We start from the raw sequence: 144,179 nt of genomic DNA on the forward strand, positions 1-144,179 counted from the left end.
TTTTTATTTTTATTTTTAAACAGACAATGATAGAAAAGGCCAGGAAGACAGACTCAGTTTTTCTTCGAAAATGTTTAATTTCCAGGTTTCCGGTTTTGAGTATTTGGGCCTGGCGATAGCTATGAGCGAAACCTTTTCAATGCGCTAATGTCCTTGAATTAAAACAAGCCTCTCAATCATTCATTCTTACAGTAAGCATTTATCAAGGGCCACCTGTATGGGTAGCAGTGTACCAGGTGGGTCCTGAGGGATGCAGAGTGGGAAGGGGTGCCCTCCTAGCCTTCAAAGGGTGAACTGTCAGGACCTACGGTGGGGTGAACAGTGCCCTGAAGGAGCCCACTTCAGTACTGTGGCCAGTTTCGTGGCCTTGGTGGGGAGAAGGGTGGCTACCAGGTTTAGAGCAGTTTGGAATGACGTGGGGTTGTGTCCCTTAGGACCTGAGCTGCTGGCTGATCCACAGCACTATGAAGCAGGATGTGAGGTTGTGACTAAGCAGGGCCCTATGGGGGCTTCCTGGAACAGACACCCACCCTCCATGTCCTCCACATGCCTCTTGTCTGTAGGAAAACTTTAGCCTCCTAGGCCTTCCCTGAGTTTCAAAGAGTAAATTTAATCAAAGAAGTGAGAAAAAGCAGAAGGAAAGGAAAACAGTCAAGCAAGACAAAATAATAATAATTTAGCCATTAAGCAAAGTCAAGGACATTTAGTTCCTTCTCAATGACTATAGATAATATTCTGAGCCACATTCTTTGAGCTGTTTTGCAGAGACTGAAGCCCTCACCAGGTGGGAGAAGTTAACTGTCTGCTGCCTACAAGCATGTAGACCCTAGACCAGTTGGAACCAGAAGGTTGAACACGTTGACTCCCGATTACCTCACCACCAACCAATCAGAAGAATGTCCACGAGCTGATCACACACCCCACAACCCCCTCCCTCACCCTGTCTTGATAACCTTTCCTTGAAAGCCTTCTAGGAGTTCAGGCCTTTTAAGCACTAGCTACCTGGACTCCTTGCTTGGTGCCCTGCAATGTATGTTGCACTTTCCTTCACCACCACCTGGTGTCAGTAGATTGGTTTTACTGTGAGTGTGGGCAAGTGACCCAAGTTTGGTTCGGTAACAAGTGGGAGACTGCAGCTTCGTGGCTCTCCAGGTTCAGCAGGGGATTTCAGAAAGAAAGTTATTTAGATGACTCAATAAAGAGAAGAGACAGGAACCCAAACCTCTTAACCAAACATGACTTACTCGCAGGAGGATGGGGCAGGGAGAGAAGAAGTTGGGGAGAAAAGCGTGCATCTGTACATCAGTGCAAAGGCAGAAGAGTCTAAAAGGCAAATGGAATTGACTGGATAGGGAAAACCTCAAAGTAAACACCACCAGAGTGAGCTGATGAACACAGAAATGTTCTGGTACGGGGCCTAGCAGGGCCAGCATCTCTCCTGGAAAACACTCCAAGGCCTTTGTGATACTATGAAATGAATTTTTATTGTCTATATCACTCTATAATATTTTAAAATCTCTGCGATCTTGCTTCTGCTGTTAGTCTCTCTCTCAACCACCCATGGGAATTTCCCCCGTCATTTACATTCCTCTGAGTCTTCAAAGCTGAGCTCATTCAGTTTTGTCTGGGAGGTGGCTGTGTCTAACTCGGTCAGCAGATGTCACTGTCGAGTAGTTACAGAGTCCTCCCCACCAAATCTTAGGCCAGAAGCTTCAGGTTCCCTTGGATGGATTTACTTGGTTGGCTCTGTAAGGTCTAAAACCTGACAGTGGTGTGGCCACCTCTTCATTTCAGATATGACGTTCGGGATGTGATTTGCCCTGGGGTCTGCAATCCCTGGCTTTCACCGGCTGCCAGCTGCAGCACATTGCCTCATGCCCCAAGAAGCCACAGTTGCCCTTCAAGGCTGATTCAATGGCATCTAATAGTATCTAACCCTGGCCCATTGCCCTCTGGACTTAGATCTTGAAGTTGTGGCCAAAATCTTAGCTCCGAAGATGGAGATGGGATCAGGTACCACAAGGTCCTGAGTGCAGGAGCCAGTCTGAGTGTGTCCTGTCACTTGATCGCAGACAGGCACTCTTCATCAGCTCCTCAGGACTCCAGGCGCCAGGAAGTAAGTTGAGGTCAGGGAGTTTGTTTTATCTACTGATTTGGAAAAATATTTAGCCTCCCTGGAACAGGGATGTGCATTCCGTGTGCCTGAAGCCATGAAATTTGGCAAGTCCCATATCAGATGCCTAAAACTGTTATACAACTCAGTCTAATTTAGATTGTAAGGCTTCCAGAGGGAACCAGGTCTCTCCCTTGGTCCAAAAGTCCCCTCTGGCAATTCTTAGGGCCCAACACTATCAAATCATAACAATAAAAATGATAATGATAATAATATTCATTGCCCAGATTTGACCTACAGTTCAAGACACACAGTTTTGGGTAATCAGAAGTTGATCTGGTCCAGAGGGAAATGTGAGTACTTGTGCAATAATTTGGCCATCCTACAAATGAAGACAAAGGTACTGACAGTGTCAGTTGTAGTGAAAACAACTCCCAAGCTAGTGCTTCTTCCACAGTTTGCTCTGGCAACCAAAAATGAAAAGCCATCTTTCTCGTAACTTTTCAAAGGAGAGGTAGTTGCATATCTCATATAATTTTTATTCAGAATTGTCTTAAAAAGATTTAATCCTACTTAGTTTTGCATGGTATGTACGGATCTGCAAGAGCAAGCACTAAAAAAACAAAACAACAAAAAAACAAACTTTGTTCTCTAGGAAAGTAATACTTAAAATGGAAACGCAAACTCAAAACCAGAATGTCTAACACTTACCTTCCAAATTGGGATTGACATGTATACACTGATGCGTATAAAATTGATGACTAATAAGAACCTGCAGTATAAACAAAGAAACAAACAAAACAACTAATACTAAACTTTCTTTGGGTTATTTGTATGGAAATATGTTAATATAAATGTTTCAGACATTACATGAAATTTCTAAAAATCTTATATGTTCTGGTATAATGTTATAAGTCATAATTCTAGTTATTACTTTAAAATGTATATCTCAGAAATAACTAATTTTCCTTGTCAATTGCAAAATAATAATAATAACTTTGTTCTCTAGGAAAGTAACACTTAAAATGGAAACGCAAACTCAAAACCAGAATGTCTAACACTTACCTTCCAAATGATTTAATGGTACTTGTGTATGTATATGTGCACGGAACCGTAGAAAGAACGTACGTTTTAGATTTAAGTAAATCTGGGTTCAACTGGTCACTCAGCAGATTCTTCAGGTTTCTCATCTTTATGTTCTGTTCCTTATACCAAGGTGTATCCTGCTAATTTTGTAGAATAGGAAAAAAAGATCACAGGAAAGAAAAAGGAACAAAAGTTAATTAAGTTTGGAAGGTGCTGGGTTAAATAAAGTTCAACTTTAAAAAAAAAATTAATTAATTAATTAATTTTATTTTTATTTTTTTGCCTGTGTTGGGTCTTCGTTGCTGTTCACGGGCTTTCTCTAGTTGTGGCGACTGGGGGCTACTGTTCATTGCGGTGTGCAGGCTTCTCATTGTGGTGGCTTCTCTTGTTGTGGAGCATGGGCTCTAGGCGCATGGGCTCAGTAGTTGTGGCTCATGGGCTCTAGAGCACAGGCTCAATAGTTGTGGTGCACGGGCTTAGTTTCTCTGTGGCATGTGGGGTCTTCCCAGACCAGGGCTCGAACCCGTGTTCCCTGCATTGGCAGGCGGATTCTTAACCACTGCGCTGCCAGGGAGGTCCCTCAACTGACTTTTTAATTATAGGGTCACTCAGAGCCTTTAATATATTAAAATAGAATGAGACTATCAAAGAGGGGGAGCAATAGATAAATTAAAGCACAATGAATACCCAAGAGTTGCCCAAACTTATCTATGGAAACTTTTTCTCCTAGAACATCTCATGGAATTCAGGAATTCAGGGGAATAATGACAATATTCCTCAGGACTCTTCAGGCTTCAAATAATAGAGACCAAACATCAACTTAGAAACCATTTGCTCGGGGAACCAAATCAAAGGTAGGACGTGGGTGGAGGTAGCCTCATGACCAACTGGAGAAGCTTCTAATAGTCAATGTTTATTGTGGGGTGACCATGTGCCAGACACCATTCAACATGCTTCATGTGCATTAATTTGCTCAACCTCACAACAGCCCTGTGAGTTAAGGACTATTATTATCTTCTTTTTACAAAAGTAGAAACTCAGGTTCGGAGAGGTTGTTTCCTAGGGTTGCCTAGGCAGTCTGTCTCTAAGCCCACACTTGGAACCACTATTCATTGTGTGTCTCCAGGGACTTAAATGCTGTTAAAGTTTATTCTCTCTGTGTGACTCTTGTGTCCTTGAGTCTATTTCATTCTCTTCAGCTCTCCCCATAAGATTAGAGACCCGGCTCCCACCTCTGAGCTTGCCCCCTCACCTCATTTCCAAGAAAGGGCTCTTCCCCCTTAATGTTCTATTAAAAACCTTCTGCAGAAGAGCTGCGATTAGCCCCTGACTTGAGGTCAGGTGCCTGATCTTGGTGGGCAGGTGGGTGGGGTATTCTATTAGCTCAGCTCATGTGCTGCTACTGTGGCCAGGAGAGTGGGGAACCACAATTAGCCACGTCCGCTCTATCAACGTGGTCTTTACAGGGTGATGGGAGCAGCTCTGAAAGGTGAAGGTGTGTTTTCCAGAAGAGGCCTGGGGCACTGACATTCTGAGCTCTGACACACCCAGGAACTTTTAGGATCACAGGGGAGATGTATGTAGAGCTGCCCACATAGCTCCAGGCACTGGAGTAGGTTGTCAGTTTATCGTGGCTACTCTTCTATGCAGGTTGCAGAAGAGAAATATTCTCCTTTGAGCGATGATGCTAAACTAAACAGGTGGAAGAACTAGCTGTGAAGTGTGCTTCATATGAAGCCATGGTGTTATAATAAGACGTGTCTGTCAGGTCAAGGTCTAGGTCTCAGAGGTCAGGCCAAGCTGGAGGACAAACAAAACCAGGTTAGAAGTCCAGGGAATGGGACAGCGAGACCCAAATTTGTCATAAAACACAACCATGCTCAGAGGAGACAGGCCAGGAGTCAGCTTCCAGAGGTCCCACCTCAGTGAGAGCCACAGGCAGCCCAAAGTGAGGTCTGGATGTGCCCACTTGGGCTGGAGTGTAGGATTCCAGGTGGGTGGAGGTCAGGGAGCAGTCCCCAGATGCAGAACAGGGAGACAGAGAACAAGGCTATAGATTCCAAAGTCTGGGACTCACTGGAGAGCCAAGGGATGCCAGAAAGAATTTCCTCCGATGCCTTGAAGGGAAAGTCGAAACAGACAACGCATTGATTTGTTTCAACCAACTATACCCACTAATTCTACAGGTCTCCATGGACTACTTGTAGGAATGGGCGGTCAGATCCCAGATGGTGATCCACATGGGGCCCTTGGTGCAGTGGCTTGGGTTCTGGTGGGCAGTCTTCAGGTCAGTCTCCGCAGCAGCCACTCTGTTCTCTGGATGCGTAAGGAGTGGGGTGCCTCTTCTTTGCGATCCTCATCCAACTTTGTCATTGTTTCATACCGCTCCTGCGATCAATTACCATGAACTCAGAGACTTAAAACAACATGAACTTACTATCTCACAGTTCTGGAGGTCAGAAGTGAAAACGGGCTAAAACCACTGAGCTGAAATCAAGGTGTCTGTGTTCCTTCTGGAGGCTGTAGGGGAAGGTCCCTTTCCTTGCCCTTTTCAGCTTCCAGAGGCTGCCCGCGTTCCTTGGTTCGTGGTCCCTTCTGCCATCTTCGAAGACAGCAGCCTAGCATCTTCCAGTGTCACTGTAACTCGGATCTTCCTGCCTCCCTCTTATTACGACCTTTGTGATTACCTTGGACCCCAAATCTTGCAGATAATCCAGGATAATCACCTCTTCTCAAGGTCCCTCACTTAATCATACCTGCGAAGTCCCTTCTGCCATGTGAGAAAACATATGCACAGGGTTTGAGGATTAGATATGGACGTCTTTGGTGGGGGGAATTAATTCGCCTACCACAGCTGTCATGTTCACCTTTAAACCTCCAGACAGCTTTGGCTGTTTGTCATGTGCCTATGTCATTGCCACAGTGCTTCCATTGGTCTGTTGCAGATTTTAGAAGCACCTGCCCGGGTGCCTGCAGGATGAGAGCTGCACGCCCTGGATGTATGAGGTCTCCTTGTGGAGGAGGATAGGGCTGGAAGGGCCATGCTGTTCCCCTAGTGAGGTGGGCTTCTGTAACAGCCATTGCATACCGGAGAGGCCCAGGTTACCCAGAGCCTTCCGGGACCATTATGTTCTCCTCCACGAAGGGAAGAATTTCTCAGCAACCTCTGGTTGCTAGCTATGGTTATATATATATTGCCATACTTAAGCAACCTTTATGGAAAAGCAAATGGGATGGATAGATCTCTCTGGAAAAACTCTGTTGCCTGTGTTCCAGGAAAAATGCATGAGAATATTCACCAAAATCTTGTTTGTAATGGTGAAAAACTGCAAACAACTAAAATTTCCTTCAGTAGCAGAATGGATAAACTATTGCTATACCTTACAGCAATCAGCATGAATGACTTAGAAGTATGCATAATGATATGGAAAAATATTAAAAACATAAGGTTAAGTGAAAAAAACCCCAAGTTATAGAATTATATTGTTTATGTACATAGGAGGTAAAAGTGTAAAAGTATGCTTGGCATGGAAACATTCCAGCTTCAGAATAGTGGCTTCCTCTGGATGGGAGGGAGGAAATGGCCTTGGATAAAGCCACATAAAGAACAGCGGCCGCATAGGTAAGTTTCACTTCTTTAACAAAAAAACTGAAGTGAATATGGCAAAATGGAAATATTTGTTATAGCCACGTGGTAGGGAGACTCTCTATACTCTTCTGTATGTTTTGAAATACTTAATAATAGAGCAATAATTAATTTAAAAATCTAAGCATAAGACACAATGTAGTTATTTGGGTTATTTTTATTTATTTATTTATTTTACATCTTTATTGGAGTATAATTGCTTTACAAGGGTGTGTTAGTTTCTGCTTTATAACAAAGTGAATCAGTTATACATATATACATATGTTCCCATATCTCTTCCCTCTTGCGTCTCCCTCCCTCCCACCCTCCCTATCCCACCCCTCTCGGTGGTCACAAAGCACCGAGCTGATCTCCCTGTGCTATGCGGCTGCTTCCCACTAGCTATCTACTTTACATTTGGTAGTGTATATATGTCCATGCCACTCTCTCGCTTTATTTTTATTGTTTATTTATTTTTATTTGTTTATTTATTTTTTGCGGTACACGGGCCTCTCACTGTTGTGGCCTCTCCCGTTGCGGAGCACAGGCTCTGGACGCGCAGGCTCAGCGGCCATAGGCTCGCCGGCCCAGCCACTCTGCGGCATGTGGGATCTTCCCGGACCGGGGCACGAACCCATGTCCCCTGCATTGGCAGGCAGACTCTCAACCACTGCGCCACCAGGGAAGCCCTCTCGCTTTATTTTTAAAAGCAACATTTTTTTTCTATAATAAAACGTTAAAAAGAAATTTGAACTAGTTTCATTATGGAGTCAAACTACATACCGAACCAATGAATGATTTATAGTTTTTCAACACTGTATCCGACTTAAAAATTGATTTGACTCAAATTTCAACTCTTCAATTATTATATAATTAGTAATTTGCCTACTTGTCTTTCTAAACAGCATGGTCAGTGAGAATGTATTCTCTTGTTTTCCTTTTATACAAAATTCCACGTGAAAAGGGGATAAAGGTGTTTTTTTTTTTATCAACAGTAATTCTTACTGAAAACCTCTCTAGTATGGTCATTCCAGCAAGGGCTTGCTTTAGCAGGGTAAATCAATGTTCCAGAATTTCCTCCCCAGGGACTTATGCAGCAGATGTTAATTTTTTCCATGGAATTAGATGCAGACATATGTTAGGTAAAATTTTTATATTGAATACAGAATTTCTTCACTATGATAATATTGAATATGACTTTATCCAAATGATAATATGAAAATCCAGCTTCACCAGTTCTACATTTCTGCCTCATACAAAATGTTACCGGCAAGTGTAAAAGCAACTGCCCGTTCTTCTCCAGTCACCTGGTACTTTGTACAGTCTTTACTCTGCGAGTATCATGTTGTCCTATTTCTCCAGTCTTCCCAAATTACAAGGGTGAGGTTCCTGACACTCTGCAGGGAAGGAGAATTTATAGTTGAAAAGCAAGATTTTAAGAGCTGAGAGAGTGTAGTCAGAAGTGAACATGTAACAGTTCTTACACAATTTTTTGTTGTTCACTAAAGCAGTAAAGATAATACATTCAGGGCTGCTGCCAGGTCATACAGCTACTCTGTGCAAAATTTAAAATGCACTCTTTCTCTGGGTGGACACAGCCGCAACTGGCCACATGCCCTTGTGCAGTACACAACCTGCCCAACCACACATGGCAGCTCTGATTATCCATAGTGTTTTATACATCCTAAAATCGTGGATATGTTACAAACAATTTAAATGTGCAACCCCTTGCTTGGCAGAAATTTTTTAGGGTCTCTTTCCTCTGAACTTGCAACAATATGCATGCAAATGTGTTTGCTTTGCTGAGATGGCATGTGCAGTAAGAGGCATTTTTGTTCCTCTGCATCTGCATGTCCATTCAAATGGTCTTTGAGTCAGGACTGTTGAGTCATTTCTCCCACTCACCCATTGTTCCAACATGATGGCCCCAATAGAGCCTGGGGAGGGGTGGTGGGAGCAGGCATGTGTTCAGGGCAGTGATCCATGTGGGGCTCCAGCAGCATGAGAACAGAGTAGTACAATGGTAACTTGGTTCTGCACACAGACGGCACCCTTGAGTAGAAACAAAATAACCTGTGCGCCAAGCTATATCTCCTAAATATTTTTGCAATGCCCACATGAAGGCTCCTCCCGTCAGCTGAAAGTCAGCAGTCCCAGGAGACTGGAATTCTGAAACTCAGGAAAGCATGGCACTGGGAGCTTCTTGTGGCTGGAATACGTGACGGATTTCTTTTATTATTTAATATGCCTCCCTATAATTGGCTGGGATTAGAAAATTCCAAAAGGAAAGAAAAGCTGGAAATGTCCTGTTGAATTTTTTCAGACCATTGTCTCTGTTTCAATCAGAATTGAATTAGTGTTTCTATATGCACTTTAAGAAATATATATGTGTATACATAATACACACACACACACACACACACACACACACACACACACACACACACATATATATATACATAATTTTGGACCATCACACAGAAAAGTTGCAAGTACAACTCAGAGAACTTCTTTACCTCTGAAACTTCTCTTTTCCCCTTTGTAATTAATAAGTATTTTGTGGGGAGAGAATCTGAAACTATGTAAATATGTTCTACCTGTAAACTTACAATTCATTGGTTGTTTTATCAATATGAATATGGGTACATGTGTTTGGGTAATGATCTATGACTACCATAATTTATCTTGATATATTATCCCTGTTTTGCCCCCATTCAAGCTGGCTTTTGTGTCCTTTTGGCATGTCCCCTCATTCTTTGAGCACCTCTTACTTTTCTGGCATAAGATGCTCCAGGCTTACCTTATACTTTCCCCGCCCCAGCCTAGAGTCACCATTTCCTCAAAGAGTCCTGGTTCCTTTTAGTGGAGAATGGTGTTTAGGATTCAAGAACTGGGGACTTAGGTGTGCTCATTGCTATTGGGGTGTTGTTGCTCCCAGGCCCTTTTAGTGGATAGATTTTCTGCCTGTCTGTATGTCTCTCTCTCAATTGATGTATGTATATAAACACATACTTCCATCTAAGTTTATTGAAAACCATGACGTCACACCAATATCACCAATTCCAATCCATCACCATTGAGTTCATTCATCCCTTTCCATATTTACACCTCTCTTCTACATGAGAAACCTGGCTCCTTTATCTTTATTTACTCCTTTGATCAACCCTCCTGTATATTGTCAATCTACCATCTCTGCTGCTATCCCTTCCCCTGCCCAGAGGCCCTCCTTACTGGTGCTGACATCCCTTGCTGGGCTGCCTTTCCACAAAGACATCCTTCTCACCCTTGCCCCTATGCTCCACCTGGCACCTCCTCAGCGGGGACACCCTGTGCAAGAGCTCTGATTCCCCCCTGACTGTCCCCGTGTGTGGGTACCGCGTTCTCCTTGCTGAGCTCTGACACCTGCTCTGGGTCATCACGGCTCTTTCCTCTTCTGGTGCAAAGCCGCCTTGTCCTGCCTCACCTGAAAGCCTTAGAACTGCATTGTTTGAGAAGGAAAGAGAAGGGCAGCAGAAGGAGGGGGAAGAGGAGGAGTTATATGCACTTTTTTTTTTTTTTTTTTGCGATACGCGGGCCTCTCACCGTTGTGGCCTCTCCCGTTGCGGAGCACAGGCTCCGGACGCGCAGGCTCAGCGGCCATGGCTCACGGGCCCAGCCGCTCCGCAGCATGTGGGATCTTCTCAGTCCGGGGCACGAACCCGCATCCCCTGCATCGGCAGGTGGACTCTCAACCACTGCGCCACCAGGGAAGCCCTATATGCACTTTTTAATAATAAAAAGCCCCTAACCCTAACCTCACTAAATAAATGTTGAGCCATTTTTAAAAGTAGCATTGGTTTGAAAACGTGCTACATTGACGGCCTTCCCGGGCACCTTGTGTCCCTGCTCAGCCCTGGCTGTCAAGCCCTCTTATGTATGTCTTAGTTCCTTCCTTCTGTATGATTCCAGAGCACAATTCTAAGGAAGTAGGCTTCTCTCAGCTTCCTTTATCTTCTTAAGCGCTCACTGCAGAAATGCTCTGTGATTTACCTTCGTTTTCTATTTTCAACAATCCCACTTCCACCCCTGTTCTTCCTTATCTAAATATGCCCGTCAGGAATGACTTGGGTTTACTGGAATCAAAATTCTCAGGCTTGCCAAAGAGATGGATAGAAGTCAAGGTTTGTTGCTAGAATTCGTCTACCAGGAACTCGTGACTGAATTTCTATACGTGTTTATTCCTGAGTCTGAAGCTTTTTTAAAGTAAATTTTTTTGTCTTTTAGGACTTGGCATTGTACCTGGTACATAACAGGCAGTCAGTGTATGTTTGTTGGATTATAACAAGTGATCTTGCTTGATATTATAGCCCACAAGGTTCCAACACCTGAACCGAAACTAGAAAAACTGTCATTTTCAGTCTTCTGACTTTTAAATTTTTGAGTAGGTTGTCCCTTTGTTCTGGGGAGAACCAGTCAGAATGGCCTTTAGCAATGAAAGGTGGAGCAAAGACCCTCTTCTGGAACGGAGAGGTGTGCGCTAAATGATCTGTCGAATCGCGTACACGAGGGCCATTACTGGGCCGAGCTGCCTCGCTGCTCTCTTCCCTTCAGGGAGGGGAGGGCTTTCTAGGTCCAGATCCGGGCTGTGTTGTTTTGTACGTCGCTGCTCCAGATACTGGAGCAATGTGTGTTCTTCAGGGTCTCTTCAGTGGAGATCCTGGGAACACACACAGGCCACATCTTCCCTTCCCTTGTGGTGGAGGAGAGACTGTGTCAAGGAACTTTGCTGGGAGTAAAGGGACCGTATGGGATTATGGCTGACCCCACACGGTGTGATTAAAGAGTGAACCCTCTTGGCAAACATCCTGATCTAGAAATATGTTCTGATGTCTTTCGGAGCTAAGGAACACTATCCAGTCCTGGGGGTGGAGGCTGGAGTCTCCCCTGAAATGAATGGAGAGTCTGACCACCAGTCATCCTGAGAAGAGGTGGGAGCATAAGAGGAGGGGGAAGAACGTCCTTTCTCTCCGAGGCCTTGGGTCAGTCGGGCCTGGATGCTGACAAGTGGAAGCAACCTTGTGTGGTGGTGGAGTATGCAGGGCTATGTGACCTGAACACAGATGGGGAAGGACCCAGACAGGTGAAGTGTTCGAATCTATTCTTTATGTTGTACTTCTTTTCTGTGATTTTGAAAACACACACAGACACACAGACAGTAACATACACACAGAATTTAAGTCACCTAGGTTGGAAAAAAAATCCCTGGAGCTATGGGTAGAGTTCATCACCTATAAATTAAAGAAAATACGACAGGCCACATAGGGTTGCTGTGTGGATTAAGTGGGGGTAACCTCAGAACACCTGTAACTGTGCTCATTAAATGTGAGTTTCCTCTACTTTGCACAGTGAGCTGCTTTAGGAACTATCTCCAGGGAAGCTTCTGTCTCACAGACTCTTAGACTTGCCTTGAGTCCTTCACTCCAACCAACCAAAGCCAACTCCTTACTCCACATTCTTAATTTTGATAAACGTGCTCATGTGTGTCATGGTGGCTCGCAGCATTTAATTATCTGGTTCATCCGACATAAATGTAAAGAAACAATGACAGAAAATAAAGTGATGAAATGTCCGAGTGAAAAGAACTTAGAGGTGATCTAGTTTAGTTCCACAATAGGACTCTGTTGGTTTTCCAGAAATAAAACAAAAACAAACCAAAATTTTGTTTATGGGACTATTCCCCCTGCTCATCCGCCCACCTTGTTACAGGGCATTTAGCGTGTTTGATTCCCTTAGTTTTTGTGCCAACCAAAGAACACCCCACACATTTCCAAATGACCCTGAGGGGGGAGGAAATAATGTTCTGTTGAGAACCATTAAAACTTTCATTTTCACTTGAAGATAGGTAGGGCTGGTGAAGTCATATGATGTGTTGAAATTACAGACCAGATAAGAGAGCTAGAAAGGAAACCTACAGGTAAATCTTATTACCCTCTTTACCTGGATAAAGGAATTGAAGTTCAGAGTGGTTAAGGACATGCATTACATCACACAGTTCATAAATGGCAAAGCCTGTATTCAGCCCCAGACCCAGCTGGTTTCAAAGCCCACATTGTACTTCATTATGTGGTGCTCATAAGCTGATTCACATTCAGTTAGAAAATGAAGACCCTGACATGCTTGACACTTTCTGCTGGATGTTTCCCCCACTCGTAACTCACAACTAACCCAGGGATAAGCCAGAGATTTTCTGGTATTTTGAAAATTACCTAATTTTCTCTTGTAAGTTACTGTAATTTTCACTCATAAGTTACTGTAAAAGTGATAGATAATATAGAAACCTCTAGAGAATTTGTTTTTGTTATTACCTACCTATTATCTCATTTTGAATTGTGCAAATAAACTTGCCCAATCCTACATTCTTTCAGTATGACCAACTTCATCACAGGAGTTTTCATACAGAGATATAAAATGTCGGTGGAACATTTTACCCTAACTGTATTATTAATAAAGGCCAATTCTTTGAATAGCTGACCATGGAAGTTAAAGATAATTATATTTCATAAAATGAAACTAAATATTAAGAAAAGGTTTCTGTATAGCCTCTCTTCACAAACCTAGCACTTTATTGATAGCTCTGTTAATATGTCATCAGAATCATTCTGTCATTTATAATACAATCAGTACACACAAGATTGCCTTTTCTTATATGGATGATATGAGAGCTATTCTTCACCAAAATATTCTTAGTGCTATCTGTTCGTGTTTCCAATATATTTGTAAACAAGGCATAATTATAAATTAAAGAGACTGATTTCACCAGTGAAAATAAAAAGTTTTCTCATTGTTATAACACAGATGATCAACCAAATAAACCATAACATACTAATATATAGTTTTTTGAGATTATTTTAGATATATAAATGCAAAATTTAAACATTCTTGGGGCACTCTTATCTCACATATGAAAACATTTCTTCACAGCTATCAGTGCTCTGTCCTTTTTTTAAAAAAAGATGCTATAATTCTTAGTGTAATTCAGCCATGTAATTTAGAATAATTGTTAGAATGCAATTAGAAAGACAATGCATGTAAAATTTGGTTATGTTAGGACCCTCAACATGGTGGAGGAGTAAGATGTGGAGATCACCTTCCTCCCCATAAATACATCAAAAATACATCTACATATGGAACAACTCTTACAGAACACTCACTGAATGCTGGCAGAAGACCTCAGACTTCCCAAAAGGCAAGAAACTCCCCACATACCTGGCCGTCTGGCTGACAGGGTCTTGGTGCTCCAGCCGGCTGTCAGGCCTGAGCCTCTGAGGTGGGAGAGCTGAGTTCAGGATATTGGACCACCAGAGACCTCCTGGCCCCACGTAATGTCAATTGGGGAGAGCTCTCCCAGAGATCTCTGTCTCAGTGCTAAGACTCAGCTCCACTCAACGACCAGCAAGCTCCAGTGCAGAACACCCCATGCCAAATAACTAGGAAGACAGGAACACAACACCACCCATTAGCAGAGAGGCTGCCTAAAAGCATAATAAGTTCACAGACACCCCAAAACACACCACCGGACATGGTCTTGCCCACCAGAAAGACAAGATCCAGCCTCATCCACCAGAACACAGGCACCAGTCCCCTCCACCAGGAAGCCTACACAACCCACTGAACCAACCTTACTCACTGGGGGCAGACACCAAAAACAATGGGAACTACAAATCTGCAGGCTGTGAAAAGGAGACCCCAAACACAGTAAGTTAAGCAAAATGAGAAGACAGAGAAATATGCAGCAGATGAAAGACCAAGGTAAAAACCTACCAGACCAAACAGATGAAGAGGAAATAGGCAGTCTACCTGAAGAAGAATTCAGAGTAATGATAGTAAAGATGATCCATAATCTTGGAAATAAAATGGAGAAAATACAAGAAACGTTTAGCAAGGACCTAGAAGAACTAAAGAGCAAACAAACAATGATGAACTACACAATAAATGAAATTAAAAATTCTCTAGAAGGAATCAATAGCAGAAAAACTGAGGCATAAGAACAGATAAGTGACCTGGAAGACAAAATAGTGGAAATAACTACCACAGAACAGAATAAAGAAAAAAGAATGAAAGGAATTGAGGACAGTCTCAGAGACTTCTGGGACAACATTAAATGCACCAACATTCGAATTATTGGGGTCCCAGAAGAAGACTTGAAAAAGAAAGGCACTGAGAAAATATTTGCAGAGATTATAACTGAAAACTTCCCTAATATGGGAAAGGAAATAATCAAGTCCAGGAAGCACAGAAAGTTCCATACAGGATAAATCCAAGGAGAAACATGCCAAGACACATATTAATCAAACTATCAAAAATTAAATACAAAGAAAAAATATTGAAAGCAGCAAGGGAAAAGCAACAAATAACATACAAGGGAATCCCCATAAGGTTAACAGCTGATCTTTCAGCAGAAATTCTGCAAGCCAAAAGGGAGTGGCAGGACATATTTAAAGTGATGAAATGGAAAAACCTACAACCAAGATTACTCTACCCAGCAAGGATCTCATTCAGATTCGAGAGACAAGCAAAAGGTGAGAGAATTCAGCACCACCAAACCAGCTTTGCAACAAATACTAAAGGAACTTCTCTAGGCAGGAAACACAAGAGAAGGAAAAGATGTACAATAACAAACCCCCCCAAATTAAGAAAATGGTAATAGGAACATACATATCGATAATTACCTTAAACGTAAATGGATTAAATGCTCCAACCAAAACACAGAGACTGGCTGAATGGATACAAAAACAAGACCCATATATATGCTGTCTACAAGAGACCCACTTCAGACCTAGGGACACATAGAGACTGAAAGTGAGGGGATGGAAAAGATATTCCAAGAAAATGGAAATCAAAAGAAAGCTGGAGTAGCAATTCTCATGTCAGAAGAAATAGACTTTAAAATAAAGACTATTACAAGAGACAAAGAAGGACACTACATAATGATCAAGGGATCAATCCAAAAAGAAGATATAACAATTGTAAATATTTATGCACCCAACATAGGAGCACCTCAACACAAAAGGCAAATGCTAACAGCCATAAAAGGGGAAATCGACAGTAACACAATCATAGTAGGGGACTTTAACACCCCACTTTCACCAATGGACAGATCATCCAAAATGAAAATAAATAAGGAAACACAAGCTTTAAATGACACATTAAACAAGATGAACTTAATTGATATCTACAGGACATTCCATCCAACAATAACAGAATACGCTTTCTTCTCAAGTGCTCATGGAACATTCTCCAGGATAGATCATATCTTGGGTCACAAATCAAGCCTTCGTAAATTTAAGAAGATTGAAATCATATCAGGTATCTTTTCCGAACACAACACTATGAGACTAGATATCAATTACAGGAAGAAAACTGTAAAAAGTACAAACACATGGAGGGTAAACAATATGCTACTAAATAATCAAGAGATCACTGAAGAAATCAAAGAGGAAATCAAAAAATACCTAGAAACAAATGACAATGAAAACAAGACAACCCAAATCCATAAGATGCAGCAAAAGCAGTTCTAAGAGGGAAGTTTATAGCAATACAATCCTACCTCAAGAAACAAGAAACATCTCAAATAAACAACCTAAACTTACAGCTAAAGCAATTAGTGAAAGGAGAACTACCTCCCCACCAAGTTAGCAGAAGGAAAGACATCATAAAGATCACATCAGAAATAAATGAAAAAGAAATGAAGGAAACAGCAGCAAAGAGCAATAAAACTAAAAGCTGGTTCATTGAGAAGATAAACAAAACTGATAAGCCATTAGCCAGACTCATCAAGAAAAAAAGGGAGAAGACTCAAATCAACAGAATTAGAAATGAAAAAGTAGAAGTAACAACTGACACTTCAGGAATACAAAGGATCATGAGAGATTACCACAAATAACTATATGCCAATTAAATGGACAACTTGGAAGAAATGGACAAATTCTTAGAAAATCACAACTTTCCAAGACTGAACCAGGAAGAAATAGAAAATATAAACAGAGCAATTACAAGCACTGAGATTGCAACTGTGATTAAAAACCTTCCAACAAATAAAAGCCCAGGACCAGATGGCTTCACAGGCAAATTCTATCAACCATTTAGAGGAAAGCTAACACCTATCCTTCTCAAACTCTTCCAAAATATAGCAGAGGGAGGAACACTCCCAAACTCATTCTATGAGGCCACTATCACCCTGATACCAAAGCCAGACAAAGATGTCACAAAGAAAGAAAACTACAGACCAATATCACTGATGAACTTAGTTGCAAAAATCCTCGACAAAATACTAGCAAGCAGAATCCGGCAGCACATTAAAAGGATGATACACCATGATCAAGTGGGGTTTATCCCAGGAATGCAAGGATTCTTCAATATAAGCAAATCAATCAATGTGATACACCATATTAACAAATTGAAGGAGAAAAAACATATGATCATCTCAATAGATGCATAAAAAGCTTTTGATAAAATTCAACACTGATTTATGATAAAAACTCTCCAGAAAGTAGGCATAGAGGGAACTTACCTCAACATAATAAAGGCCATATATTACAAACCCACAGCCAACATGGTTCTCAATGGTGAAAAACTGAAACCATTTCCACTAAGATCAGGGCCAAGACAAGGTTGCCCACTCTCACCACTATTATTCAACATAGTTTTGGAAGTTTTAGCCACAGAAATCAGAGAAGAAAAGGAAATAAAAGGAATCCAAATCGGAAAAGAAGAAGTAAAACTGTCACTGTGTGCAGATGACATAATACTATACATAGAGAATCCTAAAGATGCTACCAGAAAACTACTAAAGCTAATCAATGAATTTGGTAAAGTAGCAGGATACAAAATTCACAGAAATCTCTTGCATTCCCATACACTAATGATGAAAAGTCTGAAAGAGAAATTAAGGAAACACTCCCATTTACCACTGCAACAAAAAGAATAAAATACCTAGGAATAAACCTACCTAAGGAGACAAAAGACCTGAATGCAGAAAACTATATGACACAGATGAAAGAAGTTAAAGATGATACAAACAGATGGAGAGATATACCATGTTCTTGGATTGGAAGAATAAACATTGTGAAAATGACTATACTACCCAAAGCAATCTACAGATTCAGTGCAATCCCCATCAAACTGCCAATGACATTTTTCACAGAACTAGAACAAAAAATTTCACAATTTGTATGGAAACACAAAAGACCCCGAATAGCCAAAGCAATCCTGAGAAAGAAAAATGGACCTGGAGGAATCAGGCTCTCTGACTTCAGACTATACTACAAACCTACATTAATCAAGACAGTATGGTATTGGCACAGAAACAGAAATATAGATCAATGGAACAGGACAGAAAGCCCAGAGATAAATCCATTCACTTACGGTCACCTTATCTTTGATAAAGGAGGAAAGACTATACAATGGAGAAAACACAGTCTCTTCAATAAGTGGTGCTGGGTAAACTGGAGAGATGCATGTAAAAGGATGGAATTAGAACACTCCTTAACACCATACACAAAAATAAACTCAAAATGGATTAAAGACCTAAATGTAAGGCCAGACACTATAAAACTCTTAGCGGAAAATAAAGCAGAATACTCTATGACATAAATCACAGCAAGATCCTTTTTGACCCACCTTCTAGAGAAATGGAAATAAGAACAAAAATAAACAAATGGGACCCAATGAAACTTAAAAGCTTTTGCACAACAAAGGAAACCATAAACAAGATGAAAAGAAGAATATTATGAAAAAATGTTTGGTTATGTTGAGTTGATCTTTTTAAATAGAGCAGAATGTCATTTAATCTTACTGGATGAGAAATATTTCAAAATCAAGTACTGTGTTTCACAATCACTAGTCAGTGAAATTCTCCACATGTGCATTTACTCAGGAGAATAGCTAATTATTAGCAATTTCATAACTAGAAGAATGGTCTGAATCTTAAACTGTACTCATGGATTCAATTTACATGCTTTTTTATACAATTTGAAAAATATATATTAATATATTCATGGAAAGTAGAGCTTTCACCTACTTAATAGAGATTATCAGAAGGCTGTAAGGTATTTTTCTTTTTAAAATACATTTGCAGAATATCAAGGGCCTAAGAACTATCAGAATGCATGTGGAAATTTTACACCAAATACCTATCTAGGAATTTATAGCAGCAAATCATTGCCAAACCCTTCAAAGGGTTTATCTTAGGAGGGTACACATTTATACTAAGAGGGATGCCATTGCTCTAAACCACTTTTTCTCAAACTGAGGGTCATGATTCCTGGGGTTCCAAGGACATAGTCTCAGATCCTCCAATAGATAGTTTAAAAGTCGCATTTATATTTCTAAGGTATCTCAAAAATTTCATATCAGCACTCAGTTATGATCATCTGAGTGACCAGCTCATAACTGAGAAGTGCCAAGAATTGTTACACCTCTATTTGCATTTGGGTTTTCAATTCATTAACAGCAAGTAGCAGTACTCTAATTATCATGGGCTGATAGGGAGAGATATTTTCACACCAAACGAAGAAAAAGCAATGAACTGGCCCAGCTGTCGCAAGGTTTTCCAGTGGATTGAAGGGAAAAATGTTGGGGGAATTGAGTCATCATAAGACACGCAGTGGCATAGCAATGCTGAGCTCCAGGATGCCCGCAGTATAGCCATCAGTACTATGTTCACGTCGGGAGTCGCAGCTCAGTTTCAGAAAAATATCACCTGTCAAGTTAAACTTAGGTAAGTAATTTGAATTATATTGGTTTTGTCATTTTGTTTGAATTGAGTGGCTGTTGTGTTAAACCTTGCTGTGGCTTTATAATTTTATAAGTGCTATAAATCCAAAGATTTTTACCCCTAGTTTTATATTGGTACACATCTAAGTAACATTGCAGTAAAAAGGTAATTGAAGACAACACTAGATGATCCACGAGGGTGTTTGTTTTATAATCTTTTATGTATTTTTTAAAAAGTGGTCCTTTTGAGAAACAGTGCTCTAAATGTTTTGGACTCTTTATCAATTGCCTCTATGTGCATTTCTTTTTATATTTTCAAGAGTATAAATCTTTCTCTCTGATCATGGATGTGTTAAAGTCATTGCAGCAGACCTTTTGCACTTGCTTGCCTAGCGCCCGCGAAGCCTTCTTTTGGTTACTTCCCCTCTGTTTTCCTTTCTGGAATGCAGTCTTGGTGGAGCTGCCAATCACAGTGCCCCATCCTTCCTCCACCCCCATCCCCTGGCGTAGGGCTGGACAGAGGATCCAGATGATGTCAGTCATACTCTCCCTGGAATTTGAGGCTTGAAGCAGAGTGACACAAGGACTGAAAATAGTTGAAGCTGATTCATCCCAATGGTGGAGTCTGTCTACTACTTCCTGTTACCTTATTCCCTGCCTTCGCCTGGATTCTGTCCTTTCCAAGATTTGCTGGTCAGCTGCTGCTTAAATTCTGTGGACTAACCTGACCTTTCAACAAATCCCTTTATTTTTGGTAAATTTAGCCAGAGTTGGTTTCTGTTTAACAAGCCACCATTGATGGGGATGTAAGAGTGAAGTCTGATATAAAGGGTTAGTGATAATTCCAGGAAATTTTGTTCGGGGTCAGTAAAATAATGTGGAAATGCTACGGATAACATTTACTGGGGCTCCTCATTTGGCTCTTCATTCTATAAACACTACTGAAAGAAGCCATGGAGGCTTGTGGCTTTAGCGTCAAAGAGCTGGTCCTTTCACTTACCAGCTGTGTGACCTTGAGGATGTTACTTATGTTAAACTCTCTAAGCCTCAGTTTTCTTCATGGATAAATGGGGGGATTAAAATGGTGTATACCACATGGAATTGATGTGAAGATTAAATGAGACAAGGTATATAAACCATATAGTAAACATTCAAAACATAAAGATTATTGTTACGATAATTTTGATATCACAAGAGGTCGTTTTATGAGGCCACAATTGAGCTACATGCTGGGGCTGCAAAAATAATAAAAGAAATTAAATCCACTCATATTCTTCTTGGAAAAAGCATTGACTTTGTTTGAAGCAGCACACTGATATTCTATTTCAGGTAGAAAGCAAGGAATTAAGTACCCCCAAGGAAATGCTTAATTAATAGTCGAGTGAGCATGGAGAGAGAAGAGACATTAGCCAGGGAATGACAGATTAGAGATTTTAGACTGAAAAATGATGTAATATGATCCAGCCCGTGTAAAATGAGGGGACAATTGCCATCTGTGTTTAATTCTGGCGTTCTATGTGGGACTATTGAACTAAGGGACAAACCCAGTTATAATTTATATTCGTTCTCTTTATACATAGAAAACAGATCCTTGAAACAGATTTTGGGATTGGATTGTGTGTATGTTCAAGGAGCACAGAGATTACTTCCTTGACAGGGGTCAGGGGAGTATGGGCCGTGGGTAGTTCGTGGCCTGGAGTGGCATCATGACTATTCCAGTCATCACTGCGTGGTATCCAGGAGTGAAGTGCAGGTGGCAGGAAAGGCGGGGGGAGATCAAGTGGCCGTGGGACTTAGTTGCTATAGTGACAGTAGTGTTTGTAAAGACTGTGGAGTCACTTGGCTTCTGAGAACCCTAGACAGTACGAGAGAAATGAAAAGCTATGATCATAGACTTAAGAATACTCATAGGGAACCAGAAGCCCTCCACACAGCTTTGAAGGAATTCTCCATCCCTTCTAACTTCAGGGTTGATACAGCTGAGGGGTAAAGGATGAAGAATTGTAAGTCAATTAAATGCTTAAATGCTAGGCTTCTTAGCCTAGGGTAAGGGCACTCGTGGGGCTCCAGTGGGACAGGAGCCATGGCTTGAAGACATTAGGACAAGGCTGAGAACTTGGAACCTGTAAATTCCCTTCCACTCCCTTGCCAGCAGAGAAAACCTCACCCGCCTCCGAGGGAATAAGCCTTCCTCTGCTAAAAGCCTTTAAAATGGAAACATCTGGTGATTGCCTCCTAAACTAATGTTACCACTTATTGCCTTGAGGCCTGTAACAAGAGTTAAAATCCAACAGAGCCCTGACTGAGAGGCACAAAGGCCAGGCTTGGAAGAGAGAGTTTATACAGAGTTACAAGATGTCACTGATCAGGCTTGGCGAGAGTCTGAGGAACATACATGAGAGTGGATTCTAAAGCTGTTAGACCAAATAAGACACCATTGAAGGCGCTTTTGGCCTGAATTGATTAACACTGGAGCATTCTTACAGGATTCCAGATTTCACGTGCTGGGTAGGCTCAGCCATGGCTCGGCAGCATGGTGTATTGTCCAAGGTGTTTGGAATATATATCCCATCCCGTATATGTCAGTTCTCTTGCTATCACAGTATAGTTTGGAGAAATAGTGCCATTTTGATATTCCCATAGTAGTTGGAATTATGCTAATGGGACTTGGTGATCAAGAAGTAGAAAATTCTTTTGATGCCTTTGCATGCCCCGGTATGAAAAACAAATACTGAGAAAGATTAGGGCTTTGCCATCTTGGTGAATTTCTAGAGTCCAGTGATCTGGGTATTTGGGGATATTCTTTCTACAGTGAGAGACGTGTTGTTGCACCACGCCTTGCTCACCAATAAGAACTGGTGAGCTTCTGTGGATTTTGGAAGCCTATCCCATAGGGCAACAGTTTTGAATGGGACCTGGAATAAGAAATGGCTCTGCAGAAGGTCTAGGCTCTGACCCCAGCTGACCCTGGCTGCCCTGCCACTGGAGCCTTGTGACCCAGCAGAACCAGCAGTAGGAGAAAATTTCTTTGGGAAAAGAAACTCCAGTATAATAAAATAAAAATAAATATTTTTATTGTCTCATCTTTTCCCATTATTTTCTCATTTTTATAAAATAATACATACTTACAGAAATTTTAAGAATATAAATATGGAGAAAGAAGAAAATAAATCAACTATAATCTCACAGCCCATATCTACGGTGGATCCCATCTTGGTGCACATTCTCTGTATCCTCCCAGCCTCTTTTTTTTTTAATGCATGTAAATACTTTTTTTTACAGAAAAGCAGATCACCTAGAACACAGAATTTTGTAACTTACATTTTTCATTAAGTGTATTGAAAATATTCATTGTTCTTCAGCAACATTATTTGAAATACCTGTTTCATGTTTCATTGTATGGATATCTCATCATTTACTTAATCTCTTAGCTTTGGGTATTTAGATTGTTTTCAATTTCTAGCTACTCTGATAGGTTTTGCTGATAAACACATGTTAATTTTTATTCTATTCAACTAAACCACAGCCTAGAAAAGAAGGAAAACTGCTATTGGAAAACTAATATACCTTTAAATAAAAAATGTTAATGCAGAAAGAAATATGTACATATGTACAGTTTTTTTTGTTTTTGTTTTTGTTTTGGCTTAAGACAACAGAAATTTATCCTCTCACAGTTCAGGAGGCTAGAAGTCCAAAATCAAGGTGTCAACAGGGCCATGCTCCCTCTGAAGGCTGTAGGGAGAGGATCCTTCCTTGCCTTTTATAGCCCTGGTGGTTCCAGGCATTCCTTGGCTGGTGGCAGCCTCATTCCAATGTCTGCCTTTATCCATATATACATTCTAAATTGGAGAGGAGGAGGGCAAAGCATCCATCTATCCTTACAATAATGTAAAACTTCCTGAACTTAATTATACTTCTGTGATTTAGGTTATTAGTTCAGTAATATATTCTACCAGCATTGATCAATGTTTGGGACAGAACCACATATAAAATCCAGAGATTGTATAGATTTCCTCTTTTTTTTTCCGTAAGACTTAATGAATATTAAAGAGCAGTTCTACCATGATATTTTGTTTTTGGTTAACTCCACCAAAGAACAACTTGCCTAATAGTTGCCTTTTGTATTAATCATGATCTTTATCTGCTTTGACATCTCTGGCCGCCCTTGCTGGCTTGGGAGAGACGGCCCCTCCAGGATGAGCTGCTTCCTAGAGAGAGCAAACAACTTTTCCATGAGCTTAACTTTCGTATGCACACTAACCCATCCGAAGACCCTGTCCCTGGCCACCTCCTTTGTTTAACTCACACACCAAACCAATTTCCTTGCCCTCAAAATCAGATACTGGACAACTGGAGACCACTCCAACAGCCCATAGCCCTACAAATTATTCAAATGATTCAATTCTACACTTGTTCAAACTTGCCAACCCTGCCTTGCCCATTCCTTCCCTCAGAAACCACAAAAAAGTCTCTGGCCATACTTCTTCCTTCTCCCCTTCTGCCTCCTGACCCACCCACTTCGGTGCTTCCCCACGTGGTCCTGCGTGGTGTGTCAAGCCCCCTTCTCTTGGGAAATGTAAGCAATAAACTCTTCTTTCAAAGGCAGTGTCACTTCACCATACCTGATTAAAACAAATCCCGGGTACATTTTAGAACACCTTCTTTCTCTTCTTAACCATAAACATTCCAAAGCTGCCTGGGGTCCCAATTCTATGCCTATCCTCAGTGCACTTTTCCAGTTTATAGCAACATCCAGGCAGGGTCAGTGTGCATCTGAGGTTTTAGGATTGCCCAAGCCCTGAGGCTCTGCACACTGTGTGGGCAGAGTTTTTTCCATAATACAGAATGCCTTTTGGATATTGCAATTTGTTTTTTATTTTTCTTGTTTTTTAACTGTGTCTTCATGGTTCTTCCTTGTTCAAAGGAAGAAGAAAACAATCTATTACTTTGCTTCATCATCTTTGAATAGCTGAATGAAACAAGAGGCCCCCTGGATTTTCTATGACGAAAATATGTCTACGGCTATGCAAATTTTACAGAGTGTGAATCTTTCCCCAAAGTCCAGTAACTAGTCATGTAAAAGATGTGTCAGCCAAAGCTTCCGTTTGATCTTTGTGGCTCTGGCAGCTTAAAAATAACTCCCGTTGAGAAATAGAAGAGTGTCTACTCATGATGACACTAGGAAACACAGGAACTTTTAAGAATGAGTGATTCATTAGGAGGATAAACCAAATAGAAATATAACCCAATTAAAACCATTATTCCTGAAAAATAAGATGTGTAGATTTTAAAAAAGGACTTACTTGATAAAAGGCTGAATATAGAAAATTTAGAAAATTAGGTCAAATACTAAACAATCACCGAGTAACACCTCCACACACTTCAGGCTCAGAACAAAAATCTCCAAAGTTCTTAATAATAATGTATGATAACACAGTAAGACATATCCTACTGAGGGATGCTAGAGTCGTGATGCCTTGCTTCTTGGCTTGGCTTTATTTGGTGGCACTGGCCATTCACGGAAATTTCTAGGCTCTCCTTCGTCTGTGAAATGAAAGATGGGACTGGCTGAATTCTTCTAAAAATTTGACATGTGAATAATTTACTTGGGATTCATTCTATGACTGTTCAAAGCCCATCTTTAGGTCTTAAAATAGAAGCCCCCAGTAGTAGAGACCTTTCCTCTTAATTTATTAGCAGTACCTAACACTTTTGATATATGCTGAAAAATAGATGCATGGACTTACATTTTGTAATAAATGAAAAATGACCTGATTTCCACAGCAGGAGGCAGAGCACCGAACCCCACCCATATCACCCTAAAATCGGAAGGGGTGAAGGTTGGGGAGGCTAAGGGAAGAAAAGCCTGACAAATATTCATTGCAGCCATCACTTTGGCCTCTCGATTTTCACCCTCAAGAGTATCCCCATACCTCACAGCCAAACAAGAAAATCACCTCACATGATAAGTTATTCCTCATGTGCCTAAAAAGGCACTCACTCTTTCTCCTGAGGAAGAGCAACTCAGATCACATTGGTGATAGTAACCAGACTCTGGATCAGGAGTTTTCGATAGGGTCCATTATTTCTCTAATTCTGTGATGATCCCATCTCAATATTCCACAGCTGATGGACCACATTGTAAAGTTATCAATGTGACAGTGGAGCAAACAGAGAGAAAAAGAGAAAGTAGGTAAAATATACAAACATACGCGGGATAGAATGAGGATGGAAACAAGAGTAGAGATCAGAACCCTCAAATCTGTACCAAATCAGGAGGCTATCATTGGGTTTAGGGACTCTGCCATGCCGTGGATCCTTTGACTTCAGCCGGTATCTCAGCTTGTTACTGCTCTTCACCTGATGAATTGACCCCCAAACCTTTAATCCACTGGAGTCTGATTCCTTGGCTCAGATATGCTGCCTGTGTTCTGAGGGTTCTGGTAGTCAGCCCTGTCTGCTTATCACTGGTGTTTTCATGCGAGGAGGACCTCATGGGGGCCCTTTAATTCCATTCATGTTTCTGTGTTTCGGCACACCTAGTTCCCCTTAATAGTTAGGATTAACCCTTCTAGACAATGTAAAACCAACTTAGGACTCATCCTATATTTTGCTTATTTACTCATTGGTACACAGATTCCAAGTAGCCATTGTCAATTGTGAAATCATTCCTTCCTGGGTTCAAAACCAGCAGAACCCAGAGTCACAGAGATGGCAGCATAAAATTTGAAAGTGGGTCATTAGGAGTAATAATGACATGTGACAATCCCATTTCTGTCCCTTCATTCCTAGAGCCATGTATTCTGGCTGTGGAAGCAACAGCAACGTATTTTGATTGAACCTTAAATAGGTTTTTCCTATGTTCTTTAAAACTAGCTGCTTCTGACAGATAGTGAGTATGTGATAAAACCTGCAGATCTCATGGGAATGAGATTATTACCTACCTTTTTTCATTGTAAAGTTAATTCCTTGGTCATAAGTAATGGTGTGTGGGATACCATGACAGTAACTCCACAGATGATGGAGCTGGCAGAAGCATTGTGATAAGGAAATGAATCCAAATACAGAATAAGTATACATTTCAGTGAAAATATTACATTGCTACCCAGAGGAAGGGATTCAGTGTAGTTAGCTTCCCTTCAGAGAGGTGGATGTTTCACCCAGAGAATGGTTATCGCAGGGTTGTTCCCTGCTGTTGTCAAACTGGGTACTCATAGTAGCAGTAGCTAAGCCAGTTTTGCTAAGGCAAAGTCTATTTTGTGGAGGTGATGTATAACGTCTGCTCCTGACAGCATGGATAGTTTGTTTATGAGTCCTTTGAACAGCAATGGAGTGGCTGGGGAAGGAAGTTGCTAGACAAGGTCATCTTTCCCACCTGAATAACTAAGACCCTCCTCCAGGGTAGGAAATTTCTGCTGAGCATTGACATGGAACACAAATATTCTCACACTCTAGGCCCATTCAAAATGTCTATCAACATACCTTATCCCTACATCTCTTTGTCAGCAATCTTCAAATCTTCTTCCGACCAGAGCTCTGACCATGGAGTCATTCCATTAATCTTTTTCCATCACGTGAATTTGGATTAAGTTCATCTGCATATCACAGAAAAACTCAATGTAGTGGCTTAAGCAAGAAAGAAGATTATAACCTAGAGAAATCTTCAGCTGTACCATTCAGGGCTATCACTACCTCTTCTTCTTTAGGTGTGATCCTCATCCCTTGATCCAAGATAGCTTCTTGAGCTCTAGACATCATGTTTCCTTCTAACTGGAGAAAGGAGGAAGGGGGCAGATAGCAAACTCTGATTTCTTTCATAAGCCTCTCTGGAAATGACACATGACATTACTGCTTACATCTCATCATTAATCACATGTCTACATCAAGCAATGTGCCTAGCTAAAATCACCAAGACTGAAGGGGACAGTGGATCTTGAAAGGCAATTAACAGTCTCTCCCATATACATAAATCAAATATTCTTACTCAGGCCATATCTCCTTCAAGGTAAAGTAGACAGGTAAAACCTTTTCCACTGTCTCTTCGAGGCCACTTGCAAGTGGGTGAGATGGGGGGCTGTAACTTCAGAGTCTGCTTCTAGCTGATGCTAATATACTTTGCAGCATTATCCTTAAACCAGGCTTGTTTTTCTCCCCTTCACCAGTGAGTTGGCTGGAATATATTTCCTATGACCAAAGGTGTAAATTAAGGAAGGAGTATCAGTATGGAATGAGTAGTATTTATTCAGAGAGAGTAAAAATCTTCCCCATGACCCTCCAGTATCTGGTGGGCTTGAACTTATACATACTTCTTCCATTTGATGTGGGGAACTGCTGGGCATGTTTGGCTTTATGTGAAGGGATTAGATAAAACTCAGTTCAGGATGGACAGCTCAGGACACATAGTCACTTGGTGGTCCATGGTCAGACATTCTGTCTTCATCAGGGTCCAACAGCAAGCCGAGGAATGCTCCTCACAAGGAGACTATTTACTTGCTCCAACTCCAAGGCCAGCTATTGTGATGCTTCTAATGAAGCTTGTATCTAGACAGTATCTCCATCTTCCACAGACACTTCAAGGATCTCCTACATCATAATGACAAGTAGCAGACTTCTTATACTTCAGCCTAGACTTGTTGGAGAGCTTGCTTTTACTTTGGTCCCCACTTAAAGCTAACAGTCTTTCAGTTTAGCTGGGTCGCTGTAGCAAACCCAAACACAGTATACAGTGCCTCCAAAATTCAAAGAGGCCCAGCAAGTGAAATGTATCTTTCTTTTTTAAGGGTATGGAGTATAAGATGCGTAAATTTGTCCTTTATTTTACAGTGCAAATACATGTATTTTCATGGGTTCTATCTTCTGTCTTCACCTAAGCATATATTTTAAATGGTCTGAATAGTATTTGTCATTTTATGTTTCCAGATACACTTAATATGTTACAAAAGTACTTGATCAGTGTGATGACCTATGAGATATTAAGACAGTCAAGGTGCCTGCAAAATTATGTTTCAAGCTAGTGAGTTGAAATACACCTGAGGTGCTGTCATAAAAGTATATTGCTTTCCCTGCCAGGTCAAAGAAACTTGATCTGGGGTTTTTAATTTATTAGGCTAGAGCTGGTGTCAGAAAATTACAGCTTTCTGTTCTTGTAAATCAAGTTTTATTGGAACACAGTGATATGCATTCATTTATGGATTCTCTATGGCTGCTTTCATGCTACAAGGACAGAGTGGAGTAGTTGAGACATACTATATGGCCAGCAAAGTCTGAAATATTTACCATCTTTATTGGCAAATTTTCTAAATCCTGGGTTGGAGAAATAACTTGTTAAGTCAGTAGTTGCATAACAGTTTCGAGGGGGCTGTTTGGTTTGCCCACATCTGTTTAGATGACTACAAATACTGTCTCTATAAGATTGAACATCAAATAGTTCACTGTCATTTCCCCAAGATTATACTCTTTTCATTCCAGCCAAATTGGACATATAAATGGACATGTGATAGGAATCATCCTCTTCCCTCACATATAAGAAATATTTCATGATGCCCCCAATCTTGGTAATTTCTCAGAAATGCAGAATTGCTTTTGGTTTTCAATTTTGGAAAGGAGGGGAAATCCTTGAGTTTCCACTTGGTCTTGTCTACTAAAATAGTCTTTACTCTATGGGTTAGAAGGCAATGAAAGTATTCTTGAGTTGCTGAGGATATCTATATTTTTGGTAATCATGGATAGTATGACTGTCCCATTGGATCTCTGGTGAGGTGGATAAAGTTAAAGAAAAAGTCAGCATATCGTGTGTCCTTTATTATCTCTCCTGTGATTGGTAGACTGTAGTGATATCTGGGAGCTCTGGGAGTTAGAATTACCCTTGATTCAGTGTAACAATAGTTTTCCAAAATTTGGGGTATTTCCCTTTTTTCCTAGTGCATGGTTATACTGATGAATAGCTAAAGGTCCCTTTGGAGAAGAGTCGGAAGAAGAGCCACAGTACTCACTTGTGGTGTTACTTCAGGTTCCTTCTTTCCTCAATGGAACCCAGACTTTTCTTCACCAACTGTGTGAATGGATTCAGGACTGAAAATTGGGCAAAGTGTTGTTACTCTTAGGACTTTGTGTTTTTTATTCAAGTCAAGTAGGACCTTAGCAGTTTAACTTTATATTTTTCTTCTAGGGACCAAATAATAAATTAAAAGTCACCAAAGTTTCACATGGATCAGAACATTTTAATTGCAATGATGACATTGCTGTTTATAAGAGCAGGAAGGGGAGGAAGGTAAGGCAAGCAAGGTGCCTAGGATACAAAATTTAAGGAGGCACTCACTCTCGGGGGTAACATGAGTGCTAAGCCCTTCACTGCCACAACCTTGAGAGTGATTAAATTTTGTGTCCGGTGTGTCTTGATTGCCTCGCGCTAGTCCCAGTCCTGTGGAATAGTAATCATGTGTTTCTACTTTACCTTGGATTGCTAAGTACTGCTTCTGGGTCTCCAGCATCTCTAACACATTGGATTCATTCATTCCTGTTGATATTTAAGAGACCATTTCACTTGCGGTGTCTCCTCGGCTATGGTGAATGTGTTCTGTGCTTTCCAGATCCCCGTTTTAGGGCAGAGACACACTCATTCCATCAGCTGCTGGGAATGTTGGTAGCTGAGGACTGTCAGCTGAGTTGCTCTCCAGGAATTGCCTTTATAAGCTGAAGAAAGCCACTTCATCCAAGGTCATTCATCTCTTAGGGGTCACACTTCAAGGTGAAGCTGGATACCTTGCTTCAAACTTGGGCATCCTAGCTCCAGAACTCTTGGTGGGATTGTATTGCAACTCAACCCCTCTCTCTGCCTAATTCTCCTGCTTCACTCTCCCACAGATGTTCTCATCATGAAAACATTTACCAGTAAATTTCCTGCATACAAATCTTCTCTTAGAGTGTGTTTCCCAGAGAACCACATCTATGAGAGTTGGTGTCAGGTGTGGTATGAGGAAGCCAACCCTACAATGAGATTTTGGAGCCGGATCATCTTCCAGCTGACTGGCATTGAGGACAGCATCAATGGTGGCAAGTGGAACACAGATCACCCCAGGCTTGTAGCAATGCATTCATTAAAACTGTCACGGTTGGTGTACTGGGATGGGATACCAACGGAAAGGAATTTATGGGTGGATTGTGGAAAGGAGTGCAGAGGTAGGGGCAATACCACAGGTGTCTGAGAATTTTGGTGGAAGTAGTTATTATAAGAACTGTGGAATTGGATGGCTATTCCTGAGGAAAATTAATCAAATAGAGTAAGACAATGAAAACTGAGGGATATTAGCTATTAATTAAAGGTTAAGTATGAAAGTCAGAAGGCCTTTTGGGCAGCATATAAGCAGACGCTTAAAAATCAAAGGGATCAGGCATAGTGCATATAAGAATACTAGTGCTCCAGAGGTGGTTGAATTTTTAACATTAGAAAGTCTGTGACACCAAGGCCATGGCCCTGACTGGGAAAAAGTAGTAGCCTATGACATGAAATGGGGAAATCGGAACTTCCTAGGGCTGCAGAAAGGGCCCACTACTCCTTGTTAAAGGACCTTCCCTCCCACCCTCTTGCTTGAAAACAACTTGGAAGCCTCTGCCACGCAAGACAATAAGAAGTGCCCTTGGGATCCACACCCATCTCACATCCTGGCTACCAGGTCAATAATTAGGGTCAAATCACAATAAAACTCATCTGTGGAAGTGCTGGCCTGCTAAGGAAGGATAGCGACTCTACCTGGAAGGAAGTGCAAGAACTTACCAACATGGTAGCTGCTGCTGGGAGGATGGGTATGGAACTGGGTCCTGAGGGTGCTGCACGAAGGGAAGTTAGAACATAATAAAGGAGTTTATCACGTGAGCACGCTTCCATGATACATGATTTAACGATATTGGCAATGACCCTGAAAAGAAAGGGAAGGCTCACACCAAGCGAAATAGAAATTCCAGAGCTGCTGTGGTAGGCAGTGAAAAACAGATCAGAAGTTTCAGAGAAGAGGGCATGCTAGAATAGACATACAATCTAAGGTCAGTCAGCCCATTAGCTGATTATGTTCTGGGAAAGGGCCCAGAGAATAGTCTATTTATCAATGTATTAAACAAATGCTCTGGTGAGAGGGCACCAGATTCAGTGAAATGCTCACTGGTATTTGTCCTTGATGATAGGAGACGCTGATATAGAACTGAGCTTCCTGGTAACAAGGGGATAATAGGATTCTAAAATAATAAAGACCTGTTGGTCTTTAATCATCAGAAGAAACGAGGCTATAAAATCAGAGGGGCATGGAGTGAGTGGGTTTGACCTCTAAGAAGGCTCAGGGTTGGTTAACAGAAGATGTCTTCCCTAGGAGCAAGACAGAAGGCAGGCAATAAGGGTATTGCTTAATTTATGCAACAAGAGAAATCAAGGATGGATGATAAAAGGACTGAATGCAGCCAGACCCAAAAGTCATGATCCTTTGCTCAGTTTCCAGACCCTGAGCTGTTTTAAGACCTAGAACCCCTGAATTAAGGGAGAGGCCATATCTCCAGGAGGAAGGACCCTGCAATACCATGGCAAGTGTATATGGTGACAATCCCCCTAGTCCTTTCCCAAGGACACCTATGGCATTTACGCAGATAACCAATCACTGGGGAAAAGGCAATACCCAAACATTACAAGGACTGTTGGACCTGGGGTACAATTTAACATTGCTATCCAGGGAACCAAAACATTTTTGTGGACCACTTTTATAGTGGGGGCAAATGGGAGACCAGGTAATAAATGGAGTCCTGACTCAGGTCCATCTCACAGTGGATCTGAGGGTTCTATAGACCCACCAGTGAGAAAAGTCTTCAAAGGACTTTTCTGTATAACAGGAAAGAATAAAAGGAAAGTAAATACCAAGTTTCAAGAAACCACAACAGCCTAATTTACATAATACAAGTTATTCAACCTACCTTGATGGACTAGGTTAGGACTAGGTTCATGTATATTGACCAAAAACTCAAACAAAGAGTGGCATAAAAATATGAATTCATTCACTCTTGTAAAAGAAGCCTGCAGGTCTATCATAGGGGACTCAGACACTGATTTTTCTATTCCACCATCCTTAACATGAGGGCTCTATTTTCAAGGTCATTTTATAGTCTGATATGATTGCTGGAGCTCCAGCCATCATGTACATATACCAGGAAGGAAGAATAGAAAGGAACAAGCGCCTTAGTGTATGCCCTCCCTTTAAAAAGAGCCTTCCTGAAATTTTTACCCAACTTCTAATGTAACTTGTAGTTACATTTGATTAGCTAAACTTCGTTTCACATGGCCATGATAAGTGTCAAGGGAGGATGATCAATAATAGTTTATCAGCAGAGAAGATTGTTTCCTTGAATAAAGTGGGGTTCTAAGAACAAAGGGGAGAATGGACATTGGATGGACAATAGCCCTGTCTGCCATTGTCATAGACGGCATCCATGGCTCAGAAGCTATATTCAGTAGATGTCCTTCAGCTTTAAAGAACTGGGAAAAATCCAAAGCCACATTGCCTGTATTTTGTCTGTACCTTGAGCTCCTCTCCAGAATCCATGGGGAGTTTTCATCTTAGAACCCATCACCTTAGTGCTCCCTCAGTCTCCTAGGCTGGCTCAAGCCAGAAGAGACAAATTTTTCTCTGGGCTTCTCCTACTTGGTTTCAGTTTTTGGCCAGGGAGTCATACCTCTTCCCTAGGTGACTCTCAGTAAAACTCACCATTTTAGGGTAGTATGTTGTGGAATTTTCTGTCCTCTAGCATGGTAGATTCTTATTTTAATGGCTGCCAATGAATCATGCATCTGGTACTCACTCCCTTATGTATTGTATCGCCTTCCCACACTGACGCTGGCCTTGGCCATGTGACATGCTCTGGCCAATGAGACATCAGCAAATGTCAAGCCAGAGACTTGATATGTGCTTTTGTACTGGGACTTGTATTCTTGGATCACCTGTAAGAAAGTGTAAGAAAGCTAGGTCATCTTGTTGGAGAGGTTGCATGGATGAGAACTGAGACTTAACAGCCAGCAGCCCCAGCTAATCTCCAGGCATGTGAGTGAGGCCCTCTTGGATCTTCCAGCCCTAAATAAACTACCAGATGATTGTAGCCACGTGAAAAATCATAAATGAGAAAAATCCCAGAACCACCCGGCTGAGCTCATTTGCAGAATCATGAGTAAATAAATGGTTGCTGTTTTAAACCATTATATTTTGAGGTGATCCTTTATGTAGAAACAGAAAACTGAGACATATTGGAAATTGCTCAGAGAAGTTATGGCTAGGGTTAGGGTTATGGGTTGGTCATATCCCCTAACCACAAGGCTATGGTTTTAAGAATGTGCTCTTCAGTAAGCATGTGTTGTTTTTGGCCACCCAGCATCCGTTCCTCCCTCATTTGGTAAGAACACTAGGATTTTACTCAGGGCAATCAATTATTCAATTCTCACATGTGATTCCTTTGGCCACAGTGTTTAGACAGGAAGAAGTAGGTGACTTAATTCAGACAATTAAATGTCTGGTCCAGGACTTTTGTTCAAACTCTCTTTTCATCTAGAAAGCAGACTCTGAAGTTATGAAAGACCTGAGGAAACTGGTTTGGCCCTCCTCTTTGGTAGTGGAGACATACCAAATAGCCACTGGAAACATACTGAATTTTTACTGTAAAGAAGTTCCTAAAGGAAACCCTCATGTAGAGCTGGAGGGAGTATAAATTGATGCTGCCATTCTGTTGTAATCTGACCATAATAAGTAAAGTAAAAACACATATACATGTTGATGCAGCAAAATATACCCCAGGGAAACTCTAATATAAGTCCAAAAGGGGACACAGATGAAAATCATCATCAGAGCAGTTTCTGGTAGCAGAGAATGGACACAGGTATCAAAAACTAGGAGAATGGGAGTTCCCTGGTGGCCTAGTGACTAGGATTTGGCACTGTCACTGCAGTGGCCAGGGTTCGATCCCCGGTCGGGTAACTGAGATCCTGCTAGCTGCACAGGGAGGCCAAAAAAAAAAAAAAAAAAAGAAACTGGAGGAGTGAACAAGTAAAATATGGTAGAATACTATGCGGCATTCAAAAGTAATGATGTAGGCCAGCAACATGGCAGGCTAGGAGGTCTCAACGCTTGCCTGCTCAACAAAAACAACAAAACAATAAATGAGCAACTACAAACTGATAAAAATAGCTCTGAGAAAGCTCTGGACTGTAGTGAAGAAGTAGTAGAAACTCTGCAGGGCTCAAAAATGGAGGATGGCCACATGGAAAAGAGTAGGAAGCATTTTACCTGTGTCACCCATCCCCCAGTCCAAAGCAGCTTGGCACTGAGCGGGATCCCCTTGGAGGGATTTTACCCCAAGAGGCAAGGGACAGCAGTAGAAACCCAGCAAGCCTCATTGCTGTGGACGTTTGCAGGCTTTGCTACTGAGGACCCCCGCAGTCCTCACCAGCACCAAACTCAGCTAATGGAGCTGCCCACTGCTGTGTCCCCACTGCTGTGTCTTCCCCAGGGTTGAAACTGTCACTGTGGTGACATAATAAAGGCTATATATGACAAGTCCACAGCTAGCATCATACTCAACATTGTGAAGTTAAAAAGACTTCTCCCCTAAGATCAGGAACAGCAGTTGGCCACTCTCACAAGGAAAAGGCAAGGAAAAGGAATAAAAGGCATCCAAATAGGAAAGGAAGAAGTAAAATTATCTCTGTTTGCAGATGACATGATCTTATATATAGTAAACCCTAATGGCTCTCTGAAAAATTGTTAGAACTGTACATGAATTCGATAAAGTTGCAGGATATAAAATCAACAAACAAAAATCAGTTATGTTTCTTTACACTAACAAGGAACTATCTGAAGAGAAATTAAGAAAGCAATCCCATTTACAATGGCATCAAAAACAATAAAATACTTAGGAATAAATATAGCCAAGGAGGTGAAAGACCAGTACACTAAAAACTATGACATTGATGAAAGAAGTGGAAGAAGACACAAATAAATGGAAAAGATATCCCATATTCTTGGATTAGAAGAATTAATGTTCTTAAGATGTCCATACTACCCAAAGCAATCTATAGATATAATGCACTGCCTATCAAAATTCCAATGGCATTTTTCACAGAAATAGAAAAAACTGTCCTAAAATTGTATGAAACCACAAAAGACCCCTAATAGCCAAAACAATCCTGAGAATGAAGAACAAAGCTAGAGGCATTATACTTCCTGATTTCAAACTATATTAAAAAGCTATAGTAATTAAAATAGTATGGTTCTGGCATAAAAGCAAGCATATAGATCAGTGGATCAGATTTAAGAACCTAGAAATAGACCCATGCATATGTGGTCAACTAATCTTTTTTTTTTTTTTAATTGCGGTGCGCAGGCCTCTCACTGTCGCGGCCTCTCCCATTGCGGAGCACAGGCTCCAGACGTGCAGGCTCAGTAGTTGTGGCTCACGGGCCTAGCCGCTCCGCGGCATGTGGGATCCTCCTGGACAGGGGCACGAACCCGTGTCCCCTGCATTGGCAGGAAGATTCTTAACCACTGTGTCACCAGGGAAGCCCAGTCATCTAATCTTTGACAAGGGCACCAAGAACGGAGAGTCTCTTCAATACATGGTATTGGGAAAACTGGATATCCACATGCAAAAGAATGAAATTGGACCTCTATCTTACACCACTCACAAATAGTGACTTGAAATGGATTAAAGACTTAAATGTAAGACCTGAAACCATAAAACTCCTAGAAGAAAACAGGGAAAAAGCTCCTTGACATTGGTCTTGGCAATGATTCTTGGATAAGACACCAAAGCACAAGCAACAAAAGCTAAAATAAACAAGTGGAACCACATCAAACTAAAGAGCTTCTACACAGCAAAGGAAACAGTCAATAAATTGAAAAGGCAACCTATGGAATGGGAGAAGATACCTGTAAACAATATATCTGATAAGGGGTTAATATTTAAGATATATAAGAACTCATACAACTTAACAGGAAAAAGCAAATAATCCAATTAAAAAATGGACAAAGGACCTGAATAGACTTTTTTTTTTCCAAAGAAGACATACAACTGGCCAATACATATATGAAAAGATGCTCAACATCACTAATCATCAGGAAATGCAAATCAAAACCACAATGAGATTATCACCTCTTACCTATTAGGATGACTCTTACCAAAAAGGTAAGAGATAACAAATGGTGAGGATGTGGAGAAAAGGGAACACATACACTTTTTGGTGGGAATGTAAATGGGTACAGTCATTATGGAAAACAGTGTGGTGATTCCTTAAAAAATTAAAAATAGAGCTTCCATATGATCCAGGAATGCCACTTCCGGGTATATATCCAAAGGAAATAAAATCAGTATCTCAAAAGAGATATCTGCATTACCGTGTTCATCACAGCATTACTCACAATAGCAAAGATATGGAAGCAACCTAAATATCCTTCGATGGATGAATGAATAAGAAAAATGTGATGTATATGTATATGTATGTATGTATTACAATGAATATACAATGGAATATCATTCAGCCATAAAAAAAGGAAATCCTGCTATTTGCAGGACAACATGGATGAAAATTCAGGACCTTATGTTAAGTGAAATAAGGCCAGAGAAAGAAAATTACTATACACTGTATGGTATCAGTGGAATAAAGAAAAAGTTGATTCCATAGAGAAACAGTGAATAGAATAGTGATTGCCAGGAGCTAGGAGGAGGGGCATTGAGGAGATGCCAGTCAAAGTGTGTCAACTTTCAGTTAGAAGAAGAATAAGTTCTGAGGATCAAATGTACAGTCTGGTATTGTACACTTGGAAGTTGCTGAGAGTAGATTTTAAGCATTCTCACCACACACACACACACACACACACACACACACACACACACACAAATGAGTTACCTCTATGAGGTGATATATGTGCTAATCATCTTGATCTTGGTAACTACTCCACAATGTATATCACACCATCACGTTGTACATTAAATACGTATAATTATATTTGACAATTATTCGTCAATGAAGAGATGACTAGTTCTAAAAACTAAACAAAATGAAACTAATGATGTAGATTTTCTCCCTAATAGTTTTGTTAAGATCAATCCATGACACTGTCTGTGAAAATAAGAAGTAGCATAATACAGTTTCTGTATTAGAATAACACATGTATGCACAAGACACACTCTTTTTTAAGAACATAGACTTATCTACAGTATGTATTAAACACATAAAGAGGATCTTATAGAGTGAAGGGAATATGAAGGGAGCAATGAAGGGGAGAACTTAAAATAAGACAAGAACCGTACAGATTGATCATGAATGTGCCAAGAATTGAGGCTATAGTTAATTAAAACAGTTGTACCTGAGGTTAAACAAAAACCCCCAAATGATTCACTAGAACATGAATGACTTGCAATTTGAGACAATTTGTACACTTATATACACTTGAATATGACAATTTGCCCAAGTGGAAAGTCATTTCCATATCTCACCTCCAGACTTCCAAAAGTCTGCAAAGCAACAGGGTTTATGTTAAAATAATTCTTACTGTTTTCCCCAGGCAGTTAGTAAAGGGAAAAAGCACATAAAGGCTGAAAAGGGAATATTTTTGTGGGAAGGATGAAGAGAAAAGAAGAGCATTTAATGTAGAGGAATTACCAACAACTGAAAAGTAACAATGTTAACTTGATGAAACAGTTTTCTCCACTAGTGTCAGGGCGAAATTTGATGTCACAACATGATCACCAAAAATATGAGAGGGCAAATGTCAAGCATTTTCCTGATGTTTTCCTCATGGCATTCTATTCTATTTTAGTCTCATGCATCAGCTTTCCAAGATATAATACCTCTTGGAATGTACTTGCTGGAAAGAAATAAAAAACTGTATCTCACAACATTGTACACGGTGGTAACACAAATTTTCCTCATAATCTTTAATTCCTGTTCACAGCGTTACAAAAGATAATGTACTGAGTTTTTCTTTTTTCTTTTTTTAGAATACTGCATTTTTCTCTTAGCGAGGAAATAATCAAGAATTAGGTATGAGTGATGAGGTGCTGGTATGTCAATGTGTTAAGATCTCTTGAAGTTAGTATTTAGGATCTTTGGCTTATGATATTATTTGCATAATCGTAACTCCAATGTGATGATATCTGAATATTTAAAAAGTTATTTTAGAAGTTATGTATATGAATATATATGAGCTAATTTCTCTTTGAATTATCTTTTTCCTTTCACTGCTTTATTATTTCTCTTCTAAATTCTGTTTTATAGGAAACTTGCATTTTTTGGATTTATCATTGGTGAAATGAAATTTCAAGTGCCTACTACATCATTCTTGAAGGAGAGAATGCAGGATTAAAGAAAAAAAATATCCCAGTCCTCATGGAGTTTACATTCTAGTGGATTAATGCTGATTAATTTGGAGTATAAACTGCTCAATATTGTGATGTAATAACATCAGGAAAATGATTTTTATAAGATTTTTAAAAAATGTTATGTTTATAAGATGAAATTTGATATATTTTTGTCCTGATAATGTTTCTCTTAAACTTTGCACACGCGACTATCACATAGATTCAAATATAACTTGGGTCAAATCATATCCCCAAATAAAACAAGTGAATGTCTGATGCAATAGGTTTAAGCTAGAGAACACCATTGTCCTTGACACACTGTAGATGTTTAAAAAGGTTTTTTGAATTGGACAAGAGCATTCAGCCCTGGGTCTGACAATTTTACAGCCTGGGTTTTAATACATTAGGACATTCTACTCTTTTCTCATTACTTATGGTAATATCCATGATCTATAAATTAAATACATTCCTTCCAGTACAATCCTCTTCGTGCTTCCATACAGCATTTGCTCCCCTTTATCTTGAAGGTCCGGTCCCTTGCAGGCACCAGCCACTTCTATTTCTTCCATTTTTAAAACTGCTCTCTGATTTGCCCCATTTCCCCTTGCTCCCTTTAGCCTGAGTTTCTGGAGGAGCCTTAAAGCTGTGAAGGGTAGCTATGCGAATGAGCTCTTGTTCTCTTTGCCCCACTATGCAGAGGAAAGAACACTGAACAAGCTCCTGTCTCAAGCTTATCAGGAAATATCTGAGTCTGGGAATCCAGGGCCAATATCAGAGTGATTGCCAAAAAGTTTCCTCCAAAAAAGCCACTGTTAAAGTTAAAAAAGAAGGCTTATTAAATAAAGTCTGTTGTGATCAGGCAATAGATAATTCCAAACAAGGTACGCATAAACCATCGTGGTTTTGGGTTTTAAATTCATTCATTCACTCATTTCATAATGAATTTATGGAACATTGATTGAACACTTACTTGGTATAGTACTCTTCACCAGGCATTGAAGGGAATGTAATAGCAAGAGCTGCCATTTATTAATTTCCTACTGTATACGAAGCACTGTGAGTCTCTCAATATTTTTTTTTCTGACTCTTACTTCTACAGCACCAGGGCAAGACCGTTATCTCCATGTTAGAAGGAGAAAACTGAGGGAAACGAGGAAACTGAAGGACAAATAAGTGAGGAGATAATCTCGGGACATGTTGTGAGGCTTCCAGCTGCATGCTGTTCCCGCAGGACACTGCTCTGAGGACTTGATCCCTATCCAGACTGCTTCCTTGTAAATGGAAATAAAATTGAGTGTGATCACGACCCTGAGGGATGCTGTGGGAACTCAGACGGGAGAGGGGACCATTGCCGAGGCTTGCAACTGTTAGTAAAACCTTAAGAAAAAAAGTAGGAGAGTAGGATGCAATGGCTGTGCATTTTGCCCTGAGAAAAATTCTCTAAAATTCCATTTTATATTTTTACATACCTTCTTAAGTCCTTTTTGGAGTAATGCCATGTACAACTAAATAAACCAATTAAATGGAGTCAGAAGTGTTATGGATAAAGTTGAGGCACATACACTTGTTTTTGTGAATCTAATGATTTATATTAAATGACTTGTCTATAAACGGTGAGAATTCTTGATGTAGCTTGCAAATCCTAGAAAACCTCATGCCAGCAACTCAGGTTAAATCACAGATGAGTTCTACATTTTTCGGAAGTGTTTCTAATGTCATTTTATCTCAGGACATCTCCAAAGACATGAAGAGAGATTGCGGTTGATGGAAACCTAGGAGGACAGTAATACAGAAACAGATCTGATCATAAGGAGATAAATCTGGTAGAGCGGCATCTTCAAAAGAATCCCTCGAGGCCACATTTAACTGCATTTTCTGATGAAAGTAAATCATAAGTTTAAATAGAAAAAATATGTAATTGCTTTTACTTACAGTGCTGGCAAAAAATTGTAGATTTGTATAAAAGAAGAAAAGAGATCAATTAACAGAGTCCCTGCTAAGGAAAGCTAAAACCTAGAGGCAAGGTTTCAATTTAATTTTTTGCCCTTTATTGATTTTCCTCCCATGTCTTGAATGGATGGTTCCCTCTAAAAGATCAACTATATGTTAAAAACAAAATCTCAACACTTATGGAATTACAGAAATGTTCTTGAATTATGTGTAATATTCTTTCATCTTTTCTGCCTCTAGGGGGAAGTGTGTTTTCAACAATTCTGTCCCCAGAGGACACTTTCTTTGTGGGCTACAGGCTTCATAGGGTTATTCTTCAATATGACTTCAGGGCTGGCTTAACAAGGGAGAGGAGATACTCTTTGAAAGGCACTTTAGAGATTGCTGTGCGAATTCTGAGGGAGATCACACAGACTGTGACAGTTGGTAGAGAAAACTTCCTTCTGATACAGCATTTCTAACACATTTCAAAGAATCACTGGTTGAGGTTCCCTATAGAATGTTGTCTTCCCTGGTGGAAAAGGAATGCCATAGAGACATGATTTCATTTCACAGATGGAAAGCAAACAGCTGAATACTTTATAGAAAACTTGCCACTTGATTTTAGTAACAAAGTTAAAAAATATGATTTGTGGATATCGATGAGAGTTCTAAATCCTATAAAAAGTCTATTATTGATGTTTTCTGTAATATCACATTTAGGGCTAACATTGCTTTTTATTTGGCTAATTTTATTTTATTTTGCAGCATTTCCCTGTAACTTCCTTTTGTTTTCATTCAGTAATTGTAGTCAGAAAGAATGCACTCGGTGAAAAGGTTAGCAATCTTTTGAATGTTAAAAAAAGTGCTTCTTTTTCCCCCCATTTCAAGTTTTACAGAATTGAAGGGAACAATATTGAAAAATTGAGTCCAAGGGATGAGTTATTTCTATTTTTTCTTTTTTCCTACCTTCTTGATTTGATTCATCTTTGTGATTATGACGCTGCAAAAGTTATATTATAATCTATTAGTAATTGTGTTACTATGCTGCATATTTTCAAAACAGCTTCGTATAAAATCAAAGTTTGATATAAAGCATGTTACTCCTTAATGAAATTTAACTTTGTTCCCAACACTCTTTTACATGGTATAATAAGTATTTATTTCTAATCCAATCCCATGTAAAAATATTCTCTGGGGATGAAGAGGTATTTATATTCTTTGGCCTAGATTCTCCACATAGAGAGTGAAGGGTCTCAGGCTAGGTGACTTCTAAAATTTTTCCAGCCCCAAGATTGGAGAACTTCATGATATGCACACTTTCAGTTGCCTGGGAAAATCTAATTTGATGGAAAGTGAATAAAACTGGTAATGTTAAATCCATATACATATATTACTTGGCAGGTCTTCCTATAATCTTGTGCCTATTTTCATTTGAAAAACTTTCTTCAAAAATCCTAAATTCTATAAAATGACGTCATGGGGATGTAATGTACAGCATGGTGACTATAGCTAATAATGCAGTATTGCATATCTGAAAGTGGCTAAGAGCAGATCTGTAAGTTCTCATCCCAAGAAAAAAAGTTTTTGTAATTCTATGGTGACAAATGTCAACTAGATTTGCGGTGGTGATCATTTCACAATATATACAAATATCATATCATTGTGTTATATCCGAGACTAACATAATGTCGTATGTCAACTATACCTCAATAAAAAAATCCTGCTCAATGGAAAAATTTCTGTTCAATGGAAAAATGTAAGGGGTGCTTTGAGCATTAGCAAGAGAGGTAACATTGGCTTTTCTGGTACTGCTGCCTAGTTTGGGGGCTCTCCCTTACACGGCTTGTCAGTGCTCTTGAATGACAAACTGGAAGTTGAGAGCTCTGATCCAAAGGCCACTGAGAGGCTGCGATACTCGCTCGAACATAAATGCACTGACTACCCTGCCCGTGACCCTTGGCGCGAACGGGCAGCGCCTGTTAGGGGAGAGGCGTTCACACCCGGTGCCACTGAAACCCCAGCCTTTCCGACTAAGCCCACGTTACACAGTGTGCGGAATCATATCGCCGTTGGCCAGTGTTCCCCAGACACGGGGCATAGCGAGCAGTAATAGTAAACCTTGGTTCCTTCACGTCTCCTGGCAACCAGTTTCGAAATCCATTAAGACCCTTGGAATTCGGGATTTAGCTTGTTTCTCTCTCTCCCTCTTCCCTCCCTCCCTCCCTCTTTCCCTTCTTCCCTCCCTCTTTCCCTTCCTCCCTCCCTCTTTCCCTCCCTCCCTCCCCCCTTCCTAGGAGTTCAGGGGGGATTTTATCGCTGTGAAGCTCTACATCTCAATTTCCAGTATGTGAGGACTACCCTTTGTGTGGAATTAAATTGTACACAGATGCCTCGTTTGCTACTGGTTAGCAGCTGTAATAAAATAAATGAAAGTTTTCGCAGGAGTAATAAGGTCCTACTTGAAGATTCAGGGATCACAGTGCATAATCTGAACTCTAAATGCCCCGGAGGATGAGACGTTACTCATAATTACATTTACGGTGCCAGAAAGAGCGATAAGGTGACGAGCCCTGATGTTAAAGGTGACGAGCCCTGATGCCTGAAATTGCCACATCTCCGGAAACCCCAATTTGTCTTTTTATCGTCACAAATGAGAGCGACTGCTCTTTGAGGCCTCGGCGTTAAACAAAGAAAAATAAAACAAAGACCAAAAAGCAAACTCAGCGCCTGGGGTGGTGGCATCGGGGTTACAAGTCGGCTACAAGTTTCTGCCGAAAGAGGGCGTTGGTCTAATAGACTAATAGAAATTTGTGGACACGGACGCCCAAATGAAAGACCATTTTCAATTTATTTTAATTTGTGGGACTTCAGTGTCAGAATTCACCCGTCCAATGTAGTACGTTCCCACTGCAAATGACCTCGGTGTGTTACCACGTTCAGAGGGTCAAGCTCCCATTCGGACCTGCCCTGCAGCGCAGCGGACTCCAGCGAGGCTCCTCTGGCCACGGACTTCTCCACGGCCGTTTCCACCCTCGTCTCCACCGCTGCTGTGCCTGTGACAAGTGTAAAGGCTGGGTCTTGGACGCAGGACCTTCCTCGGCACTACCGAAGCCGGAGCACAGGGTCTCGCGCTGCCCGCAGGAGAAGCGGTGGGATTTCCGAGCGCACGGATTGGAGCGGAGGACGCGCCTCCATCCAGGGGACCCTCGGGGTAAAGCTTTAGGGCGAAAGTCTCTTTATTTAATTACCTGGCTTAGCAAGTAAAGCCCAGACGACGCCTTGGAGATGCTTTTCAAGCTTTCTTTCTGCCACCTTCAGAAGAAATGTTCTCTCGTCTTTGGAGGCAACAAGTTTAACTTTTCTGCTCGCAGCGCGCCGGCGGAGGTGTCAGTGCGCCGGGGACCCTGGATGCCCGGCAGCACTGCGACTCTGGCGCGAACTCGCGCGGCTCTGGGGGAGGAGGCCGGCGGGGGTGGGGAGCGCGGGAAGGAGGGATAGCTGGGACGCCTGGGCTAGCTGGGCGCTCCAGGTCCGCGACCGAGCCGTCTGCCCCGGGACCTTGGTCCCTGTTCCCTGACCTTGCGCCAGGGGACCGGGAAGGTCGAGTGCACGCCCCGAGTGGGCGCATCAGGAGGGAATGTGGCTGGAGTGAGAAAGAGGTGAGAGTCATCGGGACCCTAGGGTGTTCTTTTGTTTTTTATTTTGCAACGAAACCACCAATTTCCAGGGCCACCTCCTTCCTTTAATCCTGTTGTTTTTTGCACGGCGTGGGGTGTGTGTGTGTGTGTGTGTGTGTGTGTGTGTGTGTGTGTGCCTGCGCGCGTTTCTTTACTTTCAGACATATTTCCATTTTTAAAGCCCGGAACTGGAAAGAGAGCTGCCGCGTGCGGGGCCAGGGAGAGGCGGGGACCCCGCTACACCCAGGTGGCTGTGTAGCGCGTTGGGGGCTCCCGCCGGTACAGAAGTGAGCGACTGTGGCTTTAAGGAAAAGGCCCAGGTCTGGCGGGGAGCTGGGAGTTAGGGACAGGGGAGGGGTGGGAAGAGTAGGGGTGCGGGGAGGAGTCCTGATGTAAGAATGCTAATGAGAGGCTCCCCTAGCCCAGCCGCCACCCCCCCCACACTCCCCACCCGCTGGAAATACAAGCCGGGCCTCGGCGCGCCTTGTGTGGTAACACGCTCCGCCGCTGCCACGCTATTTAAACGCGGGTTATGGATCCAGGAACCGGCGCGAATCAATGAGATCAAACGCGAGGGAGATGCACCGTCAATTACAAGCACTTGGACAAGTCTAACTTTTTCTTCTTTTACAAATACGCTTTCAAAAGCAACCTTAGCAATGCCCAAATAAGAAGCCACCTCTAAGCAAAATAGTATATATAAAGGGAGGGCGAATATATATATTTATAAGAAGTATATATATAAATATATTACAGACGTACAGGTTTACACCCGGTGAACTTTTTCTTTTTTTCTTTTTTTTTAAACGAGTGGCATTGCAAAGGAGGACTCTTCCTCTCTCTTTCGGCGAGTTAGTGAAGGGGGTATTCTGTTTTCTTAGAGCGCCCAAGGGGGCGCAGGGACCTCGGAGAGAAGAGTGGGGAGGAAAGAGGAAGGGTCGGTGGGGGGCAGAGGGCGAGTCCGCACCGAGGGCAGGCGCTTTCCTGCGGCACGATGCCGTCCCTGCTGGTGCTCACTTTCTCCGCGTGCGTCCTGCTCGGTTGGGCGTTGCTGGCCGGCTGCACGGGTGGCGGTGTCGGCGGGGGCGCGGGCCCGGGCGGCGGGCGCCGGGAAAGAGAGGCGCTGCCGCCGCAGAAGATCGAGGTGCTGGTGCTGTTGCCCCAGGACGACTCGTACCTGTTCTCCCTGGCTCGGGTGCGGCCGGCCATCGAATACGCGCTGCGCAGCGTGGAGGGCAACGGGACCGGGCGGCGGCTTCTGCCACCCGGCACTCGCTTCCAGGTGGCCTACGAAGACTCGGACTGCGGCAACCGCGCACTCTTCAGTCTGGTGGACCGCGTGGCGGCGGCGCGGGGCGCCAAGCCCGACCTCATCCTGGGGCCTGTGTGCGAGTACGCGGCGGCGCCGGTGGCCCGGCTAGCGTCGCACTGGGACCTACCCATGCTGTCGGCCGGGGCACTGGCAGCCGGCTTCCGGCATAAGGACACGGAGTACTCTCACCTCACGCGCGTGGCGCCCGCGTACGCCAAGATGGGCGAGATGATGCTCGCCCTGTTCCGCCACCACCAGTGGAGCCGCGCCGTGCTGGTCTACAGCGACGACAAGCTGGAGCGGAACTGCTACTTCACCCTCGAGGGGGTCCATGAGGTCTTCCAGGAGGAAGGCTTGCACACGTCCGCCTACAATTTTGATGAGACCAAAGACTTGGATGTGGACGACATCGTGCGCTACATCCAGGCCAGTGAGCGAGGTGAGCAGAAGTGCGCCTCGGGCCCCAGGCCCTAACCCAACCGCTCTCCGCGGCTCTCGCTACACGCTCGTCCGCTCCTCTGGGGACCCCACTACCCGCTGCGGCACTGAGGACCCGGGGAGGGCGCGTGAGCTTGGACTCGCCGGGCTGTGCGCTGTCTGGCTGCGACGACCTTTGACCATCATCCATGGCTGTGGTGGGGTGTACGCAGAGCGTCCCGGGGAGGTGGTGGAGCCTGGGGGAGGGGCATGTGAGCTCGCAACTCGCTAGTGTTCTGGTCCAACAGGTGCTGTCAAAACTCCTGGGTTTTTTCTTTCTCGCTTCCCTGGCTCCGGCGCCGGGCTTGTGGTTAGGGGCTCACTACGGGTGCCCTTCTCCAACCAGGGTCTGAAAGCGTGACGAGGCCGAAGGAATTTGTTACCCGGTCTTTGCCGACGTGCGCCTCCTCCGAGTGCGGAAGTGTACGCTCTACAGCAGACGCTCCGCCTCACGGTCCGCTCCGGTCTCCGGGTTTCCCGGCTGCTCCTCGCACAGATCTCAGCTTTCTTTTAAAGGCTCATTGTGTCGCCCTTCTCATTCCTTCCCTGGCCCCTCCAGCCGCTTATGAACGGGCTTCTGTGGTTTCCATCAAAAATGCCTCGCAGTGTCTGGACTCTGGCGACACTCACTGCCCCCGGCGCGTTCGGCATCGCGGTCTAAAGCGCCGGCAGCTAGGCTTTGCTAGAGCGCGCGCGCTGGGGAAGCGGGCGCTGAACCTCCTTTCCACGTCCCCCCGCCCCCGCCCCCTTGAAGTTTTCTCCGTGGGTCTTTGAGGGTTTGAATAACCACCAAACTGGCCAAAGAGCTCAAGGTTGAGGGTAGTGTCTATGGCTACAGGGAATGGGAGGAGAAGGGGCAGGTCACGGATATATAATCGCGGAATCCCCCAGTGCGGCTGCCTCATTGTACTGTAGAGTAGACCCGCGGGATGGCGGGTGGAGATGCCAGCATAGCGCAGCTCCCTCCTTACCGATGTCAGGTTTGGGTGCATATCGCTCAGGGAATCCCGCCTGCTCCCGCTCGGCGCGCACGCGCCTCTATTGTCAGTGGGGTGCAACCCCAGCAAAGCTCCCCACTACCCGACGCGGGGAGATGGAAGGGGAGAGGGGCCGAGCCGGGCGCGGGGCTAGCCCACGACTTGGCACGGCTGGGCACCTGGGCGCTGGCCGTGGGAGACAGCGCAAGCGGAGGCAGGGGGCCTCAGGAACAGGTGAGAGTGGGTAAAGGTTCCAAAGAGGATGGCGCTGCGGTCATCCCCCTTCCCAGTTTGACTACTTCGGACTCGGAGTGAACGCACTCTTTAGAGCGAGGAGGCGGGAAGTGTTGACAGTGGGGATGCACGGCCAAGTTTTGAGCGTTCGAACTACAGGCTGTCTGCGCCGAATTCCTGCCAGCCAAGCAGGCGGGGCGCCGGCGTTGCTGATTATGAAAAAGGGCGCTTGTATACAATGGCTGCGGATTCGCCACGCCAGGCTGAGAAAGCCACATCTGCTCTCCCACTCCCAGTCCCCAGGTTACGGCAGACCCCTGCACACCTCGGGCTGCTCTAGCCCCCGAACCTGACTATTCAGCTCTCGCTCTCGAGGGCTTGGAGCTAGGAGTTGGAGACTTCCCAGCTTGGGCTGGGGCTGGGGGTGTGTCCCCCTACGGGCGAGATCCGCGGTCTGCCAATGCGTCCGTGATGCTACTGCCCTGAAGGTCTCAGTGCCAGCGGTGATCTCCTCGCACGTGGCCTGGGATTCGTGGCCGAGGTCGGCCCAGAAGAGGGCAGATCGAGGCCACCGGGGCCCCTCAGCCTCACAAGGGTGTGGCTGAGCCAGAGGGTAGGGAGGGCGTCAGGGCCCTAGTGGGCTTGGGGGCTTCAAAGAGATTGGGCTACAGTCTTGCTGCTGATTATTTTTTAATTCCGAAAGCCTCGTAGATGTTCCCAAGCCTCTTTACTTTTTTTTCCCCCCAAGTTTGAATCTAGTGGTGAAAGTTTGTTTGACTGACCGGTATGTTTTACAGGTGATAAGGTTACCATTCTTACTCTAAAATACGTTTCCAACAGTGACTTGGCAGTTGTTCAGAAATATAAAACAAAATAATTTCTCCCCTAAGCCCTCCTCCCTCCCCTGAAATTCCCTACTCTCAGGAGAGAAAGCTGCTTGATAACAGAGCTCTCTCTGGGGGTCTTTTAGTTTTACTAATCACCTTTATTTCACCATAAGTGGTTAATGGGTTAACTAGGGGTCCAGTACAAGGATTTAGTGGCGTTTGAATTTTCAGAGCTCTTGGCCTGGCTGAGGCATTCACTGGGGAGGGAGCTTGGGCTGCCATAAACCTCTGTACCTCGGGCTCCTCAGGTAAAGTGGGGGGATGCTGGGAGGAGCAAATGAGCTATCTTACAGGAATGCTCTGAAACAGTGCAGATGCCTCCTGAGTGCTCCATAAACCTAGGTTTTATTAGAGTTGTTATAATTATTTTATATATATGGTGATAATCTCCTTTACCGGAAGGCGAGACCCTGTCAAGGGTGAGAAGCAGACCCTCTGGATCTGGCGGCTGCACTCAGCTGCTACAGGGCCTGCCTAAGTCACTTACTTTCTCAGAGGCCGAATTTCCTCTTCTGTGAAACGGAGGTGGGATGAGAATCAGGCCTCTTCAGACTGGTATTTGGTGGTTCTGATTTCTGCTCACTCGAGTGTAAAATGGAACTGACTCTATTTTTGTCTTTGAAAATTCCATATTAAATATCATAGAACTAGAGAGTCACCCCCCCCTTTTGAAGATAATGCTTTTAGCATCTTTTTGGACTTAAGTTCATCTTTAAAATCAGATCACAAAAGTTTTAATCTCTCTTTTTTTAAAAAATTAATTAATCAAGTTTTTGGCTGTGTTGGGTCTTTGTTGCTGCGTGCAGGCTTTCTCTAGTTGCAGGAGCAGGGGCTACTCTTTGTTGCGGTTCACGGGCTTCTTATTGCGGTGGCTTCTCTTGTTGCGGAGTACAGGCTCTAGGCACACGGGCTTCAGTAGTTGTGGCACACAGGCTCTAGAGCGCAGGGTCAGTAGTTGTGGCGCACGGGCTTAGCTGCTCGGCGGCATGTGGGATCTTCCCGGACCAGGGTTTGAACCCATGTCCCTTTCATTGGCAGATGGATTCTTAACCACTGTGCCACCAGGGAAGCCCCAAAAGTTTTGGTCTCTTAAAGGGTAAAACTGATAATGCCACCATCTCTAATAATAATATAACTAAAATTTCATTTGGCTACGTGTGTGCTATAGAATGAAAAACTGAGGGGTATTATTTATTCTTCTTAGGGATTTACTATCAAAATCAATAATTAACATTTTTTCTCTCATGTTTTTAGCTAACATAGATCACTAAAATACACACACCTGAGCATGTATTATTTTTAAAAAGTCAACTACTACCCTCAATATTCTATACTCAATGATAAATTTATTTTTAAAAAGGGAAGTTTAAAAAGAAATATTTTTTTAAGCAATAAAAGCCAGCAGTTGTTTTGTCTATACATCTCATAAGATGCAGAGCCAGAAGTGTGTGCACACAACATTTTTGTATGAAGAACTGTAGTTTTATCTTTTTAGTTATTAATATGTCATTATTCTTGGCCTGCATAACAACTGTAGTGATAACAGTATTTAATCAGTAGAAGAGTCATTTATTTTTAGAATTAGGCTGGGGTAAATGACAGAGAGTTTGGTCAGAGTTTTTAAGCAAAGAACCCATGATAAATGTAAAATAACTAATTCATAGCGGGGGTAAAAGAAGCATTGTAGGCTGCAGTGTAGAAATTCTGAAAGCCTTTGGAGTAGATGGAACTTTGTGAACAAAAAAAAATAAAGGTGCAGTCTCTATTTTGCAAATGAAACCTATTGCTTATGTAAAGTAAAAACAGCCAGAGAGAAATATATATTTTTAAATAATAGATTTTATTTTTATGAAAGTTATACAGCTATGTAGTTTAGAAAGTCAGAAAATGACACAACTCTTACTAGGAGTAAGAGTTTCCTATCTCCTGCTCCCCATATCTCACCTCCCAGAGGCAACTATTTTCAACTCCTGTAGCTATGTCTGTAGGTATTTGACTTCAGACCTCTAAATAACATTATTTTTTATTTTTTTCAGGTTTAGGTCTTATTTCTTGCCATCCCAGGGGAAGATAGTGATTTAGTTTTCTTCTACTGCCTGTTAACCACACACTCAAGCTTTCCTTCCAGTCATCCTTTCAATATGATCGTGTCAGGTTTTTTTTTGGTTAGCTCAGTATTCAGTGTCTGTATTATTATTACCTTCTAAATGCTATATGTAGTTGAGCCATATAAGCTACTACAATGATATTTCTTTATTGCCCTACTTGTTTTCCTTGGGGTTAAAAATATAGTCTATTTTTGCTTAGTTTCCTATGAACTTATAACTAAATTATCTACCAATTCTCTATTTTAAGCCTCCTGAGTTGCTCCAGTTTGGTTATTTTCTAAGCATACCACATGGTTGCCACTCTGGATTCTTTCTTCCACATCCTCTGCAACTCTATCACCTCTCCCTTTTGAGCTAGATCCCTATGTGTTCCTATTTCTTGGTTTATGGCCTTCTTTTGGTGGAGCACATCCTCCAGGAGCTTTCTGAGAAAGGATGGTTGAGAGCTAAAGTTTGAGACCTTTCATGACTGAAGTTTCTTCTTCCTACCCTTATACATAACTATAGAATTCCAGGTTGGAAATAATTTTTCCTCAACATTTGAAGAATTGTCATTTACATTCCAGTGGTGCTATTGGAAAGCTTGATTCGATTGTGATTTTTGACCTATTGTTTGCTATTTTTTCTGTAAATTTTTAGAATCCCCTTTTTCTCCCAGTGTTTTAACATTTCATTTTGATTGTACTTGTGTGCCCATATTTTGCCGTGTGCCCTTTAGGGTATTGAAGGGTAAGTCTCTTCTGTTCACAAACTCATGTCTTTTAGTTCCGGGAAAATGTCTTAAATTATTTCTTATATCCCCTCATTTTCTCTGTTCTCTCTTTCTACAATTTGTTTTATTTGTCTGTTAGGCTTTCTGATTTGGGACTCTGTTTTTCTCATCTCTTTTCTCCTATTTACCACCTGTCTTTTAAAAAAAAGTTCCTCTTACTTAGATGTTTCTTTGGCTACTCCCACAGTTACTATTGAGTTTTAGTTTTAAATTTCTGCTGTCATATTTTCAATTTGCAGTACATGGCATATCTTGTTTTGCTTCCATGGAATAACCTCTCTTCTCCCTTGTAAGTTTAGAATTAAATAGAAGATGGATGCAAGAGTCAGATGGAGAATATGAAAATGTCATTTTTATTATTGATAACCTGTTGGAGAACATGGGTTTAGATCTGTTGCCAAAAGGGCCTGCCTGCTATTACTTCCCCTCATAATTAGGCAGGGTCATCCACTAAATCACAGGTAGTGCTGCAGGCCCCCCTCCAGGACACGCCCCTTACTACAGGGTGAAAGTTGCCCGTAATGTGTACTCTCTGCAAGCAGACACACCCCAAAGAGGAAGGAAGAAAGGGCTGCGTCCCGTATGCCCAGTTGTCTTTTCCAGACTCAGCAATCAGACAGTTCCCTCCTTCTCCTCCCCCACGGGAATCGGGGGAGAGGGACAAATGAAGGCACATGGGGAGATGAAGAGTGGCCTTCTGTTAGAGGTTGCTCCAAATGTAAACCTGAAAGGGGGAAAGGGTATCACCCTAACTCAGGTATGCTTCCTGGATTGTTTTGGGGTCTCTGAATTGACTTCTCTAGCCACCCCTTTGTACTTCTCTCTGCTGTTCTTAGAGTGATTGCAAGAACGTGTTGCAGTAGGGAGAAGCCACTTAACAGAAGACATTGTGGGAATCAGATAGTGGAGGGTAACATGGAAAATCACAGATAGTGGAGGGTAACATGGAATATCACATGTTCTTTGGCAAGGGGGAAAAAATAGAGCAGAATGATGAAAAGTCTATCCAGAAACTTGGAATTGCATCATCATTTCCTCTTCTAGAAGTTTAACAATTTGACCAAAAATGTTAGTACTTATATATTTAAATATCTATTTAATATACTTAAATATACTTAATATATGTTTAAATATTTATATATTTAAATATACCTAAGTGTAGCAGAAATTATTTTAATTGACCTCCACTTAAGCAGCTTGCAGCGTTAGCTGATGCTCTCCTTTTCTCTATAAACTTTATTGGCTGTCAGTGAACGCTGGTAGCCGGTATACTTCTCCCATGTTTGCCAGCACATTTCTCATAAATCTGTTTAAAGCAGTTGTACTTATTATTATAAGTATGCAATTTAATTAGTTATTATGTAAACTGATGAAACATGAGTAAGAAGAGAAAGCTATTTCAGTGAAAACTATTTTCAACCTTCCGAAAGATTGTATAGAGGCATGTTGCTAAAAATACTTGCTGTTGAATTAGGCATGAATGAAAAAGCCATAAGAGATTAAGGAACATTCTACAAATGTAGAAGGACTCTGCATTCTGACTGCTCGGCCAGTGTCATTAAGTGCTTGCTCCAACTTAAACTGGGCGATAATGTGCACTATGGGTTTGTTTTGTGGAAGAAAAACAATACCTGACCCATGAAGATGCGAGTTAGGATTTCGTTTTCAGAATTGGACCACATCGTCCACACAAAACAGATGGGATCTACAATAATTCCAGTCTGCTCAGATAGGCTCAGTGCTGCTCTGTGTCACTCTTGCTTGGTCCAAGCAGGTACTGACATTTAAAGAAAGAATGTGTCTATCACAAGGGGTTGATCTTAGTGGTGATGGGAAGAGAGAGAAGGAGAAGGGCCAGGGCTGTAAACATAGAAAAGAAGTGACAGAGAGGCCAGTGTTGGGCTGACAGACAGCCCATCCAGGACTTGGGGAAGCCTGTGCTCTGGCCTGAGGACACAGCCTGTTCAGGCCTGGGCCAGGTGTAGCTCTTAGACGGATGCTTTGGGTTATCAAGACCTGATGCCTTTGGATGCTTGAACCCTGCAGCTGATCTCCCCGATTCTGACGTCACCCTCACTAACATCCTTCTGCTTATAATTTGGCTCCTCAATGAGCACTCCCAGGTTTATGTCGGCACAAACATGTTTGTGACCACTGTGGTCCTCATTGAAATTAATCTTCACTTCAGATTATCTAAAAATATCTGAGTTAGGTTATCGGGACTCTGCTCCCCCAAGCAATGACTCTACTCTTTATGTGCTGACAGAATCAGGTTCTGTGTCTTAAGGTTTAGAGCCAGACTCTGGACTATGGTCAAGTGATCAAAAGATGATGAGGTCTGCCAGTGGAGAGTCAGCCAGGCTTCCTGGAGCCTCCCGGTGCTGCCCACCCTTGGAATCCACACTCTTCCAACTTGTCCAGCCTTAGCCCAGGTTGTTTTGGGAGACACCTTGGCTCTTTTGTCATTTAGAGGACTAGAATCAAATCGGAGCTAAAACAAGTGTCTAGATCACAGTGAGTAATGAGGAGTTTCTTCAAAAGCTTCCTTACTGAGACATCTTGAAATTTGACTATTCATCCCAAATATATAACTGTATTTCCAGGCACAAACAACACCTACTCCCACAGTTATAAATCTATCGGAGTTTTGTATTGTTTTAAAAACTTGTTCTGCAGACTTTGAGCCTGTCGCCTGAGCCCTTTTGTCGTAAGAAATGTCAGAGTCATGATCTAACGCTCTGAATTAACCTGTGCAGTAAACGAAATGTCAGCAAGCGCCTGGGCCTTCGCGCAGGCTGCCAAGGAGGCTTTGGCACAGCCTGAAGTTTGTTCTGCATCTTTCAGCACCCATGCTTTTACAAAGAACATACACAACCTGCAGGGCTGGCACGCATGGCGATAATGTGGTTATGGCGCCCAGGCTTCTCCTCTCCTCCATGTGTGCAGAAAAGCACAGCGGGCACTGTCTTGGGGGCCAGGGGCCATCAACAGTGATCAAAATAACTGGATGAAGGCCAGGTCCCCACTTCCCTCTAGTCCGTTGCAGCTCTTACGTGGCAGACAACGCTATTCTGCAGCTGCTTAAAGCCTCTCAGCTCTGACAGTGTGGCTGTGAACTGAGAGCACGTGGGGAGGGACCTGGAATCTTGGTAACTATTTCCTATATATGTTGAGATAGCTTGAGAAAAAGGGTTCTACATTCAGACTGCAGAAAGCCTGTAGCGCTCGCTGCATCCTCTGATTTGCCAAATGAAAGCTTTCTCAGGAAAGTAGGTTTACTATGCGAGTAAAAGCATAAAAAGCAGCTGACAAGCCTCACTATCTTATATTGGGCAAATCAGGGAATTTATTGGAAGTATTTTTTTTAAAGGAATTCATTCTGAAACAATTGTGTATGTTTGGAAAAGACGTAAGAACGTATAAAGCACCTCCTATAGCCTTCACCCAGATTTTTACCAATGGTTAGCATTCTGCCGGTATGCTTTGCCATTCTAATCTCCCCCTTCCCTCCCTTGCCCCTCCAAATATATACACAGGTACATATACATGCACAAATATTACTATCTTTTTAATGAACCATTTGAGAGTAAATAGAGCTATCATGCTCTTTTACCCCTGAAAACTGAAGTGTGTGTTTCCTAAGAACAAGGACATCCACTCATATAACCACAGTAGAATTATGAAAAGCAAGAACTTTAACACAAACACAATACTATTATCCAATTTACAGACCTTATTCAAATTTCTCCAGTTGTCTCAATAATGCCCTTTGTAGAAAAACTTTTATTATTATTTTTCTAAGGTCCAGGATCCAATCCAGGACCACACACTGCAGTCAGCTTTCTGTTTCTCTAAGTCTCTTTTAGTCTAGAACATTTCCTCAGGCCATCTTTGTTTTTCATGAAAGTGACCACTTTGAAGGGCGCAGGTCCGCTATTCTATACACAGTCCCCCAAGCTGGGTTTGCAGAGCCTTCCTTCTGATTAGATTCAGGTCGCCCACTGTGAGGTTTGGGGCCCGGGGTGTGTTACACCAGGGGACTCCTGAGTCTGCTTCCATGGTGGGTGATGTTGATGTCCATCACTTTGTTATGGTGGCGATGGATAGCTTTCTCCATTGTCAAGCTATTATTCTGCCCTTTGTAATTCATGAATAATTTGTGAGGATTCTTTAGGACTTTAGCCGTGCCCTGTTCCCCGTCAGATGCTGTCCTCCGTGCAGGGGCGTTTCACGCGTCTGTTTGTTCCTCCCCGCAGTGGTGATCATGTGTGCGAGCAGCGACACCATCCGCGGCATCATGCTGGCGGCGCACAGGCACGGGATGACCAGCGGAGACTACGCCTTCTTCAACATCGAGCTCTTCAACAGCTCTTCCTACGGTAACTCTGCCTCCGGTTTCCCCTCCCACTGCCAGGGTGTCAAAAAGGGATTGTGAGACAGGGCCAATAACTTGAGTCATCTCTGTAGATTTGATTTCCATAGATAGAGTTTTAGAAATTTGTGATTCTGAACACTCCCACTTCTCATAAGGTCTCAAGCTTTCCTTCTCTGAGAACTCAGAGCAAAAAGTTACCACCACCTGTGATGCCAAGGGACTTGGGGAGAACATAGCTCACTCCAGCACTCCAAAGGATCATAAATCCAGGCCCTGAGGACCCCTCCCCAGTGCATTTCCAACTTTGGGTTGCCACCATGATGGACTGCTGGAGTAATTTTAGGGAGATTTGGACAGAATTTTTAGTAGCATGGAATAGACTCGAACACATCAACGTAATAGAATAGAACATGTCAAAGTGTGTCACACATAGCATATGTATGGTTTCATACAACTTTTATTTTAGGAATATGATTACATGTTTGTGTGTATATATTTATGCATGTTACACATGTATTTGTAATGGACCACAATGTGAAATAAATAAAATAACCATTACTGTAAATCGAGGTAAAAAATTTTGAAAGGTGCTGCTCCCAGTCCCTCCTCCTTCCAGATTACTGTCTCTTAGCTTCTCTTATAGAAAGTTGGGGAGCTTGGGCTTCCCTGGTGGCGCAGTGATTGAGAGTCCGCCTGCCGATGCAGGGGACACGGGTTCGTGCCCCGGTCCGGGAGGATCCCGCGCACCGCAGAGCAGCTAGGCCCGTGAGCCACGGCCGCTGAACCTGCGCGTCCGGAGCCTGTGCTCCGCAACGGGTGAGGCCACAACAGTGAGAGGCCAGCGACTGCAAAAAAAAAAAAAAGTTGGGAAGCCACTAACAGTTACAATCAAAAGCATTTAACTCCTTAAAATGGATCTGGGGAAGTTCCCAGGGTTCCTGTGATGGAGGGTGTTCTAGGAAGTCATCAAGATCGCAGGTATAAAACATTTTCCCCAAATGTGGTTAGGGCTCTCTCTGAAGTAAACAGTGTAGGGCTATGGACCATTTTCTCAAGTCCTGCACGTTGGCAGTTACAGGGGAACTGTAAGTGTGTGTATCACGAACAGCATGTTCACGCTGAGCTCCACTTCTCAGTTATCACGGTCGAGATACAGTTAGATGGGATCTAAACCTTAAAGCATATGCCTCAGTTTCCTGCTCTGATAAGCTCCTGGCTTACTTAAGCAGTAGATCATTGTGTATAAACATAATGAATCATACTTCTCACGGGAATAAAGCAAAGTTGTTGAATCAAAAGTAACCTCTCTTCCTGTAGCGGATAAAATTGAAGATTTGAGGCTTGCAGGATAAACACCCAGTTTTCCCCTGCTTGCTCCCATCACTGTCTTTCCCCCTATCTTTACACAAGCAGAGTGGCAGTTTTGCTTCTTGACCCAAGATCAGAATGTAATTACATCATTGGTTACAGTATTGAATTCATTGAGACAGTGGTAGAGACTGGTGAAAAATGAAAAAAATTTATTCTGAGTTTTGCAAGTTGGCTACTGCAAGCATAGCATTTTGAGGCAATGCATGTGAATGCATATTATAAGTGCGCAAGTACAAATTAGGTACTGGAATTCCTTTCCTCCACGGATAGAGCTTGCATTACTTTTCCCTGCTCATTACAATACACAAGTATTACAGAAAATTTGAGAAACATAGAGAAGCATAGGGAAGAAAATAAGTTACTGAAACTCTGCCCTGCAGATAAAGGTACATTGATAATATTTAGATGTCCGTCTTGTCTATTTTATTAAAAATTATATATTTATGAAAAATGTTCAATAAAATGATCATACTATCTACAGTATGGATACATAGTATTTTATAATGCTGATATGCCATCTTTCTTAATCAGTCTTTTGTTTTTTAATATTTATGTCGTTTCCAGCTTTTTGCTCTAAGAGCAATGCTATATTAAGTTGCCTTGCCATGTGCATTCATGTGTGCACATACATACACACGTATGTATGTGTGTGTAATCTGTAAGACAAGCTTCTAGAAGTAGAATTCTGGGTCAAATGTTACATACATTTAAATTTTGATAGATATTGCCAAAGTTGTCCTCTAAAGAGGTTTGCCAATTTACATTTTTGCAACAGTGTATGAGATATTTTGTTTTCCTGTATCTCTGTCAACCCTGTATCATCTAACTTTTAAATTATTTTATTTATTTGAATTTCTTTTTATGTCCATAAGCAGAGTTTTGCAGTTTTCTTTATTTGAATTCTGCACCATTCTTGCTGAGTTCATTCTTAGACATTTTATGTTTTTTGGTTTTTATTATGTTCATGATCTTTTCCTATTACATTTTGTAACTGTAGTTGTTATAGAGAAAACAAGAATTCCACATATTAAATCCTCTGTTCTAATAGATTTTCTTAATCACTTTCAAATAATAACAATAGTTATGCCTCCATTTTGATAGTTGAATGTTCTATTTATCTTTCTTTTCTTACTGCATTGGCCGTAGCCTCTAGAATAATATTATATAACAATGGTGATACTTAATTTCTCATATCTTGTCAGAAGTAGATGTTAAAATATTCTTTAGTTTATGAAGTGTGGTTTTAAAAATTGGAAGTGAGTGATGAGTGTTATCAAATATATTTTATCTGTACTTTTAATAAATTTCCTAGTATCGAGCCATTATAGTATTCTTGGAATTAAGCATAGTTTGTCATGATTTTTTTAGATGTATTGCTGATTTTAACTTTTTAGTGTTTTATTTACGATTTTTGAATCTATACTCATGAGATTAGACAGTTTTCTTGCATTCAGGTGGTATTGTCAGATTTTAATATCAGGTTAATATTAGCTTTATAAAATTAATTGGGACACTTTCCATTGTTTTTATGCTCTAGAACAGTTTATATACCATAAGAATATTCCTTGAAACAATTCAACTCTCGATCTGGACCTAACTTCTTTTCAGAGGTCATTTTTGGAAAATTAAAAAACAAATCTATTTTGAAATAATTTTAGATGTACAGAGAACTTTAAAAAAAATAGAGTTTGTGTATACCTTTTACCCAGATTCCTCTAATGTTAACAATTTAAATGGGCATAGTACAGTTATCAAAATAAGAAAATTAACATTAGTACAATACTACTGACTAAACTACAGGCTTTATTTGAAATTTACTACGTTTCCTCCGAATGCTCTTTTTCTGTTCCAGGATCCAATCTATTTAGTTGTGTGTCTTCTTTTTGTTTGTTTGTTTGTTTTTTTTGCAGTACGTGGGCCTCTCACTGTTGTGGCCTCTGCCGTTGCGGAGCACAGGCTCTGGACGCGCAGGCCCAGCGGCCATGGCTCACGGGCCCAGCCGCTCCGCGGCATGTGGGATCCTCCCGGACCGGAGCACGAACCCGCATCCCCTGCATGGGCAGGCGGACTCTCAACCACTGCGCCACCAGGGAAGCCCAGTTGTGTGTCTTCTTAATCTTCTCCAGTCTGTGATAGTTCTTCAACCTTTCCTTGTTATTTATGACCTGACACTTTGGATAAGTCTGTTATTTTGTAGAATGTCTCTCAATTTGGATTTATCTGGTGTTTTCAAATGATAAGTTGAGTTTACACATTTTTGGCAAGAATACTACAAAAGTGGTGCTGTATCCTTCTCAGTGCAAAATACGAGTGCATAAGAAGTCATGTATATGTATATACATAGGTATATGACTTACTATTGGCTTTATGTATGTATGACTTATTGTTGGTGATTTTTGGGACAACTTTTTAAAACTTATTTTTCCATTAGTTCAGTTTTTCTGCTTCTTGAAAACTGAATTGCATGGAGTTATACAATGTGCTCTGATACAATCTACCAAATCCTTGGTTTTTCTTTTTTCAAATTTTTAAAAATTTATTTATTTTATTTTTTAAAACGTTTTACTTTATATTGCAGTATAGTTGATTAACAATGTTGTGATAATTTCAGGTATACAGCAAAGTGATTCAGTTATACATATACATGTGCCTATTCTTTTTCAAATTCTTTTCCCATTTAAGTTGTTACATAATATTGAGCAGAGTTCCCTGTGCTATACAGTAGGTCCTTGTTGGTTATACATTTCAAATATAGCGGTGTGTGCATGTCAATCCTAAACTCGGGAACTATCCCTTCCCCCGACCCTTTCTTTCTGGTAACCATAAGTTCGTTCTCTAAGTCTGTGAGTCTGTTTCTGTTTTGTAAATAAGTTCATTTGTATCATTTCTTTTTAGATTCTGCATATAAGTGACAGCATATGATATTTCTCTTTCTCTGTCTGACTTACTTCACTCAGCATGACAATCTCTAGGTCCATCCATGTTGCCGCAAATGGTATTATTTCATCCTTTTTAATGAATGAGTAATATGTCATTGTATATATGTGCCATATCTTCTTTATCCATTCCTCTGTTGATGGACATTTAGGTTGCTTCCATATCTTGGCTATTGTAAACAGTGCTGCAATGAACATTGGGGTGTATGTATCCTTTCAGACCATGTTTTTCTCTGTATATGTGCCCAGGAGTGGGATAGAGGAATCATATGGTAGTCCTAGTTTTAGTTTTTTAACGAACCTCCATACTGTTCTCCACAGTGGCTGTACCAATTTACATTCCCACCAACGGTGTGGGAGGGTTCCCTTCTCTTCACGCACTCTCCAGCATTTATTGTTTGTAGATTTTTTAAAAATTTATTTTATTTATTTATTTTTTAGATGTTTGCGGTAGGAGTTTATTAATAAATTAATTTTTGCTGTGTTGGGTCTTCGTTTCTGTGCGAGGGCTTTCTCTAGTTGTGGCAAGCGGGGGCCACTCTTCATCGCGGTGCGCAGGCCTGTCACTATCGCGGCCTCTCTTGTTGCGGAGCACAGGCTCCAGACGCGCAGGCTCAGTAGTTGTGGCTCACGGGCCTAGTTGCTCTGCGGCATGTGGGATCATCCCAGACCAGGGCTCGAACCCGTGTCCCCTGCATTAGCAGGCAGATTCTCAACCACTGCACCACCAGGGAAGCCCTGTTTGTAGATTTTTTGATGATAGCTGTTTTGACTGGTGTGAGGTGATATCTCACTGTAGTTTTGATTTGCGTTTCTCTAGTAATTAGCGATGTTGAACGTCTTTTCATGTGCCTCTTGGCCATCTATATGTCTTCTTTGGAGAAATGTCTATTCAGGTCTTCTGCCCATGTTTTGATTGGGTTGTTTGTTTTGAAGATATTAAGCCACTTGAGCTGTTTGTAAATTTTGGAAACTAATCCCTTGTTGGTCACATCATTTGCAAATATTTTCTCCCAATCTGTGGGTTGTCTTTTTGTTTTATTTATGGTTTCCTTTGCTGTGCAAAAGCTCTTGAGTTAAATTAGGTCCCATTTGTTTATTTTTGTTTTTATTTCCATGACTCTGGGAGACAGATCAGAAAAAATCTTGCTGCAGTTTATGTCAGAGGGTGTTCTGCCTATGCTTTCTCTAAGAGTTTTATAGTGTTCAGTCTTACATTTAGGTCTTTAATCCATTTTGAGCTTATTTTTGTGTATGGTGTTAAAGAGTGTTCTAATTTCATTTCTTTTACATGTAGCTGTCCAGTTTTCCCAGCACCATTTATTAAAGAGACTGTCTTTCCCCCATTGTATAGTCTTGACTTCTTTGTTGTAGATTAATTGACCATAGGAGTGTGGGTTTATTTCTGGGCTTTCTATCCTATGCCATTGATCTATATTTCTATTTTTGTGCCAGTACCATACTGTTTTTTTTAAAAAATTTATTTATTTTTGGCTGCATTGGTTCTTTGTTGCTGTGTATGGGCTCTCTCTAGTTGCGGTGAGTTGGGGCTACTCTTCATTGCAGTGTGCAGGTTTCTGATCGTGGTGGCTTCTTCTGTTGTGGAGCATGGGCTCTAGGCTCACGGGCTCAGTAGTTGTGACTTGCAGGCTATAGAGCACAGGCTCAGTAGTTGTGGCGTATGGGCTTAGTTGCTCCACGGTATGTGGGATCTTCCCGGACCAGGGCTCGAACCCGTGTCCCCTGTATTGGCAGGCAGATTCTTAATGACTGTGCCACCAGGGAAGCCCAGTACCATACTGTTTTGATGACTATAGCTTTGTAATATAGTCTGAAGTCAGGAAGCCTGATTCCTCCAGCTCCATTTTCTTTCTCAAGATTGCTTTAGCTGTTCAGGGTCTTTTGTGTCTCCATAAACATTTTAAGATTTTTTTGTTCTAATTCTGTGAAAAAGGCCATTGGTAATTTGATAGGGATTGCATTGAATCTGCAGACCCCCTTGGGTAGTATCGTCATTTTGACAGTATGGATTCTTCCAATCCAAGAACATGGTATATCTTTCCATCTGTTTGTGTCTTCTTTGATTTCTTTCATCAGCATCTTATAGTTTTCAGAGTTCAGGTCTTTTGTCACCTTAGGTAGGTTTATTCCTAAGTATTTTATTCTTTATGATTTGATGGTAAGTGGGATTGTTTCTTGAATTTCTCTTTCTGATCTTTTGTTGTTAGTGTATAGGAATGCAACAGATTTCTGTGTATTAATTAATTTTGTAACCTGCAACTTTACCAAATTCATTGATGAGCTCTAGTAGTTTTCTGGTACCATCTTTGGGATTTTCTACGTATAGTATCATGTCATCTGCAAACAGTGACAGTTTAACTTTTTTTTTCCAATTTGGATTCCTTTTATTTCTTTTTCTTCTCTGATTACCATAGCTAGGACTTCCAAAATTATGTTGAATAAAAGTGGCAAGAGTGGACATCCTTGTCTTGTTCCTGATCTTAGAGGAAATGCTTTCAGCTTTTCTCCATTGAGTATGATATTAGCTGTAGTTTTGTCATATATGGCCTTTATTATGTTGAGGTATATTACCTCTGTGCCCGCTTTCTATAGAGTTTTTATCATAAATGGGGCTGGATTTTGTCAAAAACTTTTTCTGCATCTATTGCGATGCTCATATGGTTTTTTATTCTTCAATTTGTTGATGTGGTGTATCACACTGATTGATTTGTGGATTTTGAAAAATCCTTGCATCCCTGGGACAAATCCCACTTGATCATGGTATATGATCCTTTTAATGTATTGTTGGATTCAGATGGCTAGTATTTTGTTGAGGATTTTTGCATCTATGTTCATCAGTGATATTGGCCTGTAATTTTCTTTTTTTGTGACATTTTTGTGTGGTTTTGGTATCAGGGTGATGGTGAGCTCATAGAATGAGTTTGGGAGTTTTCCTTCCCCTGCAATTTTTTGGAACAGTTTCAGAAGGATAGGTATTAGCTCTTCTTTAAATGTTTGATAGAATTCGCCTGTGAAGCCATCAGGTCCTGGGCTTTTGTTTGTTGGGAGTTTTTAAATAACAGTTTCAATTTCAGTGCTTGTGACTGGTCTGGTCATATTTCTGTTCTTCCTGGTTCAGTCTTGGGAGATTGTACCTTTCTTAGAATTTGTCCATTTCTTCCATGTTGTCCATTTTATTGGCATACAGTTGCTTATAGTAGTGTCTCATGATCCTTTGTATTTCTGTGGTGTCAGGGTTTTTCTGATTATATCCCCTTTCTTTTCCCTTTTACAGCCTGGTTGCTTAGGCTTTGCACTCGGCTGTCAGCCTGCCTGAGAGTCTGTGCCATGTACTAGCTCTTGGCAAACTGACATAACCCTGCCCTTCCCCTGCAAGTCTTAGTTTCTTCTAATGATAATAATAGTACTTATCTCATGGCATCAGTAATAACTGAGGTGGTGTATGTGAGAGAAACAGAAAACTGCTTGGAACATGATGAGTGCTTAGTAAATGTTCACTATATTTACTATTAATTTTAGTTTACTTTGACCATTACATATAGTACTTTAAAAGGGATAAGTTAAGTTTGTACATTTTCTTGTGGTGCAGTTATATAGCTTGATTTAGGCCATACTTTTTTTTTTTTTGTGGTATGTGGGCCTCTCACTGTTGTGGCCTCTCCCGTTGCGGAGCACAGGCTCCGGACGCGCAGGCTCAGCGGCCATGGCTCACGGGCCCAGCCGCTCTGTGGCATGTGGGATCTTCCCGGACCGGGGCACAAACCCGTGTCCCCTGCATCGGCAGGCGGACTCTCAACCACTGCACCACCAGGTAAGCCCTAGGTCATACATTTTTTTGTTACCAAATTAGTCAACTTTTATCTAGTACATTCTCAGGACCCGGGTGCATTAGGAATTATATCTGCCTGCAAATAACCAAGACTTCCAGCTATAGTAATTTAAACAAATATAGAGGTTTATTCTCTCAACTGTAAGAAGTGCAGAGGTGGGCAGTCCGGGGCAGAATGATGGTTCCATAATGTCATCAGGGACCCAAGCTTCTTCTTGTTTTCTACTCCCTCAATCCTAGTGAATGGCATCCATCCTCAAGATCATGAGATAGTGACTAGGATTCCAGGGATTGTGTCTTAATTCTAGGCAAGAGAGAAGGGGAAAGATGAGAGGCAAAAAGAGATCCTTTTCAGTTGACTCAGTTCTGTTTGAAGGGCTCTCTGGAAGCCCCACTCATTAACTTTCGCTTACGTATCATTTGCTACCCGTGGTTGGGAGGGGGGCCAGGAAATGTGTGCTTTTAGCTGGGCTCACTGCTACCCCACATCAATTCAGGAATCTGTTACTAAGGGAGTAACAGAGAGAATGGATGGGAGAATGGATGTAGGGAGGTTTGCCGCAGACCCTGAAGCACTTTTCCTCTTCAGAGTAGAAGCAGGAAATAGAATCTTATGGCAGGCACAGTGACCTAGACCAAGGTTCTGGTGTCTGTCGCTCATAAAGGACTTTCTCTGAGATTTTTATACTCTAAGAATCAGATATATTATCCTGAAAATTTCTCCAACATCCTCTTCTCCCTGTGCTTCCTCACATCAAAGTCTACACCAGTTCTAGAAAAAGGCTCTGTTTTAAATAATACTTGAGATTGGTTTTTTAAGAAAACATATTGATAGCGTGTCCATATTTACTGATTATTACATTGTCTTGGTGAGCACTCAGAAAAATTCTCAGATCTGCCCCAATTATATTGTTACAGGAGTTCTGAATATATTATGAGGGAATTCAAGTGATGGAAAATAAGATTGAAAGGATAGGTTTTAAAAAAATCCAGAGTGAAGATGATATATATTGCGCTGCAGGGTTTTGAATAGCACCTGTTGGCATTTTCATTCGCTGGCATTATGTTCTTTGGATGTAAGTTAGGTGGAAAGTCATTTGCGCAATCTTGTCTGGGACTGTAAGGTTATTGTAGAGCTTTCCTGACTTCCTGAGACCACAGAGGCACTCAGTAAGGTGAGGATGGGAGAATTCCAGGGCTGGTCATGCACATAAATTACTTGACTCGCTAGAAGTAGAAAAATGGCAGAAAAACTGGGGAAGGGTTAGATTTATATTTTGCTATTAAAGTGATATATTCCTGTTATCGTCAGTTTAGGGTAATGAGAAAAGAGAAGGAATTCTCACACAGTCTTTCAACTGTAAGAGTTGTTAAACCACGTTTAGACACTTCCTCCTCTGATCTTTCTTCCTCTGTTACTTTTATTTTTAACATTCTTGTCCTCCACTGAATTTGAAGTTTTAAATCTTAGAACGCACCAAACTTTGATGAGATGAATGAAGAACAGGCACCGCACTGGAGTTTGGAGGCTGGCTTGCGTTTGAATCCTGCTTCTACTTATTAACCAAGTGACTTCGGGCATGTTAATCTCCTTGAGCCTCAGTTTCCTTATCTGTGAGATGGGGATCATACTTAAATATTCCTCATAGAGTTTTCATTAGGATTAAAAAATGAAATGCTCCAGGCAAAGCCATTCACAATGGCATCGCTCAGGAAGTGGTGCTGTTATCACTGATGGGAGAATCTGGACCAGCCTCGCTCAAGGCAAGCAGGTAACTCCTGGGTACTTGGAGAGGTTGGGGTGAGGCAGGGTGGCCAATCCTTTTGTCTCACTTAATTGGCTTCCAGAGGGCAAGAGCCACGTACTCTGCAGCCAGCCCAGGTGTACTCCAGGCATCATTTTTTGGATGTAGTCTGTGATGTCTCAGCTCCGTCATTCAGCGCACATTTACCGAAGGCTTTCTATGTGCTGGGTCCTTGGTAAGTGCTGAGAGCTACAGGATGACACAGTTATCCCCGTACTGCCGGCTCTCACCAGCTCCCTGGCCGCAGGATTGCCAAGCACAGGGCTTGGTGCTGAACAGGTTATTTCCTCTTTCACAAATATTCTGTACCCTTCTCACGCTAAATGCGAGCTTGGGGCTCCATGATGTTTAAAACCAAACCAAACAAAGAAAGCAAATTCACTTTCCCTTATTCCTGAAGCAACTGCAAGCATCACCTTCTCTGCCCTACTTCTCATTAGCCGACTTCTTTCTCCTCTTCTTAATCCCTTGTTCAGGACCATTGTAAGAGTATGACAACAAGACCCACCACTCCTCTGAGAGTGTTAGGTCGCCGCTGACCTTCTCATCACCAAAGCCATCAGCCTTAGTGCAGACCGTGCCTACATGTCTCTAAAGCAGTGTTGTCCAGGGGAACTTTCTATGATGCTGGCTGTGTCCTACTGTGTTGCCCAGTACAGGAGCCACTGGCCACATGTGACTATTGCACATTTAAAATGTGGCCAGTGCGAGTGAGAAACTGAAATTTTATTTAATCTTGAGTAATTGAAATGTAAGCAGTCACCCATGGAGCTAGTGGCTGCTACAGTAGAGCTATATACAGCTGTAGTCCTTGCCGTACTGTTTCCGTCCATTTCTTTCCGGAAACCCTGTTTTTCTTAGCTTTGGTGGTACAGCATTCTTTGGGCTTTCTCTTAGCTCTTCTGTCTCCTTTTAGTCCTTTGCCCACTAAAAACAGCATCCCCAAAGTGTGTGTGCTCACCCTCCGCCCTCTGCTTCTGGGTACTAAGTATAAGACATATGGACGCGACAGCCAGCATTCTCTCTAGCCCTCACTTCTCTTGCTGGCTTCAGACCCCTCTTTCCAACCCCAGCCTGGTGCTGCCCCTTGGGTGCTCTGTAGTCAGTCACCTTGGATTGACCATGACCCTAACTGAAATCACTGTCATTTCTGTGTCCACGTAACCCCTCCTCCTCCCTCTGGCTCTGCTATTTCTTCTGACAACCATTTGCTTTTCCCCTCTGGCATCACTGGTGATGCGCGTCCCTCTCGGCTGTCGTTCACTCCCTCACTCTTGTAGAGTCTTCAGATTCCTCTTGCACAGCCCTCTGCATTCATTCTCAAGGGCCCTCCCTCTTTTTATGATTATAAAAGCAGTAAATATACTGCTGAAAATTTGCTAAAGTCAGAAAAACACATAAAAAAAAGAAAAGAAAAGAAAAGAAGCCTGTAATTCTAACCACCCGGAGAGCCATGTTCAATTTTGGGGGGGTGTGTGACTTCCCACATATAACCTCTGGTAACCCCTTGCCTGGATTACTGTGGCTGTGAACCCTCAGCGTCTCCCCAGTCTAGTCCATTGCTATTTCCCAAGGCATGAGTCTGATCATGTCATTCTTCTGTTCCGCTCGTAGATCTCCAGAGGCACCCAGTGTCTGCTGAATTAAACTTGTCCCCACTGATGGGGCATCATGCCAAGCCGACCTCTGCTTTTCCTAGGGTTCAGTGGCCCCGAGAGGTTACTGACATAGTACAATAAGAAACACACACAAAGCAGGAAGTCATAGTATTGGTTATGGTTGTGACTAGATACCTTTAGTTTGGCTTACATTTACTAAGCACTTTTGTTTCCATTCTTCTTTCTCTCTTTTTTAAAATTTTTGTTTGTTTTTATTTTTTGGCCGTGCCACACGGTAGTGTGGGATCTTAGTTCCTCGACCAGGGATTCAAACCCATGCCCCCTGACCACTGGACCGCCAGGGAAGTCCCTTCTTTTTTTCTAGAAAACGAAACCCCAAGATCATTACCTTTTAGATTGTGGTAGACAGATTTATTGTACTGTATTTCACTTCTTTCAAGATTAAAAAAAAAAAGTTTTTTCCATATTAGTAACTAAGATAGTTGCTGTTTCCAGTTCTATGTGAATTACACAGCATAATACCCTATAGGGTTATTTCCTTTCTTGTGCCTGGAGGGTTCTCTTACTCAAAGCCGAGAAACTCTGACCCTCATTGCCTAAGAAACACCATTCCTGCTGATTCTTGATACCTCGAGTCAATTAAAAAAGAATCAATACATGTGGATCGCACACCTAGAAGAAATGGGTTCCTTCATGGGTTGAAGATGGACATTCTTAGAATTTGGGGTCTTGCTGGCAAATGGATTTGGCCTCTTGACAGAAGGCTGCGTTGTCCATGTCTTCAGCACCCAGAGGGGTTGGCCCTGGCGGATGACAGTGTCACACAGCTCACTTGCCCTCTGAGCAAGCGCCGGCATAGCTGTGGCCTCCCTGGGATTTGGGAGGTTTCATAGTGGAGGAGGAGGACTTCATCAAGTTTTGTTCAGTGGCTTGAAATTTACTCTTGTGCTCATTGCGAATGGATCGAGCCCTTAATGAATTCTGTCCTTGACTCTGTCTTATTTATCTTTTAACAGCTCCCTGGCACATACTAAGCAATTAATAAATGGCTGCTATTTTTAGGATTATGATTAAACAGATGCCTCCACAAACAAATTCTTCGTCTCTGCCTTTTCTCATGCTCCAGACAGAGGTTCCCAGCTGCCCACTGGATGTCATGCACATTTGCACCTCTGCCCGTGCCGTAGATTCTGCCAAGCATGCTTTTCCATCCCCTTCTCCTCTTATTAAAATCCTATTCACACATTTAGGGCCAGGCTGATGCCTCCTCCTGGCATGAAATTTCCCTCTTTGGAGCTGGTTACCTCTTCCTCTGTACTCTGCGTGGTTTCCATGTACCACCGCCCGCCCCGCATAGTAAGCTAACTGTTACCCTGTAATGACTTCAGGTGTTTACATGCCCATCTCTAAATTCCCCTCTTGAAGTGGTGGAGACTGTTCAAAACATTTATGGTGCCCACTGTGCTGGCTGTCACAGAAACTTGCATGTAGTTCAGTTAATCCATGTTTGTCTGATTTAAGCTATGATAGAAATTCCAAAACCACCAGCTCCTAACTGAACTTTTTCTGTAAGAGTAGAGCAAGGGCCATGGAGCCCTGGCTGCACATTCCAGAAGCATCTTCTCTTAGCCGCTGGGCTCTGGGCATCTGCACTGGACTCTGGGCTCAGGGCAAACAAATGACTGTGATGTTGGACTCCAGCTGGTTGAATGCCTTGTTGTATTTGCAGAGATCTCAAGAACTCATAATGATAATTCACAGAATTATTATTATTATGGTCAAACGTTAGAGGTCCATGTTTCCTTTTGGGGTCCTGCAAGCCACATGTTTTCTCAAAAATGAAATAAGAAAGAGAAGAGGAATGATTCTTATCCATGTAATTTGCCTTTGCTTTTGTGAAAGGGAGAGCTGTGAAGCAGCGGGGTACCCAGCTTCTGAATGCCTCAGTTTCCTCATCTGTAAAATAGAGAGGATAATTGTACCCACAGTCACGGGATCTTGTGAGGATTAAATGAGTTTATAAATATAAAGTGTTCAATAACTAAGCTTTTACTATAATATATACATACATATATATATATACACTCAACAAATGTTAGCAATTTTTATTTTATTACTATTGATGCACAGATCGACTTGTCCAATAAATAATCTTTTTGATGTTGCCAGCACTAGAGAGATATAAATCCTCAAGTTCACTTAAGCTACTTTTCAGTCTGAAGAGATTCGAGAAACATTTCAAGAAATATCAATAATCTCAAACCTTTTTTTTTTTTTTTGCGGTACGCGGTCCTCTCACTGTTGGGGGTCTCTCCCGTTGCGGAGCACAGGCTCCGGACGCGCAAGCTCAGCGGCCATGGCTCACGGGCCTAGCCGCTCGGCGGCATGTGGGATCTTCCCGGACCGGGGCACGAACCTGCGTCCCCTGCATCAGCAGGCGGACTCTCAACCACTGCGCCACCAGGGAAGCCCTCAAACCTTTTCCTTTTAGCACCAACTTTATAATACTCGTGTTGTCGTACGTAGCCATCCCTGCCTTCCACATCTACATAGTGTCGGGTTTACTGTAGCGCAGTAACATCTTGGTTGACCTCCACAGTTGATTAAAAAATATTAAAAACTAAGTGTGAATGGAAAGGAATAGACCTACTGTTTACTCCTGCAGTGCTGCAATTCTCGGGGGTTGAAAATTAGTTACAGGGTTATTATAAGGCAATGAACCCAACAGTGCTTTTGTTTCTGCCTCACATTTCAAAGGAACACGTGTTCTTCTCCTTTGAGGATCTTGACATTGTCACTTTCTATCCAAGTGCAAAACTGTGACAATACCTCCTGCCCCAGCCACCAAAAGAAACATGTAGAGACACTTCGCAGTTGGAAAGGGAGAATGGCCCCTTTATGGTGACTGGCTTGGAATTGTAAATATTTTTCCTTCTCCCGTAGGAGATGGCTCATGGAAGAGAGGAGACAAACACGACTTTGAAGCTAAGCAGGCATACTCATCCCTCCAAACAATCACTCTACTGAGGACAGTGAAACCTGAGTTTGAGAAGTTTTCCATGGAGGTGAAAAGTTCTGTTGAGAAGCAAGGGCTCAGTGAGGAGGATTACGTAAGTAACTGATTATGAGTCTAGACCTTCGCATCCTGAAAACAGTCTTCGAATTAAATCAGGTGTGATAAAGCGTCCTGTTCTGAACCGTTCCTAGGTTCTCGTCTGAATGTCACTGTTGCTTCCTGTGTGTTTTTTTTTTTCTGGCCAGCTCTCCCCCCTCCTCCCCACCAGGCGCCCATCACCCCACGCTTCACTTACACTTTGCCCGCTGCTGAAGGAAGGGAAACTGCTTTCTGTGGGTACTTGTGGTCATGCTGAGCAGAGATCTGGAGACTTCCATCACCTATTCTGCTAGGAGCGTGTTGGGGGAGAAGACGGATGAAGGATTGCCAAAGTTTTGCATGCCTGATTTTTCCAGAGCTTGGTGAGGAAGGTATTTTGGATTTTAGAAGGCTCCTTCTTTTGGCAATCTGTCTTAGCTTCGTGGCCAGTCTGCTTCTCTCTTTTGTGGCCGTGTTGTCGCCTCCTTCTGCTGCAGGCTGTTCCCTACTGAAGTATTCCAGAGTGTCGCACACCATTAGTGAGGTTGTTACTCATGCCTCTTCCAAGAGTGGACTGGAGTCAGGAGCTCAGGCCAGGCTCAGGATTAAGTAGAGGGACACCTAGCTGTGTGATCTGGGGCAGATTCCTCAGTCTCCCTCATTCAGATGAGGATGGGAGGGTTACAGATAATCTAGCTGAAGTCTTTAGCACTGTCAGGTCAAAAAGTTGGAACTCAACGAATGGTGCCTCTTTTGTACTATTGTTATAAGATCATGCCTATCTTTATAGGAATTTGCTACCAAATGACATACAAAGTGTCTTATAAACATGCATTAATGTCTTAAATGCGATTTATATATTATACACGTATCATTTAAAATACCTTTTGACTTTCTAAATTAACACTGTCTTCTAGATATGTAATGTGAGCCACAAATGTAATTAAAAAGTTTTTAGTAGCCACATTAGAAAAAGTTAAAAAAAACAGATGAAATTAATTTTAATAATACATTTTATTTCACTTAAATAGAAAAAAATCATTTCAACATTTGATCAATGTAAAATTATGACTGAGATTGTATATATTTTTTTCTTGTATGAAGTCTTTGAAATCCAGTGTGTATTTTACCCTTACAGAGTATCTTAATTCAGTTCAAGTGCTCAGTAGCAATAAGTGGCCAGTGGCTGTCATGTTGGACAGGGTGTTCTTAATTATGAAAGAAGTAGAGCCCAAGTTTGCAGAAACCTATGATGGTATTGTCATCATCCGAATCTTTTGCCTCAGGAATGTGAAAGGACACAAAGGACATTGTAGTTCTCTTCAGTAGTTCTGCCAGAGGTGGCCTGTGTCAATACTGAAAACATCCAAGTCTTATACCTATGCCACTGTATGTTACTTTACTTTACTGGGTTCATATTAATTTTCTGGTTTAAAAACTCAGAAATGGTGTCCTTTTGTCTAACCTCTTTCCTAAGGTTGTTGAAGTTCAAGTATTTCAGTACAGGTCGTCCAACATGATGATACTTAGTGGGCAAAAGTTGGCATTCCATTGCACTATCAGGTACATCTTCTTGGTCATTAGTTATCCTGTGTTCAGAATGTTAAATCTTATTTTAATGGTAGTCTAGGCAAAATCTCCCTGGAAGGTGTACCTACTCCAGAGATCCATAATACATTCCAAATCCAATACTGCTGCTTTAGAGATTATTTGTAGTTGTAGATTACAATATCGCTTCCCTCTGATGGTGGGATCATTAAAACGGATTTTATACGTAAATAAAAATGATAATGTAGAAATTGGAGCTCCGCATAATGACTTATTCTGTCTTTCGTAGTTATGTGTGTTTTAGCTGTGCTCTTTTGAGTGCCACTGCAGCCGTTTATCAGGTTAGTTTAGACAGGTGGTTGTGGTGAGTATCGTGGAAGAGGGAGATACGGGGCCTCGCAGAGGCTAGAGCTTGATCTCCTGCAGCGGGAGATGCTGGAGTGGAGTAACAAGGCTTGGTGGTCTTCATCCTAAGCCTCAGCTCTTTCCTCATTCTTGCTGCTTCTCCTGGGTTGAGACAACTCATGGGTTGACTCATCTACTTAGAATTTCTGTTAGTGACACCGATTGTGAGCTCTTCAGTCCTTGTTACTGGATCTCAAATCCAGCAACTTGGGTGGACTCTATCCTAAAGTTTTACCATGCATTTTCTAAACAACCACAAGACCTGTGAACAGTAACAGTTTTGTTTCTTTTCAGTTCTTCTTTTAAGTATGCTTAATCAAGAGATATTTAATTACATTGTCTATTAAATTAAGTATAATTAATTAAATTAAAACTTAATGATACTGGCTAGGATCCCAATACAGTACTGAATATAAGTAGCGGTAGTGGGCATCCTTGCCTTGTTCTGAACTTTAAAGTGAACAGCATGTAACAGATTTCATATCTGTTCACATCACCATTTAAGTGTGATGCTTACTGTGGGGTTTTGGGGAAAGAGTCTTTATTAGATGTGGAAGTTCTCTTTTATTTGTTTTTATTTGTTGGTGAAGTTCTGTTCTGGCAAAATGATACCCTTTATTAGGATAACTGAAACAAAAATAGCACAGAAAACATAAAGATTCACATAATGTAGATTAGGAAAGGATCTGGACACAGGTTTTTTCTTAATTGAAGTATAGCTGATTTACAATGTTGTGTTAATTTCTGCTGTACAGCAAAGTGATTCAGTTATACATATATATATCCTTTTTCATGTTCTTTTCCATTATGGTTTATCACAGGATATTGAATATAGTTCCCTGTGCCATACAGTAAGACCTTGTTATTTATCCATCCTATATATACTAGTTTGCATCTGCTAACCCCAAACTCCCACTCCATCCCTCCCCCACCCCCCTCCCCCTTGGCAACCACATTTCTGTTCTCTATGTCAGGACACAGCTTTTTTTTTTTTTTTTTTTTTTTGCGATACGCGGGCCTCTCACTGTGGTGGCCTCTCCCGTTGTGGAGCACAGGCTCCGGACGCGCAGGCCCAGTGGCCATGGCTCACGGGCCCAGCCACTCCGCGGCATGTGGGATCTTCCCGGACCGGGGTATGAACCCGTGTCCCCTGCACCGGCAGGCGGACTCTCAACCACTGCTCCACCAGGGAAGCCCCCTAGGACACAGCTTTTGATTGTAGGCATTGTAAACTAAATGATATCCTTGACCCCATGTCATGTATGCTAGTATCACAGTCATCAGATTAGCATGTGGTTGGCGTCTTTGGAAAGCTTGGGATCTTCTCAAGACGCAAAAATTTGGAGCTTAAAAATTTTTATAAGGCTATAGTGAAACATTAGAAGGATGGAATGGCAATGGTATTTTTTAATAAAATTATTATTATATATTTTAAATTTACCAAATTTTGTTATTAATGTTGCTTTGTTTCTCCCCCTCTCTTGTTCTCTCTCTCCTTCTCTCTTTCTCCCTACCTTCATCTGCAACTCTTGCCTTCTCTTTTTTTAAAGTGACTTTTTAACTGAGATGAGTGCAAATTTACATGCAGTTTTAAGATGCAATATGGAGACATTCCTCGTATATAGTGCCTAGTTTTCCCCAGTGGTAACATTTTGGAAAACTATATGTAAGATCACAACCAGGATATTGACACTGATACAATGCACTAATTTTACTCACATTTCCTCAATTTTGTTTGTACTTATGTGTGTATGTGCATGTGTGTGGGTATTCAGTTCTGTGGAATTTTATCACCTGTGTAGGTTGGGGTGTTTGAATATTATCAAATGCGTTTTCTATATCTATTGAAATAATCAGATTTTTTTCTTTATTCTGTTATAATGTGGTGAGTTGCCTTACCAGGGTTTTCCCTCTGAACCCCAGTTTTATTGAGATATAACTGACATATAACATTGTATAAGTGTAGGTACAACATAAGGATTTGATATTTGTATATATTGGGAAATGATCATCACAATAAGTTTGATTAACATTGATCATCTCACATAGTTACAAACAAATTTTTTTTCTGGTGATGAGAACTATAAAAATCTACTATCTTAGTAACTTTCAAATATACAATACAGTATTGTTGACTACGGTCATCTTGCTGTACATCTAATCCCTGGAATGTATTGATATTTATCTTATAATTGGACATTTGTATCTTTGAACCACCCTCATTACTAGAGTTTTCTAACTTTAATAATCTCTGCACTCCTGGAATAACTCTGCTCTCTCTATACCAAGTCTTAAACTCCTCTATTTCCCAGTTCATATCTTGGAGAATATAATTGTGGTTGAACCTGTACAAGTTTGCCTTGGTGGAGATTTCCATGCTGGGTTGTCTCAAAGGCTATTGGCAGCCTGTAGATTAGGCTCTCTAGGTTGGAAGTCCACTCCTGTTTCACTCATCTCTGGTGGGTAGTTGGGCGGGTACACGTGTGCGATGCGATGGAAAATAGGATTGCTTAGGGCTGGGCTATCATTGGGGCTCTGGGTGTTGCATGTACTGTAATTGTCTCATTATTACCACATGTATCTAGGACAGTGTCTCCGCCATTCCTTTGGGTACTATAATAGTATTTTTAAAAGTATATTTGTCCTTTTACTAGTGAACCTGGTGGAAACCTTATCTATTCTGATGTATCATCTTTTAATAGGGCCCATTATATTGGGAGATGGTATAGCCTGATGGTGAAGTGTGCAGGCGTGGGGTTTCACAGACCTAGCTCTGCATCTTACTGTTTTGGTCTTGAGCATGTGTCTGAAACTGTGCCTTAGTTTACTGACTCTAAAATGGGGATAAATAATTTTTAACTGACAAGGTCACTGAAAGAACTCAAGCATTGTATGTAAATAATATTGAACACAATGCCAAGCACTAAGTAAATATTCAATACATGGTAGCCATGATTTCTCTTACTTTTGTTTCTCATATTCCAGGCCAACGTAACCAATGTTTATGAGGCTTCTGCATGTCAATGTTCTCCCCAGCACCCCTGCTCATCCTTCAGAAGTTAACTCAAACACCACTTTCTCAGGATGTCTTTTCCTGACACTCCAGACGAGTCTCACACACTCCGCTCCTTTCTATCATAGCATGCCTCTCTGGTTGTAACCACATGTCTATGTGTGGGATTTTTTTAAGTTAACGTTGGCCTCTTTTGCCAGACAGTAAGTTCCATGAGAGCAGCCACCATGTCTGTTTCTGTTCACTCTTGCATCCCCCTTACTGTATGCTCGGCACATAGGACGCAGCCGATAAATGTAATCTATTATTATTATGCTTATTATTTGGGGTTATTACTGGACCAGAAGACATCAAATCCAAGCCCCTTCCTGTACAGTGGTGAAAACTGAGGCCCAGGGAGGTGAGGTGGCTTTTCCAAATGTAACCGCTATATTGCAGTCAGTACAACAATGCTGGGTGGTGACAGAGTCCTGTGCTTAGACCTTATCAGGTACACAAAGCCAGGAGTTCAGATCCACTTATACTGTGGGAGATGGTACTGGGGGGTAGTAATGGGTTTTTACAGTGGGGATTCTGAAGACCTTCTAGTGTGCGGCATCAGAAATCTGAAGTTAGAAGTAAAGCCCCACTGGAGAGGCCGTCAGATATCAGTGGGACTCCCAGCGTGGCTCAGACAAGTGCTTGCCAAGTGTCTGTCTAGCCTCCTCTGGTGGGGTTTTGTCTTGCAGCCAGGGTGGTCTTTACTGCCTTTCCCTTGGGCTAAGCCAGCACAAAGTCCTTCTGGAGACTCAAGCCCCACAGCAGGAATGGGAGGCGAGAGGGGCTGGGCTGACAGGAAGCCCTGCTGCGATGTCTGGGTCAGGCAGAAATGGCCCTTGTACCTTGGCCCTCTTGAGGCTTGACGGGCCTGCTTGGCCGTGACCACGGCGCTGAGGGGAAGCCTGTGCTGACTGGAGAAATCTCAGGCTCACAGGGTCCAGTAGGCGTCGATGAGGGTCCGAAGGAGGAAGATGGCCACCGACAGCAGCATGTTTTCCGGTTCTCCTGCCGAAGCAGCTGCAGCTCCTTCTCATAGTCGGAGGCTTTGTTCATCGGGCTGCTTTTCTCCTTCTCCAGAAACCTCCTGGCCTCTGAGCCCAGCTCCGCCCCGTAGAGCCTGGAGTTCACAGCCTCCAGGTCCCTCCGACGTGACAGCTTCTTCTCCAGCCCATCGATCTCTAGGGCGATGCCCAGATTCTCCAGCTTCTTTTTTTTTTTTTTTTTGCGGTACGCGGGCCTCTCACTGTTGTGGCCTCTCCCATTGTGGAGCACAGGCTCCGGACGCACTGGCTCAGCGGCCATGGCTCACGGGCCCAGACGCTCCGCGGCACGCGGGATCCTCCCGGACCGGGGCACGAACCCGCGTCCCCTGCATCGGCAGGCGGACTCTCAACCACTGCGCCACCAGGGAAGTCGTCCAGCTTCTTTTTAGTCATGTTACTTGCCGGGTTCCCGGAGTCATTACTGGACGCTCTCTGGTGGTTTATATTGGGTCGCCCACATATGCAGTGGCTCTCACTCCAGGGTGTCTGGATGGAGCTGTTTGGCCTCTGCCACCGAATTGTTCCAATTCTAGAGCACTGGTATTTGGTTTTAGAGTGCGCTGTGTGGTGGCCAAGCCAAGATTAGTTGCATCCCCTGACTCCTGGTCAGTGGCTTTCTTTATCCACTACATCAGTCTGACCTTTTTAACAACAATGTGCCCAATATGGGGGCAAACCCATGACCCGAAGATTAAGTGTCTCAGGCCCTACAAGCGAGCCCGGCAGGCGGCACAGGCAGGAGCGCTTCCTTCCTTTTCCTGCCCCCTGCCTGCCCAAACACACACTTTTAACATATCAGTGTCTCTTTACTCTTTCACATACTTGACAAAGTCCGGCTAGGACTGCGTCTCCTCTCCATCTGCAGCGATCTATTTTGCCTGTTTTCTTCTAAAGTGTCAACCACCATTTCCTAAATCAGCAGATGCTGTTTATTGAGCACCCCAGGGACCATGGCTGTGAACTTGATCCTGGACCATGTAATGGTCCCATCTTGGGTGGGATCTTCATCACCTAAAAATACTTGAGCAAGTATATAAATATCCACGGCCATGAGCTCTGGGAGGCTACAAGAGCTGCATTCCTGTGCCGGCACAGATTGGAAACATCATTCACTTCAGTGTCAGCACTCTGACACACTGATGGCATTCACACAAGTCTGGACCGTTTATCTCGCAGTAGACCAAATGTGGCACATGTGTGAAAATATCCATGTTTCTAGAGAAATGAAGTCAAACACGGTGGAGTGGGTTCACTTAGTTCGTTAGTAGGAGGCTCCCTCCAAATTCATCCAGCTTTCCACGACCTCTTTAAGTGGATGAGGGTTTCCTAAGTTAGGGTGCATTAACTCTTTACAATTCTGTGCAACATTTCGTACGTAAGGGCACGTGTGTATATTTCTGGAGAGAGGGGCCAGCACCCTTCATCTGATTTTTAATGGGGTCCATGTCACAAAAAGGTAAGAATCATTGAACTAGACCAGAGTTAGTCAGCATACCGTTTGACCAGTTACTGTCCCAAGCCCTATTTATTCCTACGGATAGGGTACAACATTGTGCAAGCAAGGTTGCATTGAAAAATCACTCCCCTGGAAGTAAATGAAGAGACACCTGAATGCTCTAACATTTTTTAATCTTATATTCTAAAACCATTAGTTTTATTTCTGAGATGAAAGAGATACTAATTCATTTATTTATTCCTTCATTCTGAACTAGGGAGTCAGTCCAGTCTTTACAACTACCAGTGTTTTCACATGAGATCTTTAAGAGGTAGACTTAACTTTGTCGCAGCTACTATTTCTCAGTTTAGACTGAGCCAATGTTGGAGACCTCTTTTCCCCTCTGGCAGCTGCTCTGACTTCTCGGTCCTGTAAATCCCACTCTTGGCTTTGCCCCATTCTCCTATTGTGTTTGGCACTTCTGAGACCCATTCACTGGCTGGCCCTTTAACAGTTGGCTCTGCCCTTGGGTGAAGCTCACCCTCTTTCCTTGATGTTGTAGTTGTTTAAATCAAAACGATACATGATTTTCTAGATTGAATACAATGAAAGAAGACCCACACTGAATTAAAAATGAATTCATAATACTCTGAGAATTAAGGCAAACACAAGTCTCCCATTCTGCTCTTCTCCACTCCTGACTGCCATTCTTTGGAGGCCATAATCCTTAACGTTTTTATTGGCCTCTGCTGTTTCCCTTTATATTTCTAAAATAGCTTATCTATATTGATGTTTTGAATATTAAAAATTTTGATATTATTTTGTGATTTTGTAAAATGGAAAAAGATTTAGTTCCTTTATACGCTCTTCCTCTACCAATACTTTTTCCTCCCATCCTCCCAATATTTTGTGACATAATTTTTAGTTAAAGGTATAGTCACAAAATAAAATTTGAAGCTAAAAAAATAGAGCTTTTATTATTATGACATGCATATATATGTATATGTATTTACAACTGAATCATATAGTGTTCTATGATTACATTTCTTTTCCTGCCTAGCTTTTTGTTTTTTCTGCAGTTAGTAATTTCCTTGGTTTTTTACTTGCTTCCATGTAATTCTCACTATTTCATTCTTATTCCCTCAGCCAAAAATTTTGGATAATGACGTTTCTTTTTTCCCCCCTTTGTCTTCCTGCTCTAGTTTAGAGTAATTGCTTTCTTCAGTATCAACTTTTAGTTCTCTCCTGTACTGGATCCTCTTTTTCTTGGATATCAAATCTCCTTCTTTGTTGAATTTCACCTTAGTTTTGAAGGACAGGGGTACAAGGATTCTTCAGTATATGCAAATCAATCAATGTGATACACCATATTAACAAATTGAAGAATAAAAAGAACCAGCTTTTAGTTTCATTGATTTTTGCTGTTGTTTTCTTTGTTTCTATTTCATTATTTTCTGCTCTGATTTTTATGATTTGTTTCCTTCTACTAACTTTGGGTTTTGTTTGTTCTTTTTCTCTAATTGCTTTAGGTGTAAGGTTAGGTTGTTTATTTGAGATTTTTCTTGTTTCTTGAGGTAGGATTGAATTGCTCTAATCTTCCCTCTTAGGACTGCTTTTGCTGCACCCCATAGGTTTTGGGTCATTGTGTTTTCATTGTCATTTGTTTGTATACAATTTTTGATTTCGTCTTTGATTTCTTCAGTGATCTCTTGGCTATTTAGTAGCATATTGTTTAGCCTCTATGTGTTTGTGTTTTTTTTACAGTTTTTTTTTTTTTTTTCCTGTAATTGATTTCTAATCTCACAGTGTTGTGGTCAGAAAAGATGCTTGATATGATTTCAATTTTCTCCTGCTGAGAGAGGAGAAATTTACTGAAACTTCATTTGTGACCCAAGATATGATCTATCCTGGAGAATGTTCTGTGTGCACTTGAGAAGAAAGTGTATTCTGCTGTTTTGGGATGGAATGTCCTATAAATGTCAATTAAGTCTATCTGGTCTATTGTGTCATTTAAAGCTTGTGTTTCCGTATTTATTTTCTGTCTGGATGATCTGTCCATTGGTGTAAGTGAGGTGTTAAAGTCCCCCACTATTATTGTGTTACTGTCAATTTCTTCTTTCTTGGCTGTTAGCATTTGCCTTATGTATTGAGGTGCTCCTATGTTGCGTTCATAAATATTTATAATTGTTATGTCTTCTTGGATGGATCCCTTGATCATTATGTAGTGTCCTTCCTTGTCTCTGTGACAGTCTTTATTTTAAAGTCTAGTTTATCTGATATGAGTATTGCTACTCCAGCTTTCTTTTGATTTCCATTTGCATGGAATATCTTTTTCCATCCCCTCACTTTGCCTGTATGTGTCCCTAGGTCTGAAGTGGGTCTCTTGCATATATATAGGTCTTGTTTTTGTATCCGTTTGGCCAGTCTGTGTCTTTTGGTTGGAGCATATAATCTGTTTACATTTAAGGTAATTATCGATATGTATGTTCCTATTACCATTTTCTTTATTGTTTTGGGTTTGTTTTTGTAGGTCTTTTTCTTCTCTTGTGTTTCCCACCTAGAGAAGTTCCTTTAGCATTTGTCGTAAAGCTGATTTGGTGACGCTGAATTCTCTTAGCTTTTGCTTGTCTGTAAAGCTTTTGATTTCTCCATTGAATCTGAATCAGATCCTTGCTGGGTAGAGTAATCTTGGTTGTAGGTTTCCCCCTTTCATTATTTTGAATATATCCTGCCACTCCCTTCCGGCCTGCAGAGTTTCTGCTGAAAAGTCAGCTGAAAACCTTATGGGGATTCCCTTGTATGTTACTTTTTGCTTTTCCCTTGCTGCTTTTAATATTTTTTCTTTGAATTTAATTTTTCTTAGTTTGATTAATATGTGTCTTGAAGTGTTTCTCCTTGGGTTCCCCCATTTTTTCAACTCTTCCAACTTCTTTTATTTTCTGTGATTGCCACAACTTTATCTTCCAACCTGTCTACTGAATTTTTAATTTTTGATATCATATTTTTAATTTACAAGACCTCTTTTTTGTTCTCTTTTTAAAAAATAACACACTGACCTTGTTTCCTGGATGCAATATCTTCTTTTCCTGAGTATACTCTTTCATCAGTTCTAGAATAAACTTCGTTCACATTTTAACTTATCTAAAGTTGAGATTCATTTTATAATTGGTGGGCTGTCATAATTTTTTCTTTCTAAGGGCACATATAATAAAGGTGCTTCATATAATTGCAGATATTTCATCTTTGTTGAGATTTTTTTAAAGTTTTCTTTTACTTCCTGCTTGCCTATTTCTTTCAAATTCCTTTCTAAAAATATTCATTTTGAATTCTTTCTCTTTCATATTATAAGCTTTTCTTAAACTGTTGGTAATCCTTATCTAAGTTCTGTGTGCATGGGAACTTGTCTAGTGGTGGACTTTATTGTAGGGTAATAACATGTCAAGTTGGCTTTTTCAAAGGGTTATCCCAAATATGATTATGTGAGGGTTGTTTCTCTTAGGCTGGTCAGTTTCAATAAATAATTCTCCTCCAAATAACTTCTTGAGAGTCATAAGCCTGCCCTACATTCTGGGAGCCTAGGAAGGGGGGACTCTCACCTTTAGGATTGAGGACTTTTCACCTACACCTCAATTTTCAGTATTATGCTTCACCCAATCTCCAGCTGTGCCTTGTACCCTCCCAGTCGGATCTTTGTGTCAACATATTCAGACAATAAATCTCCTGTCTTCTGCCTGGATAGGAAGGGACAGTTTCTTCTCTGTTTAAGGCTTGGGGGTGGGGGGATCTGACATTTAAGTGCTTCTTGTACAGATTTTCAACTAATCCCAGTATTTCCAACCCCACTGCATCCCTGCCTCCAGAGGTAACTAGTGTCTCCAGGTTAGAGCCTCTGGACTGGAGTTCTTTGCTTCTTGTTGGAATTCCCTGCCACGCTCCCATGCACACTTGGATTTAGGTTTCTCAGGTCTGTTGAGTCACCTACCCCTTTCCAACTTCCAAACTTTTTTTGACTTTCCTCATCTACTTATTTCCTTCCTGTACTCTTTCAACTGGTAAACTTACCTCTTAAAAATGTCATTGTCATTTTAGTGGGGATTTTGCAGGGAATGTATGTTTCAATGGTTGTGACTTACTGAAGTCTCTCAGTACCAGGCAAGTATGCAGAGATGGTGGCGCCATCTTTATTTTTTGGGGGTGGTGGTGGTTGTGGTGATCTGGTTACATTCAAAGCAAAGAAGGAAGAGGAGGAGAGAGACAGAGTGTGTGTTTGAGAGAGGGGGTCAGTGTATTTCTTTTAGTCCAGAATGCTCTTGCTCCTTTAGAAATTCCCACTTGGTTACAGCTTCTCTTCTAGGGGCTACTTAATCTTGATTTATTAGCTCAGTGCTTTCTTTCTTACCCTCACAGATATGCCTGCCCTCTGTGATTCTTCAAAAGCAGTTGTACAGAAGCAACACACATGAACAATAATATATACTCACTAAGAAAAGGCTTGTTCTTTTACAGGTTTGTCGTACTAGTGTATGAAGACCTTATTTTACTCTGTGTCCAGGGCTAAACTGTTTCTTCTAATACAGCTCTTATGTCAGTGTCATTTGAAAAAGGAACACGTATAGGAATATCATCTAGGAATCCTGGTGCCAGTGTAAGTAGAAGTTTAGGTTTTAACGTGGATTTTTTAAAAAGCTAAGTTTTAAGGTTAAAAAATGGAATATTTACATAAAAATAATGGGACCTGTTTGTGTCCTGGTGGGTTATTTGTAATTTATCACAATGCAGTGGTAGCAATTTTGCACCCTTTCTAGAATCTCTTAAGACTCTCTTATTGTACAACAAAATACTTCAGAAAAAAGTGAAAACATTGGAAGACATAAACTTGTATAGAGGGTTACAACATGGGACTCAGTCACCTTCCAGTGCAACCCTGGGTAGTAGAGACCATCTCCTCTGAAGAGCATCTGTTCCCTAGTAATCTCCAATGTTGCAGACAGCATTATTCTAGAACCAAAGGCAATCCAGCTGGGAAAGGAGCTGTAGGAGAGAAGGCAGCGCTCCTGACCCTGGACTTGGGCTGAGAAGGCCCTTGGCTGGGTCCCTTTACTTCTTAGGGCTTCCTCTGTTGTAAAACCAGAGATTGGGGCCACCACCTCAAGGGGCTTTCCCATTCCCAGGTTTCTGTTATTATATGTTGAAAGTGTTTTTCTAACTTTAGTCTTAGTTTAGATGTTGTTATTTCATTGTCAATATCTGGATATGGAATTTACTTACCCTTTATTGAAAAATCACAATGTAACAATCATCACAACCCACCCACCTGCATTTTAGGAGAATTTTATTCCAGTAAAGTATTCTGCTGCTTATAACATTATATCATAAAAGTCTCTTGGAAATTTTCATTACTCCAGCTTTAAAATACAAAGGACCAACTTTTCTTCAGCTCCAGACTGGTCACCGTTCTGCAGCCTGAAACCCTTTGTATATGCAAAACTCATCTTTGTGTACACAAACTAAGTAATTGCAATGTTCTGCGTCCAATTTGCATTTGCAGGGATCCAGCTGCAAGTGTCGTTTTGCAAACACAAAATTAGAGCCTGGTTTTTAAGAGTGGTTTAGATGCATTTTTTAAAAAAGTATTTCTCCAGTTAATCTCAGCGATGGCTTTTTGATGTTGTTGTTAAAGAAAGGTGTTTTAGTTATAGAGAATGTGCAGAGTCCATTTTTTTAATGAAATAATGCTGCATCCTTGGTACTCTGGCTTTCAAATTCAGTTTCATACTTCTTAATGCGACCTCTGTTCTTGACTTGGGGTAGAATTTGGTAAAGGCTGTTTTTATTTCTAACCAGGTATTCTGAGCAGGAGGTGATTTTATAACCTTGGATATTTGCTCATTTGAGGTTAGCAGGCCACCCATAGCTTGTTTTTTCTCCTTATTTAAAAGTTGAAAATTTAACTAATTAAACAAATATTCCGGCAGTGTCTGATGCACAGCAGAATTGTTAGGGAGGTGGGATGTGTATTGGGCCATCCCTCCCTCCCAGGTTCCCCTCTGACGCTCGAAAACGAAATGGGAGCCTGGAGCCTGCAGCTTATCTAGCCACAGTATTTGAAAAGAGACAAGGTTTAATAAATCATTGTTTAGATAGGCCAGGCATTACATTTTGGAAAGTCCAAAATGTTGAGAAACAACACTCTCATTTCCTTCAATGAGGGGAAGGCCCAGCAGTAAAGCTGTCGAATCCAGCTTGTGTTTTGACACTGGTTTTCCACAGATGCAGTGTGGGAGGTGTTATCAGTTGAGAAGTTATCAGCTCATCAGTGAAATCTTGGCCAGGCACTTCCCCCCTTATTGTCTTATATAATATCATATAATTGGAACTGGATACTCTCTTTTTTTTTTTTTTTTTGGCGGTACGCGGGCCTCTCACTGCTGTGGGCTCTCCCGCTGCGGAGCACAGGCTCCGGACGCGCAGGCCCAGCGGCCATGGCTCACGGGCCCAGCCGCTCCGCGGCATGTGGGATCTTCCCGGACCGGGGCACGAACCCGCGCTCCCTGCATCAGCAGGCGGACTCTCAACCACTGCGCCACCAGCGAAGCCTGGAACTGGATACTCTTACTGAAAATTTTCAGTTAGCTCTTCAGTAAAACCAATGAAAGAGAAAAAAAAAAATGCAGCAGACGCAAGCAGTATTTGCCCCACTTCTGGTGAAGGTGTGCACAGGCAGCCTTTTGTGTCTGCCAGAGCTGCATCAGAATAGAATACCCCCAACACCACCCTGCCCTGGGCCCTCACCCCCTTTCTTTAAAGTCAGCCAGGGAATAATTTGTCCAAATGAAAAGGCCCTTTCCGGCACTGGAGGGCTTTGCTAATTGTATTTGAAAGAATCAAAGCAAACCACAAGTTGGCTTTTAACAAGAGAAAAGTAATGTGTTCACATACCAACATATTAATAAGATTAGTTTTATTAGGAAGAGGTAATCAGGCAGAATAAGGACTGCAAGAGGAATGGCTTTTTAAAAGCCATTCTTTTATTTTCTCGCTAAAGAAATACCAGTCGGCTTTCAAAACACATTTAAAGAAAGATGTACCGAAATCTAAAAAAATACATCAATTTCACTTTCTTGACATAAAAGGGAAAAATGTTTTAAAATTGTTTATTTCTGTAACTTTTAAATAGCTTTAGTTGTGCTAAATTAGAATAGTAAAACAACTTGGGAATCTCCTGGCTAAAGTATTTTTGTTTGATTGTAAATAGGTATCCATTTACTTGTGATTTCTACATATTGGCAGGTGTGGATTTATTAATTGCAAAAATGCTGTTGAACTGGTGCAAGTGGAAAATGTTCAAGGAGAATACGCAGCACCCCACTTGGAAATGATTTTTCCAAGCAGTAGACTTCATTTTGACCTTTCAAAAGACAATCACTGCATTTTTTTTTCCATTATATGCAGTGATGTAGTTTCAGTTAGAAAGCTATTTTGCAATAATGGTGACAATGTACTCAAATGCGCATGACTAAAATAGCAATGCAGTGTGGAAATAAGTTTCACAATCCAAAAGCCAAGCGATTTTCCTTTGTTTTTCTTCCTGTATCGTCACTGAATGGAGTAGAAGGGCGTTTCACGCATTTGGCCAAACTCTTTACAGCAGAAGCACATTCTTTCTAGAAGAGTCAGGTCACTTAAAATATGGACTAGAGATGCATTACCAGTTCAGCTTGCAGAAAGAACATACATCAGCTCGAACAGTTATACCCATTAGCATAAGTGAAGGAGCATGGGGCAAAACTGGAGAGGATGAAAGCTCAGAGTTCTTTTTTCTGCCTTTCTCCTCCCTTCTAACATCTCTGTGCTCTGGGGGCCTCAGCGTCCTTCTTTCTCCACTTGGTGAGGAACTCATTTCCACAAAGATATTGGGGGTTCAGTAGATTAGCTTTACCAGGATATTGCATTTCAATGGAAAAGGAAGACAACATAAGTAAACCTAAAGGTGATACTTTTCTGTTCCGTGGAGGAGATGAGTGAGTCTTTCAAATGCCAGGCTTTAGTCTTTCTGCCAGAGAGCTCTGCTCAGGAAACATTTATTTAGTCGGGCCACCCTGTGGCTAGAGCAGCGTGGTACTTTCTAAACTTACGTGAAGCTTTGCATTTTACTAATAGAGCGGCAGCAAAATGGCTGCATTTCCCATAATTTGACAGGAACCAGAAAGGAGTGCCCATGTGTTCAGCCTTCCAGCTTGGAAGAGGGGAGGGAGGCCGATGGGCCCCGTCGGCTTCGTTGGCCGCTGCACTAACAGAGGACTCTTGGTGTTTGATGCTGACTGCAGCCACAGTTTTGAAAGTCCACGGGCAGAGTTGGGTTCATAAGGCCTGGCCATTGATGCTTCTGTCCATGTGAGTGGATATGGCGGAGGAGCCCAAGGTAGTGGTTCAGTAAATGTTAATTGATAGGCATTAAAACAATCGGCGACCCGGGGGTGTGCCACCTTGTGTGCCGAAGACGTTAATCTGTAAAATGGAGAAAACCACACCAGGTTGCTCTTGGAAGTTATGAAGAATGATTGTAAAGGGGTTTTCGAAGCTTAAGCGCTTTGACTGATAGTGTCCGAAGAAAACAGCCCCAGCTGCAGAGAGCAGAGCATCTCCGTGGCCCTGTGAGCAGTGTGCAGCAGCAGTGTGCAGCAGCAGTGTCAAATGGCATCCTTTCTGGGGTCCAGCCAAATGTTAAAAGGGAGGAACTAGAATAATATATTGCTGGGGGCTCAACCCCTTCCTGGTTATGAAATTCGAAAGTGACTTAAGCTGTAGGAAATTATTTTGGATTAGTCTTTATCATCTGATTTCCCCCCTGGAGAGAACTTGCTTCATTTTATAAGGTTCTAAAAATCTTTTTTTTTTTTCTTTTTTTAAAACAAGAGGCATCAGCCACCGTGTCCCTCGCTCTTCTTTTTTTTACAAAATTTTATTTATTTATTTTTGGCTGCGTGGGGTCTTCATTGCTGCGCGCAGGCTTTCTCTAGTTGCGGCGAGTGGGTGCTACTCTTCATTGCGCGGGCTTCTCATCGCGGTGGCTTCTTTTGTTGCGGAACACGGGCTCCAGGCGCACAGCCTTCAGTAGTTGTGGCACACGGGCTCAGTAGTTGTGGTTCACGGGCTCTAGAGCGCAGGCTCAGTAGTTGTGGCGCACGGGCTTCCTTGCTGTGAGGCATGTGGGATCTTCCCGGACCACGGATCGAACCCATGTCCCCTGCATTGGCAGGCGGATTCTTAACCACTGCACCACCAGGGAAGTCCTGGTTCTAAAAATCTTGCTCCCACAGACTGTGGTTTACAGATAGGGAGGAGGTGAGCAGAGAATTTGTGTGTGTATAATGAACAATTTAACAATTGGCCTAAATTTGGGGACCTGTATTATTCCCTTTACCGTTATCTCTATGTGGGATAATTACTAAATCACTGAAGTCAGCCAGCTTTGTTTTTACCCTATCCTAAAGATCTTAAAGAGATTTCATTTATTAGTAAATAGTCCTGCATCAGATCGGCACTCTAATTTGCCCATCGTTGCTCTACAAACTACATTCATTTCAATTTGGGGCCATTTTCTCTTTTCGTAACTCAGCAGTGACTGAAATATACTCAGCAGTATATTTATGGTAGCCCTATGTCTAAGAATTTCTTGGGTAGAACAGATTTCAGATACAGCACATATGCCCTCTAGATGCACATGTGTTTTTGTTGATCATTTGACCCTATGTATCACCAGGCATACAGTTAAGCCTGCAGACGGTTGTTCATTGAACCTGTGTGCCCGCCATTGCACACTTACTGAGCGCCTCCTTCAGGCAAGGCATTGTGTCTTGTGAGGACAATTCATCACTTGTGTGGGTGGCTCTTGAAGGATGGGTAAGAAGAGGTGGGTGCAGAAGAGCCTCCTCAGAGAGGCTAATACAGGGAATCCCAGCTTAGAAGAAGGAGGCAGTAGACACATTTAGGGAATAGTGAGCAAAATCACCTGCCTTGAATGAGGGGATTTTTGTAGAGGAGGAGTTTGGAAAGGTCTCTCGTTTTTGAAATTTGCTCCTCCCTTGGCTGCCAAGACACCACCGTGTCTAAGTTCTCTGCCTACATTGCAGACTTTCCTGGTCTCCTTTCATGACTCCCCTTTTCCACTTGCTCCACAAATATTAGTGTTTCCCAGATTCTTTCCTTGGCCCTTTTTCTTCTCTAAACACTTTCTGGGCAGCACATCCACTCGCCTGGGTGGGATGTTCATCTTGATGTGGATAACACTTAAATTTCTATCTCCAACTCCAGCCTGTCTTTGAGTGGCAGACCCCGAGTTCCAATTGCCCATTGGCACCTCTGCCTGAATAACACTGTGTCTACCTGCCTCATCCTTTCATTCAGAACTGCTCCATTCTGAGCTCTGCTGGACCAAGCCTAGAGGGGGAGTCAAGGAGGATGGAGCTCCGAGTTCAAAGAACTTATTCTGCATGCAGAAGAAAGTAGAAAGTAGGAGACTGTAGTCAAAAAGAGATTTTCAAGGATTTTGAAAGTAGAGCAGTTCTGGGTGATGATAAGATCTTTGCTACTCAAAGGGTGGTCTATGGACCAGTGGCACCAGCATCACCTGGGAGACTGTAGAAATGAGGAGGTGTAGTGCTCTATCCCTCAGACCTGCTGAATCAGAATCTGCATTTGAACAAGATTTGCAGGTGAACTGTGTGCACAGTTCTGAGAAGCTTTGGCCTAGGGTATGTGCATGAGAGTGAATTGATGAAGTTCAGTGGAGATGAAGTGTTCAATGTTCAATGAATGGATAATGCACGGGGAGATTGAAATGGTTCAGTACGAATGCAATAATGTGGGTGGAGAGGAAGAATGTGAGCTGACTGCCAACCTTAATGCATTCATTATGCCCTGGGAGTGAGGGAGGGTCCTTGCGTCAGATGACAGTGATATTTGACATAGGATTATTGACGTCTTAGTTCTTTGAGAACAGAGCCTCTGATTAGGATTTTTCCCCTTTAAGTTCTGTGCCTCAGCTCTTAAGAAAGATATAGCAGATCCTTAAATAATGATGAACTGACTTTACGAGCAGTGGGCTTAAACAGATTAAGCCTTTTGGTCAATTTACATTGTTTTAAAGGGAACCTGGAGCTAACGTAAACAATCTGGTATCCAATATCACCTTTTCTCCCCCCTCCTTTGATTATACTTTCCTGACAGGTAATTAAAAATGTGTTTGCTAGGGCAAACTTCTTCGTTCTTCTTTTCTCTCTCTTGATGTGCATATAACATCTTGGAAATCTTATACGTGTTAGAGAACTCATATTGATGCTCTATCCTTGGGTGTGAGTTTGGTCTTTAAGGAGGTGCCTTGCTTGATAGACAGATCAACACTGATGATGCAGGTACTGATTTGGAGCCAGGAGATTTGAGCTCCAGTCGCAGCTCTGTTCTTACTATCTGTGCAACGTTGAGTGAATCAGGCAACTATTACAGGCTTCAGCTTCTCATTTACACAATATGCTGGTTGGACTATATGAGCTGTAAATTCCCTTCGAGTTGTAAACTTGTGATTCTGTAATTCTTTTAGGCTGTTAAGAATGCCTGTGAGGTTAACATGATGCAGCTCCCTAAGATGTGTACCCAAGGGTCTCTCTTGTATTGTGGCCAATATATTTATGAAACTCAGTGTCATTCTATCCATGATTCAAAATCATGATACATCTGCATCTAGAGTACTCTGCATAGTTCTGGTAACTTTCTTAAGAGAAACGAGTCTCCTCACATTAGTAGAATATGTTAGCCCTAAATGTTTTTAAAAAGAAATAGAGTATCTTTTAATTGCCCAAGGGAGTGAAACAATTTTCTTACGAAATAGACTTAAAAAGATCCATCTCTTTGAAATGTTGCACCATCCAACCTTGTGAAGACCATGGGGCATTTCTTGAAATCTGAAGACTTAACTGAATTCTCAAGCAGTAGACCTGAAGGGATACTTTCAGGATAATGACAAGGAATGACTATTTTTCCTGGTAGTTAGTAAGCATATGAAACTCATTACTTGCACATTTTCCAAAGGCTGTCTTAACATGGGTTCCAGAATGATTTAGATCAGTTCATTATGCTGGATCCCAAATGGGATTCAGAGCGTGTTGATCTTTTGGTGTGAGGCCCTATTCTTTTTTTTTTTTTTTTTTTTTTTTTTTTTTTTTTTGCGGTACGCGGGCCTCTCACTGCTGTGACCTCTCCCGTTGCGGAGCACAGGCTCCGGACGCGCAGGCTTAGCGGCCGTGGCTCACGGGCCCAGCTGCTCCGCGGCATGTGGGATCTTCCCGGACCGGGGCACGAACCCGCGTCCCCTGCATCGGCAGGCGGACTCTCAACCACTGCGCCACCAGGGAAGCCCGAGGCCCTATTCTTTAAAGTTGATATTGGCGATATACAAATACCTTTAAAGACTTATTCATTTAAAAATTAAAAATGAATTTAGTTCAGTGATAGAAAACAGAACTGGACTGGACAAAACATGAATGTTGACCTTATGATTATGTATTTTCACATGTTCTTATAGAAGCTACTGTGGAAAGTTTTCCACAATTTTCCGGACTTGGGATATTCATTTAGGGAATTAAGAAAATGTTTATTATGGGAAATTTTAAACACATACAAAAATGGAGAGCACAGTATGTGAAACTCTGTGTCCTCACCACTCAGCTTCAATAATTAACCAAGTCAGTCTAATTTCATCTCTAACTTTTTTCCCACCCTTACCCCTCGGCGCCAGTAATTCTGAAGCAAATCTAAGGCATCCTCGTTTCATCTTAAGCATTTTAATATGTATCTCAAAGATAAGTTTATTATTTTATTTAATAAAATTTATACACAATGAAATCCATAGCTCTTGATTGTGCTATTTGATCACCTCTGATAAACGTGTATGTCCACGCAACTACTACTCCTGTTAAGATATAGGAGATTTGCAGGACCACATGCAGTTTCCTCATGTCCCTTTCCAATCAGTTTCTACCCCCATAAGCAACCACCCTCCTCCCCCCACATCTTTAATGAGCTATAATTGACAAATGTATTCACATAAATTGAAGGTGTACGACATAGTGATTTGCTATGTGTGTACATTGTGAAGTGATTACCACAATACGGTTAGTTAACACACCATGACCTCGTATAGTTACGTTTCCTATTTTTATTTTCTGGTGGTGAGAACATTTTAAGATTTACTCTCTTAGTAAATTACGTGTATACAATACAGTATTGTTAACAGTAGTCACCATGCTGTACATCAGAGCCCCAGAACGTATTCATCTTATAACTGAAAGTTTTTACCCTTTTACCAACATCTCCCCATTTCTCCCACTCTCCAGCCTCTGGCAACCACCGTTCAACTCTCTTTTTCTATGAATCTGACTTTTTTAGATTCCACACAGGTGAGATCATATAGCATTGTCTTTCTCTGTATGGCTTATTTTGCTTAGCATAACGCCCTCCAGATTGTCACAAATGGCAGGATTTCCATACTTTTTTATGACTAAATTCTATGTGTGTCTCTCTCTCACACATTTTCTTTAATCGTTCATCTGCCAGTGGACACGGTTGTTTCCATAGCTTGGCTATTGTGAAAAATGATGCCATGAACAGAGTGCAGTATCTCTTCCAGACACTGACTTCCGTTCCTTCAGATATATACCCAGAAGTGGGATTAATAGGATTAATAGGCCTTTTTATTCACAGATGGGTCAGAAATCCTGATTCACTTGATCTGAGCTGCTGGTTTAAATATCTGCTTAACAGTTAGTGTGTTGCCTCATGTCCCCTCTCCTCTTTTCTTCTTCCATCTTCTGCCCTCTCATTCTGTCTCTAGGTGTGGGTTCTGTCCCTCCCTCATCTTCCAGTACATTGTTAGTCTTCTCTTTTATAGACCCTCGCTGGTCTTTCCAGCCTACGTGCTCAACTTGTAGAACTCCTCAACTATTAGCCGCTTAGAAGCAGAAACCAGAGCACAAAACTTTTACAACCTTAGCTGGCTGAACATATGTGCCAGTTGGATAGATGTCATAACTAGGCAAGACTGGTTTGGACCCCTACTTAAGAACTTGCCCACCCAACATTTTCTGCAGTTTTGACCCCATCCACCGACAAAGATCTCTCGTTTCTGTTTAGGATGTTAGTCAGAGTGTCTCTTATAGGATAATAACAGTGTCCATCTATGAAGGTTTTGTAAGAACTAAACACAGTAGAACTTAAATTCTATTAAGTTCAGCTCCTAGAATATAGGAGATGTTCAATATCATAGTTAATACCTGGAAGTAAAGAGAACTGCTTGACTTTGTTCAATCTAGCATTTTGTAAACCTGTTTACCCCTGATAGTGCTATTTCTAGAGCCATCTGTTAACATGTTAAGGAATGCTGCTGCTGTATGGAATCCAGCTTCGGAAACTGAATTAAGAATTGAACAAAATTAAGCTGCTGACTGTTCACAGTGAGTGAATAAACCAGAGCTGCTTGAACTGGGAGTCGGGCTTCTGGATCTTAACTCCGTCCTCACCACACCTTGAAACTGCTTGAATAAGAAGGAGAGGTTTCATTTTAAGACACAAGACAGAAATGAAAAAAAAAAAGTCATCCTGATACAAAGCCTAGATTTTTGCTTATCTCTTCCTTGTAATCACATCTCCAGGTGACTCGAGAGATTTAAGGAAAGCTGTCTGAAGTTCTCAGGCTCAGCTTTCAAGGATGTCGTCAAGGTGGATAGAGTAGAGTCTAGCCTTTCAGAAGGAGTGAGGCCAGAAATTGTCCCCCTGTGTCCCCCGGTCTCCATCTCACTCTGGCTTGGTCACCCCACTTGCAGTCTTGGGGCTGCCCCACCGTCCAGCAGAGTGAGCGGGACACTTGCTGCCTGCCTCGGCCCTTCCCCCTCGGGTTTGGTGTGTGTGTTTACCCACCTCGACACTGTGCCCGACAGGAACATAGACCCCTGGAAAGAAGGCCAGCAAGTGTCCAGAGCAGTCTGTGGGGGTCGGGTCCCCAGGCTTTCCGGAGGCACATCTGGTCGGGCACTGGTGGGACATGAAGGCCAAGGACAGACATTGCTCACCTGATTCATCTGGAAGCCAGAGACGATTATGTCATTAGGTATGTGCATTTCTCAGCTAAGCCTTCAAGAGTGATAGGTGATGAGAAGCATCCTCATATGACGTGTGTGTGGGACACATTCAAAGGGCACATGTATCAGATGACCGAATTCCCTGTATGAGCACTGGGAGAATTTTAAAAAGTCATTCTCATGCTTGCGCTCCACACCCACTAATTCCAGCAGCCCAGTTCCACGGAGTTCTCCTCCACCTCGTTTCTCGGGGCGGCTCTCCTGGCTGAGGTTGCCTCATGTAAGTGGATGCCGTCCACCAGCACCGCGGCACCTGCGCACAGCCTGCGCTGCCGTTCCCGTCATTAGAAGGGCAGCCGATTGCGGTAGCGTGGGAGACACCTGAGGGGTCAGAACTTGACTTAATGATCTTCCCCGGGGCTGCTTTTGTTTAATGATCCATTTTGTTTTAGGTGATGAGAGAGAGAAAAAAAGCTGCTTCTATTTGCAGGCAAGTTAGTTAGTTTCCCAGTCTAGGGCATTACTGTAGGGGCAGGGCTGAGCCTGGGATGGAGACAGTCATTTGGGCGACTTAGGGCCCATCCCCACCCTAAACAAGTCTGCCAGACGATATGGCAATTCTTCGGCCAAGCACAGGGCTGGACCCTGGCCTTCTCCCAGGTCTGCTGCCTGACTCTTGGTAAGCCGCTTGCCCTTTGCATTTCCTCGGAGTTACTAGGATAAGGGTAAAAATGTACAACTTCACTTTCCTCAAGGCTAAAACAAGTCAGCAAGTGACCAAGTGTGAATTCCATGAAGGCAGGCCCAGTATAGAAGAGCAGTATAGAAGGCCCGGTATAGAAGAGGGGTGTATGCCAGTAAGAGTGAGAACCCCTCTTTTGATGTTGAAGAATTGGTGATATCGCTTGATTTATGGAAGTTCCTGCTGTTGTTACTCTATATTGTAGATTTAAAATTTTATGTTTCAAAAGCAAATGGAATGAAAACAGATAGGATCTATACTTTTATTGTATGGAGGTCATGTGTGCAGTGTTCATCGAATGCATAATGTCCTTTAACCTTCAGCCTCCCCATGCAGCATGGCCAGGCCACTTTCTTCTGTGTCTACCATCTCCAGTGGCCTAGGAGGGCAGGACAAGGTTCATTTTCAGGGTCTTATTACTAATAATTCAAGATGAAGCTGCCACTGTTTCTGCTGTGATAGGGAGAGGCAGGTCCTGGACCATCTCTCCTCTTATCTGCCTGCCATCAAAATGTCCTTGTCCCTGATCTCCCCTTTAACTGATGGGGACGTTAAGGCTCATGTCTTTTCAAAAGACTCTTAAGAAACACTGCCCCAAACCCTGTGCTCTCCTGATTTGCATTTGGAACCGTTGGTTTGTGGTGAGAAAGACAGAACCACCTTACGACATGCTTGAGTACATGTGAACACCACGAGCGCAGCCCTGGGAGAGCCCAGCCTTGTGCTTAACTTTGGTAGCTTTCTCCCACTGGTCTCCATCTGAGAGCTTTACAGGCTTTCTCAGGTATCCAGACGACCCTGGGAGTGAGATTACTGCCGGGTGGTCCACTCTCACTTTACAAGAACAGCTGAGGCATGTAGCATTCTCTGCTGTCTTGTTTGGAGCACAGGCATTGAGGAATTCACCTATGAATTTGTCTCCCCAAAGAGAAATGAGAAAGACTGTGCTCACTGTCACAGATAAGAGCCATGTCAGGAACGGCAACTCTTTATGCTCAGTTAAAAAAGAACTAGATTTCTTCTTTTTTTTTTTAATTGAAGGATAGCTGATGTACAATATTATATAAATTACTGGTGTACAATATAGTGGTTCATGATTTTTAAAGGTTATATGCCATTAATAGTTATTATAAAATTCTGGCCATATTCCCCACATTGTACAATGTGTCTTTGTAGCTTATTTTATACCTAATTGTTTGTACCTCTTGATCCCCTATTCCTATATTGCTCCTCCCTCCTTCCCTCTCCCCACTGGTAGCCACTGGTTTGTCCTCTGTATCTGTGAGTCCGCTTTGGAAAAGAACTAGATTTGTATTCAGCTTTTCCCATGATAGAGAATTAAGAAGAAACTACACTAACAAATAGACGTGGCTGACAGGTGCTATCAGGGAGAAGGCCAAAGGCATAAATGGCTTTCTTTTATGTGGAATAGCTGTCACTGGCCAGCACCAGAGGACAGAATCAAGGGAACTGAGACGAAATGACGGGAGAGCATGCTTCCTTGTTCTGGGCAAACTCTCCAGAATGAGCGGAAGATGGTGAACGATTTCCATCTTGTTTGAACGAAAGACACTTTGATGCACAGCGCAAATCATTATCATCCTGGAGCTGGTCCCTCACGGGGGTCGACTTCACCAGCTGCCTTGTGTGGAGTCCATCTACGCACCAGTGGGGGGCGGCGGCGCTGTTTGGTGGAGACGAAACTCCTATGGCTCATGAACTGTATTTGTTCTCTTAACTCTGCCATCGAGCAGGGGAATGGCTGCATTTAGGAATTTAAGGAAGACTCATGGCTGATGACAGTAAGGAAGGGCTTTCCAGCTAGAAATGAGGCTTACTACTAGAACAGGTCGGTCAGAAGAGGGAACGCTGTTTTCTTCCTTTAGTAACCACTGCCTGATCTGTCAGGCAGGAGTTTGAAGTCGCAGTGTTGTTCTGGCCAGAGGCGGAGGTGGGGGGGTGGGGGAGGACGGACCAGATGACCTCGTTCCTTTCAGCCTGGGGGCCAGTGGAAAGTGTTCCAAAGGCAACTTAATACTCTGGATTTATTTTTCTCCCTCTTTTTTTAAATAAATTGGCACTTCCAATTTTCAGTGTCTATAATGTGCTAATGGGCTTTCCTCCCATTAAAAAACACGTGTGGATGTGAGAATGTTCTCCTCGAGAAAAGACGGTCTCTGGGGTCTTGCTTCTGGCTTGAGGTCCTATGAGGTAGGTGTTATGAAACGTCCCCCGCAGCGGGCTGGGGTGTGAGTGAACCTCAGTGGGGGCCAGCAGCTCTCCTGCTAATTTTGGCAGGAGAAGGAGACACTCAGCCAATTTGAGAGGAAAGAAGGTAAATTTTGCATTTCATTTGCAAACCCAGATAAAATGAGTTTTTGGACGCGAGCAGGTATTGAGAGCCTATCTATTCTCTTCTACCATTAAGCCTGTGAGGACAGAAGTAATCCAAGTTCATGTTTTTCAGCCAGATAATTATTCTTCCCATCCCGATTGTAGAGGGGGCAGCTCAGAGGGCGTATCAAGAAGGAAGGGAGCTCAAGAGCCAGACAGAGGGTGGTGCTGGGACACGTGTCCAGTGCTTTGGGTGGCCAGTGGCAGCGTGGCGGCCCAGGGTTAGGATTTTGAGAAAGAGGAGGGAGCGAGGTGGACAGGTGATGTCCAGCAGCTGGTACTTCACAGTCTAAGTAGGGGCTGTCTTAGACTCCCTCAGAGCAAGGACTATAGGTGGAACAATTCTCACTTACAGAATGCAGGGAGATGGCAGGTGAGTGATGCCTTTAGGTTCTCAAAGTAAGGAGTGGATCGGACCAGGGCTTTTCAAAGGCATCTTATGTTTCCCATATTCCACGATTCTATGATGCTTCCCTCTGTAGCAGGGTGGTTTTTATACAATTATCAAAGGGAAGATTGATCTTTTGAAAAAATAGTTTTCATTGTGGCCTGAGGATTAAGTTACACAGCTACAGTCCACTCATTAACTCATCAGCATGCTACGTTCTCAAGCCATGATGACTTCGTGGCCTAAGTGAAAATTTCATATTCCTCTGGAAAATTGAATTAGCATAGCACAATCAGCAGAAAATTATCTTTGACTAGTAGATTTTATTTCTACACCATTCTGCTTTGCCTAAAAAAATAATGACTCTGAGACTTGATGGCTAACAGTAAGAGCTAATGTCTACCATTTGCTTTCACAGTCCCAAGAGCTGTGTTAGATGTTTTACGTGCACTCGTTCATTTAATCCCCAGAAGAGCTCTATGAGATGAGTAGATACTGAACTCACATTTAGTCGATAAGGATATTGAAGACTTGAGAGATCAACTAACATGTCAGGGCCAGGATTAGACTCTGGGTCTAGCAGCTAACTGAGGGGTCTCCTGTAAACCATACTCTTCTGTCCTCTGCCTCTCCCAGAGGGTCAGTGGAATTGACTAGCTTGGGCTGCACCCATCGCAGTTGGGTGGAATTAAGGACGTGACTTTGTGGAAGAGAACTGTTTGGAATATGAAAGCATGAACAAGGAGGCTTAGTTTCCATTAAGTGTAAAGTGGGTCAATAAGATATGTTGTAATAGTAATTAGATCCCTTATTTTCTGAACACTGCTATTAGGAATTAGAAGCTAAGCAGGATTCCTAGGTTTATAATTCTCTGTCTCTAGACAATAACAACAAAGGTAACAGGGAGTGCTGACTTTTACATATTTTACATCTATTAGTTCACTTAAACATGACAGCAGCCCCTTGAGATAGGCACGAGTATTTTCCTCATTTTCCAGATGGGGAAAACCGAGACCCAGAGTGGTGCAAAAGCACAGCCAGGAAGTGGCAGAGCTGGGTGGCGAGCCCAGGCTCTTTAACCATTATTCTAGCCTGCCTCTCGGCACTAGGCTTTGGCAATTCTGAAATATTTGCTCCTCTGATGCAAACACGACTTATTGTCCTTCAGGGTGGGATGAGGCCAAGAAGAACTGGACGTTGAGCCATGTCTTCTGTGAATGTTTGTGTATTTGAACCAGGTGGCTCTCTTCCTCCGGGGTTTCTTTCTACGACTGGGGCAGGAATGCCTCTCTCAATGCCTCACCGTGGTTGTCTGTGGGATGCCCAATTCACTCTGCTGCATGGAATTCCATTCTTCTGAAAGAAGAAGGCTGGAATTTGGGGGTACTCTTATACCTAATCTGTAAGCTACTAAGTGTTTCAAGATTGTATTTGCTCAGTTCATGTTCAATGACGTTACAGTGGGTTTAAATGTGGTATCAGAACTTGCCAAATGGTGCTTATAGAAGGACACAAGGCTCAGAAGGATTGACTTCTCCAATTTCACATGAAGTTGTATGTTTCTGAGCGCAAGGGCTATCTTACTTGAGCCAGGACTCAACTGAGATAAACCAATGGGCTGTTTCCATTCTTGTCTTTGGAGCTTGGCAGGGACTGGAGGTAGGGAGTGGTCAGATGCCCTGGAACTACTCAGAACACAAACTGGAAAGAGAAACTGAGATGTTGATGCTGGTAGAGGAGAGGACAGAAATGCTGGGCAGGCAGAGATGGCAGCGTCCGTTCCTCTTTGCCCCCTTTGTGCTCTACTAGGAGTTCAGTAGTATTTGAATATGAATGAATGGATCCCTACTGTGTTTTTAGCCATGCTCTACATTCAGAGCATGGAGATCACAGGGGCTGGTGAAGATGGAGAAGACCTCAGGGGGAAGGTTGGACTCTGGTTGGCTTGAGGTAGAGAGCAGATGTGGGAAGAAGGAGGGCACGTGTGCAGAGGCCTCTATGGGCAAAGGCTGATGCACCTGGAATACTTAACCTGGCCCACAGGTACAGTGTTCTTGACTCCTGTAATATCTTGTCTGCTCTCCAAACTCCCAAACGGGGGAAGGGTTTTCCTGACGAAGCCAGTGCCAAGAAGATTGTGGCATGAGTCTTTTTAGCTACTCTTTCGCACACCTCTGCCATCGCTTACAGGCCTCGAGTCTAACTTGTTAACCACTTGGATTTGCCCACATTGTTCCCGAATGTGAGTCGTTTGTTGTCTGGGCTCACCCAGCTGGGCTTTCCTTTCCAGGTTAACATGTTTGTTGAAGGATTCCACGATGCCATCCTCCTCTACGTCCTGGCTTTACATGAAGTACTCAGAGCTGGTTACAGTAAGAAGGATGGAGGGAAAATTATCCAGCAGACTTGGAACAGAACATTTGAAGGTGAGGTTTCAGTCTACAAGGCAACAACACTCTGCAGCTGACCAAGCTGCTTCTTTCCTGGTTCTGTTTTTCTCTCTTACAACCTTGGGACCTTGCCAGCGTCTTACTTTTCTCAGCTGTAGAAGAAGGAGAATAAGTTGAGATCAACCCACTTCACAGGCTTGTTGTGAAAATTAAATGAGATAAACTTGTGAAAGTGCTTTGGAAGAGTCCCACTGATATAGGAAGTGCCTTGTCTCCTGATTACTAGATGACAGCTCTAGGCTTCTTAAAATTAATCACAAGCCCCATTCACAACAAATAATCAGTTTGTGAAGAGTTCTGTGATCAGTTTTTTTTTTTTTGGCGTTACGCGGGCCTCTCACTGTTGTGGCCTCTCCCGTTGCGGAGCACAGGCTCTGGACGCGCAGGCTCAGCGGCCGTGGCTCACGGGCCCAGCCGCTCCGCGGCATGTGGGATCTTCCCGGACCGGGGCACGAACCCGTGTCCCCTGCATCGGCAGGCGGACTCTCAACCACTGCGCCACCAGGGAAGCCCTGTGATCAGTTTTAAAAGGAATAATCCCAGACATACATTCCTCTGTTCAAAACTAGGAGGTTTGAGATGATAAGCAGGTCCATTTGAGCTCTCTGCTTATATTTTATTTTTTAAAATGGTGAATACCAGCTGTTGCTTAAGAACAGAGAAGTATAAGAACAATGACAACAACAAAATGGCTCGTCATCTCATCACTCAAGCAATCTCCGTTGACATTTAAACATTGTACAAGAATGAGACCATTCTTGGCTGGAAAATTTGAATGCTACAAAAATGTACAATATGAAAAGTGAAAGTTTTCCCTTCACACCCTAGTCCCCTGTCCCCAGTGTAATCACTATTAACAATTTCCTATGATTCAGCCTAAAAATATTTTATGCCTTCTGCCAGCACATATGCATTTGTATATCTTATCTAAAAAATTTACACAAAAGGGTCATACTATGAATGCCATTCTTCATCTTAGCTTTTTCACTTGTATGTCAAGTAGAAGAATTTTCCATATAAGCGCTCATAGATTCAGCACATTTTTACATGATGGTTCCATATTTTTCCACTGTTTGGCTGTACAAGTATTTCTGTAACCAGTCTCCTATTGATGGGCACTTCAGTTGTTTATAGTTTCTGCTATTATGCAAAATGCTATTATGATCTTACACATCTTGATGAATTTTTGTGAGTACATCCAATAGGGAACATTCTCAGTCATGGCCTATATGGGTCCAAAAGTATGTTGGTACCTTTTAAAGTGCATTAGGTATTGCCAAATATCTTCCAGAAAGGTCTACCAGTCCATATTCTTGGTAATAGCATGTGGAGTGCTAGTTTCCTCTCACCTCCCCATCAGTCAAAAAAAAATGAACATGAGACTCAATATGAGAATGATCCAGCTGCTGGAGCCCTGCGGATGTCAACTTCAGATTCACTCATTCATTCATGCATCAGATATTCTTGAGCACTTACTATGTGCCAGGAGCCGGTCAAGGCGCTGAGGATTCAGCGGTGAACTAGGGAAATCCCCCGCAATCAACTGAGCTTCCATGGTGGTAGGGGGAACTGGCGATAAACGAATAAATATACCACTTCAGGGGCTATAAAGTAAAGCAGGTTAGGGGGCTGGAAAGTGATGGGAGGGGTGTGGTAGGACTGCTAATTTAAATAGAGTTGTCTGGGAAGGTCTTTCTGATAAGCGGTGGTTGAGTAGAGACCTCAGAGTAGTGAGAGAAATTATGTAGATGTTTAGGAGAGAATATTCCAGAGGCAGCAGCAAACACAGAGACCCTGAGTGTATCTGGCAGGAGAGTGCTGAGGGCCCCCGTAAGAGCGAGGAGACCGGTGTGGCTGCAGCAGTATGTGAGCCGCAGTGTGATCGTAGCCAGAGTCAGAGGTAGTGGGGCCAGATCCTGTGGGCCCGGAAGCTGCACTGAGGACCTTGGGTTTCCACCTGAGTGAGATGGAAAGCCACCAGAGGGTGTCGAGGGTCAGGATCTGTCTTGAGTCTTTTTTAGATGGGGGCTTTCTGGGGGCTGAGGAAAATAAACTGTAGTATGCTGGTGGGTAGCATCTGAGGACCGCTGCCATACAGGTCACTGACCAGAGGTCAGGAAACCCACAACCTAGCCACTGGCTGTGACCTCAGTCCTTTGGGCTTCTTCTTTGTCACCAGTACTAAGGGGGCTGGACTAGCCGATGACTGACAAAGACCCTTTCAGTTCTGCATCATGCCAACTCGTCCTTTAATGCACTGGGGCTATGCCTATATGTATTTATCAAGGCTAGATTTGGGGCACGTGTTTTTTTTTCCCTTGGGACTCCCATCCACTCCACTGCCTCGTCTTGCCCTTGGTTATTAGAAAGGGTAGGACGGTACAGAGAGGTCAAGTTCCAGCGAGAGTTGTCTGGGCAGCAGCTATGGTGACATTTGGTGGATTTCATTTCTCCTTGGTGGTTTCAGTGGATGCCACATCTTACTCAAAACTAGAGTGACATCTGCTTTAACTCTGGACAGATTGTAGGACATGAACAAATAAAATAAGCCTCCAGGATTATCTTGCTCGACCTCTGACTGCTTCAGCTGAGGAGTTGGAATCAAATAGGATAAGTCAGGGGGCATATTAGGACTGAGTCAAATTTCCCAGAAGTTGTGTCCTGTGCACTGAGAAACCGGCATGTGTGGACATGACCTTGGTAGGCCACATCCTGTTCCTAGTTACTCCTCACTACACGATGTGGTCATTTGCTCTTGGTCATCTGAGGGAGGTTGTTAAGGGAAGGGCAGGTGCCCACAATGGCTGGAACTCAGTTTTCTTTAGAGGACATGGACTAAATTTTCCCATAGGCCAACCTGATGCTTCCATTCTAGGGCTGGGTCTACACAGGCAATACGAAATGAGTCCCAAAACAATCAACTGTATAGTTCAGTCTAAACTTAGAATCTCATTTGTCCAAATGTAAAGATAATTGAAGCCAAGGTAAGTTTTGACCTTGAATTGTTTGAAGAACCCCTTTTATTTGCTAAACAATGATCAATCTGAGGGTAGCCCACAAAAGAACTATAAAAAAATCTCCAACTGTTCTAAAATTAAAAACCATTTAAATTTTAATGGTCACTGTAAGTGACCATAAAGTTGTCAAGGGAAAAATACTCTGGACGTTATTTGACAGATTTGGATTTCATTACCGTGAAACCTATGACCAAATCTCAAGGTTTTCAATAAATGGCCTGGGAAGAAGCTGAATTTCCTCTCTGTGTGAGACGTCAGAGTGACAAGGTAGATAGGACTGTGGCTCAAACCTTGAGCTCCGCTACAGGCCAATAGAAATGAGGGTGGAAAGTCTCATTACTTATGTACAGGAAAATTCTGCTGTCAGCCTGACGATCTCACCTTATGTACAATACTCTCAGGTGAAGTCTCACTTGCTAATTGGCCACCTGAGGGTTCACACCCCATTTCTTGGCAGAATTGTAATAGCTTAAAGTGTAGTGAGGTCTTGGATTACTAGGGCCACCTTGCCTTATAAAATACTCTGCAAAACACGTAGCAGAACACACCATCATAAACACCTCTGAACAGAACGGCATGTGGTTTTAGACAGCCAATATGTTTGGAGATAAATATATATATATTTAAATGACATTAATTACTTAAAAGTTGTATAGACTGTCAAGGATAAGCTAGCTTGAGATAGGTGTATCCTTTGTAATCAGTCTATGTTAAGAAGACAAAGAAATCAAGATGAATAGTAGCTCCATTCTGTTTCCGGCAAAGTAGACCAAAGTCTGGAAAAATCAGTGGGCCTTCAAACAGCAACCCAGAGGACAGTAAACCCACATACTTGCCCTCTCCAAACCACACTAGAGGATGGAGCGTTCCCTTGGGATCCCTTTTCCCAGACATTCATTTTACTTCCGGAGAGAACCACATCAGTAGAGGTGCCAATTAAGAATTACACTGAACTTTGCCGCAGTTTAAATTGAAAGAAAACAAATACTTAGAATGTGGCTGACATATAAATTCTCTTAGTTAATGAAAATTGCAATATAGACATATTTAATATCAACTAATAGTATATACGTATTTGCTTTTATTGATTAGCTGCTGTAAGCCACCATTGCTAACCAAAGTAAATCCAAATCCTTTGTGTGGCACTCAAGGCCCTCCATGCTCTGGCCACCCTGTTCCAGCTGTTCCAGCTTTACGTCTCACTGTTCCCTTCCATACACATGGGCCACCTCCCCCAAAACCTCACCGTCCCTTGGATTCCTTTCAGCTTTTGTGGCTTTGTAAATACTAACAGGGCTGCCTTTCTGCCTAGAACACTCCCACACTCTGCTGGCTGCTTGTCTGAAACAGAGGCTTCATCAACATTCCTATAAAAGACCTGCTCTCTTTTACTGAGTCCCCCAGGAGTCTCCAACTAGATGTGCCAGCTCCTCTTCTGAGTGGTGTGGGCACAGTCAGAATGTCCTCTCCCAGATTCCAGGCATAGCGATAGAAGTAACGACAAAAGAAGGAAACGACCGACTTCTCTTAAACCCATGTTGAAAGTACTTTACCTGTTTCAGCTCACTTAACCTTTTCAGCAGCCTCTTGGCAGGGAGCTACTATTATGCCTCTTTTACAGTCCTGGAGACTGAGGCTCCGTGGGCTAAATCCTTGCCCAAGGTCATAGGCTAGGAAATGTGAAAGCTGGGATTCAGATGCAGGCAGTTGGATTCCAGCGCCACCAAAATAAACCCCTTGTCTAGGCTGTCTCTCTCTTGAGCAGACACTGTGTCCAGATCATCTTTGCCTCAGCATTAAATTCAGCCCCTAGTTATCACTGGATAAACAATGAATACTTTACTGTATCTATATGAGATGATGAATGTTAAACTCATTTCACAGTACCTGTTAAGTCAAACCTTTATGCTGTACACTTGAAACTCACACAGTGAGATATGTCAGTTACATCTCCATTAAACTGGAAGACAAAAACAAAACCCCCAAAACAATGAATGAATGAACACAAGTGAGATAAAACTAGCTCAGCTTTGCTCTTGGCTCCCATGACCTGCGAAGCAGGCCCTTTGCTCTCCTGGGCGTCCAAGGAGCCCACAGGCAAGCACATTCACTGAGTCCTGGGCCTGGAAAGGGTTTTCTTTTATAATGTTTGCCCAGTGATAACGTGAACCCATGACAAGTCTAGGAACTGTACTACAGCTCCCCTTCTCGCTCTGCATTTTTTAAAAAAATTAATACAGAACTCTGGGATAAGCATACTGCTTTCAGGATTAGCCTTAATCTTTTTTTTTCTTCTTTAACATATTCCCCAAAGAAGGTCATTTGTTTCTTTTTCTTTTCATTTTTAAATGGAGAAATGTTAAGAATTTAGGAATGCAGACACAGATGAAATTACAATGTCTTTTCAAATGCCAACAAAAATGCTCCGAGTTTGATGAGATTCCCTGTGGCATGAGTTTGTTTAAAAAAGTCCTGTCGATTCATTTTCTTGTTTTTGTTGGCGGACAGAGGCATTTTAAGTAACCAACTGGAGTCCTTTCCATCTCATCCTCTAGGTATTGCCGGGCAGGTGTCCATAGATGCCAATGGAGACCGGTACGGGGATTTCTCCGTGATTGCCATGACCGACACGGAAGCGGGCACCCAGGAGGTAAGCAAACAGGACTTCTGCCCCAGCCGCTCCTCTGCTTGTTGAAATTCCAAGGAATGTATTTGTCCTGGTGTCCAAATAGCTGCCCCGAAAGCAGCCTCCAAATAAAATGAGCTGCACACAAGGAGTTTCCAAGAGAGGGCTTCCTTCTGGCTGAGGGTATCAGGGAAGACTTCAGGAAATGGTTCCACGTTTATCCTAAGTGGGGAAATCCTACCTTTCAAGTGGCCAAGAATCACACCTCGGTCCTAAGATACAGGACAGCATCATCAGCTGAGAGACGTAAAGTGAAATTGTGTATTTACTTCCTCCCTAAAAATTTGAAAAAAAAATTGTTTTTGGCGGGGGTGGGTACAAACTGGACATGCATTAGTATTTCAAAAGATGATGGAGTTTCAGGATAGCATCACGAAGAGATAAGGGTGCCCTGGACACACAGAGGAGTTTCTGACACTTCCTGGGGTGTCAAGCTCTTGGCCTCAGCTTCCTCGGCTGTAATGAGGAAATCATAATCACTCCCTTGCTGACCTCACGTGATGATCACAAACACCAGATAAAATGGAACCTAGAAAAGGACTGTATAAACTTTACATGATAAATACATAAATAAAGATTATAGGAATAGGCAGTGTTTCAGGTCCCATAATGAGGCTCCCTCTCTGCTTCTCTGAAGGCTCTCACCCGGAGTTGATGCTCCTGTCACACTTCCTGCGACCCTGCATGAAGGACTGTCTTCTCTCAGTCCACACGTACTTGGCCTTTGTGGGAGGGGCTGAGCCGGCAGGACCCACACTTGCTGCATTTACTGCACGGTTTTTTACTCTTCGATGGTCTGGGTCTCGTGTATGTTCGAGTCTCCCCCTCTATAAAAGGTGGATAGTAACCGTCTATTATAGATAGGGTTGTGGTGAGGAGTCAGGAGTGCATGTGTGTAAAGTACTTGGTATGTGCTCAGTACATGCCAGTGATTGTTAGTTTGGTGATTATCTAGAATTCTTTTCATTCTGACATGAAATGGCCTATGAGAGCTTGCTGGGCCTCTTTCAGGAGAGAGAGGGGGAGGGAGTGTCACAGGCCGCTCAGGAGCAGGGTGCCGGTGCCCAGACAAAAGGGAAACGGATCCCGAGAACCTGGGTGCGAAGGTACTTCTAGGTCAGGGCTCAGGGAGCTGATGAAACGGCTGTTGAACCAGAAACTGAGAGTGAACCTTGAACTGACCCATAAAAGAATACTGATTTTTTTCAGGGGCCACAGGAGCTAATTGAAAAGGAGTTCAGCTTGGAAGTGGGGTGTAAATAGGGTAAATTCATCAGAGAGGAGAATGTAACCCCTGAAGTCAGGATGGGGAATAGTTTTGCAACCCGAGGAGGGTGAAGTGGGAAGTTCCTGAAGACGCTTTTTAATGCTTGAATTATATGCCAAGCTAACTGAGTGGTGTGAGGCCCACTTAGCCTGGGACCCTTAAGATGGGTCCTGACATCACTCATCCCTGAAAGGAACTTGGGCCTGACAGATGGCTGACCACGTGGGCTGCTCTGTGGCAGGTGGGAGAAGCAGTACCCTCTCCCGTGAGCAAGGGAAAAGCCATGCCTTCCCAGCTTATTGCTTTCTGTATAACCACCTTCCCTGCCATGGGGAGCCCGCTCTCCATAAATTATGCTCACCTTAAGAGTGCTGTTGGCGCCTGAAAATCTTGACCTACAAAGTCCTCAGAAACACACCATTGTAGTCAGTGTGAACGACAGGGGAGCCCACTCTGTGCCTCCTTTGGAACCAGATAACTTTGACCTTTCAGTGTGTATATGTATATATTTTTTGCCTTTATATAGGTTATTGGTGATTACTTTGGAAAAGAAGGTCGTTTTGAAATGCGACCGAACGTCAAATATCCTTGGGGACCTTTAAAGCTGAGAATAGATGAAACCAGAATGGTGGAGCACACAAACAGCTCTCCTTGCAAAGCATGTAAGTTTAGAGACTTAATTCGCTCTGTGTTTCATCATCTATGGTATCAGTATAATGCAGGGGTCATGCCCTGAAAGTGCAGATTCCTGTTTCTGATGTGGTAAACCCATGGGAACAGTTCACAAACTGGCATCCGCCTTCAGCAGAGGCTTCTAGGTCCTTCTTCCCTTCCATCCTTTTCCAAAGTGGTAGAAGGCATCTCCCTATTTTTACATCTTGTACTATAATTTCTTAGTATTTGAGGTTTACACTTTTAGGGAGGATTAAAATATCAAATACTAAATGTCACTCGCTTATTCATCTCTTGTTTCAAAGTTTGTATTTATTCTCTTATCCCTCAGAACCAGTGTCCCTTAGGCACCTGAAAATTTACAAATTGGCAAATAAGTGTGAAATCTGTTATTTATGAGCAGCCTTGTCATAAATATAGAAGCAAGTGGAGGGTCTCATAAGGAGCTTAAAAGTAGGAAAATGGTTGGAAATCATTGTTTTAGCAAGACCCTTTGATAAGCTATTGAGGGAGGGCAAAGTGAGTATCGACTTTTCAGGGAACTTGTTCACTTTAGGCTAATGTGTGTGTGCTCCTTATGTCTTGGGAACAGTCTTTAACCTGTGAGGTATTTTTGTATATGCAATAATTACGGGAAGGCATAAGGCAGAAATATGTTAAGAACACAGTCTCTGGAGTTATTGGGCCTGGATTTGGAATCCCACTGTTGTCACTTACTGGTTTTGTGAACCCAGGAGTGTTCTTCTATTTCTTTAAGCCTCAGTTTTCTCATATGTAAAATGAAAGAAATGTATCCCACTCTTAGGACTGCTCTGAGGATTAAATACGAATGCATATAAGACTGTGTCCTGAACTCTTTCTACACAAGCTAGCTATTTATCGTTTTTATATAATAACTGGGACACTACTGAACTTGATTGTTTCAAACTGTTACATTTTCACAAAGCTATATAAGACATTTTGACATGAAACTCTGGCTTTGGTGAGAGAACATCTAGAAACAGAACATTAACCCAATGAATTTTCTCACCAAATCTTCCAGCACTTGGAAGTGTCACCATCCAAGTGACACTGAAAATGAGAAGAGCCGGCTCAGTCCCATGGTCTCCATGGTTGTCTTCTCTGCCTGTAAACTCAAGAGTGTGGCTAGATCTGAAAACTTCAGTTTCCAGTTTTCTTCAAATCCTCCTTGAACCTGCTTTATCCCCACTGTGCTCACTTTTTTTTTTTTGTAACAATCATTCATCTAGTATTTTCTTAAGTGCTTTTTTTTTTTTTTTTTTTTTTTTTTTTGCGGTACGCGGGCCTCTCACGGTTGTGGCCTCTCCCATTGCGGAGCACAGGCTCCGGACGCGCAGGCTCAGCGGCCGTGGCTCACGGGCCCAGCCGCTCCGCAGCATGTGGGATCTTCCCAGACCGGGGCAAGATCCCGTGTCCCCTGCATCGGACTCTCAACCACTGCGCCACCAGGGAAGCCCTTAAGTGCTTTTTAAGCTTTGCACTTGGTAAAAAACCCTCAAACCCCAAACCAAACCACAACCACCACTGCCACAACAACGAACAGGATCCCCTAGAAAATAGTTCTCAAAAAGAAAGGAAAATTGGAAAATTTGCCCCAAGTGGGAAATTGAGAAACACCTTCCAATGAATGAAAGTTTTCAATGACTGAAACGTCAGAATGAGGGATTTCTAGCTATTTCTCAACATGAACTCAGATTATCTCTGTTTCTTTTTCAAGCAGGTGGCCTAGAAGAGTCAGCGGTGACAGGAATTGTTGTGGGAGCCTTACTAGGAGCTGGTTTGCTAATGGCCTTCTACTTTTTCAGGTTAGAACCACTTTATAAGGTTTTAAAATTCACTCCCCTTTGCCACTTGCCTTCGAACGATCCTCCTTGTGGCCTGTGCCTATCTTGCTCTTACCCAAAAAGCATGTGGTGAGAAGAACTGAGCCATTCCTTTGGTGTGATGCTGGTTTGGTGGTCAGTGGGTTAGCATACCAGGCAGTGGGTCAAGGTTTCTATTGCCTCCCCCTATGGGCCACAGAACCACTGCTGTCTTTGGCTTACAAATATTCTGACCCCATTCCTACCGCCCACCACATGCAAAAGTGGAGAGGGAATCTGGACAAAGGGAGAATCAACTTCCCCAGTCTCCGGCTTCCTCCAGTTTAGAAACAGGTGCTGGGCTCACCTTCTGTAGAGGACGTAGTGGCTCCAAGCAGCCTATGCTCTCAGGACATCTGTGCTCAGTATTTGAGAACCCACATGCTTAGTGACCACTGTGGTTAAGCCCCGAGTCTTGTAAAGTTGTAATATTTATGTGTGTTCAAGATACCGATAGTTTCGCATCTTGAGACCTGTTCATTCCTCTGCAATCTTTGGTGGTTGAGTTTGTGGCTTATTCTTAAGTCAGTGGACCATGATTTTTTTCATTTCTGTATGGAACTGTAACTGCGGGTGTATGTGACTCTTTGTGGGGACAATTGTATTCCTGTACGCTTCATCTGATCTTTATCTAGGGCATATCCTGGGAGCTGGGGAGAGCTTCTGTGGCAGAATAGACAAGACTTAACCCACGAGGCACCCAGGGAAGAAGGGGAAGGCTTGTTCTATGGCGTCTGGGAAAGCAGGCCAATTTTCCTCCTTGAATAAGGGCACAATGCCTTAGGGCACACTACTTTAATCTTTGACCAGGGTTTCATATTGTGTCACTTCTCATTTATTAACCCAAACCCAGATGTCCCTTGAGGGCATTCTTTGTAAGAGAAACCATAGTATTTTGTAGCCAAGCGAGGTTTTATTACTACATTCCCTTTCCCTTTACCCAGGAAGAAATACAGAATAACCATTGAGAGGCGAAACCAGCAAGAAGAAAGCAACGTTGGAAAACATCGGGAGTTACGGGAAGATTCCATCAGATCCCATTTTTCGGTGGCTTAAAAGGAAGCCTATTCTTTTGGCTTGAGATTCTTTAAGGAGATAAATGGGATGAAAAACATCAATGGAACAGAAGGGGCGCTCTTGAAAAACTCATTCTTTTAAGCAGTTAGTCATTTCGTTGTAAAATTTCTTTAGAAGCTCAGGAACTGTTATTAATCACCATATGCCTCCCGGCCTTTCATCTCGTGACAAACAAATATAAGAATATAACGTCACTTTGTTCAACGTTCATACTATTTCAAGGGCACATGATCAGATTTATGTTTTGAAGGTCTGATGTCTCCATATCTTGATGGCTTTTGCGGGGATTTTATGCAAGGCTATAAAATGTGTTTTTCTTAAATGAGATGTTTTATAGCTAGAATAAAATAATTTTTACAAGTAGAATATCCTTGAAAAGAATTTAACCCCAAGAAGAAGAAAACGTAATGAAAAGTCTCAAGGTAGGAAATACATCATTCCTTTCTCTAGGGCTGGTGGACAGATCTGAAGTTGAAAACTGCTCTGTCCGATGTATACATTCAGGTCCTGACTTCATATCTTGAAAAAGAATCCCCCCCTGCCCCCTGTCTCCTTCAGCGTCTCATAAAAGCTACTCTGGAAAGTTGTAACTATTAATAAGTTAAGAGGATTTATACAAGAAAAGCAAATCTAAGATGTTTCATTTTTTAATATAAAAAAGCCCTATTTCACACTAACACTTTATTTTTAAGTATTTTAATCTTATATTTTACTATTAGAAAATGTGTCTATTTTTTCATTTTGAAGATTAAATTTCACTTCTATTTTAAAAGCATGGGTAAAGTGTACAACAAACCAATAATGATGAAAGATGCCTCTCTTTTTCCCCCTCTTTTCCTCTTCCCCGTGGCTGTAGCCCAATACAAATTGCTGCTTTAATTACAGAGATCTGGAAATGTACTTAGATTATAGACTCTACAGGAATACATCAATTTACCTGTTTTAAATGCAACTTGTTTTAGGGATAGACTCCTTCCAGTTCTGGCCAGTGATGAGTGTCAAGACCAAGGATGAAATTTAATAGAATTAAGTCAGGTTTTATAAAAGGGAGGCGGTCCTTTTTTCTCAAGAAGAACTTTATAGAGTTAGAACTTGACAGTAAGCACAGAAACGATACATTTAATAGATGACATTTTACCAAAATTCACAATGACAATTTTGGTTAAAAGAGGGAATCTAAATAGCTACTATATTCCCTTTTAGTAAACTCCAGAGAGGCTTGCAGTCATCCACTAGTAACCCATGTAACAGGCGTAGGGATATGAGGAATTTGGACAGGGTTGAATAAGTATATACCAAATCTCTACTTTGTGCCTAGTACTCTGCTCATAGGTTTAAACTCAGGTTGCCGCTTTCATGTATAATTTGTGGAGAAAATAGACAATGAGGGAAGAATGGAAAGTTGCCAGATCACTGTCCCATCTTATCATGACGTCACGAGGGTCTTTCCTCAATAATGTTTTGAGCAGCCGGAAAATAGTTTTAAAAATTATCTTAATGTCTGGAAAAGACCATCTATAGGAGGAAAATGGGGCAGTTTAAGAAAATAGGGGAATATCAGAATTGGAGCAATTCCTAGGTAGTGATGGAGGCTGTGGCTCACACTGGTAATGGTGGAGGTGAGGCAGGGCGAGTGAGAGCCGCGTGTCCTGAAGTTGGCCTGAGCTTGCTTCCCTGGAGGTGTCCGCCACTCCTACTTCAGCCAAAGTGAATGGATTATTTCTGCGTGAGGCACATTCCCCCTCTATTGTTTAAAAATGGAACGCAGGCAGTTGGAGAACATGATAAAAGAATGAACTCTGATCAACTCAAGGGACTATGTTGTAGTTCTCCATGCTGGGTGCAAATGAAAAAGTGCTGAATTCAAAACAGGATGGAAAAAGCAGGCAAGAGAGGCCAGCGCCAGAAATTCTGACACAGGAAGACAGTTTGGGAAGTAAAATCCAGGAAAGTGACGCGTGTAACATCTCAGGACTCAACGTGAAAACAGAATGGAAGAGTTGCATCCATCTTATTTTTGTGAGTTGAGAGACTATTTCTCTCTCATTTATGTTTTTCAGTGATGTTTTCCACGTATTTTAGAGATACTCATTCTCTATTATCTTGTGTTTGTAAAAAAACATTAAAATTTTGAGCCTATGTGCTTATTACAGGGAAAAAACACTCTTACCTGGCTGCAGTCTTTGGGTAGAAACATTTCTAACCTTTCTAGAATTTATATAGGGACTGTTAACGCTAACCTTTTTAAAGCAAATATCTTTTATTTCTACTTCAGGTAGAGGAATAGTTCTAAACTTAATATTATATTCCCAGGTAAAATCTTAAAAATTTTAAGTGAGAATTTAGTCTTTTAAAAATGGTAGAGCAGGGCTTCCCTGGTGGCGCAGTGGTTGAGAGTCCACCTGCCGATGCGGGGGACACGGGTTTGTGCCCCAGTCCGGGAGGATCCCACATGCCATGGAGCGGCTGGGCCCGTGAGCCATGGCCGCTGGGCCTGCGCGTCCGGAGCCTGTGCTCCGCAACGGGAAAGGCCACAACAGTGAGAGGCCTGCGTACTGCAAAAAAAAAAAAAAAAAAAAAAAAAAAATGGTAGAGCAAATCATGAGGTTTCTGGTATTTGGACGCCATTCTCTTCCAATCTTAAAGTGATTCTAGTGTTCTTAAGATTGTTTATTTACATGTCTGTTTGCTATCCTTTCTTCCTTGAAATTGTCACATGAGTTACAAAACTCTATTAAGTTTTTAAAGCTCCCTTAAGTTGGGAAACGTTTGCTAAAAGTGTAGGTGTTTGGCCCAAGGTTACCCTGGGTTAAGACTTCTGGAGGTTATAAATCGGGATTGAAATTCCTAACTGCTAACATGTTTGACAACTAGTTATTCATGGGGCAACTTCACCAGTAGCCACATATCATATGGTAAAATAAATAGGACTTTAGTTCTTAAATCGTTCATAAATTATTATCCTGAACTCCAGGGCGTTCAGATTTCAAAAGGGATACTTTATCAGTATTTTCTTATCTGGCCAAACATAAGCTGACATTGATACAGGTCAGAATGAGTATATACTTTTTGTGTGTATACTCTTGGTGTTGGAAATAAGTATAGGTTTTTATGGTCATCATCATCATCTTAGATTTTTTCTTTTCTGGACTCAGAAATAAAAGCTTTCTCTAGGTGATCACTTCTATCCAGGAAGAACTTTCTGTGTAGAGTGTGGAGCTTCCCCCAGAATGACCACAGGCTCCACAAGGAAGTCCCTATAAACACTACATTTCTAGGAAGAACCATCAGCTTGTCCTTTCCTGAACTGCAGACATGGTTCCACAGGCTTTAAAATGGTTCTTTACACCTCAGAAGCTATATTTAATGGAGGAAGGGGAGAAAGGTAGGGAAAGTTAATGCCTCCTTTTCTCGTCTTCCGTAAATTCAAAGTCTTTTGCTTTGGAATGTCAAGCACTTCTCCCTAATCACATGCTCCTGGTATCATTAACTTATTCAAGGCACCTGTGCCCTTTGCTTCCCTAACTGACCACTTTACTTCTGCTTGCCGCCGATTTTGGGAGTGTGAGATTTGCCGTTGACCGTGAAAGTAAGGCCATTGTATAGACCTTATACAGACAGAGACAGGAATTCGGAGTAGGTCCAGTGGGCTGACCACCTTCTTGTGAGTGAGCATAAAGTAGCTGTTTGTGGAAGTCTCTTAGGAGACCAAATAGAATATTATGCCGCTGGTATTAAGGGAGTGTTTATAAACTGAAAGGAACACATACCTATGCTTCTTGGGACACAAAGCATTCGGATCCTGAGTGGATGCAGTCATAAAGCCAAACACCAACCAAAATCAGGTCCCTCGGTCTACGTTTCATGGGGTTGGTTTAGTTATGCCGTGTGGTTCAGTGCTTCATAAGGAAGCTGAAGACGAGCTGAGTTTCTTCTTCAGTAGAAAAAGTGGAAACTAATAACATGGAGTATGTTTGGGGGGCAGTGCGGAAGCACAGAGAATGAGGTGGCGCTGTTCAGAGGAATCTGTTTCTTTTTCAGTTGATCTTTAGAACTATAGAATAACCTATAATTTAGCTCCTCTTCAGTAAGAAGCTTGGGACACACCCAGCAAGAAGAATCAGGATCAAGCTCTTCCGAAAGAAACAGAAGAGGGTAGTGTTGCCAGCTGCCAGCATCTTTACCGCCCCTCCCGCCAACACCCTTTCCACTGTCCACCATGGCTCCAAAGATGCAACAGCATCGTGCCATGCAGGTAGCAGCTTGTGAGTACCTCCATGCTTCCTCAGGGGGAAAGAAGACCATGTGCTGGCTGTAAGAATGTAGCTGGCTTTTGATCAGAACCCTTACCTAACTTGACCACGTGCTCCCAGGGCAGTTCAAGCCTCTGATGTGCATATGCTCCAACAAACCTGGCTTCGGTTTTCAGCATGTAGAGCTTGCAGGTGTGCCCCCATAGCTAGACTCCAGGATTAAATCGACTTTCGAAAGGTGCTGGATTGCAGTTTGTTCAAATTTCTCATTAACCACTAATGTTAATTCCTACCAAAGGCAAAGCAATTCTAAACCAGCTGATGCTGTTGATGTTCATATTTTAAGCCACTTCAAACACAGTGAAGGGGTTTCAGTGGGAGCTGAGTCTCAGAAGTAAAAATCCATATATTACAATAACTCTTTGATGTATCAGGTGTGGGATGATTCCTAGGGGACATATTTGAACAAGCAGAATTAAGAGTTAGCTACAGTGCTGCATTGCTTTGATTCACATGTTTAAAGACCTAAATTTCTACGTGCAAGGAATAAAGAGCCCATTCACCAGGGTAAGTCACAACATAGGCTACCAAAGTGTATTCTATTTGCTAGGAGAACAAAGCTGTCATAGCACATAATAATTGCTCAGAGAAGGTTGAGAAAGAGGAAAATTTGGATTTTGAGACAGGCTATCCTATTTATTATTCAATGCCAAGATCTTAAAATGTTCAGTGTGGTGTGTCCTACAAGACAGCAATGAGGTGCCCATAACAGCCTGGAGATGCTGTGAGTTTGCAGATCTTTCTGCTGGGTCCTGGGAATCTGAGTTTTGTTCCCTGTGCATGGTGCATAATTGAATTCAAGAGGACACAGAACAGACACGTGGGGGATTACTTCTGCAGCCCTTGTCTTCTGGGCCATATTATTCACTGATAATTTACTATATAGGACTACCGAACAGTACATACCTACCATGAGTCTGGTAGAAAAGTAAAAGTAAAAGCTGACAGCTACATACAGTTTATTATTCGAATGTAAGTAGAACTATCTGCATATAATGTGATTTAATTTATTGTTGTTTTGTGTAGAAAACGAGAATTAATGACTGTGGATATAACCCCTGTTTTGTATAATATATTTTATTTCTGGTGCAAATTGGTCAGTTAAGATATCTTCATTTGGTGTTTGGATATAAATGTGTATGTGTTCTTGTAAATGTTTCTGTTAAGCAAGAATGCCACATGCTCACAGTATAACAATGTGTTCTCATTAAAAAAATACGTCCCACAGAAACCTTTTCCTGTTTATAATTCAACCAACATACACTGCACATATCCATATTCTCCGAGGACTTTCTGGTCTCCTAGGACCAGTTTAAGTAAAAGATTAATTAGCAGATGGGATGAATTGTGCTGTCTGAATGGTACCCATGAAAGAACTCAAGAATTTCTTCCCAGGACAGGGAAATTTGCAGAAATAAGAAAAGAATATATTATTAAAATGAGGAGCAAACCTTGAATTGGCAGGTAAGGGGAGAAATCTTTGTGAATGATATCCTGAGTCTCCACAGCTTGAGGACACCACATAGCTCCACGTTGGCCTCATATTATTATGTGCCTTGCCCACTCTGAAGAGGTCTCAAGTCAGTTTTGTCATTCTAAAGAGCTCCTCAGTTTCTAGGGTACTAAACAAGTCAATAGCCTGGAGCATCTACAGGTGACTCTGGCTTGTAAAAAGCTGCTTCACTCTCTGGGAAGTTAGTCATGATTTACTTTAAGCCCAAGAAACACATAGCAATCCTCAGGGTTGGATCAATGTGTCCCGGGCCCTGCTGCTGCTGTTGCCACCGCCAGTGAGGTCCCCTGGCAATACCACCAATGACACATTGGGTACTGGAGTTTGAGAAGGTTCTGCATCAGGATGCTGACTCTAGGGTTGGAGGTTGGGTCCTGGCAGGAATGAAGGGCGGAGCCAAGAAACCTCCAGGAAGCACAGGTGTCTCAGTCTACTTGGGCTGTTGTAACAAAATACCATAGGCTCGGGCTTATACAACAGAAATGTATTTCTCACAGTTCTGGAAAGTTTGGTTCCTGATGAGGGCTTTCCTCCTGGCTTGTAAATGGCTGGCTTCTTCCTGCATCCTCACATGGCCTGTCCTGTGTGTGTGTGTGTGTGTGTGTGTGTGTGTGTGTGTGTGTGTGTGTGTGTGTGTGTGTGTGTGTGTGTGTGCGTAGAGAGAGAGAGAGGGAGGAGGGAGGCTCTTTGGTGTCTCTTCTTATAAGGACACTAATCCTATGATGGGGCCCCATCTTTATGACCTCGTTTAACCTTAATTGCTTCCTTGGAGGCAAATACAGCCACACTGGGGTTTGGACTTCAACATATGAATTTTAAGGGGGACATAAACATTCAGTCCATAGCACAGAGTATTATCACTACTTTCCTACATCACTTTGGGGACCATGGCCTCCCTGAATCTTTCCATTCCACATCCTACCCATTTTGAATTTCTTCATGAACACCCAACACCCCACAATAGGCTAAAGATGCCTCATGACTGCAACTAGCGGGAGGTATGTCCCTGGAAGAACCCTTGGGAGCTCCAAAAACCATTGATTTAGGGCCTCACCCTAACCCTAAATCATGGGCTTCTGAGGTTGACTTAAATAGCATCTACTATTGGGAGAGGTACCAATGGCTGCGGATCTTTAAAAAATTAGCAATTTAATAAGCGATCTATTATCATCAAACTAGAACCACGAAAAATAATTCCTTTTGCAGGCTTTGTGCATCCCTGTCATAGCTGCCAAAGCCCTATCATTCCCATTTCATAGACGAAGACACAGTGGAGCCAGACTCCTGGGGTTTATATCCTGACTCTGATCCTTGCGGCTGTGTAACCTGTGTGACAATGGGGATAATCATAGTGCCGAGTTCATCAGCCTGCTGGGAGGACTTCAAACTTGCCACACAGTGAAGCATTCAAAAGAACGATTACCACACTCTCCTGTTTCCTTGGATAAGGAGACAAAACTCTCAGCTGGCCATTTTTGAGCCTTTTCAAGGCAATTTGGCTTGATGACACCTAGTCCTGCCTTCTTAGAGGATGAGATGAGAGACTATGAAGAGAAAGAGGTCTCTTTTCCGTACACTGTCTCCCCCACCCGCCAAAAGGTCCAGACAAGGGACAGGAGGGGACAGTGATGAAGCTCTCAGAGGGCGTGAGCAGTTTCATTCAAATCTGTTTTCTCCTCAGCTGGACCAGTGTGTCACACCTGCCACACACATCCTGATTTCCGCCACTGGCTGAGAGGACCTTAAGGACCGCTCCCTGGACCTCATCCCCCCTGGGCAATGACGCTAGCAGCTGTGATCAGTCAGAGCAGTACGTTCTCCCCTGCAACATGAGGGACTCTCGTGTGCCCTAAAGAACATCTTTCCCACCAGGGGCTGCCCTCACCCCAGGCCTCCCCTGAGAAAGCCGGGATTTTGTCCCAAACGCAACAGCGGCACCTCATAAGTGTGTTAGTGGATGGGGGCGGATTTTCCAGTGTAGACAAAAGGGGGTTCTTTTTCCACGGCCACTCCAGTGGGCCAAGAGAGACCAGGCATCCTGCTGCCTGCTGGAAAGTGACCTCATCAAAGCCATGAAATCCCTGGTGCTTGTGGGGCTTCTCCCCATGGGACCTAGTGGCCCCAGAGACCAGATGAAGACAGAGCGCTTTTCTGGAAAGCCCGTCACAGTGCAGAGGGTCAGGTGAGGCAGGTCTGGGAGGCTGCATTCCAGGCTGCGGCCCCTCCTCCACATCCCTTCTTGCAGGCGCCAGTGCTGGGCACCCTCTGGCGGGGGTGGACCAGTTCCATCAAATGCTTGAGAAGCCCCAGCTGTGCGTGAGAGCTGTGCTCCCCCAGCTGTGGCCGTCGTGGGTGCCGTCAAAGGTATTTTATGCTTTCAGGCGAAAATCCTGCAAGAGGCCCTATCTAAATAGAGCTGGCCCCCTGGTGTATTAGTCGTATACCCTTGATGACTGTTCTCAGCGTTTTATTCGGAAGGAGAATGAAGAAGGAGAAGGAGCGTGCGCCCATCTCAATCCAACCCCAGTGGCTATTTATGGGGAGCTCCCTACATGGCAAGGCTGCGCCAAGCACCTAAACTGTGCTCGTTTATTTCACCAGACATGGTTATCCATACGTCACCCCTACGAAGCAGGACTACGGTCAACCTCCTCACCTTAGAGGCACAGAGAGGCTAAGTAACTTGCCCAAGGCCTCCCAGCTACTAGGCGGCAGGGCTGGGGTTTGAAGGCAGACCGGTGGCCGTAGCGACGGCCATGCCAAACTGCTGAATCCCGTGGCTCGTGGTCAGTTCAGTCTCGATTAGTAGACCTCGCGCCCTTTTCACTCTCCACAACCAATCAGATTCTCATCCATCTCTGCCTCTCCATGTTTACTGCCGCCAAACCAGGCCTTTATCTAAACCTCACCCCAAATTAGCAGGGAGCAGCCTCCTAACTCTTATTTCTAAGCTCTCCTCTTTTAACTCATTTGTCTCACCACTGCCATGTCAGTCTCCCTAAAATACTGCTGTGATAATGCTTCTCTTTCTCTCTTTTTTTTTTTTTGTAGTATGTGGGCCTCTCACTGTCGTGGCCTCTCCCGTTGCAGAGCACAGGCTCTGGACGCGCAGGCTCAGCGGCCATGGCTCACGGGCCCAGACGCTCCGCGGCATGTGGGATCTTCCCAGACTGGGGCACGAACCCGTGTCCCCTGCATTGGCAGGCGGACTCTCAACCACTGCGCCACCAGGGAAGCCCTAATGCTTCTCTCTTGTTCAGTAACCTATAATGACTCCCAATCCTCAGAGGTCAGCTTCCATATTCGGTTCCTGGTGTCACAGCCCTACCCCCTCAGTCTTCCTTTATTGCTTATTATTCACTATTCCTTGTTCAGTCAAATTATGCTGAAATTGACTTACTCAAATTGATTTACTTGCCATCCACTAAACTTTCCCTGCACTTTCCTGCCAGCAACGTTTTATTCCCACTGTTCCTCCCACCTGGAAAACCCTTTGCTTTCTAATCAGGTCCATCCATCCTTTATCTGCAGTTCACATCCCAACTCCTCTGTAAGCTTCCTCATCCACCCTCGCCTCGGATGAGCGCTACTCTATTTTGTGGCATTTGTTGTCGCAGGGGTTACGAATGGGTGGTCTGCAGATGTGTTTTGTTTGGCCAGCCAGTGTTTAGAAAGGAAAAAAAAGAACAAAAGGAATTTGGATGTGTTTGGATGGGGCAAATGCTCTCCAGTTTGCCAGATCCCCACACTCTCGATGTTCTTACACCCAGTTTTCTGATTTACATCAGGGCTTCGGGGCTTGCAAACTCTGCACGTACAGCTAACTGGACAATCACGTGGACCTTTGCCCCATTTCTTCTACTGCCACCTTACTTATCTTTTCAACGTCATAACTTCCAAGCTGCTGGTCTTCAAAGATTTCTCTGACACTTTAGATTTGTTTCTCTTCCTGTATCATCTTTGTCAAGTGCTAAGTGATTCCAAAATAAAATATTTCCCGCCCCAGGGGAATTATTACCCAAAGAGACTCCATGTAGTTTTGTAATGTTAATACTCAATCCATAATCTTTCTGCTTTGTGAAATTTTCTTAAAACTGGGATATTCTTAAATGTCCTCCCACAAGGAGGACTCCAGAGCTTAAATTCCTGCTTTTCTGTTTACTAGCTCTGGGGCCCAGCAAACCACAGGCCTCGCTCAGCCTCAGTTTCGTCCTTTGTACAATCAGGAGAATATTAACTACTTTGTAGGGTTCAAGCGATGTCTGATATGCAGCAGCAGCTCAATAAACTGGAGCTGTTACTATTTTCATGAGACAGCTTTACTTATTGCCTCAAGTTCTTGGGTTCCTGGTGTCAAGCCTGGTCCCAAACAGAAGACGTGGGGTCTTTTTGCCATGAACCTTGTGGTAGACATGCATCCTTCCAACCTTATCCTCATTTCATAGATGAGGATGCTGGGGGGTACCAAGATTGTGGCTGTGAGGTTCCTGGCACAGAGCAGCTGCAATAGCTTGCGTCTGTTGCACAGACCCTCTGCCAGAGGCTGTTCTAAGTCCTGTATCTTATGCAGTCCTGTATCCCACCACAGCCCTACGAGGCTGGCTCTGTGGTCACCTCTGAGACACAGACTGCTTCAACACCTTGCCCTGATCCCCAGTAAGGAAATGACAGCACCAAGGCGTGAAAGTAGCAAGTCTGTTCTAGAACCCGAGCTCTCCTCCCTCTAAAATACACCAGAGGCACCCTCGGTGTCCTAATGTCCTCAGTATGTCTACAAGACCCCCAAAGACCCTCCACCTTTAATTCTCTGTCACCTCTCGTCCTACCACACATCAACCACTATGATAAGAAAAGGATAGTATGTTTATAGCAGAATTTAGCACTGTAGCTCAGAGGTTCCCAAGTATCAATACCATTTGCAGACTTGTGTCAATCCATGGAATTTTACCAGTTTGTGCTGAAATAAGAAATATTAGGACAATAATAGGGAAATGTTCATAAACACAAGTTGAGTCAGTATTTAAAGCACTGGCTCTTCTTCTGAGATTATAACTTAGTGATTTTGTGTCTGAGTTGTGAAAAAAATACCTTTTCTATTATAAAATGGTAGTGACGCTAGTAGTGGGTTTTTTTTTTTTTTTTTTTTTTTTGGCTGTGTTGGGTCTTCATTGCTGCGCGCGGGCTTTCTTTAGTTGCGGCGAGAGGGGGCTACTCTGCGTTGTGGTGCATGGGCTTCTCATTGCGGTGGCTTCTCTTGTTGCAGAGCACAGGCTCTAGGTGCGCAGGCTTCAGTAGTTGCAGCATGCGGGCTCAGTAGTTGTGGCATGCGGGCTCAGTAGTTGTGGCCCACAGGCTCCAGAGTGCAGGCTCAGTAGTAGTGGTGCAAGAGATTAGTTGCTCTGCAGCATGTGAGATCTTCCCGGACCAGGGATCGAACCTGTGTGCCCTGCATTGGCAGGCGGATTCTTAACCACTGCACCACCAGGGAAGCCCCAGTTTTTGTTTTTTTTTAATGTCTTTATTAGACAAAATAAAAAGTTGGCAAATAATGGTTGAAATTCCTGAAATCCACCAGTCTAGAAACAAAGTCTGTTGTCTGATGGAATTACAAAATGTCCGCTTGTTTATTCATTGTTACACGAGACTGTATCTTGTCTTCTGGGCCAGCCTTCCCCCCTTTGTGTATCCCAGGAGCTTAGAGATATTTTTTGAGTAAATCCCTGCTGGCTGATTCTTTTAAGGGCCACGCAAAACCTGTGTCCCAGCCCAGACTCTTTCTTTTTTTTTTTTTTTAACATCTTTATTGGGGTATAATTGCTTTACAATGGTGTGTTAGTTTCTGCTCTATAACAAAGTGAATCAGTTATACACATACACATGTTCCCACATCTCCTCCCCCCTGCGTCTCCCTCCCTCCCACCCTCCCCATCCCACCCCTCCAGGCTGTCACAAAGCACCGAGCCAATATCCCTGTGCCATGCGGCTGCTTCCCACTAGCTACCTTACTACGTTTGTTAGTGTGTATATGTCCATGACTCTCTCTCGTCCCGTCACAGCTCACCCTTCCCCCTCCCCATAACCTCAAGTCCGTTCTCTAGGACAGCCCAGACTCTTAATAGTCTATCTTTGCCCTTCTTTGAGCGATCCCTCACATTCTGACTAGTCATGATTAAGTCATCTTCAAACCAAAACCGTTGGCAGAACAAACATCTCAGACTGAAGCTCTTTCCTTCCAAGGTTTCATAGCTGTTTCTCAAAACCAGTCCCCAATGCTGAACTCTTAGCTACCTTACAAGCAGCTTCTATAGTGAGACAGATCACTACTTATCAGCTTACTATAATAACAACAATAAGGATAGTGACAATAATGTGACAACACATTAGAGACCTCCACTTAGTGTGTCCTTCCAAACCATCACACTGAAACTGTTTTTTCTTACTTTAAGCCCTTTTAAACTTAGCTGCTCTGACTTAAGAGAAAAAAGAACAGCCCCTGGTGCCCAAGTCCTGCATATCACTGTGGATGCTTTTTCCATTTTATTCTCATTTCTACCCAACCAAGATCCTATATCTTCTCATTCAAGTGAGCCTTGGCTGAAAGCCTTTCTTAGATTTTATTTAAGAATGAATTGTCATTCTCTGGTTCATCTCTGTCATATAAAGAAACCAAACCCACTGGTGGTGTGCCGGAGCTGGCTCCTACTGGCTTGTAAGAACAAGTTATTACATTTTCAGGAACTCCGTGAGCTGGTACGCAAACAAAGCCATTCTTAAAAACTAGATCACAATCAAATAAATTTTATTAAAAGCAAAGGAAATAAAGACTCGAACCATCACTTTCTAATTACTACATTTTCCCATTACCTGTGCATTTGAGGTTATTTTCATTATCTGTAAGGTGTCTGTACGGAAATACAAAATAATGGTGTGCTTGCTACAGTACATCTCTTCTCAGCTCCACCTTCAGCGACGTCGCACAGGTAGCTAGAAATGGGCCATGGTACGAGTATTTACACCACGGAAATCAACAAACACTCCAAACCACAGCACATTCCCTTCAGAGACACGGTTGTTAAATGCTCACCAGCACACCACCGTCTGCCATTCTTGTCTTCCTAGTAGGTGAACCCAGAACTCAACCCAACAATGACACTTCTCTTTCACAGATAAAGAAATTGATGTTCTGAGAAGTTAAATGATCTGTTCAAAATCTCACAGTTGACAAACAATAATCTCAGGTCTAGAACCCAGGGCTTCAAAAGTCTAGTGCTTTTTTTATACTAGCGGATGAAAGACACCTCAGACCCTAAAAAGAATCTTGAGTGTTAGGATGAACTTCCCAGCTTAACAAGAGCCCTGGAGTGAGTTCTGCCCTAAGGGTCTGCTGAGAGAGCAAAGATTTCGATTCTTATAACAGAAATCCTTAAAATATGAAAATGTTTTTGCGGCCTCAGCTAATATTCCCAAATTGTTGTCTCACAAGAAACCCTTAGTATTTTAGTGAGGTTTGTGTATGGATTGCAAGTTGTGGGATGGCAAAGGGAGAACGGCACAAAAGGATGAGAATCCCTGGGGATCTAATAATTGGAAGCTTCGTTGTTGAACTTTTTAGACTCTCCCACCTCTTTAAATGTACACCCACCCTCACTCACCATGTGGCACACATGATAAATTTGGCAACATGATAAAAAATATAGAAAATAAAAATCCAATTCAAGGGACTTCCCTGGTGGTGCAGTGGTTAAGAATCCTCCTCCCAATGCAGGGGACATGGGTTCAATCCCCAGTCCAGGAAGATCCCACATGCCACGGAGCAAGTAAACTCGTGTGCCACAACTGAGCCGGCGCTCTAGAGCCCGCGAGCCACAACTACTGAGCCCCTGTGTGCCACAACTACTGAAGTCCACATGCCTAGAGCCTGTGCTCCACAACAAAGACGAGCCACTGCTATGAGATGCCTGTGCACCGCAACTAGAGAAAGCCCGCATGCAGCAACAAAGACCCAACAGAGCCAAAAACAAAATAAATAAATAAAATAAATAAATAAATAAATAACTCAATTCAAAACAATTGAAATATAGTAGGCCTTCCAAGTAAGATCTCAGTCCATACCATTTGCATAACACTATCTTGTGACATTTTATTTTATTTTTGCGGTACGCGGGCCTCTCACTGTTGTGGCCTCTCCCGTTGCGGAGCACAGGCTCCGGACGCGCAGGCTCAGCGGCTATGGCTCACGGGCCCAGCCGCTCCACGGCACGTGGGATCTTCCCGGACCGGGGCACGAACCTGTGTCCCCTGCATCGGCAGGCGGACTCTCAACCACTGCGCCACCAGGGAAGCCCTCTTGTGACATTTTAAATATTTATTCTAGTGTAGAAACGATCTAAGCACACTCATAGTGGAGCAGAGAAATTTTTACAGGCTTCCCCAAGACAAGTGAATATAATTTCCTAAATAGAATGAGAAATCCATCATCAGCCTCCATCTTGGAAACCATTTGTGTGAACTATGTAAACTCTCAGAGACCGGCTACCATCTTTCTTTAATCTCTTAGAGAGCAAATGGTGTTTTTAATATACTTAATTTTATTCCTATAAAATCAATAAAATGACTGCAATAGCTGATAATAAGCGAATTTTCAGGTTATTATCTGCATGGCCCAGCTACTGCCTCAAAGGACCGGCATTTTCCTCTCTCTGCCCTCACAGCTAAGCTTGCTCAGTCCTCCTCAGGCATCATGTCTATGCTTCCGTGATGGAATTTCTGACTCAATATTCGACTCTCAATTTCATACCTAACCTCCAACAACCCAAACTTTATCTTCTTTTCTCTTAGGAGCTCAGGTACATTGTAAATGTTTCTGTTGACGAACCCAATATACAGTATTAATACAGTGTTTACATAGATGCAATGTTATGCTAAATAAAAAAGAGCAGGGAATGTTCTTCACACCAAGCCATAGACTCGGGTATTCAAATTGCAATGATTACCTGAATTTTTAAAGTATGAATGACTCTTTCTGCTATATAAATCAAGGACTATGAATAGGCAAGAAAGAGTGAGTGCACCCAGTGGCCCTCTGGAGGGCTGGGGGCCAGTGAGATGTTCACATGATTCTCCTTTTTACAATTATTACATCCAAACAGGATATGGAGAAGCGTAGTACACTGTTAGTTTAACACAGAACTCGAAGAGAGAAGATCTATCTGGGTAACCTCAGTAGATTTTATATTGCTGTTCTCATATATCATGTAGAAGATACAGAGTCCAGGCATGCCTTATCTCAATGAAAATCGCTAATTCTTTCACTCCACTTGGTGAGCACGATTCCTGATGTGACCTGGCCTTCTCACCCCTTGCTTGAGAAGCCCATGGTAACTCAGTTGAACTGGTCAGTCCCCAAGGGCTTCATTCTTTAAATCCCATTTGAACATGTACAGAAGACATTCCTGCAGCTTTCTTAGGAAACTATTTCTTGAGGAACAGTCATCACATTTCTGAAAAATTATGGAGGCAGCTGATCCAAAGTCTTGGCCTTGAACCCCAGCCAATGTTTTCTTGACTCCAAAGTGTCCTGCCAAAACAAAGTAATCGCACAGCTGACAGAACCTCTCTTGTTACCTCTTAGGAATGACCATAATTTACAGCCTGCAATGCCAGTGGGGGTCTCCCAGTGAACATACAGCTACTCTGGGTGCGTTTCAGTGAGTCATCTCAGGGCTAATAAACTTTTCATATTTACCTTCTCAGGAAAACACGGAATTCCTTGTTTAAGGACAAACATCACCGATAAGGAGTTCTGTTTCTACTGTAACTGTGCGCTCCTTTTGTCCTTCCAAGGTGCCTACTGGTCTCCTGACCTGACAGTTTGGTGCCATGTCCTGAGACCTCCAAATTTTCTCCTAGATGCTGGTTCCAGACTTGAGGTGGCGGTGACCAAAGTTGTCACTATGGAGACTTGTTAAAGTAAACGCATCATATTTGGCTTTAAAAACAGACAGGCTTCCGCCTTCTAAAAGGAATAATTGTTTAATTTTTCAGAAAGAACATTCTAGGCTTGACTGCTCATTTTAAGGCAAAGTAGGCTCTGAACTCAGGATCCTCTGGGCTAGAGATTCTAGACTCTAGGTGCCTGGGAGCGGGGCAGGCAGGAAGAGTGGAAGATGTACCCCTAAACTTTGTGAATCTGTGTGAGAAAATGAGGAGCTAAAGGCTCTCAGGTGACTAAATGCCCAGAGCCAGAGGACACTGAGGGTCTCCAGAGTTTATAAATTGTACTTAAGTACCTTCAATGTCCTCTGCTTTCTGACAGAGATAAACATATCCAGAAGAACCACCAAAGAAAGTTTACCAGGTTCTTTCTCAGGACCAGTCAATGGGAAGAAAGATCTGGACACTGGTTCTGACTAGAAGGCTAGAAGTCACCCAGGGTCACCTAAGAGAGATACCTAGTCACGGCATATTTTCTCGGAAACATTCATTCTCTCTTCCTGTCTGGCTAAAACCCAAGTCCTGGTTTCTGTAAACTGACAAATCCCCACCTGCTTTGTACCAGGGCTCATGCTTTTACTGTTCCAGTGTTCATTCCGCTCCTTATGCATTTTGGGTTCCTGAGCTTTCCATTGATTTTTTTGGTGAGCTCAAGTGTGTATTTAAAGGAATGTTTGTTAGAGTTACCCAGCATTTCTAGCTGTTCTGCAGTGGGCAGTTTCTAGGTAATCCCATCCTCCATACTGCCAGAAGTGAAGTCTTTGAAATCTCATGTAAAGAGAATGGAAACAGATCAACAACAGATGCACCTTCTTACCCTTAGTAGAAAGTGTCAGACATTGGTGAAGTCCTGAATCAGAGTCTTTGAGATGAGGTGAGTTTCTGTACTGGGTGGTCTGTATTACTCCTGGGAAGAGCTCTCTGACAGGGGCATCAGTTACATTTTGCTGCAGGGCTTCTGCATCTGCTGCCTGGACCACCTGACTGAGTCCCTAAACCTCTGTTGGTCATACTTCCCACCTGGGGAAGGGAGGCTCCTAGTCATGTCTATGGTCCAGACTACTGGTCTCTGTTTCTTAGGCTCTGACCCACTGGCTGGCCTTCTTTTCATTTCTTTGTAATCCTGTGGTTTATTGTGTTAGCCTGTGCCTGAATATTTTGAACTATTGCCTTGATCCAACCTAAAGAACCATGTGTTTCCACCCTTAGATGGCTCACCTGCCTCCTGTGTTGTAGCTCTCAGGACGCAGTACTTTCTCTGAGTCTTCTCCCCAGCACGATAGAGGCAAATCATATGAAGACTCTGCTTTGACAGTTCAGGTAGTACAGATTCTGAGAAGGACAGAGTGAGTGGGTGTGTGGTATCAAAAGATGCAGATCTATCAAGAGATTCAGAATTGAGGAGACCTGAAGCTAGCAGGAAGGAGGTCTTGCATAAGCCTCTTCAATCCCTTTTGTATCCCAAGGTTATTATCTCAGCTCTCTCTTCATTTACGCTCTGCAGCCTCAATAGTTCCCAAGTTACTGGGAAGGACAGACAAATCCAGACCCCTTAAACTCTCCGTATTCTTTCCCCCATCCATCTTCCCATTACCTGTGAGGAAGTCTCTCGCCAAGTCTCTCCTAAAGTTAATTGCCAATGAAGGAATTGGCAATGTCTTTTTTGTTATGGTGGTGGTAAAAAACACAGAACATAAAATTTACCTTCTTAGCCATTTTTAAGTATGCAGTTCAGTAGTGTTAAGCATATTCACGTTGTTGTGAAATGGATCTCCAGAACGTTTTTTATCTTGCCAATCTGAAACTCTTTACCCATTAAACAACTCCCCCTTTCGCCCTCCCCCTAGGTCCTGGTAACCACCATTCTTCTTTCTATTTCTATGAATTTGACTACTAGGTGCATCATATAAGTGGAATCATACAGTATTTTTGCTTTTTTGGGACTGACTTATTTCACTTAGCATAATGTCCTCAAGGTTCATCCATGTTTTAGTATGTGTCAGAATTTCTTTCCTTTTTAAGGTTGAATAATATTCCACTGTATGAATACATCACATTTTGTTTTTACTTTCATCTGTTGATGAACATCTGGGTTGTTTCCATCTCTTGGCTATTGTCAGTAGTGCTGATATAAACGCGCGTGTGCAAATATCTCTTTGAGATCCTGCTTTCAATTCTTTTGGATATATACACAGAAGTGGGATTGCTGGATCATATAGTAGTTCTATTTTTAATTTTTTGAGGAAGCTCTGTACTATTTTCTATAGCAGCTACCCATTTTACATTCCTACCAATAGGGCACAAGGGCTCCAAATTCTCTACATGCTTGCCAACACTTGTTATTTTCTGTTTTTTTGACAGTAGCCATCCTAATGGATGTGAGATGGCAATATCTTTCTTATATTTCTTCATAAGATTCCTGGAATTATGGATGTTTTGAAAATATCCCATCAGTAAGTCTCTAGTTGCTTAGTTCAGTTTTCAATGGCGATGGGTATTCGAATGATCTTCAAAATTAAAAGAAGTTGTTACAAATTAAGAGTTTTCTGATCAAGAGTAGAAAACATCCAGAAAGTTCATGTTTGCTTTCCATCCAAAATTATCACTCAATTAATGTTCACTACCAAGTTCCACCTAGGTTCATTACATAAGCTTTATAGAACTCTCCTTATAAGCCTTCTGTGTGTTTTCCTAATGATGGAAAGACCACTTCATCTTGGCTTCTGCTTTTCCTCTGTGAGCTCATGCTAGGGTCATTGTGCCATGTCTTTTATATATGCTTGGAACAGACTAGACTAGAACTATAGGAGTCCATTTCCTTCTGATTTTCAGTCTCGGTCTCTCCTCAAGCTAGGGTGGTTGGCTTTTTTTTGGAGGTCGCAAAGGTTGCCTTGGCTACCTTTAAGTAATGACTACAAGCAACATAGAACTTTTACTGTAAGTGACTTTCTGTTCATCAGATTTTATTTGCAGTTAATATTGGATTAGAACCTGGTGTATTTAGCTTTGCAAGCTGTATTCCTGTCAGCATTATGCCATTCCCAAAGAGGGTATCTCATGGTGCATTTCTGCCTGGTGTGCCTCTCCCCAGAGCATGGCTCTAAAATAAGAAATTGTACTTCTTACATTCCCTTTTATTTCCTTATTATCTCTTGAGTTACAGCCCTGTACCCATTTAACACAACAAATACATGGCAAGGGGAGAATTTATGACTCACAATCAATAAATATTTTATCTTATTGGGAGGTAGCTTGAAGGAAACACAGTGTGCCAACCTATTCATGACTGAACACTATTAAACATTTCATTCCAATACAACAATTTTTCTGACCTTGAAACTCATTGGCTTCTGCTGCTTTACAGATAAGTTAGTATGGGACCATGACCCTTTTTCGCCACGTGACCAGTGTGGTTGTTCTCAAAAATGTGCACCTTAGTGAAGCAACATATCCCAACATATTAGGTAGGTAGGACCCTACCTAATCACACTTGAAAGTGCCTTGCAAAATGCCCTCATCATAATTAAAAGACAAAATGAGGACACTTTAAATAACAGTTCAATGAAGGATTGATATGGGAAGAAAATGTTTCCTTCATGAACAAACTATGGTGAACATAAACCAGAAATCTTAAAACAATTCAATGGCAGAGAAAAAAGATGGAGGAAAATTGGGTCCTTGAAGATGCTGATGATCCATCTGGAGCCACCATTTTAAGGACTTCTTGTTAAGTGACATCATTATTAGTTAAGCTAGTTGAGTGAGGGTTCTCTGTTATTTGCATCCAAAAGCATCCAAAATCAGGAAGCCTTGTAGGGTTTGGTCTTTAGCTAATGAACGAGAAGCTGTTAAAGGATCTTAACAAAAGTGTGACATGGTCAGCTATGAGTTGGAAAAAAGATGGTCTAATTTCAGTGTGTGGAGATAGGGCTGTAGGGGTTTAAGGATGGATGCAGGGAGTAACTATAAAGGAGGACCAGGTTTAAGGGGGAAGATTATGAAGTACATCTTGGAAGTGTTGCGTTTTCCTAGTGGAGATGCCTAGTAGGCAGTGAAATATATGGAACTTAGAGATGAGATCTTGACTAGAGAGATAAATTTAGGAATCATTGATATTTATAGCTTGAAGTCGTGGGTATGGATGAATGGGCCTGAGATGAATATTTGAGGAACTTCAATATTTAATGACAAGGTAGAAGAGGGTGAGTCTCCAAAGGAGACAAAGAATGAGAAGCAATGTAGAAGGTCTAAATACTCTAAAGTCAGTCCATGGATTTCTACTTAAGAACCCATGGGATAAAGGATTGGACTTGAAGATTTCTCAGAAATCCTTGATTCTAAGATAAATCTGATTGCTCCTTACTGTGAAGTCAATGGCAAATACTATTGAATATTTTTTTGACTCCTGCCAATCCCAAATAATCCTTCTGTCTTCAAACTCACATTTTATATTACCTGTATTCCTCTTACAGCGTATCTTACCTTCTATTGTGGTTGTACGTGACTATGTCTCATTTCTCCCACCAGGACTAGTTATTCTTAGAGGCCAGGAATTATGTCTTCTTTATTTCCTATGTTTCTCTCCAAACTGCTCTTCTTAATTGGCAAGACATTTTGAATGTAGTTGGACACAAATACATTTTTTGGTGAGTGAGTATTTGATATGTAATTAAATACACTGAGTGAAATTGCTAAACATTTTCTTTTATTGAATTCTTGAATGTGAACTAGAAAGTCTGAATGAACTCCAAGCTAAGAAAAAAGCCCATCCTGAAGAGATCTAAGGGTCACAAAACATTTCCCTGAAGTCCTCCATCTGATGAGCATCCAGCTATCTGTTTAAGGTGGTAAGATCACTACCAATCATTGACTTCCAGATTTTTGATTCAGTCTAATTAGCAAAATATACAGAAGATAAAATAATCCTTGCTCTGACCAGGCATTCTTATGTCCCCAAAGTTACTCATTTTCCTATCTCCCATAGTTCTTCCAAATTAGATCCTTCCTCAGTTGAGGAAGAAAGGAAGGTTGCATTTGACCAACGCAAGCTTCACAAATGGATGTAGCATCAGAGATTGGATAGTCAATATTCTCAGCTTAGTCTTACTATAGTCCAGTTTTGTGACTGTGTTTTAAACTGATGTTCATCCGAAACAACACATTTAACATTCAGCTTAGTTCATTACAAAATCTAAGAGTTGGCAAAGAATTGTTCCATTATCATGGGACATTTGAATAAAGCACAGAATGGAAGATGAAATGAAACCTACATTTATTTTTATTTTTTAATTTTAAATTAAAAAAATTTAACCTTTTTATTGAAGTGTAGTTAAGTTACAATGTTGTGTTAGTTACAGGTGTACAGCAAAGGTACATATATATATTAAAGAATATATATAAGATATATATAAATATATATATTCTTTGTCAGATTCTTTTCCATTATAGGGTATTACAAGATATTGAATACAGCTCCCTGTGCTATACAGTAGGTCCTTGTTGGAAACCTACATTTATTGACACCTTCTATTTGCTGGGCTCTTTAATATTGTTATTTCATTTGACAAGAGGAATAAAGGTATATGTACATTCGTTTTCTGGTTTTACCTATATGTTTCTAAGTAGTTAAGAATTTTGAATATTATTAGACCAATTATATGATAAATTTAAGATAAAAATTAAATTAAATGACTTAATTTAAAAAATTAAATTAAATGAACTTAATTTAAAGTTCTAGATTTTTAAGAAATCTAGGTTGGCTCTTCTGCTTTCACACATCCAACAATAGCTCAAAATTCCCTCTTTCTTAAGACAGCAATCATTAAGTTACTCTTAAACCCACACTAAGTGCTATGTAACACAGGGGACAGAAAGCCAGATAGGTCTGGTTTTTGGTATCAGTAGTGTCTTTGTTGTGGACAGATGTCAGTTTCCAAATTCTCACTACACTGTACAGACTTGTATACCTCAGGCAACTTTATAGCTCAAACCCTACTCCTCGGGGACTTACAGCAACTTGTAAATCCATGAGGAATTTTTCAGCAAAGTTTTATTTCTTAGTTTATTCATGGATTAGACTTGTAAGAGTAGATTCATGCTAAGGCCTTAATGAGCAGGGCTTTTTTTTTTTTTTTTCACCCTGAAAAGAACACTTGCTTCTCTTTTTCCAACATTCAGCTTATGATGGTTTTAGAATTTATGTTCTCAGTTTTGCCCCCATTGACTTTGAAATCTTAGAAAATACTCACCATGGCTCTTCCCAGAATCCAGCACTATTCAAAGCCTTTCTTTATGTGGCATTAGAAAATGGAGACCCACAAAACTATTTCACGTGAGTTTGTTGCTCGGGTTTACTTCTAGGAACATTGGCTCTGCTCTTCCGACTAACAAGAAGTCATGACAGTGGTCTAATAACTGAGCAATGCCTGGTATTAGGGGTGGAGAACATGAAGAGGATTTCCACAGAGTTTCTCAGAGTTGGGCTAAAGGTAAATTCTTTTTTCTTTCACTGGAAAAGACTTGAGCTAGATTAAAAAAACACCCAAACAATGGATGTCTTCAGAACGAAGTCCATAAAACCAAAGGTGGGAAGTACTAATGGTCCTATTGCCCACTTGGCGGGGTGTGCCAGCGTCGTGTCTGTAATTGGTCTGGGTCATTTCACTGACTTCTATGGAGCCATCAGTATATGGGCTTTTTAAACTTTCTATTCTGAGCTGAATTTCCTTTTAGTCTTCAATACTTGCTCATTTCTGTTCCATTATGTCCAAACTTCATTCTTTTCTGCTTCACCTCAGTTCAAATGCCTTTCAAGGGTATCTTCCTCTTTTTGGGCCATAAGACAAAAAATTCTTGAGCTGTAATGGTCCTTAGAGTTCAACTACTATGATATCCTCATTTTACAGGTGAGAAAAATGAGGCATAGAGAAGGGAAGGAAATTGCTGGTCACAATTTAATGGGAACTGTCTAATGGGATCCTAGCTCTTCTGAGTCCTGATTCAGCCACCTGACTAAAGGGGCAATATAATCTGAAGCAGAACAAAGGCACATGTCTGAACAGTTTGTTCCCTCACTATATGACCCTGTATTAGATTTCTGTGCCATGTCACAAATTGCTATAATCATAGTATCTTAAAACAGTATACATTTGCTATGTCACTATTTTATATATATATTTATGTACTATATATATTCTATACTATATGTATCTTACTATTTCTGTGGGTCAAGAATATGATCAAGGCTTAGCTGGATTCTCTGGATTCAGGCTGCAACAATCAAAGTATCAGCCAGGCTGTGTTCTCATTTGGAGGCCTGACTGGAAAAGTATCCTCTTTCAAGCTCTCTCAGGTTGTTGGCAGAATTTATTCCTTGTGGCTGTGAGACTAAGGGCCCTAGCTTCCTGCTGGCTGCTGGCTAGAGCGTATCCTCAGCTCCTAGAGGCCATCCTCACCTTTAGTATAGAAGGTTACAGATTACACTATAATACAGCAAATATATTGAAGACAGCTCACAAAACACTGTGTACAATTCAATGGCTTTTAGTATATTCACAGAGTTGTGCAACCATCACCATAATCTAATTTTAGAATATTTTCATTATCCCAGAAAGAAACCCTGTACCTATTTGCAGGCAACACCCCTTCCTCCCTCCCCTAGCTCTCGGCAACCACTACTGTTGTCTCTATAGATTTGCCTATCATGGTTATTACATACAAAAGGAATCATACAACATGTGGTCTTTTGTTACTGGATTCTTTCACTTAGCATAGCACTTTCAAGGTTCATCCAAGTTGTAGCATGGGTCAGTATTTCATTCATTTTTATTGCCAAATAATAGTCCTTTGTAAGACAGGCCACATGTGATTTATCCCTTCATCAATCGATGGACATTCCGGTTGTTTCCATTTTTGGCTATTATGGATAATGCTGCTTGAATGTTCCTGAACTGGTTTTTGTGTGGACATATGTCTTATTTCTCCTGGATATATAACTAGGAGTACACTGCTCCTCTTTGGTCTCAGACCATTGAGGTTTACTATAAGTAACAGAGCAGAGGGAACTTAGGTATGATGTCTCAGAAGCCTCTGCCATTAAAGAAGGAAGGAAAGCTCATTCCTTGCAATCTCAGAGGGCTGTGGGAAGGAGGAAGGAGCTAGAGTAAGATATGGAGGTCAGACGTAAGGGCTTTGGGGACTTTATTCAAGGCCAAAAATGTAAGGACTGAAGAAATATCCAGATAGGTTTCCATAAACCCAGTCATATTGGGATGATTGGTCAGTTTCTTTAGATGTAGACTGAGATGACTTGCAAAATTCTGGAACTGGCCTCTCAATGGGTTGGGCAGCCACAGCTTCCAGTGTGGTATGTCCCAGACAGAGAAGCAGGTTGATGGAAGGATCAGACACACCACTTCCAGCTTCCTATGATCTGTTTGTTTCATTTTCAGAGCTCAGACATTCTCCCGTGCCCCAAGGAGGGCACATGGAGAAGCTGAGAGGACTTAGAGTGAAAACAAAAGTTCACAGTGATAGTGTTAGACCTTACCCGAACCCTGTGATCCTGGAAAACAAGTAAAGGATAAGAAATCCCCCAACCTTTTGTGTTCCAGGAAAGGGATCACCGTAAAGAGCCACCCTCCCTCATAGGACCTAGAAAAGACTTTCTGATGCCACCTTGTCTACCTATGACAAGACCAGATACACAGTCCCCAAATGCCCATTTTTGCCTCATAAATGATTAGCTAAACTGCTTGTGTATACTGATCAATTGGAACAAAATAACTTGTTAAGCAAACTGGCTTAGTTAGAGTTAGGATTCTCTCCTTCTCCCAGGTCTCTGAACTTTGGCCTACCCTGAGCCAGAATACAACCCCTCCTAAGAATAGGCTGGTCTCAGAGTACAATATACTCTCTGCTCTACTATTCCATCACACCACCCTTTCATCGAACTTCCCCACACCCAGTTCTTTTTAGCCCTGTTTACTCCTCTCTATAAAAGAAAAATTATTTTTTGCTGAATTCTTGAGAGGCTTGCAGACCTATGGTCACAAAGTCCTCCTATTACAATAGCCCCTGCTCCTTCTGCAATAACCTTTTCCCCTTTTGCAACAATCCTTTGGATAAAGTCTCATCTTATTAAGTCTGGATTTGTTTTTATTTGACAACAGCACACGGTGAGTTTGTGACCAGAGGCAAATGGCCAGGGCTACTGATCCAGCCGTGGGTGCCAGTATGATAACCCAAGGCTCAGTTGGGGCCATTGATCTCTCAGGGATGAGACTGGACAAGCTGCTCCATGGTTAGACCAGTGAGAACCAGAGGATGCCACTTGGATTTGGGGACCCTTTTCCATCGTCATGAGGTCTCATGATTCCCTCCTTCAGCTAGTTGACATCTTGGAGAAGAAGGGCTGGAGTGCCCCAACGGACTGAAAATTTATTCAAAAGAACTGAGTCAGTTTCTTCTGGCTTAAAAGTCTTCTTTAATGAAACATCATTACCGGAAAATTTATTTTTTTTCCTGCCACCCAGCAGGGTCTTATGAGGGTGACTAGCTCTGTTACCAAAAGGTTACAAAAGCCACATTTTCTTAGCACAACTGAAGGTAGTGTGTGCAAATTTGTGACCAGCTACACTAGAATTATGAATCAAATAAAACCAGATGATGTTCCATAGCAGTGAATGTAAGATCCTGCTTTTGAGTTCAAAAATCCGTAAGTACAGGTTGTGAATATTTGGTTTAGGAACAGCACAGCAGCACTCAGGAAGAAAAAATTACGGGTTGTTTTAGTCAGGAATTTTTTGGTTGCAAACTTACAGAAACCCAACTGGACTTAGGCAAAAGGGCAGAAAGGGAATTGATTGGCTCTCGGAATCCAAGAACAACCAGACCAAGGGAAGGAAAGGAGGCTGCTGGGTTTCAGGGGTAAATGGGGCAAGGGACACAAGACCCCTGGGGTTCTCTCCATTCTAGTCTCAGCTTCCCTTTGGGTGGCATTCTCTCCTTTGGGTTTTCTTCTTTCTCGCTACAGACCATCCTTTTGCATTAGGCAGGGTCATGGCCCTTAAATGCTTATGAGTCTCACGTCTTCTGACTTTTGCTATTGGACTTGAAAAATTGGCTCAGAAAAATTCTGTGGAAGATTTCTGATAGGAAACCTGGTAAGGTCTCTCCTGTAACCAGAGAAACAGAACCATATAAAAAAGGGCAGCTCTCAAAAGAGCCATTTAAATGTCCTTGAAATTCCAAAATTTCAAGAAGTAAAGGAAGTTTCTGGGTAAATAGCCCCCTATAGTCTAAGCATAAGCATGTGGTCAACACTGATAATATTAAGTCAGCAAGAGAATGTGTTTTTCAGAGAAGCTGATGTGGCCACAGACTGGGTCTGTGAATGTGGAGTTGCAGGTGCAGTTGTCAGCACACCTGGAGGCAGGGGTTCTGTTATGGGGATCATGCTCAGAGGAGCTTATAGACCAAGTGGAGAGAATTTTGAGGGAAGCAAGGAGACTGGTGGAGCAACTCAAACCATTCCATGCTATTCCTGATGTAGCTATCTCAAGGAGCCCCTGAAAACACTGAGGATGTTTAGACTGGAGAGGAGAAGGCCCAGGGACATAGCAGCTGTCGTCAGCTGCTCCTATTCTTTATGGACTAATACATAGAAGCTTCAGGGCAACAGACTTTGATTCAACATCAGGACTTCCTCACAGTTAAAGCTGTCCCGGATGGCTGGGGGTATACGATGAAGCAGTGAGACAACAACATAAGACAGTATGGGGTTCATTTATTCGCTCCTTTGACCCTTCATTTATTCTGCAAATATTTATGCATTAACGAACAGATAACATTAACAAATAGACAACAGGTTCTACAAGGCAGCTCATCACTGTACTACCTACACCTGGCCCAGAGTGCTAGCACTATATTAATATCTGTTAAATGAATGAAAGAATACATGAATGAGTGAATAGGGGTGGTCACTGGGCCAGGTACTAGAGATGGCCATAGGACCCTCACAGAGCTGACAATCTCACAACAAAGGCAGCTGATCAAACAGTGGTGATGCCCTGCACACAGTGCTCTGGTGGATGTTTGCACATCCAGAGAGACTTTGTTCTTTCAGGGGACTTAAAGAGGAGCTTGCCTTTATGTGTTCTCTGTGTTCCAGGATGGGTGAAGGCAGAGAGAATGCCTCTCCTACTGCGGAGTTCTCTGTCGTAGGTGGTTTTTACGGATCAGGCTGCTTCCTAACTACACTCTGATCATTTGAAAAGTGAAACTCCATTTTGTTTATGGTTTCCTTTGCTGTGCAAAAGCTTTTAAGTTTAACTTGGTCCCAGTTGTTTATTTTTGTTTTTATTTTCATTAATCTAGGAGGTGGATCAAAAAAGATATTGCTGCAATTTATGTCAGAGAGTGTTCTGCCTCTCTTTTCCTCTAAGAGTTTTACAGTATCTGTCCTTACATTTAGGTCTTTAATCCATTTTGAGTTTATTTTTGTGTATGGTGTTAGGGAGTGTTCTAATTTCATTCTTCTACATGTAGTTGTCCAGTTTTCCCAGCACCACATATTGAATAGGCTGTCTTTTCTCCATTGTATATTCTTGCCTCCTTTGTCATAGATTAGGTGACCACAGGTGCATGGGTTTAACTCTGGACTTTCTATCCTGTTCCATTGATCTATATTTCTGCTTTTGTGCCAGTACTATACTGTTTTGACTACTGTAGCTTTGTAGTATGGTCTGAAGTCAGGGAGCCTGATTCCTCCAGCTCCATTTTTCTTTCTCAAGATTGCTTTGGCTATTCAGGGTCTTTTGTGTTTCCATACAAATTGTGAAAATTTTTGTTCTAGTTTTGTGAAAAATGCCATTGGTAATTTGATAGGAATTGCATTGAATCTGTAGGTTGCTTTCATTTTGACAATATTGATTCTTCTAATCCAAGAACATGGTATATCTCTCCATCTGTTTGTGTCATCTTTGATTTTTTTAAATCAGCATCTTATAGTTTTCTGAGTACAGGTCTTTTACCTCCTTAGGTAGGTTTATTCCTAGATATTTTATTCTTTTTGTTGCAGTGGTAAATGGGATTTTTTCCTTAACTTCTCTTTCTAATCTTTCCTCCTTAGTGTATAGAAATGCAACAGATTTCTGTGTATTAATTTTGTATCCTGCAACTTTACCAAATTCATTGATGAGCTCTAATAGTTTTCTGGTAGTATCTTTAGGATTTTCTATGTATAGTACTATGTCATCTGCAAACAGTGACAATTTTACTTCTTTTCCAACTTGGTTTCCTTTTATTTCTTTTTCTTCTCTGATTGCTGTGGCTAGGACTTCCAAAACTATGTTGAATAAAAGTAGTGAGAGTGGACATCCTTGTCTTGTTCCTGATCTTAGAGGAAATGCTTTCAGTTTTTCACCATTGAGAATGATGTTAGTAGTAGGTTTGTCATATATGGCCTTTATTATGTTGATTTAGTTTCCCTCTATGCCCACTTTCTGAAGAGTTTTTTTTTATCATAAATGGGTGTTGAATTTTGTCAAAAGCTTTTTCTGCATCTATTGAGATGATCATATGGTTTTTATTCTTCAGTTTGCTAATGTGGTGTATCACATTGATTGATTTGTGTATGTTGAAGAATCCTTGCATCTCTGAGATAAATCCCACTTGATCATGGTGTATGATCCTGTTAATGTATTGTTGGATTCGGTTTGCTAGTATTTTGTTGAGGATTCTTGCATCTATGTTCATCAGTGATATTGGCCTCAGAATGGGAGAAAATATTTGCAAATGATGTGACTGGCAAGGGATTAATCTCCAAAATATACAAACAGCCCATGCAGCTAAATATCAAAAAACCAAACAGCCCAATCAAAAAATGGCTGGAAGATCTGAATAGACATTTCTCCAGAGAAGACATACAGATGGCCAAAAAGCACATGAAAAGATGCTCAACATCACTAATTATTAGAGAAATGCAAATCAAAATTACTATGAGGTATCACTTCACACTGGTGAGAATGGCTATCATCAAAAAATCGACAAACAATAAATGCTGGAGTGGGTGTGGAGAAAAGGGAACCCTCCTACACTGTTGGTGGGAATGTAAATTGGTACAACCATTATGGAGAACAGTATGGAGGTTCCTTAAAAATTAAATATAGAAGTACCATATGATCCAGCAATCCCACTCCTGGGCATATATCTGGAGAAAACCATAATTTAAAAAGATACATGCACCCCAATGTTCATTGTAGCACTATTTACAATAGCCAAGACATGGAAGTAACCTAAATGTCCATCGACAGAGGAATGACTAAAGAAGATGTGGTACCTATATACAGTGGAATATTACTCAGCCATAAAAAGGATGAAATAATGCCATTTGCAGCAACATTGATGGGCCTAGAGATTATCATACTAAGTGAAGTAAGTCAGCCAGAGAAAGACAAATATCATATGATATCACTTATATGTAGAATCTAATAAAAATGAAACAAATGAACTTATTTACAAAACAGAAGCAGACACACAGATCTCAAAATCAAACTTATGGTTACCAAAGGGGAAATGTTGTAGGAAGTGATAAATTAGAAGATTGAGATTAACATATACACACTACTATATGTAAAATAGATAACTAATAAGTACCTACTGTATAACACAGGGAACTTTACTGAATATTCTGTAATAACCTACATGGGAAAAGAATCTGAAAAAGAATGGAGATATATATATATATATAACTGTTTCACTTTGCTATACAACTGAAACTAACACAACATTTTAAGTCAACTATACTCCAATAAAATTTTTTTTTTAAAAAGTGGAAACTCCAGGTAGCAGTGGCACAGTGAGCAATTCCTCTGACTTCTCAGAGCCCTCAGACCCAGTGGAGTAAGTGGTTACCTTAATGTTATAATATCAATATTTCAAGAGCTTCAGAACATGCTCCCTCCCTGAAGTTCCACCTTACATTAGCCCCAATGAAAATTTCATATACAGGAAGAAGTCACCTCTGAGCCTTAGGTGTTATCTAAATTTTAGTATAAAAGGTTTTTTACTTAAAAGGACAAGGTTGGGGAAGGCTGGGAATATCAAATGTTACAGCATTTCTCTCACATTTGGCCCCATGCAATTTGAACAGACTTGTTTCATAGTTTAATAAATAAAGGTTTATAAAGAAGCAATGAAATGAAAAGTGGCAACAAGGGTCGCAGTAACCACTATTTTAGGGAGATACAGACCATCATGATTATCAGGAGGGAGGATGGAGTTACTGACAATGCTGACTGAGAAATGGCAAAGGTAATCTTTTAAGTAGAGCTTTGCTTAGAAATGAATGGTCTGCCTCCGGTTCTAGCAAAGTTACAGGAATTACAACAAATATGATCCAAGTTTCACTGGAAATGATTTATGGACCAGAGAAGCATGTTTGGAGAGACAGTTGAAGAAAATTCAGTGAAAGCTATGAAATGTAAATGAAGTCTAAGAGGCTGGAGACTTCCATGAATGCCTGTGAGGAGTCTTTCAAGTAGGATTATTTTGGGGATGTAATCCTGCATTCTTGTTTTCTTCACTGGGAGCCTAACCTGTGCATCTCTCCTCTCTGTGAGCTGGATATGAGTATATGTAACATTTCTCCCACTTCCTCACACTGCTTACAGGATGCAGGGGTTCTATGGATAAAGGCTGAAAGGAAGGAAGGAAGAGTGAAAGGGAAGGGAAAGGCAATACAAGGCAAGGGATACAAGGGAAAAAACGGGAGGAAGGAAAAGAAAGAAAGTAAAAGAAGCAAGTCCTATTAGAGCCTAGAAAAGAGAATGCAGACAGAAATAGAGGCAGGCTTTGTTTATCCTGTTTGAACATCAGGCTGCAGGAAGGACTGATGCCTGCTTCCTTGTCCAGGGACCAGCAGGGATCTTGTCCATCTGGGATATGACCAGGAGTGGGATACATAGAATGAGCAGGACCCCCAAGTCCCCCTAGGAGTCAGATTGAATGAATTTAAAGAGGTAAGAAGAAGGAGCGAAGGAGAGAAAAAGGCCCAGAGGTGTTAGGCAGGAAAAAACGAGGCAAGTGAGTTTATTTCCAATGCACAGCAAATGTTTTGCAGGTTGTGCAAACTAATAGTAGATACATGAGGTTGGCCTTGGCACAGAGTAGGTAGTCTGTAAATGTTGCTGGGTGAGGTCTGATAATGCAAACTAGGGGTAGGCAGAGAAGTAGGTGCTAAAAGATTTAAGGGAATAAATTACTTTCAAGCATATTGGAAGCATTTATGTTTTGAATTGATGTGCCAGTTATAAATCTTTTTCTCTTTTTTTTTTTTATGTGAAACAGGATCTTGCTGGCAACACGCTCTTTTGTTCTGCTGTGGTCATCATATGGACCACTTCCTAATTCAAGACTCTAAAGTATTTACTTCTTGTTTTGGAGGCCAAGCCAGAGGCTCATCTCCCTACAGGCATGACCGCTTATGTGAGGGGCCACCTCTTCCTCCTCCTGTTTCCTGACTCACCATTTCCTCCACTGTTGTCATTCAGCAAGGATGGAGACCACCATGTGAAATGTGGACAGCTACTACCGCTTGCTGTTGTTCAGTGAGGACCTCAGCTTCTGTTGCTGCCATCACCCCAAGTCTCCCCCTGGAACCCCCTTTCTGCTTTCTGGGATCCCCATCTCACTGTTGCGAATCCTGCAGACCACTGTGGCTGAAACAGGAGAGTCCCAGCAACCACCTCCTGAGGTTCTGAGTTGGAACTTGGAATGTTTTAATTTCAAAAGCAGAGTTGAAAGTGGTGATGAGATTTCATGGTACTCTCAGTGGACTGCTACACTCCAGGCACAAAATGAGTTAAGGAAGCATTCTGGGGGTCGGCTCAGAATCTAACCGCAATGTTTCTATGGCAAATTGACTTCTAATTTGCCAATAATCAACTTAGAAATGACTTTTAGGATCAAGACATATTCACTGAGAGCTAACCTAACTATTTCAGATTTTGCACAAAACTCAGATGGCTCTAACTTGTCTGAATTAGGGCCTTCAAATAAAGTAGATTGAATACATCCTCTTCCAACAGGCTTGCCCTCATTACAGGCCGGTTTGCTCATAGGGAAAGAGGCAATAAAATCTGATATTCTGGTGGTGCTAACACCTTCTGGATGTTTGTAGAAGGAGCAACCTTGGACCAAGTGAACAAGAAAAGAGGAAGTTCCTGAACCACTTGCAAAGGGTTGAGGCTGAGGAACAGATGTCTCTGGGCTGCCCAGACGTCTGCCACACGGCCTAGCAGAGCTACCACTGCCGAAACCCCAAGCCTACAACTCAGGGTGGTCTGGAAGTGAAGGATTGTTTTCCCGAGAGTGGTTTCAAGAATGTAGCTCCTCACCTAATAAAAGGAATGTGCAACGATTAACCGAGTCTAATATTAGCATCTGCAAAATAAAGAGCAATTGGGCCTGCCATAAAAGACAGCAAACCTCGCGTGCACCCTCTGCCAGGTAAAATCTGTTCGTTTTCTGTCATAAATCTTTCTTGGAAGCCAGAGAAGCATTTCACTTCCGTCAGAAACAGTGGGTGAACCAAAGAGAAAGAACATGCTGTTTTGGAGATGAAAGCATCTTGAGTTTAAAGCATCTTGTCATTTCTGCCTGTTTTGCTGGTTTCTTTCTGATGGTGTCCTTGACTTGGCCATGACTTGCACTGTTTTTCATAGGATAGAGCAGCAGCAGGGAAAGGTCAGGGTGGGCCATTTGCTTCCGGATTTAGCTTCAGTCAGAGAACTAGCATCTGACATGGAATCTCACTGTCATCCAAGGTGTGCCCTTGGTTAAACTTCTTTGAACACCAAACCTTTGATAATTGTGAAGAATATATTGATAGAATTTATGGTTTTTCTATCTCATGAACACCACTCGTTGAGATGCAGAAGTTGAATTGACTTTTTCTTCACACAAGGTTACCACTCTTGCTGAACCAGAGATTCAAATCAGTAGTAGTCGCTTTACTTACATTATCTAATTTGTCTTCATGAAACCCTTTCATGTAGGGCAGTGGTTCTCAAAGTATGGTCTTCACAATATCAGCATCACCTAAGAACTTGCTAGAAATGTGCATCCTTGGGTTCCACCCCAGACTTACTGGGCCAGCAATCTGTACTTTAGCAAGTCCTCCAAGAGCTTCTGATGCATACTAAAGTTTGGGAACCACCGATGTAGGACACATTGTAACTATAGAATTTATTAGATGCTATCATATATTGGATCCTTGAAGTCCCTTATAGCTAAAGCTTTCAATGTTAAATGCTAGATTTCCAAGGATCTTCAGTACTATGCATACAGTAGGCAGTCAATAAATGTTCCCTATAGATGCTGCATCTCTGAGGTAGTAGTCATCTTTTACTTCCTCCCTCCTATCTCCCCTCCGTCCTGCCTTCTTTCCTTCTCCTTCCTTTTTTTTTCTTCTGCCCTATGTCACTTTAGAGGACACGCTCTTCCCCTTTATGCATAGTTTATTTATTTATTTTTGTTTGTTTGTTTTTCAGTATCCCTCTTAGTAACTCTTGTTCATTCCACAATCCAGAAATTCTTGCATCTGATTTGATTTCTTTCCACATCCGTTTTTTTTTTTTTTTTTTAACATATATTCCAGATAGGGCCAATAATCAAGTGGATCTTATCTCACCTGTCACTTGGTAGCCACTTAACCCAGGCTGGCCAATCAAAGTGTTCTACTCCCTGGACATAGCGATTGGTCCCAGCAGGGCCACTGAGAATCGCTGGGGTGGGAGAGAGCAACACGAACTCGATGAAGGAGAGACTCTCCCTATTCCTGACTTTGTGAGCGTCGAGAGGCCTGGTGTTCCTGGTGCTCACGGATGAACTTGGAACTTCTGGGAGGTATATTTCCTTCCACATGGAGACAGTCTGCCTGGGAATGAAGCCAACTCAGAGGAAGGCAAAGCCAAGTTTTGGAGGGAGAGAGGGCAGGGAGCTGATGTCATCTTCTGAATCTAGAGCTTCACCATGCCTTGAAGCCAGAGTCTGCTCTCTGCATGGACTTCATATTTAATTCAACATTCCCTGTGAATCCCTTAACCTAAGATCCTGGGGACGTTTATATCAATGACTTTATTTCTTCTTGCAAAAGTAAGAAATACACATACAAATTTGAACTTAGAAGAACTGTGTCATGTAGAAAGTTAAAGTCTCTTTTGATCACTCCCACGTCCTTGAAAATCACGATACTATATGGTTTTGTGCATATTCCTTTAGATTTTTCTATCAATATACTAATGAAGTGGGATGTTAACTGAGAATTTTCTTGATGTCTCAGTTTTTCTAGAGGCCCAGAAAATCAAGGATAAAATAAGTGTGGGCTCCCCTGGTGATGCAGTGGTTAAGAATCCACCTGCCAATGCAGGGAACATGGGTTCGAGCCCTGGCCCAGGAAGACCCCACGTGCTGCGGAGCAACTAAGCCCGCGTGCCACAACTACTAAGCCTGCACGCTAGAGTCTGCGAGCTTCAACTACTGAGCCCACGTGCTGCAACTACTGAAGCCCGCATGCCTAGAGCCCATGCTTCACAACAAGAGAAGCCACTGCAATAAGCCTGCGCACCACAACGAAGAGTAGCCCCCGCTCGCCACAACTAGAGAAAGCCCGCGCACAGCAACGAAGACCCAACACAGCTAAAAATAAATAAATAAAATATAAATTTATATATAAATACACCAGTAAGTGTGAATACCTATATTATGGAGTGAGATTATTAGACCATTT

General features: G+C 42.2%; 1 protein-coding gene, 1 long non-coding RNA gene and 1 pseudogene across 6 annotated transcripts; 2 read left to right on the forward strand and 1 right to left on the reverse strand.

Annotated features, from left to right (window-relative positions):
• The first annotated feature begins 19,385 nt into the window (after positions 1-19,385).
• On the forward strand, positions 19,386-42,616 carry LOC117311568 (uncharacterized). 2 transcript variants are annotated; one of them, XR_012330643.1, is made up of 4 exons: positions 19,386-19,581; positions 30,441-30,687; positions 38,872-39,835; positions 40,054-42,616. It is a non-coding gene; the product is annotated as an uncharacterized lncRNA (long non-coding RNA). The 2 variants fall into 2 exon arrangements; XR_012330642.1 differs by lacking the exon at positions 40,054-42,616 and having other exon boundaries at positions 19,400-19,581; positions 30,441-30,654; positions 38,872-39,117.
• Positions 42,617-45,085: 2,469 nt separating this feature from the next.
• On the forward strand, positions 45,086-115,114 carry NPR3 (natriuretic peptide receptor 3). Of its 4 annotated transcripts, none has more exons than XM_019930182.3 (8): positions 45,086-46,314; positions 55,587-55,709; positions 70,230-70,396; positions 98,809-98,944; positions 104,541-104,635; positions 106,465-106,600; positions 108,352-108,436; positions 109,438-115,114. In XM_019930182.3, exons 1-8 carry the CDS (start codon positions 45,558-45,560, stop codon positions 109,547-109,549), a joined length of 1,611 nt encoding a protein of 536 aa, XP_019785741.1. In that variant the 5' UTR covers positions 45,086-45,557; the 3' UTR covers positions 109,550-115,114. The 4 variants fall into 4 exon arrangements, with proteins under 4 accessions (XP_019785741.1, XP_019785740.1, XP_033708668.1 ...); XM_019930181.3 differs by having other exon boundaries at positions 45,088-46,314; positions 108,349-108,436; XM_033852777.2 differs by lacking the exon at positions 45,086-46,314 and adding an exon at positions 47,311-47,563 and having other exon boundaries at positions 108,349-108,436.
• Positions 76,314-94,406, reverse strand: LOC109548972 (coiled-coil domain-containing protein 167-like; annotated as a pseudogene).
• Positions 115,115-144,179: the final 29,065 nt, after the last annotated feature.

Source organism: Tursiops truncatus, chromosome 3 (genome assembly GCF_011762595.2).
Source record: "Tursiops truncatus isolate mTurTru1 chromosome 3, mTurTru1.mat.Y, whole genome shotgun sequence".
In the NCBI taxonomy this organism is placed as follows: domain Eukaryota; kingdom Metazoa; phylum Chordata; class Mammalia; order Artiodactyla; family Delphinidae; genus Tursiops; species Tursiops truncatus.

Coding starts and splice junctions, on each gene's coding strand:
- NPR3 (XM_019930181.3), top strand. CDS start 45,558: ATGCCGTCCCTGCTGGTGCTCACTTTCTCCGCGTGCGTCCTGCTCGGT. Junction 70,397..98,808: donor GGCTCAGTGAGGAGGATTAC/GTAAGTAACTGA, acceptor TTTCCTTTCCAG/GTTAACATGTTTGTTGAAGG. Junction 106,601..108,348: donor CAGCTCTCCTTGCAAAGCAT/GTAAGTTTAGAG, acceptor TTCTTTTTCAAG/CAGGTGGCCTAGAAGAGTCA.